Genomic DNA, 144,179 nt, shown 5'->3' with positions numbered 1-144,179 from the left:
GGATAATATCATCAATAGTATATCATAATATGTTACTCAACAGAATATTGCATAAGTTGTAAATTAGTATACATAGATTTAGTTAAAAAGCTATTTCTTTTACTATTACAATCGTTATCTTTTTCTTCTGATTATTTTATGTTATAAAAATAATTGTGTACCAATAAGATCCATTTGTCACTTATCATTGTGCATTTAACAAGTTGAGCCGAATGACATTATTTTTAGTTTTATTATAAAAATCCAAGTAACATAATACAAGATAATAGGGTCATAAATATGTAACTCGGCGGTCGTAAACGACATTATGAGGATATTACTAGCGTAAAGTAAAAGCCGCGTGCAACTGAGATTGAGGCAACGCAAGAATATTTTCAAGTACGTGTAGAAACATAATGGGATTTTAGTGAAAATGGCCAATGAATTAGGAGTATCACCATCCACATTCATGTTACGCAGAAAACGTACATACCGAAACTGAACGAAGAGTTTAGAAAGAAAAACAAAGAAAATTTTATTTATAAAATAAGTAAACAATGTAACAAACCAAATGACTCATAAATATGTTACTCAACAGAATATTGCATAAGTTGTAAAATTTAGTGAACTACCAAATCGTGAAGAAAGAATCCCTATTATAATTATTTATTCCCCCGAAAGCATGTAAAATGCGTAATATCATATTTTAGACAGAGTCGAAATACATTTACAGTTATTTGTCCGCTAGTGTTTGACTCGCGCGTTAGTTAAACTTATTAATGTGTAACTAAAATATTTTGTTTTCTGGATTATTTGTTTTGTATGTAACTGGAATTTCAGAGATACAAAAGACACACATACATATCTGCTTACATACATACACACATATATGTATGCAGAGTGATTCGCTCCCACGTGTAGAAAGTTCTAGAAAGGGTAGGTTCGTTAGACGAATCGGGATATGATGGGAGTGCAGCATCGGAAGCGCCATCGGTATGTGTAAATGTGCAGAAAACGTCGGGAATGAAGGAATAATACATAAATGAATTTTGTTTTCATCAAAATTTGACAACTACTCTATTAAGAAAAATCACAGAAGGTGTTTACCAACTGCAAACTTGAAATAATCGACGGATGTTTTGAAATATTCCACGTGTCCACCGGACGGCCGCGAAAGCTATGCAGATGCGTGACAAGATCTTTCTCACTGTCCACAGGGGTTTATCTTCCATCAGACCTTTCATGCGACCCCAGGGATAAATAATCCAGTGAGACAGGATCGACAGTGGTGCAGGCCAAAGGAGGAATCCATTGCGCCCGATTCAGTGTTGTCCAAACGTTTCATTTAAGAGCTCCCGAACGACATGGACAAATTGGGTTGTAGCCCCATATACCATAACGCTGCGACCGCTGCATCTGATGGTTATTCAACACTTAGGGCAACACTTTTCCCAAAAATCCCATAGCCCCATCCATTCTAATATATAGCAAGGGATATGGACTTATTATGTGGTTTCTCACAATACCGGAACAAATATTGTCAGCAAACCGGTTTGGAACATAACAAAAATGGACTTTTGCTTTTTCATACACTTGCAAAATGTTTCACACTTTTTCCGCTTTTTTGATACACATTCTCAATATTCTTATTTTGAGTTCTCATTTCATTTTATTTTGATGCCTTAAAAATCAAAAAATTGTAATATTAGTCTATGCTTTTATAATTTAAGTGCCGCAAATATTTGAAGAGACATTAAGAAACATCGATATTTTCTTCATCAGTCATAACATGTGTAAATTATTTTCCTCAAAGCACACACTACTTCATATATATATATATATATATATATATATATATATATATATATATATAAAAAACTTTTGAATGCAAAACTCTGTAGCTAAGTTGTTAATACTTGGCACTTTAAGGAAGTACACCTTTATCAAAGGAGTTAAAACAACAAATATCAGCTTAATATTCATAAATTTGCAGGCTTAGTTTCAAAGGTTTTATACTTATACCATGGAAACTAATCCTGAAAATTTATGAATATTACGCTGATTCTTGTTGCTTTAACTTTTCAAGTAATCGTTATTAAGCATGTTGTTTTAACCAAGTTCATCTTTGTGTTAAAAAAAAAATCTATGAAAACAGGAAACGTATCTCACGACCTCGGCCCATTTCTTTTGCGGACTAAAATGAAGAAATACAGAAAATTCAACAGTTGTTTCACTGGATATTCTGTTTGCTGAAAACAATGTTTTATGAACGACAGAAAGGATTGTTGTTTTCATTTTATATGTAAACTTTCTTGCACGGGATTACTTTTCAATCATTCATTTTCTAGGTAAAATTTCTTACTCTGGATTATTTTTCAACTAAAATGTATGCCATGACGGAACTTGACAGTAGAGAAAAAAATTATTCATGTTCATCGTCGATGAAAATGAGCATTACCCAACAAAGTATAATTCGGAGAGAAAGATAAAGCAATAAATTCAGAATGATTGCTGTAGAACGCCAATTCAGTTCAGTTGACGATTAATAGGGGCACCTATCTTTAACAACGGCTAACAACCACTGTCTCACATTTATACATAAATTGATTTATTTTAATTTTAAATAATAATAACCACATTAGTTGCTTTTTCTATATTTACATGATTTAAAAGAATAAATTTTGAAACATATTTACATGAAAGAGAAATAAAAACTGAACATAAAATGCAGTTGCATTAAAAATAAAATTCATAAAGTGTACAGTTCATGGAGTCTATAAAGTTCGGACTAATGTTTTTAAAAATAATCATAATGTAGTATTAATTAAGCTCTTACAGCTTACGCTCATAAAATAAAGTTACTTTGTGTGACCTTATAAATAAAATAATGGAAAATTGGAGGGAAGATGTAAATACTTGTATGCTACTATTATATTCACATTTTTAAGCAGGATAGCAAATATTTTTTCCCAATACAGCAAGTAGCTTCATAATTTTACAAATTTTAAGGACAAGACATCTTTGCTTAATAAGTATTCCTTTGAAAGGAATGGCATTAGCTGCAGAAAATTTAATATAACATCGTTTCGTTAAGGGACATTCCATTACATGATCTGGAGATTGAATGTCTCCACAGATAAATAAACTATGTTTTATGCATTGTTATGCATCTTAATAACTGCGTAATTGAAGTTTTAAGATTTTGATGAAGTCTTGGTAGATATTTAGACGTGTGTCTGCTCTATTCACGAAAATTCCATTCTTCTAGCCATTTTTAACAAGATTGCCAAAGACATTTTTTTAAGCTATCAAATAATCTAAGGAATGGGAGCATACTCCACATTATAATTTTCAGTGGCCTTTCTTGCTAATTGATCTGCCAGTTCCTTACTATGTGATTCAGCATGCGATTTTATCCAACAAATATTGGCACGAATTCTTTTTCTGTTCCGTAATAATTGCTGAAGCTTGTAAGTTAATAGTGATGTCTGTGAATAATTTGAAACTGCAAAAAGTACTGACATATCATCGGTATAGATATTTGAATGAACAATACTATTATTTACAATGTATTCAATTGCTTTAATAATAGCTAGTGCTTCGTCTTGGATACTATCTTCATTGGTGTCCTATCTACTGATATTTAATAGAGTCATCCTCCAGTATCATTAATTTTAGAACCATCAGTGTAGATGCTAAGCATTCTACTGCGATATAATAAATGCTCAGGCCGCATTACTTCATTATTAATTTTATTAATTAATATACTTTTAGGTATTTCCTTATGTACCGTATGAATGCTATCTCAAGTTGAGGCATATTCGTAACAGAGAGGATTAAATACTTGTTCGGTATAGCTTACTTGCCTTTTGAGTTGTAGTTAGAGCTTAAATTGTTCCGGAGCTCAACAGAGCCTAGTGCCGGTACTTCTTAATTCTTGCGATAAATCGTAAGTTTAAGTGGAGCCACCAGGCCCTAACTATGAGGGCTCCAGTACTTCTTCTACCTTCTGAATGTATGCCTGTCTTTCCCTGGAAAACAAACCCTTCGATGAATGTACACCCCCAGCCACATGTCAAAGATTCATTCTCCAGGAAATGCAATTACGACAGCGGTTAATTTTCGTTCCTGAAAGTATTAGAAGTGCTCACCCTGATAGTTAGCATCCAATGTTAGCGACTTCTCATAAAAAAGTATCGCTGAAGGCATTTAGGGTAATCAAGTAGTAACACAAAAGAAGTACATGTAATCAAGTAAAGGGGAGACGAAAATTATCACCTTACATTTATTTAATTTTAGCTCGCAGATCAGCCATACTAGAATTATATTGGTAGGGACATGGTTTAGAAAGTGTTGGACTCTTCTCTGTTTGTTTCTATTCCTATATATCCTCTACTCAAAGTCACCTTTTAATCATTTCGCATTTTTTTTTAAATTCTGGAAAAGAAATGGTCCTTATTTCAATAATCTCTTAAAGTAGCGCATTTTACTGTATATTCAGGCTTTTAAATTCATCCAGAGGTATTTTTTAGTTTTTGAGCGAAATTATAATTCCAACTGGAGTTTCAAATAAGACGAGGTCTATTATTTTATTTTATTGGTTAACTATTTATTAATAGTTTAATAATTTATTAATTTTTTTAATAAAATTTAATATATTTTATTGAATTTTTATTTTAACTATTAATTTACTACGATAACATGTTATACTAAAATAAATGTTAATACTAAAATTCTACTATAAATGTTAATACTAACAATTTAATTATTAATTATTTTGTTATTTTATTTATTACTTTTCTGTCTTTTACCTGACGGCCGTCCCATAGGGCTTAGGGACTTCTAATATTAGAAATTAAGCTGTGGTTGTAGAACATGCCATGAGAACTGCTCATGTATTCCTTTTTGTAAATAAATCACGATTTAGAGATTTTGAATGCAAAAGGAATTTATGCTAATCGATCGTTTCTTTGATAAATTAAATTTTCTTTCTTTAGTGTTCATATACCTGAGCTAACTTCGAATGATACAACAGGTTTATTTCAGATATTAACTTTTAGTCATGACTGAACGCTACGGAATGATCAGTTGATACGCTTTAGATGAAAGTCGGCAAGGATTCTGAAGTTTCTACCTGGCTGGCAGAAATCATTTTTTTCAACTGCTGTTCCCTTTTCAACTGCTGTTCCCTCTTTTTCATTACTGGTATTCATAGTAATCCTGGATTCTGACAGAAGATGTTGCGGGTAACGAGTTCGTGGCTGTCTTTATAATAGTAATTACAAATAATAATGAATACGGATATTAAGCGTTTCTCTATTACCGCATGAGAAATATCGTAAATTTCCGAAATCACTTACAGAGTAAATTCTGAAACGTAATTACGCTAACTCTCTTTGAAACACGAATCTCAGCTCTGATTAACAACTGACTATTTCTAGATCTCGGAGACATATGTCACACTGAATTCTAGAAGCTTCAGTATAAACCGTTCTAAGAAATTCAAAAATGAGCTTTCTAATGCTTCCAAACTTGCTAATTTGGCGAAAAATCATTCAATTTTGCCAACATCTAGCGTTCTACTTGAATGAGAAACGTGCGGCCACAGATTAAATTACAAACGCAATAAACCCTAAAACTTCTATTTAAAAGCAACAAAGAGACTAACAACTAAGTAAAACAGTACACAGTATTACAACATTACTCGAACACAGAAACAAAATCAGGTAAATTTAAATACTTACAATAGTATTTAAATACTTACAACAGTAATATTTGCAACAGTATACTTCGATATACCATATATCGATGTTGTCAAGGGCGTTTACTCCAAGTTTAAAGAATTGCATTTCATATCTGAGTGAGGGCTTCGTTCGACAGAGCTTGTGAAACCTGGTGCATTGAAAATTGCATTTATATTATCATGAAAGAGTAATATGTTTTGTTTGCAAAACAGTCAGGGTTTAATCTAAAGAGTGTTAAACACCATATGTTCTCAGAAAAGAGCCTGATATGATCGTTACACAACGAGAATGCCCTTGGACAAGATAATGCAATTTGTGATTTTAACTTCATGATGAGACATCATGTTGGGTTTCCTATGTATTCCTCCGCTAGTCTGAAGGAAGAATACCGATAGGTCTGGAATACACCAATATACTATCCTTCAACAATGAGATTTGAAGACTCAAATTTCTGTTTATAAAAGACAAGGCTTAAATAGGCTTGGAGAAGGAGTAATTATAGGATATCAGGGGTGAACAGTCATTTAGCTTAAACTGATAAACTACACTGCGCATGCATGGGACGCGTTCCCATGGTGCGTTTCGGGATACAGACTGCTTTTCGCCTTTAGAACAGCGTTGATAAAGAATGAAGTTTAAACCACACTTGATAGACAAATTTGTAGAGTATTTTATATTAATTAACTAATTATTATGATTTAAACCTTAGCTATAACTTCTAATTTTCTGCAGTCCTTGCACGGTTACTTAGAGGCTAGTGTATTTAAGGCGAGGGTTTGGATGGTTTAGATTTATCGGCAGTGAATGCCTGCAGTTTATGTTCTGTAGCTCAGCTCTGCCAATGGATATTTAGGCTTAAAAATTTCCCTAGCCTAAAACCGTCATTAAAGTATTGAACCAGCTGAAGTAAGCCTAGTTTATTTAGCCTCCGTACTGTTAATTTGAACCTTCAGCTTTAGATACCCTCAAGTATCGTTGCTTTGATTTTAAGCATGAGATGTGCCTTCTGTTCAAATTTGGTTAATTAAACCTTTATAGGACTTTCTCATAATATTTCAGACAAAGCAATAATTCTCTGCTCAGTCTGATAGGGTCTGAAGGACTTTGAATTAATTCTACACAACTAAGACACTATAAACTTCTGACTAGAATGACGCTTGTTATGCTTCACTACAAGTGTAATTTTGAGGTCCATTTGATTCCGTATTAAAATTTCTGTGCAAAGACATAACTTTCAAAAATTCCTTAAAATTTTAGCATCATTAGTAAATGTATAAGTGATTATCTTCCAACTTTCCACAGACCTTCGTGATGCAAATGGAAGCACCCCTCAATGCGTACTCGGGAGGTCCGGAGTTCGAAACTCGGTGAAGGCAAAGCGGATTTCTTCTTCGAGAAAAGCAGTTTCCTGACTTCGAAAAAATATTCTAAATGGCTCTACAAGTAACGCCCGAACTAGAAAGTGGTGGACAATAATAATTAAAAACCACCAGAATTTGGCGATCCTTTAGAGGAGTATATAAGGTATTTTTTCTCTTCTTTCTGCTTGCTTTTGTGGTGCAACTGGAAGCATATTCAGGATGTTTGGATTTCGAATCTCGGCGAGGGCATTACACATTTTTCATGTTCCAGCATCGACATAACCTAATTGCATAAATGTAATATACTACTTAAAAATATAAAGTACTACTTTATATACATGTTAAGTAATATTATTACCTTTAACCCTTCATATGAAATTATATGTAATTAAAATAATCTCGCTTGAAATACCAAAGTAAAGCTCTGCTTCCCTTAAACCCCTAAAAGTAACTATCAAAATTTTCCGTAATATTCATTACTCACAAAGATGTTTTAATAAATCTGTTATTAATGCTTTTAAAAGCAATGATTTAGATTTGAATATTTGATTCTTGCATCTTGAATGAAAACAGTGTCACATTTCAGATACAGGCTATTCGAATAACAGTGAGAATTGCAGTACAGGCGATACTCTTAAATAATCTGGAAGTTATGTGACAGTGATCGATGAGTTCAGAGTTATCTCCAAGACTCAGAAAAAGTGAAGTTAACAGCTTTGTGATAGACTTAAAGTAAACTTCTCCATATTTAAAAGTGTTGCTCTAATAATCTCTTGATAAATTTCACAGAAAGTAATAACATATGGCATGTTAATGTAAACTTTAATATGTATAGTTATAGACATATAGAACATGCAATCAGTACATGCTTACACTTAGATCAGTCTCTGCAAGAATTTTTAAAACTTGTTGAGATATAATTAAGACACAATAACACGCCGAATAAATACTAATTCAGAAGTCAAACAACAAAAATCAGCGTTAATTTACAAAATTTTCACAGGACTATATTCGATGGTTTTACCGAACCATCATCTTCAGCTGCAAAACCGCATTTGATTTAGATTTGAATATTTGATTCTTGCATCTTGAATGAAAACAGTGTCACATTTCAGATACAGGCTATTCGAATAACAGTGAGAATTGCAGTACAGGCGATACTCTTAAATAATCTGGAAGTTATGTGACAGTGATCGATGAGTTCAGAGTTATCTCCAAGACTCAGAAAAAGTGAAGTTAACAGCTTTGTGATAGACTTAAAGTAAACTTCTCCATATTTAAAAGTGTTGCTCTAATAATCTCTTGATAAATTTCACAGAAAGTAATAACATATGGCATGTTAATGTAAACTTTAATATGTATAGTTATAGACATATAGAACATGCAATCAGTACATGCTTACACTTAGATCAGTCTCTGCAAGAATTTTTAAAACTTGTTGAGATATAATTAAGACACAATAACACGCCGAATAAATACTAATTCAGAAGTCAAACAACAAAAATCAGCGTTAATTTACAAAATTTTCACAGGACTATATTCGATGGTTTTACCGAACCATCATCTTCAGCTGCAAAACCGCATTTGATTTAGATTTGAATATTTGATTCTTGCATCTTGAATGAAAACAGTGTCACATTTCAGATACAGGCTATTCGAATAACAGTGAGAATTGCAGTACAGGCGATACTCTTAAATAATCTGGAAGTTATGTGACAGTGATCGATGAGTTCAGAGTTATCTCCAAGACTCAGAAAAAGTGAAGTTAACAGCTTTGTGATAGACTTAAAGTAAACTTCTCCATATTTAAAAGTGTTGCTCTAATAATCTCTTGATAAATTTCACAGAAAGTAATAACATATGGCATGTTAATGTAAACTTTAATATGTATAGTTATAGACATATAGAACATGCAATCAGTACATGCTTACACTTAGATCAGTCTCTGCAAGAATTTTTAAAACTTGTTGAGATATAATTAAGACACAATAACACGCCGAATAAATACTAATTCAGAAGTCAAACAACAAAAATCAGCGTTAATTTACAAAATTTTCACAGGACTAGTTTCGATGGTTTTACCGAACCATCGAAACTAGTCCTGTGAAAATTTTGTAAATTAACGCTGATTTTTGTTGTTTGACTTCTGAATTAGTGTTGAGATATCTTATTGAGTCGCTCATTCAACTCAGTAGATGTAACAAATAATTATATAATGACAAAGATGCTGCTTTGAGTAAAGAGTAACTAAGTTATGTGCAGAGTAATCCTTTTTTAAGCATCTCTTATCCTGAGTGATTTAGATTAAATGCACTTTCCTCCTCACCTTATTTTCGGGAATTGAGAGGGCAGGTAGCATAAATGTTTGCTGAATTTCGCACATGTTTAATGAAATTGTGAACTAACTTCGTAGTCAATTTATGAAAAACTTAATGATTATATTTCTCTTAACACTTTCTGGAGGTATCTCTCCTACTCAAAATAATTCTCGAGGTTTTCGCACTGATACATTAACTGCTGTGTCCAAATTATTAAACTTACGAGAGTAAAAGAAAGGATAACAGAATTTAATATAAATAATAATTTTGACCTTTAATACAGCCCGTTAAATAATACTTAACAATAATCTTTAGATTCCTGTTCATCTTCTCTTAAACATCATAAATAATATATCCCAAATTATCCGACGCCATGTACAACACGAGATAGCTGAAAACTCGAAACAAATGGAATTCGCAGAAACTTTGCCTAAAAAATTGTGCATGTACAAAATTTCGGCTATTTCAATGCACACTACCAAATTTAAGGCATTTATCATGTCTTAGTGAATTTAATGCTATTTAAAAGCAAAGAAAAATGCACTGTAATGTATTTATGTTCTTTTATTAAAAAAAGCATAGTTAGTAATTTTAAGAATAAAAATGCGTATTATAATAAAATCCTAAAGGTAATAAGAAAGAAGCATTTTTCTAACACACTTTATTATTTCGTATGAAGTTCATTAAAATATCCTTCAAAGGCGTTTGTTCTTATTTTGCTTTATAATGGTTCCTTAAATTCTTCTACCTACGGGAATATATTAATTACGGAAATATGTTATATATTTCTACGGGTATTCTAAGGGAATCTCATTAACTAAAAACTGAATAAAGGTTGGCACTTATATTAATGGGCTAACTGTGTTGCTGACGAAAAATTTACCAAAAATTTCTCTCCGTATGCAAAAAATAAATTTTTAAACAGTTAAAATTCCTTCATCTTATTACCAAAAGAGAATCTTAATACCTTCTGAGAAACCAAAAAGCTCTGCTAACATTATAACGAAATTTATTTTGCAAAATTGGTCTCTTGTTAATCTCCTTCTAGTATCTTTTGTTGCCAATCTCATAATACAGCTCCTATAGTGTATAGAAGAAGCCAGCCAATTACGCCAGCGAAGCATAACACACGCTATGGCAAAATGCTACTGCTAAATATTATATATAGAGGAATTTAAAGCCTCAGTAGTTTGGTAGACATAAGAATACTCCATTGGTTAAGTTTCTTAGCGTGTTTTATGGATTATCTTCGAAAGGTGTATCAGAATGAATAATATTTTCTCTCATATATAGCATAAATATGAGGCAGGTTTCCAGATAAATTCCTTTATAGATATACTTATTTAAACATTCAGTTGAATAATATTTTCTCTCATATATAGCATAAATATGAGGCAGGTTTCCAGATAAATTCCTTTATAGATATACTTATTTAAACATTCAGTTCTCAAGTGTTTCGTGATGACTACCACTCTGCGTGTGAACAAGCCTCGACATACCGTTGTTTAGTGTGCCATGAAGACTTTTGTTTGATGTCTACTTGCTATTTCGTAATGGAGGCAAGTTGATTAGTCATTTAATAGCACTAGTTCTCTGTAAAAGTTTTGGTAATGTTAGTTCAGTTGACTCCCGCATGTTCCATCTTGTAGATGCTCATAGCAATATAGGTATGATAGCCTCTGTTTCAAAGTCCTTGATGCAACCCTTTAACATTTACCAAACTGATATAATCCGATTACATTTTCTAATGATATGAGAAGAAATTAGTAATACATTTCTTTTTGCTTTATCAGATCTACGGTAGTGGTGGTGGGAGGGGGAGGCGAAGAAGATAATAAATTCCAACGTTCTCAGTACAAAGACACATAAATTCTCGTGCAGGATTAAGAGGTTCAGTCAATATTTTGTAATAATTCATAATAGCTATTTTAACTAGAGACATGATTTTAAACATCTAGCTTATAGAATCTGTAATTTCAAATGTTATGTAAATGAATTCACAATATTTGGCGGTTAACCAAGTTAAATCTCTTTTGCTCTATACGTAAGCCACTAAGTTATAATTCATATTAGAAGAGCCCTCTTAGGGTATCTAGATTCATCTTTATCCCGAGCGATCAGCGATCAGGGGTCAAGAATATATATTAGGATTTATCCAGATTCGTTGTTTTCAGCACCGTGGCTTCAGGTGTAAAATAAGGGAAGGTAATTATTTTTCTGCAAATTACAACATAAAGTTACTTTTGGGACAACCTGTTTCTAACAAGAAATCTATTAATGAACAGTTCGGAAAGATTTTGTTTTTCAAAACGGATGGTCTTCTTACCTTAAGTGCGAAAAGAAGCATCTTTCTAGTTTGAAAAATTGAATCTCTTTATCCCACCCTAGAGATAAGGTATTATGGCATATAGTATATCTTTTCAGGGAGATTTCACAATTTTCTTTTAATATCACAAGTCCCCTTCTTATTTGCAGCTCATCAATATGAAATATTCCCTCACACAAGCCATAAATGTTTAAAAACACTAGCTTTTCAGGCTGAAGCATGTAATCTACAGTACAAGTAATTACGTGCATCCTACAACAAAGACATTATTCTCTATAGGCTGCAGTCAGTGGCATATTTTCAAATGATGACAGGAGAAAAAGAAGCATAAATAGTACCTCAAGGGAGTTCTTATCTTCAGAAAGATTGCATTTAAGTTGGAAGAAGGTTACTGTAATGGACACCTAAAGGCGAGATACTGCATTATTGCATAGCAAGAGAACGTAATTTATTTGATGAGGTATGCCTCTGGGATGACTCCATAAGGAAATCTGTTTAGTTTTCTTCGATCTGTAAGTAGTAAAATATGAAAAACAGCTACGCAAATAAAGCGTTTCTATGGAACACAAGCACGAACCAAATTTTTCTGATATCCCGCGGTCTAAGTAAAATTTCTGAAACAGCTGCAAAAAAGAAAGTTGTTTAAGGTGCCTTAGGTCTGTCACAGCGTATTCATTAAGAAATGAGGATACGATAAGTTTCATTCTATTCTGAATAACAAAGCACAAATAAAGTTTATTTGAAATAACTCGTATGCGAATTACTAAGCCAATCGCTGAGGCGAATTATCATCGTCACAATAGCTATCTGTTCGATAATTAAATAATACCTCAGAAATGAAGCAAAAGTTAGAAGTTTATTCAACAAATTTAGAGACAAAAAAAATTGGTTATAGGTGTCTCGTTAATCTTTTCTAAATACTGAATATTTTTGCACATGCAAATTAACTAAATAATATCCACTTGAGCATTTAAACACTATCTTGGGAAACAGTTTGTAATACAATTTCTGAGAAATTTTGTAGCTGTTTATAGTGTAGGGATCCTCCCTCTTTTACCTCTAGGACTTTTGAGTCTATTAACTAAATATTGAGGAACCTAGCGAATAATCGCCTAAGTCCAAAAACGGAAATGGGGACTCTAGAGGGGTTGATTACGTTTAATTGTTCAAAATAAAGTTGACAAATGGTCCCTTTCTCAGGACTTTTAAGCCCCCACTTGGGCTTAAACTAAAAAATGTAAGAAATAAAAACTTAACTAATGAATAGCTAAAGAGATTTAGCCGCAGATAACACAATTTCTAAGCTAGTTAGCCCCTAATATTAAATTAGCTAACGAAGCTATCAAGGGCACGTAATGCGGCCGAGCGTAGTAACAGCTTAGAGAGACGTAGGCAAAAGGCAAACGCGCGCTATTCAGGAAATCTAATTCTCTCTGTCGAAGTCAGTGAACTTAAATACTCTCTACTTTCCATTTGCATTTAACGAGATTCTAAAACCTCATTCTGGTAAGAAATTGTTAGCTGAAGCTAGAAAATACAGGAAAGAAGCTTTGACTTGAAAGTAACTGTTATAAAATTAGGATATACCTTACAATAGAGTTAAATAGGCATGCTGATTTCAAAACTGTAGTTAGTTTTTTTCTGTCATGTCAAGTGTTTTCTCTACTCCTTATGTAAATATGACCCCTCTCCGCTACATCGAGCATGGATCATAGGAAGTACTACTGCTTTCCTATTGAATGACATAAAACCTCCGATTGGTGCAGAATGAATGTCGGCTTAGATATGGACTAGCACAGTTGCGTCTGAGACGGTATAGCGAGATGTTGTGTCTTGTTCTGCTATATTGAAGATTATTCCTACGTAGAGTTCGAGTTCTTGTTTGAACACAAGGTTAAGCAGTGTTTAGATTTTATTTATACTATATGAACTGAAACCTTTCCTTATATCTGTCGGCGTCATAAGAACTTAAACAGCCTGATTCATTTTGTTATACATGTGACACCATTCTGTTATATATGTCACAGTTTTACCATTCCCAGTCAAAGGACAATCATCAGTACACCTGTCAGACGAGCCTATTTTGTCTATTTAAAAGAGAAAATTGATGACCAAGTTAAATCATGGACCCTTACAAAGGGTGCAAGCAGTTTGTCGAGTGTTTACGGTTGAGAATGTAAAGTACACGTTCTAAATTTCCATTTGGTATACCTGTGATCTGGCGAGATTACAGTTACTCTTTTGTAGTGAAAACGTGATGATATAACAAAAAAAGAAATGTAAAATAGAGTATCCTAGTTTACCAAATAAAGCTGTACGCCCAAAGCCAAACTCAGCGGAACTCCCAGTGTCAGTTCTCGAAGAATTACTCTCTTTCGAAATACAGGAATAAGAATCTGATGAATATCAATTGATCCCCAGTGACGAAGATTTTGAAATTGAAGACGACTCTGTTAGTTAAGAATTTGACCTGTAAGAGTTGAATGATTTGGGAGTATCAAAAAAGGTTTCAGAGCTATTAGCATCAAGGTTAAATCCGTTATTTTGACTTAACTGATCGATAACAAATGTATTCTTCAGATGAAATATTACATCTTAGTTTGCTTTGAAGAAACTTTAGTTTAAAAATTTAATTCTATAAGGAATTCTTAGCACAAGAATAATTACTGAGGAAAGAATAAAGTACCGAATATTTATTTAAAACTTTTTAGCATTAAGTAGACGTTGTAAACTGTAATTAAATTTTCCGTTGCCTCTCTTCTCTGCTTAAAAATTATAATGGTTTCTCATATATTTTCATTTATGCTTAATATTTGAAATATGACATGCATTTTATAAGAAAACTCAGATAAATTGTATGATTTATTTTTCTGCTTTCTTAGCTCATTGATTTTAATAAAATTACATTCTTATAAGATCTGGTTCAAACCCTAATCTAAATTTTAATTAAAGGCTCAAGTTTAAAAAATAACGTTAGCCTCTAATGTAACCAGAGATAAATCCCTGAGGCGAGTTATGCTCTTAGACCGCTATTTAATTTTCTGATGGAATGCTTATTGATTAACTGATGGCTTGATATATCTAAATGATTGCATTTGCTAACTCGGCTATCCACCTACCTATATGATTAGACTTGGATTGTAATCGTGGTTGATTTAATCAGAAGGAAATTTGGGGTAAGTAACACAGATTAAGATTAATTTACCTTTGTTAGAAATTTAAGTTGACAGAATGAAATGGGATATTTTGAAACCTGAAACTTGAAAATTACATAGAGTATTAAAGCAAGAGCTAAAAATTGCTAAAGTACAGAGTAAAATAATAAAGACACAGAGTCAACATAGGGTATAAGGCATGCAATAAATATAATAAAAGGCACATAGCCGACTTTCACAGATTGGTAACAGATATGTAGTAGTCACTCTTATCTAGCCTTAATAAAGCAGAAATTAGTTTTAACATAGAAAAAGCAGCTACTTCTCCATTTCATCTTAAATTGCAAAATAATGTAAATTAATTTTAAATCATATATCTCAGAATTTCTTCAAAACGGTTGCACTAGAAATCACATCGCATGGGCAAGGCGGACTGAAAATTCATACATTTAATTGTATTAAGTAAACAATTAATCAAAGACACGACTTCTCATATTTTGAAGAGACTTTTTAACGTTTAAATAAGTATTTGAGAAATTCTAAAAATTCTAAAGTGAGCGAGTAAAATAGAAACTAAAATGAATCTGGTAGAGAAACAAATATTTATATTCTTAGCAAAATAGTAAAACTCTTATACACCTTATCAATAAAAGTTTACGCGGTCTTTATTTTTTTAGGCGGTTGGTATTAGACAAGTACTTTAATTACGAGAATGTTTTAAATGAAGCATATAGTCATTTTAGTGTAATGCTAAATAATAAAAAAAATTTTATTTTATTGTCACCAGTCTCTATATTTATATATATAGCAAAAATTAATAATAATTATAAAAAAGAAGAAAACAAAACCTCGCAAAGGGTTTTCCTATCGTAGTACAAAATTTGATCCAGATATTTAATTTCAAAGTCTAGCATACTTTTAGATTTTTAAGCGGAGAAAAAGAAATCTTCATTGCTCATTTTGAAGGGGGTTTGGCTAAAAAATTAATTATGATAATTCGAGGTTGAACTATTTTATTTACTGTAATCAGTCACATTTCTGTGTGATTGACTAGTAAGAGCCATTCCTTAATTTTTAAGTTTGTTACACTTACTATGTCAAAAGCATTTTCACGCAAAATGTAAGGATCCTAAGTTTTACTAACGTTTATTTTATTTTAAATTTTTACTATCACTTCTTATTTTCTACTTCCGGCCAAAATTAAAAGCTTTAACTTATTTATGCAAATTTGTCTTGCTAACGCCAAGTACTTAAGTTGTGGCTTTTTGCCAAGCAAGAGAGAGGAAGGAGTTATTAGAAGCAGGCCGCTTGCCATAGTAGTTTTACTCGGTTGCTGGTTGCCTTCAAGGCCAGAGGTTTAGTCCTCTTGATAATTTCAAACGTATCGTAGTTTTAGCAGCTCTCTGTACTACATACGGATTTTGTTAAATAACGGCCAGTCTTAAAGTTAGGCACTTGTATATTAATCCAAAGTTAGTTTTAGTTAGAGTTTTAGTTAGTAGTTCTATATTCTTACGTTCAGACCACAAGTAGTTGGTCTCTGTATTCCGAAGTTCCGGAAATCTCTGTAAAGATAGAAAATTAAAGGGGTTCGTATACCCTTCCTGTGTGTATTGTCTACTTCACAATTTATTGAACATAGCTTGAGTAAGCTTCCTGTTCCGAGTCAGGACAGTTCATGTTTCCAAAGCAAGTAAAGAGGAACCTGATAGTGGCGCCCGACGAAGAAGAATAACCATGACCGAGTTTCAAGAAGAACCTGTGTTTCCTGCAGAAGCGGCTCAGAATCCAGAAATGCCAGCTGCCGCCCTAGAAGGATTTGGTTATATCGTCCAGACCATGCGCGCATCAATGAAACCAGAAGCAACATTTAATGGAAACTCACCGGTAACCAATTTTTTGGAAAAATTGGAGGACCACTTCATGATGTATGAGTTCCAGAAAGTCACCTTAGCTACCAGAGCTTTGAGGGGCCAAGCGCTTAATTGGTTCAAATGTATAGGCAGAAGTCTCTTGGGTCAAGCGGGAAGTCCCACCTATACTTACGAGAATTTCAAGACTGCCCTACTAAAAGCCTTCCCTGTCGTAAGAGATCGTGCAAAATTAGAAACGGAACTTTTCAGCATATACCAGAAACGAATTGAAAATCTCTCAAGCTTTATTTTAAGAAAAATTCCCGTCTTCAAACTCTTGTATGGAAACCGTCCGGATCCTGAGATAATTTAAGTGATTTTGCCGAGGTTACTTCCCCAAGTACAAGACTTTATTGAATTAAGGAATCCGACTACACTGGAAAAGTTATTTGAGCTAGCAATCCAGTTTGAAAGTAGAAGAACGGCGGACATTGAAAGAAGACGCCAATATGAGCAACGAAACCAATTTGGTGCGCCAAGACCACAGCAAAGTCAAGCACACGGCTACGGAAGCAAAGTGAATCAGTGGGCAAGGAAACCCGAGCATCCAAAAACAGCCGGCGAACGTCGACAGTTCAATAGCAATCCAGGAAAAAAGTCTGAAGGCCAGTGGAAAAAGAAGGAAAGCATGGAAAGGAAAAAACAAGATTTAAACTAAAACGGATTTCTGCTGACGGGAGGGTGCGGAAATCCGAAGGCCAAGAAAACCCCTCTTCCTTCAAGTTAAATACAGTTATTGTGAAAAATTTGACTCTTCCAAAGATTGAAGTTTTGGTGAACAACATCCCAGCCACCGCACTCCTGGATACAGGGGCGCAGTGTTCCTGTGTGGCAGAAGATTTTTTTAGGAAGTACTTCCGTAGATACCGAATATATAATTCGGATAATACGACAGTGTTAGCTGTGCAGGGAGAAAGATGCAAATGCATAGGTAAAATACCATTATATATTCGCATTAAGGAAGAACAAGTAAAGATCATGTTTTTTATCGTAAAAAATTTACAAGCACATGTCATTTTAGGGATATATTTTCTTTCAGAGGCAGAAGCAACGCTGGATTTCAACCAAGCGTCCCTTAAGCTGACCATGCATTCAGTTATGGAAGAAAAAAGAGAACCACCCACATTAAACCTCAACCACCTGCCTAAGGGAGAGCAACAAAAAATTCGACAAGTGGTAAGTGAATTTGCTTCGTTATTTAGTGATATTCCCCGATTTACTCAAGTTACTAACCATAGTATCGACACAGGAGATTCACTGCCAGTTCGCCACAAACCGTATCGGTACGATAAGAATAAAGAAAAAATTATAGAGTGGTACATTCGAGATATGTTACGTAAAAAGATCATAACGCCCATCTCAAGTAGTTATGCTAGCCCGGTTGTGTTAGGTAAGAAAAATAATGACTATCGAGTAACACATCCGAAAAGGTGGCGTTTTGCAATTGACTATCGTAAATTAAACTCCATGACTAAATATCCGGTATATCCGTTACCTATTATTGAAGAAATTTTAAGGAACATAACTTCTACGAAATATATGACTACGTTAGACTTAACGACTGGTTATTTTCAAATAGGTGTTAAACCAGAAGATGTGTCTAAGACTGCTTTTATAACCAAGTCTGGAACTTATGCATTCTTGCGTATGCCGTTTGGCCTTTCAGGGGCACCGGCAACATTTCAGCGATGTATGGACATTGTGCTAAGGCCTGTTCTAGGAAAGACCACATTTATCTATTTAGACGATATCATTATTACTAGTGATAATCTGGACCAACATGTACAGGATTTAAGACAGGTGTTTTCATTATTAAATGAGGCCGGTCTAAAAGTTAATGTCGAAAAGTGCAAATTTGCAGCCCCTGAATGAATACTTAGGTTACAAAATATCTCAGAAAGGAATCGAGACGGACGAATAAAAAATAATCGCTGTGCAAAAGTATCCGCCGCCAAATACGGCGAAGAAGCTCTCTTCTTTTCTAGGACTTTGTTCATATTATAGGTCCTTTATAAAAAATTTTGCAGCTATTGCTGAACCATTGTTAAAATTAAAAAGGAAAAAGGCAAGATTCTCGTGGACGGCCGAAGCCAATAGTGCTTTCGAAAAATTAAAGCAAGCATTAACGCAGGCCCCTGTTTTGAAATTTCCTGAAAACGATGAGAATTTAGAAATTCCAGCGTATGCTTCGGATTATGCGGTAGGAGCTGTACTTTCGCAACAGAAGCCCGTGGCATTTTTTAGTAGAACTTTAAATCAAACACAAAGAAATTATTCCGCGACTGAGAGAGAGGCACTTGCAGTTCTGTTAGCAGTGCAAAAGTTCCGAGTCAATTTTGGAAGGGCGCCAATAACAGTGTATTCTGATCATGCGGAGGTAACTAGATTGTACTCAGGGAAAAACTTATCCCCAAAGTTAATAAGATGGGCACTCAAGTTACAAGAGTATAATTTGGTAATTAAGCACACCCCCGGAAAGGAAAATATCGTAGCAGATGCCCTATCCAGAATAAAAATAGATGAAGAAAGTAATACTATAAAGGTGGCAATGCTCACAGCATGTACGATACATTTCCGAGAAACTGTAATAACCGAACTGGGTAAGGATCCTGAATTTAAAAATATTTATGATTATTTAATGGATCCTGAAAATTTTAGCCACCAAGATATTGTGGCGATAAGAAATAGGTTGGCCCATTACGAACTAATAGTTGGTCTATTATTTTATACAAAAACTACGAATTCCAACAACGAATTTCGACCTGTTATCCCAGCTAGTCTTAGATTAAATATACTGCAGGAGTTACATGCTGGTATTCGAAAAACCATCCAACGCGTACTCTAAGCAGTTTATTTTCCTGAGCTGCAAAAATTAACAAGGGCGTGTGTCCAGTCCTGCCCAACATGTCAAGCAGTTAATTATATTAATTTCCGCCCGGCCGGGTTTCTAAATAGCATTAAATCGGAATTTTTAAATGAAATAATTGGCATCGATTTATTGGGCCCTTTCCCGAAAAGTCAGTTAAATAAAAGTCGGTATCTCCTTGTTATGGTTTATCATTTTAGTAAGTGGACCGAAATTGTTCCCTTAAAACGAGCCTCCGCGAAATTAGTTACTGATTCTATTTTAAATAAATATATTTTAAAATACGGGGCGCCCCTAAAAGTTATATCGGATAATGGTCCTCAATTTGTAAGTAATATATTTGAAGACATGTGCCAAAAACTGGGCATAGGTCATTTAAAAATGGTTCCGTATCGGCCGCAATCAAATCTAGCGGAACGGATCAATAGAAATATAGTGAAAATTATCCGTAGTTATGTTAAAAATTTTTATAAAAGCTGGGATAACTATGTCAATGAATTAGCTTTCTCCCTTAGGACCGCAAAACATGATACGACGGGCAAAACTCCTGCTGAGTTATTTTTAGGCAGAAAGATTATAACGCCGTTAGATAAATTATTTTATGTTCAACAAAGAGCCCCAGAATTTAAAATGGGCGATATAGAAAAATTAATTAAAGAAGCAAAAAAGATCACTGAAGTAGCACAAAGAAAACAGAAGCTCTATTATGATATGAAACGACGGGGAGTAACTTATAAAGTTGGGGATGAAGTGTTAAAAATTAAGCATTCACTTTCTTCAGCACCAGAAGATAAAACTGCGAAATTTTATCCACGATTTGAGGGACCATATGTCATAGAAAAAGTAACTCAGGCTTTACTCTGTGTTAAAAGCCAGGAATGGTGAAACCTGCACCGCAAGCGTTAACCAGATAAAACCATTTTATAATCGTAATAAAATGCCAATATTTCAAGATCTTTTGCAGGATCCGGTACGGCAGGCACAGTCTCCAGAGTGGAACAACGACAATCACAAGGGCAAGCCATTAGTAGACAGGAGCAATTGAAAAGAAAGTTCCCCCGTTGGAAAACTGAAGGTAACAAGAAAAAGAAGCCGTTCCACCGACCAGAAAAGAGAGGGCACGACCACCCCCAGAATGAAGAAGGGAGAAGTACGAGTAATGCAAAGAGAGCCAGAAGAAATGGCAGCAACTATAACACGGCTTCAAAACGGAAGATCTACCCATCGGATAGGAGTCTACGCAGCAAATGTCGACGAATTGATGAAGGAAGACTAGCTGCAGATGCAAAGAAGCAAGAAAAATTTGAACAGCCAGCAACGAGATCCAGGCAACAACGAGAGAGAGTTGTCCCGGTTCCGCCAAGACCAGCTGCCATCAAACGGCCGAGACCACAAGCAGATGCTAAAAAGAAAGTCTTCAAGGGTGACCGAACTGGAAGAAAAAGAAAGCTCATGGAGGAAGGAACCGAAAGGCGAACCCGCACAAGAAGGAAGATAAACCAGACGGTAGTCTTCGCCACTTTCCAGGACTGGGCAGAAAAAAGGATGTCTGAATATCACAAAGATAAGTAAAACTTTATGTTGTTTTGAAACCTTAAGTTAATTTTTCATTCTTACTGCAAGTGGCAGAATTCAAGAAGTTTTACCTCATGTGAGGCCTACCTTTATCGCCGAAAAGGCGAGAAATGAGTTGTTACCTATTTTGGTATTGTTTTCAATTACTCGCGAGTAAAACTAAAATTAATGTATAATAGGAATGTGTAAATACTTGAATATTGTAAAAGCATTGATAATCTTTGAGAAAGGTACCTTAAGAAAATTGTAAAAAATTATTGTATAAAATTTTATTTAAAAGATTCTGGCAAGAAAGAAGTTTTAGTCTGAAAGACTTTTGAAATGTAGTATTTCAATGTAGAAGAATTGGCACTTGCTTGGAAAAGAATAGAAGTTAACAATGTACTACTAATGTATGTTTTAAAATGCGTAAAATTAACGGCATGTTAATATGTCCTTATATACAATGTGAACTGTTATCTTAAAAGTTAAGAAATACTGTGATATGTTAAAAGTGAAAATATTAGAGTAATGCCAAAAATTTTAACTTATTGGTGTGACTATAAAATGAGCAAATTATTGTGAATATGTCTTAAAGGTTGAATGAATGTAGTTAGGCTCTCTGACGCTACACTTCAGAGTTAGCCACTTTTCAGAATAGTACCTCAGGGTTCAGAGATGAATATAAGGTGTGTTCTGAGGTCTTGTTATGTTGAATTTTAACACGTTAGTGTTTTGATTGCAGGCGGTAGTGTTGAACACTTGTACATAGACACGCTCGTGTATGGTGTTTTTCTTTACAACACATGTCAGAAAGCACGGGGATATAATTAAATAACGTCATGAATGAAATAAGAATTTTAAAAGAGAAATATAAATATTCATGTTACTGGCCATTTGATTGTGTAACATTTCATTAAACTAGTTTTCCTTCCAGATCTCTGGAAGGAACCAGATTTCAACTAAGAAACTCCTGTTTATAGATGCAGTACAGATGAAAATTACTTGTCCATGGAGTTGATAATGTAAAAACGACTTTTAATTTCTTGTTTCTAGAGAGAAATGTTTGTAAAAGATTGGCCTCGCGTTAGATTCTAGAGCTAAAAGTTTTCAACAAGGTCGTTTTAGACCTCAGTTTCAAACTAATTAACTCTGGCGGGAGGTATGTAAGGATCCTAAGTTTTACTAACGTTTATTTTATTTTAAATCTTTACTATCACTTCTTATTTTCTACTTCCGGCCAGAATTAAAAGCTTTAACTTATTTATGCAAATTTGTCTTGCTAACGCTAAGTACTTAAGTTGTGGCTTTTTTCCAAGCAAGAGAGAGGAAGGAGTTATTAGAAGCAGGCCGCTTGCCATAGTAGTTTTACTCGGTTGCTGGTTGCCTTCAAGGCCAGAGGTTTAGTCCTCTTGATAATTTCAAACGTATCGTAGTTTTAGCAGCTCTCTGTACTACATACGGATTTTGTTAAATAACGGTCAGTCTTAAAGTTAGGCACTTGTATATTAATCCAAAGTTAGTTTTAGTTAGAGTTTTAGTTAGTAGTTCTATATTCTTACGTTCAGACCACAAGTAGTTGGTCTCTGTATTCCGAAGTTCCGGAAATCTCTGTAAAGATAGAAAAATAAAGGGTTTCGTATACCCTTCCTGTGTGTACTGTCTACTTCACAATTTATTGAACATAGCTTGAGTAAGCTCCCTGTTCCGAGTCAGGAGAGTTCATGTTTGTAAAGCAAGTAAAGAGGAACACAAGTCATCATAAAGTAAGTCAAATGTTAAGAATTTGCTAAGAATATTTATACACCATTTCATTACTTTAGGGTTCATAAATTAATAGGCATACAAAAAAGACTTATCAAACTAGACATAGTTGTCTTTCTTAATTGATGCAAATAATATGAGTTGGCTACGTTCCAGCTGTTGAAATCTGCCTTTTTTTTTTGGAATACGAATTCTGTGAAGACGCTGTGAAAAAAGATCTTATTTTTCAAAAACTTTCATCAATCAAAACTTTTCACAATAGCCATAACTTTTATCAAAGCTCGTCTGTTAACCTATTAACATAAGAAATCTTTTCCTAAACTGACATTTCATTCTTAGTTAAGATATAAATTTATACATTTCATTGTTCACTTTGTTTCTACTTTGCGTACTACTGAAATTTTAGAAAACAATGTTCAATTTCAGAATTAAATATCTTGGATGTTTTATCCTATGGGAGCCAAATGTTTTTTTATTTCATTGTTAGAAGGAAAAATTATTAGTATTACTAAATATAAGGACTGTGTGAAATTTTAGGTTTCACAATTTTTAGAAAATTGCTTTTTTAAATTTTAAAGGTGAGAAAATATAAATTATTGCTTTATTTTTTATCTTTTGTTTAAGCATATTTATATACATAGTCCTTGTGCACTACATAGTATTACACAAGGCTTACAGAGGTAAGCACAAAATAAAATGAAGTGAAAAATTCCCAGATGAAACGCAAGAAATAAATATACAGAAAGAAGGAAATGCCATTTTATCTTGAATAAATACATGGAGAGAGGGAGTAAACTTAATGTTAGAAGAACTTCACTCAGTTATGACTTCTTTTCTTCATTCCGTAAGCTTTGAGCAGAAAACAGCAAATGTACAACATTTTGCACTCCTCCGAAACTACAGAAACACTGTTGTAACACATTATACAGTGTTCTAAAATGCTATGAATGTATCCAATCATATCCGAAAATAAAAATTTTTGTTAAGCCAGAGAGTAAAGATGTCTATAATATATAATTTAATTAATACAGTGTTCTAAAATGCTATGAATGTATCCAATCATATCCGAAAATAAAAATTTTTGTTAAGCCAGAGAGTAAAGATGTCTATAATATATAATTTAATTAATACAGTGTTCTAAAATGCTATGAATGTATCCAATCATATCCGAAAATAAAAATTTTTGTTAAGCCAGAGAGTAAAGATGTCTATAATATATAATTTAATTAATACAGTGTTCTAAAATGCTATGAATGTATCCAATCATATCCGAAAATAAAAATTTTTGTTAAGCCAGAGAGTAAAGATGTCTATAATATATAATTTAATTAACAATAATGGCTTGTGTGATTAAATAAAATAAAGTATAGCTCAACATATAAACCAACGTAGATTTGTATAAAACTAAACTATTAAAAGAACAGGTTTATTTATGTAAAAATGTATGTAAAAATATTCAAATATTTATTAAGAAATCAAAATAGCTTTTACAGAGTCTGGTTGCAGCTTTAGTAGGTGGCAGGAAATTTAGTAGGAGGTGAAATTCCTGAATAAACATGAATCTGGATAATGTCATAAACAACCAAGTCAGCTTAACTAGTCGCGTAGCCAAAAAACGTAAACACAGTGGATCTAGCGAAATCTTACAAAACAACTTGGAATAATGATTAACCTAGCCCTTACAATTATGTACAAAAGTGCAATGTTCAAATCACTTGATTACAAATCCTTAAGTGTCTCTGGGCCTTAATTGTCAGGTGTTTGTATAGAAATGTCACTTAGTTGAGCAGCAGAATGAAGATCTTGATCAGAGATCTCTAAAATAGGAAATATAATAGTTTCTCGCACCTCGGTCAACCGATCAAACTGTAGCACCAGCCTTGTATGTGGTTTTGTCAATAATTCTATCTAGAAATTAACTTTTGATAATTTCTCGATAACCCGGTACGGTTTCTTATTAAATTGGCATAATTTCTCAGCTGTTCCTGATTGTACTACTGGAGTATATAAATAAGCCATGTCATCTAATTTTATGTTTTTCTTGTTAAGCTCTCGCCTCTATAGTAGATTTCTTGTTTCTCAGCTGCAGTACTTAAATTTGAGTTTACTACTTGGAAATGATTTTTACAGTTTTATGAGAATAAGATTATAAATCTATAGAGTAAGTTTTAATGAGTAAGTTTAATTATGAGTTATAAATCCTCAGAGTAAGTTTTAGTGTTATTACAAGTTTTGAATTTAGACTGAGTCAAAATATCAACTGGTAACGTTACATCGCGGCCATATAATAGAAAAGTCGCTGGCATTGGCCTAATTTTATTTAACGTTTTGGATTTACTTTTAGGAAAGCATTTGCAGAAATATCTGTGAAATGCTACTAAATGGCTTTGTAGGGTCCAGGTGGGTTAACTTCTGTCTGGATAGAGGAGTAGCAGGAAACTACACAGAAGAAGGATTGAAACCCTTTATTAACTCTTTAAATTTACACTGCGTCAACTCGACCCTAACAAACTTCGCCTCTACTTGGGCGGTTGAAACCCTTTATTAACTCTTTAAATTTACACTGCGTCAACTCGACCCTAACAAACTTCGCCTCTACTTGGGCGGTAACTGAAAAGCAGGTAATTGAAAATTAAAAGTCGAAATGTTTAACAAGTGCTAAACTAACCTACGGGGCTCAGCGAGATCCCGAACTTCAAACCCCCTTTTAAGCTAGTGGCACTTTTAAGCTAGTGGCAGTAAGACAATGCAATTAAACCACTTGAACCACAATAAGCAAACGTACCTACGGCAGAGACGGCAACTAGAGCCTAAAACTCCTTTTCTCCTATCGAAACTTGGCTTTTAACTACTTCCTTCAACATAGAAAATTTGCATGCGTTCACGTGGGCTACAATATTTAACTATTCTGGCACTGACAATTCGGGGAATGAAGGCTTCTACAAAAGTCTGAACTTAAAATTTAAAATGTGAGTTAAAATAAATATAAATCCCTACAACTTAAAGAGTTAATGAGTGTTGCATTTAATCTTTCAACGACACCATCTGATTGTGAATGATAACTGATAATTGTGCGTTTAAAAATTCCTCATTTCTTATAAACTTCAGTTACAGCTTGAGAAATGAAATTTAAACTTCTGTCTGTAATTATATGCTGTGGTACTCCACAAGAAGCAATAAAAACTTCAAGTTTTTCAATTGTGGTTTCAGAAGAAGGATTTTTTAAAGCATAAGCTTCTGGCCATCTCGTGAAATTATCAGTAATAACAGAAATATATTTATTTCTAGAAAGTTTTAAAGGCAGAGATCTTAGAATAATCCCTTTCTTAGTATGTTCGAAAGGTCTATTTGCTATAGGAACTCTCATTAAGGAAGCTTTGTGTGACACTTTATACACACGTTTTTGGATACACGAGTGACAAGATTTAATATAATATAATATATTAGTTTGCTTATGCATACTTTTTCAAAAGAAAGCTTTTTTGAATTCTATGAAGATCCTGCGAAAACCAGAATAGGCAGCTACAGGTGAGCTTTCGCAAAAACTTCGTTGTTATCCTGTTTGGTATTTACTGAAATTATCTTATGTAATAATGCTGTTTCTAGTTATTTAAGAACTTAATCCTTTCAGTTGGTATTTCCTTGATATCTTAAAGATTTAGAGCAGTGCTGGTTTACTGATTGGATAATGAACAGTAGCGTCTTTGCTGCTTGCGAACAAGACTAGAGAAATTTAATCCGTGTTGTAATTGCAGCTATAATTTAAAAGAACTAGGAGCTATATACAATTGTAGTATAATAAATATCGCTTCTAATGTAATTAAGACTTTGAGTTGATTATACATGACAAAAGATATGCTTTCATGGCATGAATATAATTTTTTACGGCAAATGAGTTTTATAGTATTTTTTCGTTAAGATTCATGAGAGAGAAATTTAGGAAAATCAAATTTATACATGAGTCATTTGCTTTATATTAAAGTTGCCTTTTTACTTCCTTGTATTCCTGTTCCTATTTACTCCTTGTATGAAGTAAAGGAAGTATTGTAATCGCGAAAAATTTCTGTTATCGTATTTCAAGGAAAACATCCATTTTGATCGCTCTCGAATCTATTTGTTTTTGCTTGACATCTGTATGTAAGGACAGAATAAAGGACTCTTCTTTTCCCCAAAATGATATGTAAAATGAATTTAAAATGCATTCAGAATTTCAGAATTCAGATATTGGACTGCTATAACATGTAGTTGTGCATCTCCCTTTTTGGCAGCACCAAAACTATATGCATACTATATTCATTCTGTTACCCGGCTTGGGGGAGCGCAGTTTTCGTATTCTTATATGTTGGTAAATTGTGATTGAATTATGCTGTTCTTATGTTCCTTGCATGCAATAGTTGTAGACTTATCAACAATTTAAAAGTTGTTTAAATGATTCTAAGCCTAACTTTGTTTACATTTGAAACTCTTAGTAGAATAATGAACGAAGTCATTTTCTGCATCAACTCACCAATTTCAGTGTCTTTTTACCTAGTGGGTGGGACCAAATGAAAACTTTCAGTTTTGCCCACCGACAAATCTTTGTTTATGCCCGCTCGCCGAATTGCTTGCGTTTGTGTAGAAACTCTAATTTTAAATGCAAAAATTAATTTATTTTAACTGCTGTTTAACTGTATTTGATGTTTTATGTTTTTCAGAATTTTACAATTTTTAATGATGTTTTGATTTTTTATTAAACGAAATGCAGCAAAAAACGTGTATAATTTAATAGGCTATAGAAGGAAGTCAAGTGGTGTCAATATCAGATTTTTTACTTTAAATTTCAGCATAATTTGGATTGGAATCGTTTTGCTAACTGGTATTTTGGTAGACTATGTGAGTTTGAGAGGTAATTTTGAAGCCTGTGGAGCAAATCATATCACTGCTAGATCAGTTAGTCAAAGTAAAATTATATGTGTCCTATACTAGAAATAATTAAACGGTATCTCGAATTTGCGAGCGGCTTCGGATAACTCATTTGGTATAGCATTAATGTGCGAAAAGAAAGTCAGGAGTTTAATCCTGTAGCTGAGATACTGGTTTTTACAACATTTTTCTTACGTCAAGCATATTTTCATAAGATGTAAATATTATATTTTTGCCAAGCATTTTAACAATTCCCTCAAAAAATAAATTTAGCTTTTAATGTCATTTTGCAGCAACTAACTGTTAAATTGCAAATGCGGATTTCTTCAGCTGGTGTCACTTAACTTGTTTTCGGATCTTACTTTTGACAGAAGATAATCTACTATTTTGCACCATCTTTTAAGTAGTCACATTTACATGGTTGTTAGAGATTTAGTTTAACACTAAAAAGCATTTGCTTTAAGTAATTTAAAGACAGCACAGCCTTGCAAGTCAGTAGTTTAATATTGAGATAAATGTGAGCGGTTTTATCTATTCTTCTCATGAGCTTCAATACGAATGCTTTTGCAAGCAGGGTTTTTTTAAATTTATGTGTGTTTTAATTGGATTTCATAGTTATTACTTGATATGACTATTTAATTTAACAGATTGTGATAACTTTCGATCTGAGAAAAGAGATAGACAAATATTTCACAGACATTAGCTTTAATGCATTTCTTTAGAATTACAACATAGAGGATGAAACATATTCATACAATCTGAATTTAAGTTTGGAATACATACATATTACTACATAGAATGAAACATCTTATAGAATCACGGTGACATATATTATAAAAGAGTTTCACTTCCATCATCCTTTTTTAACATAACCATATAAAATTAAAACTCATCCATCTAGTAGTTCTTTGAGAAGCTGTTTGATTTGTAGTTTATGTCATGCTAATCTGATGGACTGGTTGATATGTTAATAACTGGACTGATTGACTTTTTTGAATTTCAAAAACTTAATCTTGTTTCCATAAGAATATCTTGATCGCATATAAAGAAAGCATTTGCAATAAGTTTGTGGCAAGTATTTAGTTATGATATTTGCTTAGGGATTCAAAGAATTTCAAAACTAAATAAGCTTTCTATAAAACACAGTAGCATAAAATAAAACTAACCTAGCCTCAGAAGGTATACTTTATCCTCGAATGATAACGGATATTTGAGGATCGCCATAAGTATTAGTTTTGTATACCCGTGTTAAATCGGTCATATATTTAGTTATAGTGTTGCGTTATCTTTTTATCAATTACTGTCTATCGAGAATTTAGGTATTGGTACTTTAAAATTAAACAAAAACCAATAAAAAAGATCTGACGCTCAGAAACTAGAGAAGCCAGAACGTAACAAGAAAAGAGAAGGTTCAGTACCTGTAGGAAATTCAAAGTTGAAGGAAGTAAAAAAAAAATTACTTTTACAGAAAAGAAGGCAGTTTATTGCAAATTTTATCAATCACTGAAAGGAATGCACATGTGTAAAAGGGATATTTTGGACTTAAGTTGGATTAAACATTATAATTTATATAGCTGCAAACTGAAAGTATTCGAAGACGGAAATGTTGTTGAAACAAGAGTTGAGAACAAGCAGATACTGTGTAACATCTGAACTAATTATTCCGAGAATACTAAGCTGACTTTTTAATATTTTACCCAGAATATGTTTTTAACCGAACAGTCGGGTACTTGTCGATTAGGTATTGTGTTGGAGTACAGCCTAATCACATTTCCCCGTGTCATCAGCGAGATCGTTGCCCGAATGAACTGTAAGAAGCGATCAATATTAAATCCACAAGGAAGGTACGAATCACAAACAATTAAATTTTACATGCGACTTGAACTTGCAACTTTATTTTCCGCGCTTGCCTCTCTTCTGTAACCATAATACAATTTCGGGTGTTTCATACTAAAAAATCCAAATTTTTTACTCTTCATTGACGTTTTCCTAAAATCACATGAAAACGAAATGGAATTCTATGAATAATTTATCACATTCTTCTGTTAGCTGATTGTGAACTTGGATGGAAGCAAAATAAAACTTTAATGGCTCTGATTCATAAACATTAATTTTTGCCAATGCATTTGTCAGAAATGTTTATCAAAGTCGCAAAGTTGCAGTCGTTTCCCGCACAATTAATTTCCTTGAAATTTAAAGTTCTAAGTCATAAATTTTAGTTTATTATTTTCCTTTTCTTTTATTGCCTTCAAGACATTTATTTGCTGCGAGTTTCGAATGAATAAGGTTAAAAAGAAGAGAAAGATGAAACGTATGAAAACATGTTGATATAATAACTAGTGTGCATGCATCTGCTGCTCTGTTACTTGGGTTAAATCAGGAATTATTGGTTATAGTTGTTAAGTAAATCTAAATTAAGAAACTGTTCCATTTTTTACCTCTTACATGGATACTTCTAACCGGTCATGAGCCTAAAGTTAATATTTGCGGTCAAGTTTACATATGCTAACCATGTTTAACCAACTATACAGGAACTATGTTAACCAACCAGTTATATAGGAAAATATCTGGCTTAATTTTAACTGATTGTCAAGTTTGGAAAATCGCGAAAACTGAAAGAAATCAAACATACTTGCAAAAAATCCAGTGTTTTCACTCTACAGAGTTATAAAGAATAAAATCAACCAAAGCTCATGGCGGTATTAAATTTAATCTCAGGATGCATTCCAACTACAATGAAGTAAGAGGAAATGGAATGAAATGTACTCATTTCCCAGATTTTGTTTTGGATATCATGGAATCCAGCTTCGTTTCAGAGGAAGTGGATATTATTGCCGGTTTACCCATTTGTTTATCTTGATGATGTGATAATCGATAAGGGAATCTTTTCACAATACTTCGATGAGCTTCGCAATGTGTTCTTGCTGTTAAAAGACGTGGATTTAAAATGGGATTTCAAAACTGAATTATTTGCAGAAAACATTAGAAAATTTAGTTTTTAGAATAATTTACAAGTAAGCCAAGTCGGACAGTTCAAGATTAGAGAAATAGCAATTTTCACGTATAAAAGTAAAATTAAAGAACATGAATACGAGAGCAAGTTGATCATTTTGTGACAGAGTTCTAGGTGAATTTTTGCTTAAACAGTTTAGAGAGATCAATGAATCGTTGGTTTAAGAAGAATAAAGTTGGGCTGAATGAGACAACTCCTGAGGTGAAAAATTTTAAATATCGATTGTTCTCAAAATATTCTGAAACAAAGAAGCTTAAAGAAATTTTGACGAGTTAATCAATAGAAGCCATTCGGAGGCGGGGACAATTGATCCGTTACATACTTTTTAAATAGTACATTATTACTTTACGATAAAAGTTAATAGTTATACAGTGTGTGTATATATATATCAGTTCCAATATTTAGAGTAGAATGAACAAGAATACTGTCACTGTAATTTATATATCACTTTGTGATATTTGAATTGCATTCAGTAAAACATTTAACTTCAAGAACGATGTAATGATCATAAATGAGTTACTGTTCCAAACGGAAATCAGTGCTAAACCTACCTAATATAGTCCTTCAAGAAATCATTCCTCCTCTTAAGTATACAGCCCTCACGGTCTTTGCCATAATCAATTAACCTAACCTAGACAGATGTGTTCCCTTAGGGAGCGTTCACACGATGATTTAATTATCACAGTTGTCATAGTCGTAAGGGACAGAAGTCATTAATTTCGTTCATACCTTTGGAATAGGATCTAAGCCATAACCAATAGGGCAGGTAAATTTCCTCAAAAGGGAACGTGCATTTGGCACAGTGAATCGTAAACCGTATGCCCGTTCGCGTTTTCTTCGCTATGTTTCATCGGTTCTTATCACATTTTTGTGTAAAGATGAAAAGTTAGAATATTTAGAGCAAATCATGGGTCTAATTTCCGTGAAATAACAATAAAGTTAGGCTTATGCCAGTTGTAACCGTAAAGCCTAGTGGGAACGCTCCGTTAGAATATCGGACTATTGATAGTATAAAAAAAATTCAACTTTTTTTTCGTATTAGCACGTGCAGTTACTTTTAGTAATACATCGATAATCATACAGTTAGTAGTCTTAACAGGTTATTAACATCATTTTTTGTTAACTTTTAGCCTCTTTTTTATTTCCGATTAATATTTTTAGTTTGCTTTGTCTAATGTTGAACTCACTGTTGGTAAACTGTTAGAAATTATTTTAGGGTGGTTCGAAAATTACCTGTATGAGAGAGAGTCATAGCTCTAAATTGAGTCTCATAAATAAAATTGTAAGTACATTTATTTTCATTCTTGAATTAATCTATTTTCGTCTAGTTATTAGAGAAGAGAGTCGTTAGAGAATTTTAGCGTATATCGATAAGTTATTACACACACTGGCCAATGAATAAACCTTTGAGATTTTCATTTGAATGCGTGATAGGGATGAAGTATGCAATTTTTTGATGACGTGGGTTACACGTGGTTAAAATGCTAGTATAAGTAAGGGCAAGAGTACGTTTCACAATGAATGAAGTAAAATAGGAAAAACGACAGATTCTTTCACCATTTGGAAAAGGGCTTAGAGTTGTGCCTGTTTAGCAGGGGCCTCGATTTAGACAGCAAATCTCACTGGGGTCTCAAAAGCAGCCATATCAAAGGTTTCTCAAAACTTGGAATCAGAACTCACAGTCCTTCTCTAGAACTGCGGTTCCAGCACAGTTTTCCAAGACAGTGATCGGCGTCATCTATAATTTGGCAAGAACCCCATGAAGCCATGAAACTATCTTGGCCTTACTCGCATTGTGCAAGCGTCTGGTGGGAGCATCATGATATGGGACATGTTCTGCTGGCATAGAAGGGGTGTTCTGGTGTTCCTCGAGGGTAAATAAATATCCATGAGATACCTAGATATACTAGCAGATCAAGTATGCTATGCAATGTTGCATTTTTACCCTGATGGCGACGGATACTTCATGGGCGATAATGCAACTGTACATCGTGCCAGAAGCGTTCAAAATTGGTTTTGAACATTAGTTTGACTTCTAACACCTTCTCTGGCCACCGAATAGCCGAATAGCCTGGATCTTATCTCTTTAGAAAATGTGTGGGATATGGTGGAAAGACGCATCCGACAACACTCTCCTCTTTCATCTAATTTACAAGATTTAAACAGCTGCATAGCCAATGCATGGTATTCTCTAGACGTAATGCACTTCAGAAGCATGTAGACTCGATGCCCAAACGAATCAGAGCAGTCATCCGTGCAAAAGATGGTCCAATAAAATATTGATGTTGGGTTTCTAATTCATTGGACAGTGTGTGTGTAGAAATACATAAAAGTCATTTCTTGCGCTTTAACGCTGCTAAATGAAATTATGTCGGCTGACCACTATTGCAGGTTTTAGGATCCTCCAATAATGACGCAATTTTATGCCGTTTATCATACCTTTAAATACGTGAAAATATACTTTGACTTGAAAGTATCCTTATACAAATTCTGGGAAAGAGAAATATTAAACTAGACCTTTTAAGCTTAGTTTTTCTTGTGAGCATATGTAGGCACATGGTGAAAGTTTTTATCACAAGTGTACGAGATAAGTATCGTGCTTGTAAAATTTTCTTTGGTCGAAAAACTTATGATGTGTATGTATATTGCCAATGATAGATGTCGTAATATATATTTTTAAGGCAATTAACATAATGATTTTTACCTAAATTTGAAACTAACAGTTCTGAACCTAAGAGTAAAGAAAAAGAATCTCTGGAAGTTTCATACTCCAAGAATTTACAAATAGATATTTTAATTGTAAAACATTTCTTATACATACATAATTTTAAATCACTTTCACTATTAGTCACAAACATAGAATATACACATAATTCTTAAGAACTTGGCAAATATTTAAAATACAACAAAGCCGATAAAGAATGCTACTTCAGAAAGTTGCATGGTTAACACGCAGTGCTAGACATAAAAATACACGTAGCTGCAATCTAAAAATTTTCTCGGTCTATATCCAAGTTGTTTTTACATACATATATTCAATATATGTGCACAGACAACATTATGTAGGAGAACATTTCTTCCTTTAAATTTGCAAATGCAAAAAGTATGAAAAAACTTTGATTCCTTATTAAATGGTATTTCTGACCACAGAAATATATCAGCAGTATTAGAATAAAATAGTTTCACTTAAACTTAATATAAAGTTAAAATATTTACTTTAACTTGTGGAGTAAATTCCTTCACATGATTTTCAGGTGCATCGAAATATTCATTTAAAAATTAAATGAGGGTTTCTTTCTTTTTACGTTTGAAAATAAGGATTGTAAGAAGAGAAAGATTTCACCCCATACTAGTCAAAATATTAAATCATATTTAATAGCTCTGCTCTAATATTTAGAGCTGGATATGTTTACTATATTCTATTATCCATATATGAACTTCAAAACTATTCTAATAAATAAATATATATATTATCCATGAAACCTAATCACTAATTCCTTAACTTCTATTCTAAATCACAGTTACGTTTCCACGTACAAAAGTAAACAAAGTATAAATGCACATTCAAGTTTTGTATTTGGCACTTTCGGTTTATTGTATGGCTAAACCGTGTACTACCAACAAAAGTAAAGGAATGTTTTAACGATTGATTAAGTGATGGACATTAAGATAAAGCAGTTACAACAGGACATCGGGTTGGATGCTCGGTTTCCTTGCAATGACAGTGCAGCTGACGCATCTTGGCATTTTTGGATTGTTTCTCTCATTCAAAAGCGTTTCTGGCAGACAGATATTGGAAGTTTGAGTTCCACAGTTGCGGCAGTAGTTTTTATCGTAAGTTATTGTTGACTGCATCCTGTTCCGATTGTTAGCCATAGCAACCCCTAAAATGTTAAAATAAAACACAATTTATGCAGTGCTGTTTAATATATAGCATTTAAATGAGAACTAAAAGGCCAAAGCTTCAAATATTAAATTTTAGTATATAAAGTAATTTCGTGCACATTCTAGTACGTAATTGGTTTGCTCTGAGTTTCAAAATTGGTTAAGAGATTACGTAATTTTGTTATTAACTACACTTTTTACAACAGATATAAGAGAGAATTTTCACAGAAATTAGAAGAAAACAATACGAAAATACATATTATGCAGTTTGAGTTAGGGTTAAATAAATTAGCTAGTTAAATAAGAGAGAGAGTTAAACGAGTTAAATAGTTCTTCCATTTTTGTTATCGTTACTTTCTCATAAAAATTATTATTTAGTTCATATTTAAAAATTATAAAACATTTTCTCCTTCCTTCCGGTATTCGCACTTTAAAAGGGGGAGTATATAAGGTATTTTCTCTCTTCTTCTAGCATGCGTTCGTGGTGTAGGAAACTTGGTGTGTATTCAAGAGGTTCAAGTTAGAGTCCGAAGAGAGCATTGCTCATTTTTTATCTATCATTCTTCAAAAATAATCTAATGACTCTACAAACTAAGAAAGGAAAGAGTGATTTTAATGGCTGATAATGATGTCGAGGTAATTGCAAACATATATGTATCGCATTAAAAAGTCAGAAAAGAAAAGGAAAAAAAATACTGATTTCTTTTTTGACGTTTGTTTTGAAGTTTTGAATATAATTTAGTATTATTAATAAATGCAAGCAAGAATACTAAGCAAATGACAATGCTGTGCTCTATGAGCATAGCCTTATCATTTGCTCATTAGTTTCTAAAGAAATGTATATAATAAATATATACCTTCAGAATGAAATGTCTTATTTTGATTTAATATTGCCGCCATTAAGACATATTTCCCACAAAATTACATCAAACCATTCTTCTTTATTTCTTTTATTTTTCAACACAGAATATTAATTCTTAACATGTTGGCCACCGACTTACTCATATATGAGCCAATGGTTTCGTCGGTCAGACCAACGATTCAGATGTGAGATGGTGGTAGAGGCGTTATCGTGTTATAATTTCTTAGTTAAGTCCATAACAACTATACTTGTATTACTTAGTGATGTATAAGAAGTTATGATTCACATTCGTGACACGTGGTCTCAGGTTCTGCTTGTTTTTTGTATAATAATATAATTATTATGTAATACTAAAATTGCATTAAATCATATTTTAGATATATAAATAGTATTAAAATCATATAAATAGTATTAAAATCATATTTTAGATATATAAATAGTATTAAAATCATATAAATAGTATTAAAATCATATTTTTGATTAAACCAATCCTTAAGTTTCCTAATGGAATAAATTTCAGGTATTATTATACAAAATATGCTGCCGGCGTTTAGAAGGTGAGCTTCTAGCAACAAAATGTCAAGGAATTTTTTAGATAAGGAAACCGTTCTTCAGGTAATTAAATCATGATCTCTTGATGATAGAAAGGTCTTTTTAAATAATAAATACTCTCAGAATATCTATTTAATACTAGTTCTACTTCGTAATATTTAATGCTTTATAGTTATTGCCTTGGACTTTCGTGTTGTTAGCTTCTGCGTTGAATGTTCTGAGCAAAATTAATTTTTGAATTATGCTGCCTTCGAAAATCTAATGTATCTAAGACAGCTGCACAATTTAAACAGAAATTTTAGCTCTTCAGTTGCTTAAATGTATTAAAATTTCTTATTACACTGAGTTTTGTCTTGTACACACATTTATGAGCATTTTGGTATTTCAAAAAGACTGGTAATGTTTATAATTTTCTGTACGGAACTTTAAAATTTATTTCAAATATTACTTTTAACATACATCTTCAACTATTTTTGCATAAAAATTCTTGAATTTAATTTGGAAACATTTAACAATTATGCTGGTCAAAGCTGGAATGCTACTGCGTAATAATCAGCATCGTGCTGAGTACTAATCAGTATCGCAATATTTAACTTAATAATTAATAAACTAGGAAATAAAAGCAGAGATATTTTTCTGATATTAAACTTTGTCATAAAATTCCTGATAATTCAGAGATCATTTTATTATGCAACAAATTCGCTGTCATCTGGATTTAAACTACATGAGAGTTATTATAAAAAAGGGCCATGTTATGGAAATAAGATTAATTTTGAGAAAATTATTTTTAATTTTTTTTGTGACAGAAGCCTGAAAAGTGCTTTTATCGCAGCGTCCATCGAAGACCACATTCCGTTCTCGTGTTTTATTTCTCATAAAAGGACTCTTTCATGAATAACGCTTTCTGAACAACAGCCACAAAATACAAAATATACTACACAATAAATATAAAATATGACTTCTAATTGTTAACAGAATTCGTTACTGGTATTATGCATTTTATACTGAAATACTGAATACTGCATTGGGTATTCGCTTTAATATCCAAAGACTACAGGCTTTTTAAATTAATCTGATTGTAATCTTTAAGAAGAAATTCAAAGATAGGGCTAAGCTTGAGTCTTAGTTCATATCTGCGTGAGCTTAATAGCAAAACGCTGAAAGAACAAGTAAACAAGACAACGTAAACAACAACAACAAGAATAACAAAAAAAAAAAAAAATTCAGTCAACCACAGAGTTACTTTTAATCACAGCGTGCATCGAAGACTACATTCAGTTTTGTTACTCATAAAAGGAGACCTTTATGAATAACGTTTGATGAACAGCAGACACAAAATATAAAATAGAAATTATTTTATAACTGTCAAAATAATTTTTTACTGGCATTATGAATTTTATATTGAAATACTGAATGCTGGCCTGGTTACTACTCATTTTAATTTCCAAAGACGACATGGTTTTAATATTACTCTGAATGTAATCTTTAATAAGAGTTTAAACTATAGAACTAAGCATGAGTCCGAGAGTATTTTTATGCTTTTAATGTCAAAACGCTGAAAAAACAAGTAAACAAGACTATAGAAAGAACAATGACAACAACAACAACAACAACAACAAAAAAAAAAAAAAAAAAAAAAAAAAAAACTCATTCAGTTTCAGAAGTGTTTTTATCACAGCGTGCATCAAAGGCTACATTCGGTGCTCTTCTTTTATTACTCATATAAAAAGACCTTCACGAAAAATGTTTGTTGAACAACAGCCATGAAAAGTAAAATATAAATTATTTATAACATTTAACAGCATTTATTGCTGGTATTATGCATTTTATGTTGAAATATTGAATGCTGGATTGAGTTTGGGCACTCACTTTAGTTTCCAAAGACTTTTAAAAAGCTTTTCCAAAGCTCTTACTCCGAATGTAATCATTAAGAAGAATTTAAAAGATAGATCTAAGCTTGAGACCAAGCTCACATTTTCGTGAGCTGAATAACAAAATGCTGAAAGAACAAATAAACAAGACAACATAAACAACAAATAAACAAGACAACATAAACAACAAATAAACGAGACATCATAAAACAACAAATAAACAAGACAACATAAACAACAAATAAACAAGACAACATAAACAACAAATAAACAAGACAACATAAAACAACAAAGACAATAACAACAAACAAAAAGAGAAATTGCATTCAATACGCAGCCTTATTGCATTCAATACGAAGTCTACGTTATTTCAATTAAGTTTTCCCTCAAATTCACAACTAAAATTTGCAATAGAAATGTGATATACTCACTAATACTTCCTCTTCCATCTTCCACCCACTTTGAATTTTAAAAACAGATGGCTCAACAGTTGCTTGTTCATTTTTCTGTTTAAGCTGATGAATTCTAGTAGAAAAATGCAAATGTTTTTTTTCCCTCGGAAAAGAAGAGAGAAGTTTGTGTGATTGCCTCTAAATGCTTAGTGTCTGAAATTAGGGTCTTTCTAAAATAAATTATATTCTAAATTTGAATTTTACTTAGCTTTAAAGTTCAGAATGTTTCGTATAATTTCATATAATTTTTACTGTTCGGGTTTTAATGTTCGGGAAAAACAGTGAAATTTGTTTTTCTCTTTGATTTGGATTTCTTAAATGTAAAGCCATGCAAGTTTATTTTATCTCTATTAAACACTTTCTAGTAACAAGTACTAGTAACACTTACTACTAGTAGTAGTAGACACTTACTAGTAAATTATAGATGCAATATTTAAATGAAATAATGCTGACTTAAATTTGCCGTTGCTTCATTAAAATACTAATAATAAAAGAGACATTCTTCTAAATGGAAGAAGCAATTTGTTTTATGCAGTGGTTACCTTTCAAATCACTAAATTCGTTTAAGCTTTATCACAATAATTAACTTTTAAAAGATAATATTTGCTTGTTATTTCATACTTTAACCTCTGGGGATCCTACATAAAGCAATGAAAGTAAAGATTTTTGAACATGTGTTACCTCAAAGCTAATAAATTTTTCAACGAAAGTTTTTTTGTTTTCCTCTAACTAAAATTTTGATACTGCCCTTGCAATGAAAGAAGCTGATAAATGGGCCGTGCCGACCAGCGGTCGAGCAGTAAAAGCCGCTAAACACTGGTAGTTCGGTTTGGAGGTCGAATCCCAGTGAACGGGCTGGCTGCATGGGCGTTTCCGGGGTTTTCCTCATGTGTAACGTGGATGCGAGCCACTTTTCCTTAGAAAGTCTTCCACGGGGTATCACCCTTTCCGTGTAGTGCCTAATGGCAGATCACGTAATAATAAACACATTATAAATAAAGATAAATTGTCCGTTACCTTTTCTGTAACACGTGTAGCAACAGCTTCAAACACTTGATGTAGTAGTTTTGCGATTTCGACTTGTAATAAAAGGTAATAAAACGCTAAGGAGGTCCTTAGCGTTTTAAATCAAAGAATCATTATCAAGTAATTATTTTGCTGACAGCTTGTGAAGCATAGTCCTTTTTGTAAATGTTTGCTATTGTACAATTTGTGAAGTGGAGCAGCAATATTGTCATTCCTTTCCTAAACCTTACATAACGCATTTTCCTGAAAGCTGATGGGCACTGGAATGCCCTTCAGCTGATGGGCGAATAGGCTGGATGCACGAACCATTTTGACTTAGAAACTCTGCCGCGAAAGCATCTTTAGTCTTAGGCAGATCACCTTCCTGTATTTTACCATATCGAAATGAACTAACGTAACCTATAAACTGAAATATGTTTGACAACATTGGCTTTGTTAAAGAATTTAAACTCTTGAAATTAAAACATAGAAGTGAATGATTTAATAGTTATCAAAATAATCTTTGTTCCTACATATCTTAATCTTAAGTACTTGGAAGACATTATCCTGCACGCCTAGCACACATGTCGATGTAGAGTAGATAGCTCTATAGTTTGCTATTCGCACAGACATGTATACAGACATACATATATTATAATCTGGATTTAGTATCAATTAAATTATAGATGTCCTTATATACATATGCAGAACAAGCTTTTGAGCAAGACCTAGTCTGCTTTATTATTACGGGCAATCTCCGGTGATAACATCAGCCACACTCTGACAAAATATCGAACTTCTGGTCTCACCCGCTACAGACACTTACCACTTAATTACAGATCATGCCTCCTGGAAGTGTAATTGCTTTTAATGTTACAACGTATTAGAATTTTATTTAATTTTTGGATCAGAATTTATTTTAAATCTATTTAGTTGAAATTTCGTGTTTCTAATAATTGCCATAGAGCAAGCCATTGTTATAATACACAGATTTCTACCGACTTAATACTCATTATAAGCAAATTTCTGAATGTCTTTAATATAGATCTTAGCGACCTGTAATCATGCCCTTGAATTCGCTTTACTGAGAAATGATTTTTTCTAGCTCTTCGTCAATGAAAATTATTTTTTCTTGAAACATTTCTAACAGTTGCTACATTACTAGATTTGCTGAGTATTCATAGTGCTTCTAAAGCCAGTTTCACTGCACACGTTTTAGAATTACAAGTAATGTATCTAATGATCCACTTTTTATCGCGTTCAATGAAACTATTTGGATGACTTTGCGCACGATGTTTATTTCTCAATCAAATGTGTTTTATGCACTTTGAAAATATATGGCGAATAACAATTTTTATTTATTATGGCATTAAATAGTTTTTTTAGGTATTTTTCGCTCGTATTTTTAACGATTCCAATGAAAAATTACAAGTTTCTTCACATTCTAAGAAATCTTAGTGTTTTTTTCAACCCATGATAACAAAGTATCTCCTCAATCTTATTTTTCGAGGTTCAAAATTATTATTTTAGGTGTTTTACAAAAAAATCTGTTAGAATTGTCTCTTTATAACATTTGTACTGCAGTGCCCTAACATAGTGTTTATCTTATAAGCTATTTCTCCCGCCTTCTTAGTATACCTTCGTGGTCAGCATGCTCAGCGCATTTTCGAGAGTTCCGTGATTCGAGTCAGTCGCTCTTTAAAAGGGGAGATTATATAAGGTATTGCTCCCGCTTTCCGAGGATGCCTTCGTGGTATAGTGGTGAGCACGCTCGGCGCGTATACGAGAGTTGCGTGGATCGAGTCCCCACGAGGGCACTGCTCATTTTTCAAGTCTACCTCATAAAAAATAACTAATGTCTCTATAACCTTAATTTTGTATTTAAAGGCAAGATATTTAAAATGTCTCATTATAGATTTAACATACTGATTAGAAACAGAAAGTAATAAAAATATTCATCTTTGAAATAATGTTTGGATTTTTATCATTAAATATTTGAAAGTTTTCTATACTTCAATAATTTTTTTAAGTCACATGCTTAAAAATTACAGTATAAGCTTAAAAATGCTGTATTTTTTTAAGTCACTGTATGCTCATGTTTAAAAATAATCCCGAAAATAATACTGAGCTTTCTGATGAAATTTTAAATTTCTCAAAGTCTCCGAAACAGTGATGCATTGCAGGGCACAGTTAGATTTGTACAGTTTAAATTTACTACTCACATTCATTTACCTGGCAAATGTTTTTAACATTGTGAGTTTCTAAATTAGAAAAACACTTCTAACTAAATTGTGTATTGCTTTATTTTCAATAACTTCAAAATTTTAACCAAAAGAATTTCTTAGATTTTCAGTACAACTGAAATCTGTACTTACTTGAACTTTAAAAGGATTTTGGGAAGAAAGATTATAGTAAATTCTAAATCTTCCAAAAGAAACACATTGAGTTAAAATTAGTAGATAAATCCTCGTATATGAAACAAAATGTTTTCAGTTACCAAAGACAAATTTTCTCTCAGAATTTGCAGCTCTTTAAAAATTTTTTCTTTCCTACAACTATGCCTACCAGCGAGAGAGAGGTCATGTCACTGAGAACTGGTAGTTCGGTCTGGGATTCTAATCTCGGCGAAGGGGGTGGCTGCATGAGCGTTTTCGTCTTTTTTCTTATGTGTAATAATGTTCCTTAATGTGCATACGAGCCTGTTTCATTTAGAAAGTCCTCCACGAAGGCAATCCTCATCTTATATCTTATCATCGAAGGCAATCCTCATATTATATCTTATCATCGAAGGCAATCCTCACCTTATCATATATATAGCCATCGAATGCTTTGCTATAATCAATTAAACCAAAATAAAACCTTCGAATAGTCTTGAGTTAAAAGAATATTTATGCAAAAATTTGCTTTGGGTAACATCGTAATATGTCCTCTGAAATTAATTATAATAAAATATTTTACACTTTATTTATGTTACATTATAAATATTTTATTTTTTACTAAATGGAAATTGTTGACACTATTTGTAAATATTTTTAACAATATGTAAATATTTTTAACAATTTAATTTAATACAAAATTTGTAAATATTTAAAAAAATTGTAAATATTTTTAACAATTTAATTTAATACAAAATTTGTAAATATTTTTAACAATTTAATTTAATACAAACTTTGTAAATATTTATTTTTAGCTACTCGACAAACGACAAACGTCCAGTATCCAAGAGAAACATTAAATTTTAAAATTGCACATAATTATCGCCCTCATTTTTCCGAGTGGCTACAGTGCTGATGTCAGCAACAATGGCAATAGTTATATATCAGCAACAACGACTACGTGCCGTTATTGCTGATATAGTGCGAGAGATTGCCGATTTTATGCGATTTCATCAAAAAAAAAAAAAAAAAAAAAAAAAAAAAAAAAAAAAAAACATTAAAAAAAAAAAAAAAAAAAGATTATTCGAATTTTGTAAAAAACGCTTCGAAGTGCACTGGATCTTATCTAGATGCACCCTATGTACCAAATTTCCTAGCCCTGAATCTATTAGCTTACGCGCAGCACGAACGAAAGACACACACACACAGAGACAGACATACTCTTCTTCTATTGTGTATAGAGATTTTGCAAGCTGCGAGTAATTCTCTAAAAGCTAAGGAGACATTTGGTTAAACATTTTAATTCTAAACTATGTCTTTATTTGGAGATATAAATGTATACTATGTGGTCTGGGTATTTTTTCAAGGTTATACACCTGGGCATTTGAAATTTATAGACTTTACTTAAGCGGATATTAAACTGAAAAATCTGATTTCTGAGATTTAAAAAAAATATGAATTTTCAAAGCAAATTAGGGTTTCCGAAGTTATAGGAAAAATCCTTGCCTCATCAAGTAAAGAGACTGGCTTCTGAAAGGAATTAGATAACATGTTTGAAAGTGAATTCACAGATCATTTTGAAAACATTAAAAGTTGACAAATAATGCTGAAACGCCTAATCTCGTTATTTTTAAAGTTTTTTTTTAACTCTTCATCTATATTAGCAGACAAACCCTTGATTATTATGCATTTCTAGGTTTTAGTTCGGGAGGACTGACAGCTCTGGTTTGGGAATTCTTCCTTTCGATTGAGTTGGTTCAGAGTTATCTGCCTTTCATCTGTCAGATTGCATTGAAGAATAAATGGTCGTAACCGGTTTAAATAATTTCCCTAGCTTTGCATGACTGTAAATAAGAAAATACTAAATTATTATTCAACTAAAATTTTCATTAATAAAGCCTTCCTTAATGAAAAGAAAATTTATAGACTGCTGATTTATACACTGCCTTTCATGGTGCAGTGCTTCATTTACACTGCAGTCATTCACACTGCTTCATGGTGAATTGCTGCACCATGAATGCAGCCAGCAACAAACATCAAATTTTCATGAAATGTACCACATGCTGGCATATGCGCGTGATTATCATTTATCATGTCTTTGCATGCGTGCAAAACAGGTATGAATAACGCGATCCGTATTGCGTACAACGGACTTCTCATTTGGAAACTGAATTTAAACGTTACTTGTTGGCAGTGTTATGCCGCGCGTAAGAACACACTACTATTAGCATGCTTCGAAATTCAGCCGCGACAGGATGGTTGTCTATCGGAGCGGAGGTTTATCATTCAGGTTTATCGTCGCGGACCAACCGATGTGTTGGTTGGGATCCCATGCCTGTCAAGTGAATATGGAATCAATGGGTTAGGACAACCATACTGAACGCTGCGCGTAAAACTCGATAACTAACCCCGTCCGTAACCTTGACCTTGCAGCCGAATGGGCGTAATGCCACCGTTACATTTTTGACGCTGTAAGATCCGTGGCTGGGTACTATCTTCGTGGCATGCGTGACGCCATCTTTCAACAAGATAATGCACCACTGCATGTTCCCCGTGTTGTCTTGACCTTCTTCGATACAGAGGATATTCGATTATTGTACTGGCCAGCACGTTCTGTAAATCTCTCAGCCACTACGAACGTCTTGTCGTGAGTTGTCGAGAGCCTGGCACTACGATAGATTCTGGCATAGAGATTAAGCCTCATGGAATGAAGTACGCGTATCTGTGATCCAAGCTCATTTCAACTCTACGCCCACTCTGAAAAAAATCATTGTTACGGCCAGCGGTGGCTGTTACGGCCAGCGGTGGCAGTACTATGTACTGAATTCTGCATGCTGTGTACCCCAAACCACTTTTTGTAAATTTAATGATGTTTTCGTACATCTTTGGAAATTTTGAATAAAAAACTTTAATTTTTTGCAGGTATATCTAGAATTACATCTACTTTAAGGTGGTGGTAAAAATTTTATTGGTTATAATTCAAACGTTTATTTTTACTAAAATTATTACAAAATACAAATTTTAAAAATAAAGTAGAAAATATTTGCGAATTGCATTTGGACTGAACCTAAATTTCGAGCTATGGAAGAAGGAATCAAGTAAGTTGAATAAAAATGAGCTATTAATAAATATATACGAAATTCAATAAACATGGAGGAGCTATTTTTTTAAAACCCACGCGTGCGATTTTTACAAAACTTGATACTTTGCATAATTTGATTCGCAGAATCAAAATATGAAAAAGTTAGGTATGCTATTTCAGAAAAAAAGTCCGATTTGTTTCAGAATACCCAGTTAGAACAATGCTATATGTAAATCTAATATATATCCTAAGTCGCGCTTCCGAGACATGAAAAAAAGCAAGTTAAATTTTTCAGGCGGTCCAGTAGAACGGGAGATATTTGTTTTTGTACAAGGTATACAATAAAATTCTTCTATTTGCTTTTCTTCCTGGTGTAGCAATTCAGCTAGCAATATAATACACATGTGATTACATTCTAAGAGGGTATACTGCAATTTTATTTGAGTAAACTTTGATATTCTTCATGTGCTTAGATTTTGCTATTTTATAATTTTAAAAGATCATTGTATAACTACAAAATTTTGAATACAATGAAAAATTATTTTAATTCTAATTTTTATTTGAATTTCACTTATGCGATACATATCACTGTTAGGAAGAACTGATCGGTAATGTACTCTTACATTCGCTCTGAAATAAATAAAAATGAAAGAGTACATTAAATATTTTTTTAACGCTACCTACAATCTTTTAAAGAAAGTCATGTGTTCAATTAAACGAAAAGTCTCTATTTTGGACTTTCAGTCTAAAGTCTTTGGAGAATTTTATTCAAAATTAAAGTCAACTTTTTTCTAGTCAAACTAATCAAGTTATTACAAAAGCAAAGTAAGGAAGCGCGATGACAATGATTGATGATTTTTACCACAAATACGTTTAAAGAATTAATACAGGAGAATTTTACAGCATTAGAAAGGTAGCAAAAAATATTTTATGTGGATGAAGGATTAAAATATTTTTAAAGTATTATGACATTCATAAAAATGTATTAAAAATTATGAATTACGTTAAAACATTGCTACCAGAGAAGACGCTTTTCCCCTGTCATAACGGTTCAATGAAAATATATGGCTAGTGAAAAAAAGTACTGAAATATATTTCTAAAACATCCATTCAAGCACTGAATAACTGATGTCGTGATTTAGTTTCTAGCAAATTGTTAGTAATAAGTTTAGAGCCGCTTTTTTTTTTAAATGAGTATATCAGAAAGCAAACTGTTAAGCTAAGCCAATTTTCTTTCTTCGATATTTTCTGTTTAAAGTATAGCATTATCTCCACAAGTAAAAAAATCTTTAAAATCCAAAAGGGCGCTTTTTAATCTATTTGCCATTACTTTCAAACAAAGAACCTTACATATGACTTTATACCTTTTTTATATAAGATTTTAAATGAAATATAAGCGTGCTTCACTCATAATAATATATTATGTATTAAATCTGAAAAATTACCGCGTTTTATTTTCCATTACTTTGTCTTAGTAAAACGAGAACAATAAGATCCTAATTTAAATCTTTCATATATAGTTACCTCTCTTTTATACTTTGCTTTGTTACATTTCTTTGAATAATAAAAAGTAGCACAAAGATGTCACGGATATAAACATTATTTGAAAAGAAATATCTGTTCCTTGCTGTTACTTTGTGTTACAAGTTACCGATAAAAATCCTTATATTATAAGTTTGGAAGTTTCATATGAAGATAAAGATTACAAAGCAAATTAACGAACTTCTACCTTATCTAAGAAGAATTCAGTTAATGAGAAAATTCTATGACGTGAGGAAATTTTCTATTGCTTAACATTATTAGAGAAATTTCGAGCTACATTTATTAAATACACTAACTCATTACTTCCCACTTTCTTTGAATAAAGATATCACTCTCTTATAGCTCCTTTCAGTTAGAAGATTCTTATGCGCAGCAAAATACCAGCGCATCATGAGGTTTTTCTGCCGAGTTAATTACCAGATGCTCTGTAAAGGATCACACTGCGTGATGTATAGGACAGGATTACTATGGTTACGCTAGTGTAATTTGCCATTATCTTATTGCAAAGCATGGCTAATTATTAAAAGAGATAAAGGTGTATTTCAGGGTTAAATAAGTTATAATTTGCTTTTTAATCTACTGCAGATACGACAGAATATGCAGAATAGTCTAAAGATAACAATAAAAAATGAATGCCTTTTATAATGAATTTCGTTTTTATCCGTTCGTAGTTCTTGTGACATAATATGTGCATATTGGTCTCAGTTATATTTACGTATTTTGTAATAATTTTAGAAATAAGTCCTTTCAAACAAAGCATGCTCAAAATCATGTTCCATAAGTTGTTTTTTTTTTCAGTAGAAACTACTTAATATCCTATCTATAGGAAAGAAGGCGGTGTTAAACAAATAACTGTACAGCTTCTTAAAAAGCTTCAAATGAAACAAGCAAAAACAGATTTATAACATAAGTATGAAATAATTTTAAATACAGTCAGAAGCATCATTCAACAGTATGAAATAAAGCTAAATAAAGAGAATGTCCAAACAATTTATTGTAGGACACTAGTTAATGTTTAAAACAGCTGAGCTCGACTTAGTTAGATGCTGAAAATAAACTTAGTTTAAATGTTTAAATATTGTTTGCTACAATACATGCATGATTAGGGGAATAATTTTATTCTGCAAGCAAAGACAAAATAATTCCAAAACGAGCGTAGAATTTCATGCAAATCATGGAATCAAATCATAAAATTTTGTAAACGTGTGCAGTCTATAATTTGGACATTTGCAGCCGAGGAATATTATTATAAGGTATTTCTTCCGCCTTCTTAGGGAGCCTTCGGGGTGTAGTGGTCTGCACGCTCAGCGTGTAATTGAGAGGTCCGCGGTTCGATTCCCGGCGAAGGAGTTGCATATTTTTCATCTTGCCTGCTTCCAAAAAATCCTAATATCTCTACATCACAATAACTTCGAGTTCAAAGGTTTATGTAACCGAATCATTTTAAGTAACTAAAAACATTTATTAAATAGGTTGCTACTTAAATAATAAGTATATAACTACATAAACATTATATCAAAATCTCACCAGTCAAATTCTGGTAATGTAATCACTTTCAACAAAGTGGATTATGTTTTGATACATTATATTATAGTGGATTATGTTTTTATACATTATATTATAGTGAATTATGTTTTGATACATTACATTACAGTGGATTATGTTTTGATACATTATATTATAGTGGATTATGTTTTGATATATGAATGCATTTCCTTAATGTTTCCAGTTTATTAATGTTTACTGTTCTGTGACACTTTCCTAATTTCATAAAAAATTATGAAATTAAAAACGTGTCACATAACTAAAAATATTACAGTTAGTTAATATAAAAATAATTCAATAATAATAACAGAAACTAAATAAATCTGATAAAACCTGAAATTGTCGCAGATTTATTTCATATTGTTAAAATCTTTAAAAATCTTATAAAATTCGTATAAATTTGCCCTGAGGTAAACTTACTATCCTATCGTAACATGTTTTACTTTCAAGAAACTTCTATGCTTCAAGAAATACTAGAAACATAACCCACAAAGAAAAAGAGAATATTAATTATTATGCGTATTCACATCCTTCTTTAACTTCTAAGTTAAATTCTGAATAAGTTAGTAATCGCGAATATAAGTTCCAGATAGTTTGAAATAAGTTTTAAGCAAAACTTAGGCAGCATATAAAGAAAACTGCATTTAAAAATGCCAAGCAGTGAATACTGGCCGCAATGGGCGGAGAATACCTGCGGCAACAAGCAGACGAAAACGAAAATAAAGGAGGTAATCAGGCTATGCTCAGCAAGGTACTAAGAAATTCTCCCTCTTTCTCGAGAATTGTATCTTCGCAGTATAATTTTAATAGCAATTCAAAATACTGCAACAACTGAAAATCAACACTAGAAAAATATCTCACCCCGTAGAATAATAACAGGACTGCAAGAGCAAAACTATTGTAATGTAAGCATATTACTATCCAGTTTGTATGTACTTGATAAAAATAATATTGTAAAGCAGTTTAAATGATACTGAAAAGCCAGTCAACGTGTAAATGAATTAAAAGTTTAATTTGATTATATCAGTAAAAGTACTGTAAATATGAATTCAGATAATGTTTAAATGTACACATAGCTGTCATGATTTTATGTAACTATCATATGTAACTTGTACAAGACAATGTTTGTAATCAATATATCTATGCTTATACACAGGCCTTGTATGCCCATGTAATATTTATATTTATATTTTTACACGGAGGAAATATTCCCTTCTGCCAGGATGACTATTAACACTGTAAGACTTTTACAACAAAGTCAGGTCAGTGGTTATCTCAGGCGGCGCTCATCATATAAAGAAAGATAAAGAGTTTCTTAAAAGTTAAACAAAAATAGAAGAAATTAGGTTCTCAGACTAAGTTGCTTAAATTCTTCAGTCTCTGTAACCATAATAAGTAAAATTTTGCTAATTATTCAACCAAGAAGTATCTAATTAATAACTGCAGAAAGTAATTTCTTCTCTTTTACTAAAAACTGCTGACAAAACATTTGAATTCAGAAATTGTTCGAGATATTTTATTTATTTTTCATCCTTTTCAGACTTTTAAATTATTTGCTACAGGAACTATCTCTAAATATTATTTTTGTTAGCAAAGAGAAATGAAAAAATTGTTTGAAGTCACCTTAATTTTTAACTGTTAAAATGAAATCAGGAAAGAAGGTTAAAAACCGCAGCTGTTTATTTTATATTGTTTAAATAATTCGTATCGTGAAAGGTCATAGAGCAAAACTTTAGTTAAATAACAAAGGATTTTTGAATCTTAAGCTATCAGTTTGCGAACATTATTTCAACCTTTAAATAATTGATATAGCCTTGTTTTTATAATTATTACAAGCACCTTTTCACTTTTTATTTGCATTTTTCAGATTGCAAAAGTTTAGAACATTAAATGTCGCAGAAATAGTACCTGAAACTGCAGTTTAGAAACTTTTCCCAGCATCAGTTTCATTAATATATATATTTAATGTTTTAGCTTAACCTCAGTTTTAATTTAAAAATATGTTTATGAACTATAAAAGAAAATATGATCATTAAATAATACAAAAAATAAAAGTGGCTGTGACTGTATGGGCAACGGCATTTCTAACTAAAGAAATGAATGTTTTCTGAAAGCAATGTAATGAATTACTTGCACTTATTCTGAGTTTATAAAACACTGGAAAAACTCGATTATCTGTAATTCTTTTAACCGTCAGTTTTATTAACCATCAGTCATTGACACAATCCGCTTAACGGTATGAATTAACGAAAAGAGAGATCAGATTATTTGAGTGTGGCAAAGCGTATGATGGCTAACTGCTTAAGGGGATGGATGTCTTCGTAAAAGACTAAAGAAACTAAATCGCATATACGTTACGCATGGGGGGGGAAACGATGAAAAAGTGGCCCCACAAATGGTTACTCAGGAACTGTTTGGGACACAAACAGTGAGACCAACAAAAACAAAGTGAAAAATAATCGTAACCTGCCAATACCCCCCCCCCCGTTGTAGGGTTTTCCTTATTTTGCATAACAAATTTATTTTAAATTTTCATGTTCTCAACTTCTCAACTTCCCCTCACATTCTCTCGCCAGGATGTAAATTTAAAGTTAAGTGAAGTGCTATTTAATGATTATCTCAGTTTATTCAGAGCGTGTTTCGCTAGCCAAGCGCACGTTTCGTTGTTATTTCGAGGTCACGCTAGTAAGCCTCTTGGCCTTATCAGTTTAGTATCATGCCGTCTATATTTCTGTGAGTCCACCTCTTAGGCGAAATTTTGAAGTGCGTTCTTGCACTCGTTTATTTTTCAGATTTGATTTGTATTATAATCTGCATTTAGTTACCGCCGCAAGTGAACGGTGTTTTGTAATGCCGTGCTTTTTGTTAAATTAGTTTGATTTAATAAAGGGTTATTTTGCACCCTTCTTCTGTGCTGGTATTTAATTCACGCCTGCGCGAGAATTCGCCAGGTTCATTGTAGGATCTAATTTAGTTTATTTGGAAAAATAGAGATAGGTCTTACACCGTTTCACATTGTAGTTCACTGAAGGTTTCGATTTGTCAGTAGTAAATTGGACACTGTGTCCAAAACATGTTGTATTGCGGTTAGTGTACGTCTCACCACTGATATACCACTACTCCTCCATTTTACCACACCTTCATTTTTCTTGCTGAAGTTCATAATCCTTTAAATACATGTAATATGATGTACTTGTTCACAGTCTTCTGCACCGAACTTCTATTATAACACAGTATTTCTCTCGCACAGGGAATAGACGAGATATCTTATAGCAAAATGTGTAGCTCACTTCAGAATGACGATCAACGTTTTGTTCCATTGGAAAATCAGTGTGAGGTCACTTTCTTATCGAACGTACATATACACATACAAACACAGTCCAGCCACATACAATAAAATATTATAGAACTTCTGTAGAATCCATACTGTAAAATCCATAGACAGAATCTTTTCTCCTTCTTCTTACTTATTCAGCATCAGTTTTCAGATCATCACAATGAAGAATCATGGGGAGGGGGATAAATGTATGACTATACGAATGATTATAAATAGATTGTCTGTATGGACTGCTATGGAAAACTCTACGGACCATATGGAATGCATAGTCCAAAGATTTGTACCATGGGCCGGTTATAAATCTATGTGCTCCCATGGTAAAAAATCCGTTTAAGTCATCCTATTTCTGATCGAGAATATCCAGGTGTCAGTATCGGGGATTATGTTTCCTTTATTTTCTACTACCAACCAACCAAATACATTTGAAACAACTAATATTAAATGACCCTTTTCAGTGCAGAGAGGAAGCTTACTGACATTTAAACTTCAGCAAAGATTCTCCTTGTATTACTTACAGTTAAAAAATCTGTATCCTTGTAAAACTCTTGTTAAAAATCTGTATCTGTATCTTGTATGTAAAGCCTTGTATGTGGGGAGAAAGCAATTATAAACCATATTCCGAGTTAAGATCCGTTTGGGTGAGCAGCTCTGCCAGAATTTTAATGAGTCCTAAAAACGGGGTTCACTTTTGCCGAACTTGTCTTCTCGTCTAGTACAAAGCTTAGATAAAAAAGTAGTTGTACTTAGAGTTGTTTTTAAAAGCAAGAGTGAGTGTACAATTTACTATTGTCACCATTAAAGTTTCGATGGAACAAGAAGTAGTGCACTACCTCTTGCATTGACCAGCATACAGATATTCAAATGTAATATCCCACTTTTCTATGCCAAATATCTCAAGAATATTTCGAATTGTTCATGAAAATCATTTGCTTTCCAGAAATTCAAAGCTTCAAATAGTATATATATTTCATTACAGGTACGAGATGGAATATTTAGAAGTCTGACAGGATTAAAACAATTGGCCCATTTCACAAATTTCCATAGTCCTTAAATGCATGATTTATAGTCATGCTGTTTTGGAAACACTTTTCATTTTATGTTATCCGTACATAAGGAATTTTTCAATCGTGTTTTAACGTTCTTCGTTTATTTAGTATGCGTTGCGTAGGATCCAATATACCAATATATATATTTAAATTTTCTAAAATTCAAATATGAAAGTGACTTTTATTGGAGCCCGATTGAATTATGTGACTATGGCAAAATAGCAAAATATACTAACACTTTCTTTTTAAGGAAAGAGATGACTCCGTGCAGGAATTTCTAAACGAAATTGACCAATCGTGTTATGATCAAAAGCAAGAAAAGAGAGAGAGAGAAATCATTATGCAGGAATTTCTAAGAGAAATTGACCAGTCACGTTACACACGAGCAAGAACGAGAAAATGCCATGCATTTACCCGTTTAAAAGTCAGGAATAGAATCTGAGAATGAAGTACCAGAGTTTCGAGGCTTTAGCTAGTCGGCTGAATTACAGAAAACTCTCTATTTTTTATTTTAAAAAAGACTTTTTTTAAACCCTTATATGAATATCTATCAAAAACCGACATGTTATGTAGTGTAACTAAGCAAACTAGTTGTTGATGAAAATTGCTCCTATTATCGTGTCTTGCGAAAAGAAATATCATTAAATCTCAATGCAGCAGACATCTTTGAAATATATGGATAATTTATCTAACACCTGGGTTGAGGAAAAAATCAATTAATGTGATTTAATATTTTCCAGTTATACTTACCATCTGATAATGTAGCTGCATCCATCCTATTTGATGAAGTTGTTGGATTATTATACTTGTCGGTATTCATCAATGACTGGCGAACATTTTTTTCAGGATGTAATAAAATAATATAAACCTTGTTAAAGAAGAGGCATAAAAGCGTTACGGTTGCACTCAGACTCACAGTAGCAGACATCATGAAGACATTGATCTCCACATGAGATGAAGTTGTGAAGTATATAGGGATGAATGCTAGCCATATAATGCAGGTCGTATACATGGTGAAGCCAATAAATTTGGATTCATTAAATGCTTCGGGTATTTTTCTTGTCAATACGGCGTAAACAGTGCAAACAGCGATTAGAATCATGGGATAAGCAAAAGCAACCATATATGTTGCATCAACAGCAGCTGCACATACTAAATGATTTTCGTCTCGAGTGCGGTAATAGTGAATAGCGCTAGGTGGAATGAAACCAAGCCACATCGCTGATATGACAACTTGCACCAAAGTTATGCAACCACATATAAAAAGCTGCGATTTTGGACTTATAAAACTTGGCCGTTTTGCACTGCAAGCACCAGCTTTAAAAATGCGAGCAATTCTATTAGTTTTAGTGAGCAGAGCACTATAAACCACAGTGAAACATAACCCAATACCTATCTGTTGTGCACCACATCGAAAATCAGTAGGTTTTTGAACAAGTATAAATGTCATACAGTAGCACATTAAAATACCCATAAGTAGAACATAACTCAGCTCACGTCCAGATGCTTTTACTACAGGAGTATCATTGTGTATGATAAAAACTGTGACTGTAAAAAGAGTTGCTACGATTCCTAAAGTCGAAAATGTCATAGCACCTATTGCCCATCCGCTATCAATGCGCATATATCGAAGAGGAATTTCTTCACACTCTGTTCTGTTTTCATTCGGCAGATACCCAAACGGGCATTCGAAGCACATAGTTTCTGTTTCCAGAACTTGATATTTAGTACAACGAAGGCAGTGCCAGCAGCATCTTTCACCCTCTACAAACTTTTTCGCTTCCCCTTTAATACAGGGCCAGCTGCAAACAGAAGGTGGCATTTTGGGCTCTTCCAGGCGAAACTGTACTTCCGAAAGATTGAGCTCTAGTAGGCCATCTTCATATTTCCCGACGCATACCCACTCATAATTACCTGGGGATACTTGCTTAAAATGAATAATATTGTATCGAGCTGGGCCATCTCCGTTTGAAGAAAACTGAAATTCATCACCGTTCAGACCTAGGAAATATAAGACAAACAACGATTTGTAAGTTGTCAATGAAACATTGACTCACACGAACACAAAAAAAGATCGTAAAATGTTTTCACATGCATATTTATTACATAATGACAAGTTATAGTGGTGTCCAAAATCAATTTTACGTACATAAAAGTAATGATATTTAGGGAAGTACTCAATATGATTTCTGCTCATGGATTACGCAAAGTGCAATTCTAATCATAATTGAATATCACTAGTAAAGTCAATTTGATCAATCTGCTTCTAAAATTCAGATAATGGTGAGAAATTATCCAGACTGGGAACGAAAATTTGCCTTAAACACATGTTTTTAACGAATTTCTGCAAATAAAGCTTGATTTCAGTATTTTTATGGTCAAAAGAGGTTTTTATATCTCCAAAATATCATTTGGAAGTGCAAAGATGAGCGATGTTCTAGCCTGTTTAGAAACAAGGAAAACGATTATGATAAGACGGTTAAATAGTAGAAGCTAGATAATCTTTTTCTTCTGGAAATACAATGATGGAAAAAAATAAAGAAACAACTAAATAAAAGGATATTTTGCGTTAATTCTATTAAATGTAATCCAGTGGAATGTAGTTTGATTGGAAGATCAAGGTCAGCGTTGTCATGCAGTCTTCACTGCACAGAAATATACAAATATTTGCGACCGTTCTTTCGGCAAGAGTGGAAAATACTGCAAGCGGTCGTATCAAATTTTAATTTCAAGGATCGTACGAGTAGCTGGATAAAACTTTCAGAGATAAATTAAAAGTAAAAATACTTTTCTTTACAGGGTTTGGAAGTCTAGAATTTATAATTTGGGGATAAAGAAGGAATATAAATTTATTTTCAAGTTTTAAGTGACGATGGATTAGTAGGAATTAATATGAGTATAGGACGATGTACATGCTGGTCAGAGGAATCTTATCCGCACCCTTGGCATACGCAAAAATGTTTAGGGTCATTTTTATTAAATACAATAATCTGCCAACTGGTGGTGATTAAAAAACGAAATTTGTTGAAAAAAATGTACCGTCGGGCAAGTGAGTCGGTCAGTTGAGTTGTCAGGCAAAGAATATGATGCACTTAAAAACACACTATTATCTACAGTGTTCCAAATCTCATTCTTCTAATCTAGCTTAGGCAAAATCGAAGGAAATCTTGTGTACATCAAATCTCATTTCAGGGATCATCATTTCAACAATTAAATCCTTTATAACAGCAAATCATGGAACTTGTTGATGCAAAAAATCACACTGATAAATTAGGCTATGTTTTAAAAAGACGGAAGGCAAAGTTTCAAACATGCATTTGCTAAATTCAACACTGTTTTTGAATAAAAAATACTGTGGCGTCCAAGCTATGTGGAAAATGTCCCTCATCTTAACTGGAACAGCGCCCTATTTGAACCTGAAGAAGTGTTAATGATAAGTCATGCAGTTTTCTTTAAGTGTGCTCTAATAACTGCAGTAGATGCCGAGAGAAACTTCTCACCATATAAAAGGTTATGTATTGGCAAGAGAAGATCTTTCACTTTCGAAAATATCCAAAAGCACTTAATAATTCAATGTAATTGCAATGCATTTGTGTAAAGTTGAAAATTCCGAAGACAAAACTCGAGTGAAAGGTACGTATAATTGTTTGAGTTTTAATTGATTTGTCAATGTTTGTCAATTGCGTCATTTTTTATATTATTAATTTTTACTTTTGGGGGACTTTTAAATTATTTAGGTCATTTTTTCCGTTTTAATTGCATTTCCTGGCCGTTTTTAGGAACATTTTCAGAGAAATGTTTGGGTCATCAAATATGGGACCTGCTAATTATATTACACGAAACATTTCTTGCTTTAAAGAATGATTAGACATGATAAATGGATCACGATTCTTAATTCCACGCATTTTAGTAACTGTAATCAAAATTGAAATATACCAATAAATTTTAACGGGGAGAAAGTACTACTCCGCCATTTGCAACTCATAGTTATTTGTGAAAGAGTAGACTTTTATGCTAACTCACGAAGCCTCTATTAAAGAAAAATTTCGATTTACTTATTGATACACAGATGTTATTATTACTTTCAATAACGAAGGAATTATCGAAAAAGCATAATTTTCCTCAAACGACTAAGTAATACTAGCGACAATGAAATAAGCTGATTATTTCATCGCATTGTAAAAGAAAACAAATTATGTTATTTGACAATAGAAAGATTATTGAATTTTAAAATTGTTAAAATTATTAACTGGAAATCAAACATCTCATCAATTAAACATCAAAACATAGAATAATGTTTTGACATTATCACCAACCAACTTCACTTATTTAAAAATAGTTGCACAAAAGTCAAGATATTCATAATTAAATTAAATTATTTATTACCGCAAATAAAGAAAGTAAAATATTCATCAATTGCTGAACAAACATTTCCAAAACCTGAACATCACTTATTAAAGTTAACAATGAAGAGATTAATTTAAACCTTAACAGGAGGTCAATGCCGAATGTTCAACTCATATAAATATGTTATAAGGTATTCTCGTCCATCTTCCAGCACGCCTTCGTAGTGTAACAGTAGCATACTCGGTGCGTATTCTAGAGGTCCAAGTTCGGACAGATTATGATATAAGTCTGATTTTCGCAAAGGTTTTTGCCCGAATGAAAATCGACAGTTATTGAAAAATATTGCTGAGAGATGAGGTTCATTTTCACCTGAATGGTACGTCAGTATTCACAAATGTAGAATTTACGGCCGATTTCAAAATAGCTCTATGCTTTGTCAGAATATCACTCCTACAAATTCTGTTACTTGCACCGTTACTGGTGAGATGTACAAGCAGATCCGAAAACATTTTTCGTTCTTGAATTGCAGCACAGACTGCGTTTGGACTCGACAGTTTTTATACAAGGTAGAGCACGGCTATATATTCTTCGTTCCGTGCAAAAACTTTAACTGCAACCTTTCGGTAATGGGAGGTTATCGGCAGATATTTTCTGACGGAATGGCCGCCTTGTTCCCGGCTGACCCCATGTAAACTTGTGACTGTGGGGTAGCCTTAAATCTGTCGTGTATACGAGCAGCATTACAAGCCTGAGTGCCTTAAGAGAGAGCATAAGATGGGAGCTTTTATAAACATCAAAACTGATAATTTACGAGCAGGAGTAGAGAACGTAGTTTATCGGATGCGATATCTTGCACATATGGAAGGTCAGTACATCCAAAATTTATCACGTGGTCCGAGATCCTAATGTTGGTTAATAAAAGGTTATTTTCTGTGGCTTGTACTATATGATATTTATTTCTATATGTGCCTGTTTTATTATTGAAACATTAGTGACATTTTGCGTAATCCATTTTCCGTTCATTTATTGTAATTATTGACCAGATTTCGGTTTCGACAGCACCAAAATCTCTCCTATCGGCGACTTCTGACATTAAATCTCGTTTATGTTTTTGTGGAAGTCCTTGTGTTTTCTTGGATGTCTGTGTATGAAATATGGTTTCAATCTGGTCATTAGTTTTAACTGCAGAAGCCTTCAAACAGAGAAAGTTGTTTTATAACCGCCAGTATATTTAAACAAAAAGATCTATTAAAATAATTCACATTTTTACCAAGATGTATTTTAACTCGGTATTGTACAATTTCTTTTGGTATTTTTAAATTTGTTTCAGGTAACTTGCAATACTTTTTATGTAATAATTTCATACCGAATTTGACACAATTTGGAATTAGTCAGATGAAGGATTAATCAGTGCATGTAAAGGAAGATTTGACGGGACTCTAATTGATTACTCCAAATGATTAGTATGTCGTAAAAGAAAACATTCCATAACGATCAGTTTCCTAACATTTGATTAACTTTGAATCAAGATTTGGCAGTTAACCTATAAATGATATTCATTTTTAGAAAATAGTTAACTTCCTTTGCAATCCTAATCATTTACGTTTTTTTCCCTACTTTTTGTTTATTTATTCATTTATTTCATATTCTTGATGAATTGTCAGCTAGGGATTCATACTAAGTTATATTAAAATAAATATTTGTAAAACATCAAGCATTAACATATAGAGGCTATTGTGAATGTTTTATTATTGAGGTACAGCTTTACAGGTTTGCTGAAAACAAGCTGGGTATATATTGCAAGCAATAAATTTCATACTAAATAGTGTTTCAGTAATCTAGGAAAACGATGAATCAAGGCCTTTGGCGAAATTCGTAAATCTTTCAAAAATCTAAGTAAAAATATTGCTGCCCATTCGGGAAAAAGCAATCATTATGTCAAAAAATAAAAGTATTCTTTTGTCAATTATTACTTGTATTATAATTAATGTGATACAATAATACAATGTACACTAAATAAATACAATGTACACTATACTCTATGGGAGTGACCACAATTTCTTAGAACATAAATATCCTTTGTTAGTAAACATCATCTCTATAAAACGTTCACCTTCAAAATCAAAATCAACTAGAACCATAGAGGATCTTCTTGATAAAGACTATCTGAACATTTATTTGAATTAAAAGGTTCTACTGTTATTCACATATTGAAAAGAATTTTGTAGCAGTCTGATTGTTTTATGCCTAACACATTTCTTACTTTTAGGAAACAGATAGTAGAACATTTAAAGTTAGGGAAAGATTAACGAAGAGAGTACATGTGCTAATCTTATTATTAATTATTTATTAATTATTATAATATATTATTAATTATTTGATCTGGCTGAAATTTAACCTTACGTCTTTCACTTCCGCTCTATATAACTAAAAGTATAAATATTGCTATTTTTTACCCTTAAAGCGAATGAAAGTATAACATGAATATGCGTTTTCTCCGAGAAACTTGAAAATATTCTCTCCTGCATAAAATAGTTACACAAATTACTTTTATTATTATATAAACAGTAAATGCTTTATAAATTTATCTGCTCATTTCTTGAATTAAAATAGCTCAATGCATAAAAATTTTAAAACTTTACAGCAAATAAATGCTAAAAAATGATAAAATATTCTATTATTTGTCTTTATAAAATATCGTCATAAGGAAAAATAAAGTATGATTATATTGTAATTTGATCTTTTTCCAAATTACAGTAGGGATAATCTTTAAAGTTACATTTATGTGTTCATAAGTATAATTTATGAAGCATAAATTGTTAAAAATTGAATACATAAGATTGGTGAATTCAAAACGTATATGATCTGAGGAATTTTTACACTATTTCCTATTACTTTGATAAAACGGAACTTTTGCCAAGAGAAGATATTGTTACGAATTTGGTATTTAAAAAGCTAATGTTAGTTCAATTATAAATTAAATGGTTTTATTTCTCGCGCAGTGCAGCGCGTGACGAATATTAAAAGATAGCTAAGCTGGAAAATTGAAAATACAAGAGCGCGTGCATTAAATAAATAAATAACTCTTTTTCATTTCGAGAAAGTACTGGAAAATTCTAGCGCGTGATTTTAAAATGTTATAAAAGGAGGAAAACATCTCAGTTTGTAGTAGTTGCTTAGTTTGTTGTTGTTTAGAAAACTGCTCTTGTTGATTGTAGCGAATTCGCGGATTAGATTTCTTTAGCTGTTTTGAATTACGTTCTATTGGACATTTGAGTAGTTAAAAGATAACTACTGTGAGATATTGTAATACTGCATGATAATTTGAGAAGATTTAAGCATTTTTGTTGTGATCATAATAAATTTTTGTTCATTTTGCATCGGACTTGTGCATTAATTTCATAACGAACCCGTACGCACGCAACAATATTAAGTGTTTTTTGGAAATGAATATGCATTAATTTCATAAAGAGTAACTAGATATTTAAAAAAAAACTCAATTTTTTTTCTTTAAGAAAAACAAAAATAATTAAAATAATTCTCACAAGAAAGCAGAGTAGAATAACGTGTAAAAATTTTAAGTGCTATACGTACCTTTAAACGAAACCTTTTTTAAAAAAGAGAGCAATTTAGATCCATTGATAGGCTTCATTTCCTCGCAAATTCCATACTCTCCCTTGCATGTATCTTGATGATATGCTTTCAGCGCATATGCGAAAGCCAGTACCGCATCGCTAACAAACTGAAGCTGTCTCTCTGCTTCATACCCTTTGACAGTCGACATAACTTCATTTCCCGTGCACAAATTTTCCCACTGGTTATAGGGTGTTACTGTACTATTGGGCCATTTGCATTTAAATAAATGCTCCCAAAACTCCGTAAACCATGGATTCCTTGTGTTGTTCTCCACAGTGAGACCCAAGAAATACTCTTCAAACCCTGGAACAGGATGAGCTCTTGGCTGCACAGAAAGTGTGCCTTCTACTTGCTTTTCATTTGTTTCATAGACTAATGCTCGTGCACTCCAACCATCACTTCCTATCCAGGAAAAGATCCCTGTAGCATTATTTCTTCTTACAGCTCTCATTACACCTGCAACTTCCTGATCTGATCCGAAAATGATTACACCTATAAAATAGTTTTAAGTAAAGAATGAATAAAATACCTAAATATGAGTAAAGCCAATCATTTATAAAATTCTGCAAAAATAAAAACTCGGATTATATGGATGTATGTCTATGTGTACACGACTTTAAGGACCTGTGTACGTACTGCATGAAATCAATTGAGTTGAAAATAACTATACCTACACCATTAAATGAATAAAATATAATTTAATTTAACATACAATATCTTAGAAAATAAAAAAATACAAACATATTATATGACATCTGTCTGTATCTCAACTGACACTCATGGTTTATTTATAATACAATGGAACATAAGGATTTGGCCAGAAATTTCTCAGTTTCTTGATGACTTCAAGCGTTAAACTGACTGAGTTACAGAAACTGCCATCTTAGGCTTCCTAATTCCTTTTTATTCATTGTGAAGCTCATCAGCTCCCATTCCCATTCAGTTGAATAAAATAGCAATAAAGTTTCCTTTCATTTAAATATCTTTAGTTATCAGTTAAATGATACAGTAATGTGGCCACCGGTAAACATGCAGACTTGAGTAGTTCTTCCCCGTTCCATTCTCATAGGTGGAATGTGATGGCTGTATGAGGGAATCGTAATTTTCCTCATATGCAATATACAAGTATATAAAACCTAGCTCCTCTTAAACCTCCTCTCCAAAGGCACATTATCCAACCTATAATTCCTTGCATAGTTTTCTGTAATAAAATACTCCAGTCCTTTATAAACCCATCCGAAACATTAAAATTTTTAATATTATTTAATGAACGACATTATCATAAAACTTTGAGAACGCCTAGGGGTTTGATGATCGTTCGGAAAAAAAAAAAAAAAAAAAGACCCCCTCAAAAAAGGACAATTCATTACAACCCTCATTTTAGGTTACAATACGTATTTAATTACGACAAAGTATACAAGTACTATCTACCTTAGGATAGATGTCTTTGTACAAATTTTGATAAAGCTAATAGGCTTGTTTTTACATACAATGCAGCCAAAACTGCGTAAAGACCGGTGTGACAAACTGCTTCTGAGAGGCGTCTAATCTGGAAAAAATTGCTACCGTTTACTAGTTTTAATCACTAGATTATTGATAGGCATCATAATAGGTTTAGAAATATTTTATTTTTATTGTGGTTAATGGACTCCTTTATAAGCAATTTGGATGTCAGAAATCAGTGAAAAGGGAGAGTGAAAAAGGAGAATCAGTGAAAAAGGAAAATTTTGGTTGAAACAATGCGAAAATGTAGATAGATTTTATGTTTATAACGGAACGGAACTAAAAAAAAAAAAAAAAAAAAAAAAAAAACCAGGAATCGGCTCGAAGAAGCAAAAAATATCCGACAAACACTTTTCTATTTATTACACATCCTTTATCCTTCGATAAATGTAAATTTCAGTGCTTATTTAAAATTGATGAATCAACAGAATTTCTACATTTATCAAAGTATTCCCAAAAGGACGAGTTGCGATTTGCCCCTACCCCTCTATACAGTAGAGGAAGCTCTTGAATCTGACAAGGATTCTCTTTACAATAGAAAAATACAATAGACAGTAGAGGAAATTCTCTATACATACAATAGAGGCAATCCTGAATTTTGCCTGTGTCCATCAGACGATAAAGACTGGAAGAAAACAAGATTATTAAGATTTTAAACATGAACATTATTTCAGTGTTTCTCACATCAGTTTTGCTGATGAAAAATGCGCATATGTGTATAGCTTTTGATCATTTCATATGATTAGAAATGCTAATTTCATTAGATTTCCTTCTGTGATTGCCTGGCTGTTACATTTTATTTACTATTAGAAGCACAGTTTCATAATGAGGTTTTATAAGAATATAAAACAAGACAGCAAAACATTAAGCTCTACCAACCGAGGTGAAGAGGACTATTGATAATTGCAGGAAAAAGACAGATATCAGTGTAAAAGTGCACGGGGGAAAGTCTTCACTGTCATAACAAGGAAAGCTATCAGATACCCTAATGTAGACCGCAACGAAGCTTTTTAGCATGAAGAAGCGTGTGAACAAAACAACAAAGTTGTTGCATTTCGCAATCACACGTAAATTCAGAAGTAAGTACATATAGTGGTGCTCATGCTCACAGTATGTGGCTCCATAAATTGGCAAACGCAATGTATCTGTGAATTACAACGGCGTTGTGCGAAAAGACGTTTTCCTGGAAAATGGAAATGTATATAAGACGTTTCTTTTTTAACAGTATACTACAGAGCACCGGAATTTCGAGCATTAAGAAGTGGTGGTTAACAGTAATAAGTATGTTATTTGATTTGCCATATTGCTTGTAATTCTCATGATGTGCTACAAATATTAATGAAGGAAGTATTTTTGAAGTAATTTGATGTATATAGAAATACTATTATGCTAAATCTATTACGCAGATTTTCACATCACAACAGCGCTTTGGAGGGATGTTTGAACTCTTACAAATATTTGTTAAATGTATTATATGTTGGCAAAATTAGCTAGAAAGGACCGAAATGAAAACATTTTGTTTTGTAAATAATGTGTGTGCTGAAATAGGTAGTGTAAATGTTGACATGAGGAAGTTATGAGCAGCAGGGAGGTGAGAAAAGCAAACAAAGTCAAATGAAATAAACATTTGAATGATTCAGTATTTTATAATAGGTGCTTAAAAGTATGGCCAGTAATGCGAGAATTATAGCAGCGGCGTATGGTTTGGCATACATTAGCAAAGACCTCAAGAGTTTTAAGCATATTTCAAGCAAAAGCTGACAACAGACAATTAGGTCTTCATCATACATTCAATAGGACTTTCATGGGTCTTGTTCTTAATGAGCCCAAGCAGAAAAATTCCGTGCATATCAAATCTGGTGACCACTGGGACGAAGGAATAGGTCTAATCTGTCGCATCTATTCGAGACCATAAATAATGTCGAGTTAATTTCTGAAGTTAACTGCTGAAGGGAACTGGTGTGCCGTCATGCTGGATCCACATTCGGGCATGAAGAGCTAGAGGAACACCAGGAAGAGGTTTGGCAAGATATTCAGATAGAAAAATGACATACGTGCGGCTTTTCAAGTGAATAGTAAACTATATAAAAAATCCTACTAAATAGTTGTATACCACCTCGGCCCAAACACTAATGGAGAATCTTTCCTAAAAGACTTCAGATACTTCAGATTTTTGTATTAACTAACATTTTTTTTTACAGAAAAAGGAAGAAAGGGAGTTAATCATTCAAAATCTGGTAATATATAAAAAAATAATGTTACGTATAGCAATTAATAGAATTTGAAGCTTTCATGACTAGTAAATGTCCTTATTAAATTAAGCTCTTTTACAAAGATGTATTTGTTGACTTTTAGAAAAAAATATAAAACATATTAGAAAGAGGAAGCTGCGTATGTTTAAAATTCTATTAACTGCCTTACGTAGAATTAATTTTCACTAATTACCAGATTTTGAATGCTTAAATTTCCGTCTCTGTTTTTCAGTATGTATAAGTTAATGCAAAATCATGAAATGTAGAGGTAAAACTATTACTTCTTCTGTGCTCTCAAATCATTATGCAAAAATTTATTGAACTTTTTTTGTTAGAAAACTCGTATATGCAATGCTATCATCATCCTATGATTTGTAAGTGCTTTACTTTAAATCACGATATTTTGTACGGTGATGCTTTAAAACTGCGAAATTTTTGCACCGCTTTACTTTTGTCTGCACCACTTTATTTGTTTTTCACGAGGTTTTTCTACCATAATGAGTTTATAAATGCGATGTTTACTCTTTTTTTTCTTTTCTCCCTCGATGTTTTTGTAGGACGATGTTTCTCCTCTTGCGTTGTTTTCTCCACGATGGTTTTATTCACGGTATTTTTGCTGCGATATTTTCACTTGGAATCCCAGTAAATAATTTAATGGATGTAGACCTAAACTAAAATAGGCCAAGTAGGGCGTGGTTATAGTAATTAGCGGTAGTTATGGAAATTAGATATAGAATAATTATCTGTGAGGCTTATTTACTAATTAAATAGTGTAACTTTTTTATATAATACAGTAATCAAACTTCTTCCTCTCATTTTCTAAATTGGCTCATCATCGGCCAAGCGGTACTGCAGACTGGTAGTTAGACCTGATTTCAGGAGAACGGCTAGCTGCATTATCGTTTTCGTGGTTTTTCCCATGAGTAACGTGAATAGGAGCCAGTTATGGCAGAAAGTGCTCCACGAGAGCATGGCAGGTAGCTGCTCTCATGGGCAGATAGCTCTCATGCGCTTTCTGCTCATCAAATAAACCAAATCATTCTGAAAATTCATTTATTAGAATAACAAATTATAAGATCCTACCAAGTTTTAGAACAAAAATCTAGTCTCATATTTGGGGGTCTCATATTTGAATAAATATACGGTATTACGTTTTAAGTTACCGAACTCTCTGCAAAATTTTAAATTACTCTTTATTCTAAGACGTATTTAAGAGGCCAAAGGGCCGCAAAGAGCTCCCAAGTCACAGTTCAAAAGCCAGTACCTGATATATACGTTCGTGCAATGTGTGTCTCCTTCCCTCAAATTAGTAATTTATGCTTACAAATTCTTGTCAGGAATAGATTCTTGAAGAAAATTTGGTCTTGAAGCTCCTACTTGCTAGAATTAAGAGAGATACAATTTGTTTTTGTACATCGTGCATGCTAATCAGCTGTACAGTTAGATTTTAAATTTGCTTTTACATGCGAATTTCAAATATAACTGTAGCACAGGATGTGCTACAGGGTGAAAGCCACTAGCAGAGGAACTAGATCTTTTTTTTTTTTTTGTTTTACATTAGCTACTGTATTAAAGTTAAATTTATCTGCTCGCTTTTATATTTATAATGCTCTTCATAGAATAATTCATAAGTCTGGGAGTTTTTGAAGTAAATGCGTCAACTAATTATCCTCCCCAAATTTAACCTATCGTAAATTAATAAACATTTCCAGCTGCCGCCCAAACGGTAAAGTGGTTAGCGTCGCTGACTGCTGTGCCGAAGGGCCCGGGTTCGAATCCAGGAGAAGGCATAGATGTTTGTAAATGTATAGTGTCGGTGCGGCACTCTAAATATGCGGCGAGCGAAAAGTCCTTTTGTGTGGTTTGGTGGAAGGGGAGAGAGGTGGAAAACCCTGGAACCCGTCCCCCTGGGGTGCTTTCCATCAAAACTGGGGGCGGAACTGAGCTAAATCGCACTGCCACCTGAGTGGTGCTCAAGGCTGTTGCCAACGGCAGCGTAATGTAGTGCCCCTTGCCACGAGGAATTTCGTGGGCTTGGGCTGACTTCGTCAGACAGATGAGCATAAACAGGAACAACACAATAACATTTTCAGCTTTCTTCAACAAGTCTGTATCATTATGAATAGCTTAGTTCCTAAACTATTTTATGCAGAAATTTTAATCCTCTCCTCTTACCAATTAAATCAGAATAAAAGGAAAATTACTTGCAGTAATGGCCAGAAGAGAAAAATAATTAGAGACTGGTTTATGTGGACATCTTCTAAAACTGGGAAGTTCTGTTCACTAGACGATCTCTATTATGTTATAAATATTTCTTCGCGCTTGCACTCAGTAGCAAAAAAGATAGTAATACGTTGATTTTAATTACATTTATAAATTGATGCAAATTTGCGACGAGGAAATATTACATTAACAGACTAATCAAGATGGTACTGAAATCATCATTCCGTGGCCTCGCTCGAATTTCAAGTACCAACTAAAACAACTTGCTTCAAAATCTTGGCAAGATTTGTGGAACAATGCTCCACAGGGAAGACGCACATATAACTTGATGCCCAATGTAAGCTTAGCATCTCTGAACTCGAATCCTTCCCTAAATTACTTTATAACAGGACATGGACCCTTCCCCACATATTTCTACGCAAGAAATTTGGCAAATTCTGACATCTACATATGTGGGGAACAAGGAACTCCTGATCACTACGTTTTCTCATGCCCCTTAACTGAGGATATTCACATAAAATTCCCAAGAACTGACCTCCTGGCATTCCAAAGATTTTTAATTAAAGATAAACATCAATATCCAAAGTTTCAGAAAATTATGCAACGACTCTCTTCCTACGGCCTAGATCTCTGTCAAGTGTAAATCCACATACAGTTTAAACTTAGTGAACTTTTACATGCTGTAATTATGGACAAAATGGATCCGCTCGTGAACTGAACTGTATAAACTGCAATAAACCAATACATCTGAAATAACCCATGGACACCTACCTCTTTAGCATTATTATAACAATTCATTTAACATTGTGTTGCCAGTACTAATTATAATTATCTCATTATGTTTATTTGTTTATTAATTATGTTTATCTCCTATTTTTGTTGCACCAAATCAGATGTTCAATTTATCTTGTGAATCTCAAATTGTATTCCTACTATTTTGTAATCTACTTATGCCCTACACCATTATTTTTAATAAATACTGGATGCGGGGCGTACTGTGGAATTGCACGATGTACCATAATAGGCAAACTTTAGACCTTTTTGAAAAGCTTCAGTCTATGCAAATTCTTATAAAACTTGCAATTACCCCCCTCCCCCCTTTTTTTTTTCTCTCAAAGAGTTAGTATGGGAAGGCATTACCAGTTGACCTATGGTACATCACTGGTGTCCCCCATACTTTTACCTTTACCTTTACCTTTACATTAACAGACTATGCTTTCTTTCTTGAATGCAGCAAGGCATATATGGGATATTACATTAACAGACTATGCTTTCTTTCTTGAATGCAGCAAAGCATATATGGGATATTTGACTCAGGGAAAGGGATGCCTTAGAAGAAAACTTTCTAAGAGAAACTATCTCTCATTGATTTTCGATATAAATTTTTTGTATAATATCAAATTATATAGTATAAATGTGATCTATTCTATTTATATCCCCAATTAAAAACAAAAATAGCTTCCAGGATGGAATGCGAATTGCTCAAAACCCATAATTTTGAGGAAAATAAAGGACGAATTTCAATGAAGCTATTTTAAAGTTTCTTAACTACGGATGTTCTTCTCACATCAAAGACGGTGTGATTAATTTTTATGACCTGAATTTAGCAACCTGTCAAAATAAAAGTTACCACTTCACCTAAGAGAAATATTTCTTCCAAGCTTCATGTCCAAGCTACACAATAGAAGGAAATGGGCACCTTCAAGGGAATATTTCGAAATTTGTTCCAGAATTTTGTTTCCAGAGAATCCCACTTAATTCACCCTGATGTGACAGATTCGGTATTTTATTTCTATCTAAATATTTATTTGAGAGGTTTTCATGTTGACCTACAGTCAGATCAGCGAGATGGAATTACATGTCTGCGGGCTGTGGTGCTCAAATTTGATTTTGATATTGATTTCCAGCTTAAACTAGCTAGCAAAGCCTGGGGAGGGGGAGACGGAATCACTGGGACTGTTCACGATATATTTTTATTCTCATTTATCCAATAATATCAAAGAGATCATTATTGAACTATGAAGTCATGATAATCACTCCTGAAAAAAATAGGAAAGGATATCATGACACTCGAGTTTTTAAACATACGGAACACCTAGTACCTATTTTTAAAAACTATTTCCGTCAATGTGTTCCCTTTAAAGATATTTCAAAGACTCCCATAATTTGACTACTTAATTAGCATTTCTTTTCTAACCCAATCTTTACAGTGGCCTCGAAACAATTTTGACAATTAATCCATTCAAGAATAATCTTTATTAAGAATATATTTCCTGATATTCAAATCAACTTTATTAATAAAAGTAAGCATTGAGAAGTATTAATGACGTTTTTATATATTCTAACACAACTTAGAAACTTCCATTTCAGTATATTATATACAGGCTGAAATGCAGCTTCGAATGTATCGGCAATGCAGATGTCAGGTTTTACAATTAAAAAACATTATTCATCAACTGCAGGTTTTACGTAGTAACGAAGGAAAAAATTTGTTACAAGCGTCTCGCTTTTGAGACAAATATTCTAATTTTTAATTTATGAGAGCCAAAAGGTACGTCCCTTTTGGACATGCGAAATCTTCCAAATTTTCCCTACATAATAATTTTGTCAATGATGAAGTTATTTCTTTTTTTCTTAGAGCTATGGAAAAACTACATATGTTACAAGCTCCACCTCTCGAATCAGACACTCCAGCATCTGCATCGACTGTAAGTGTTAGCAGTAACAATGCTTTGAAACAAATTGGACTGAATTTCAGCAGAACAATGGTCAACATTGAATTTTATATGCTCTCTATAGTCGGAAATTCATGATGATTTCCTTATTTCTTAATCAATGTTATCCAAACGTTCAGTTAGTTATTTCTGTTCATGCATTCTTTTTAAATGAAATTAAACAAAGTTTATGTAGAAATTATTTATTTATTTATTATAATTATTTATAATAATTTTTTTATTAATTTATAAGCTTTTGTTTTACTTAAGCTAACAGTTTCAAATTTTAGTTCAACAAAATCTAGTATTTTTAATATGTTTGATAAAACATCTGTAATTAATTTTAGTTATTCAGAGACAGCTTTTGCTACATGAATTTACTACAGCATTCTGTGAAAGTTCTATTAAAAAATGTGATAACTGTGGTTAATGTATACGAACTAGCTAGAATTCTCAAGACAAGAGCAAACTTTTTGTTAGAAAAACCGCATTATTAAAAAATATCTTGATACGTAATTTTTTCACAAAAGGGGTATCATTAATAATGTACAATTCAGCAGACATTTTAATTTAATTTCAGTTCAGTGAAATAAGTATATGTTGTTATTCTTATTTAATGTTCAGCTAACTTCAGCAGAAATTTAAAGATGTAAAAATATATTGTCTGTAGCAATTCCTTTACAACACCCAACTGTTTTCCATAAGATATCCATCCGATTAGTTTTGTATTATAGGCGCAATCATCTAAAATTATCAGATGGCTATCGAAACTCAGTATCTGAGGCATATATACGGGATTTGCAAATTTGAGGTATACAGTAAGCATTTTAATGTGGTCACATTCACTAAGCATCTACTGTCCATCTTCTGATCGCATTTAAATTGTATCTTGTTTCCGGTAGCTAATGGAGATCCTGTATGCTCGCAGTGTATCTGCTTTGTTACCTGAGGCCTATTGTGCTGTTACATAGGTATAATTTGGAGCTACGTACATTCTGAAGGCATCAAGAATTGTATGATACACAGCTCTTCCTGAATAAATATTCATTGAAGATGATTTTATTTTTATCATATAAGACTCTTCATTACATTTTCCCAAGCTTATTGCATATATGCATATTTGTCATATTTGTAATCATGTTTCAGTCATATGGATCTGATCTTGAGATGGACGACATCTCTCAGTGAATACCAAAAATTCAGCCGGATCTGGATTTCAAATTTGCGAGTTCTTATGCTTGAGTTTTCGGATATTGCAGTCACATACGAAATATTCATGCTCTATGATATTACGAGATGAAATTTTGAAATTAGGTATGAACCTAATTATCTAATATATATAGAATATATCTTTTAATTCCATCATATGATAGGGATCATCAGTGAGTGTGTGTATAAGAATTAGACGCTGTTAATTTAAGTCAGGTTTTTAATCCTTGTATAAAAGCAGGCTGCATGGGAGATACCTGATGTTTATAATGGACATGAGCAAAGCTTTCTTAGAAAGAAATCCACGAAGGCATCCCCCCCTTTAGGCAGATAACACCAATGCGCATTACCATAATCTAATTATTCCAAATATTTGTAGAGACATTAGGTTAATTGGAAAAGCCGGAGAGATGAAAAATTAGCACCGCCTTCGCCGGGAATCGAACCACGGATCTCTAGAATACCGGTCCAGCGTGCGGAACCACTACACCACGAAGGCACGCTAGGAAAGCGGAAGAAATACCTTATATACTACTCTTTTTAAAGGGTGACTGGGTTTTTTTGGCAATCCAATCGCCAAATCCTGGGTGTGGAGAATCCTAATCCAACACCCTTTTAGTTCGGGCGCCACAGTAGAGACATTAGGCATTTTTGGAAAAGCCGGAGAGATGAAAAATTATCAATGCTTTCGCCGGGAATCGAATCACGGACCTCTGCAATACTGACCCAGCACGCAGAACCACTACACCACGAAGGCACACTAGGAAAGCGGGAGAAATACCGTATATATTCATACCAACGATTTAATAAATGAAATATTCCGGACTTTTAACAATCATAGGAAATTCCAACATCAACTCCTAATCTGTATATATTTTCGATCAGAGAGGATTTGTACTATTTTGAGGTATTTAAAAAATGCAAAATAGAAAGCATGATGAAGTTTGGACAGGGGCTGATTTCGTAGAAAACTGTGGATTTATGGAAAAGCAGGTAATGAAATGTCTCTTCTTCAGTTCTTCAGCGGATGAGCAGTATAAAGTACTGAACCTGGTAGTTATACATGGGTTCAAATTTAGGCAAACAGGCTGGATGCATGAGCGGTTTCGTAGTCTTCCCCGTGTGTGTCTGTATTGGCAAATTCTCCTCAGGAATTTCTCTACGAAGGCATTTCTCCTCTTGAGCAGATAACTTTTGGGTGCCTTTTGCCACAAGCAGAAAAACCAAACCAATCCTTCAAGGATCAAAGCCAAGCATAATTTTTCCTTAATTTCGTATTTGATTTTTATAATACATTTACAAATCTTCACACTTGCCCCAAAAGCTAACCGTTGCAAACTGTTGATATCATGCACACTGATCACTTTCTGCCAACCTCGGAGTGAGATGCGTAAGCGAAGAAGCCTGTAGTTGAAACTGGCTTCGTCGATGAAAGCTTTTCTCTGCTTAAAGACAACAAAAACAACAACAACAACAACAACAACAAAAAAAAAAATCATAGATTGTTGGCGCAGTATCATGGCTTTGGTGCTCTTTTGTACTTTCGATGAACAAAGCTTGCCATATAAAAATAAACAATATTCAGTGTGAAATTCGTATTACTATCGGCGTTTAAATACTTAAGCATGTGTGCAATTATATTTGAAAATAGTTTCTAATTTAACATATGTAAATTATAATTATACACACCCTTAATATAATAGAGTAATTTATTTTGTTTTAGGTTATACTTTAAAATTTTACGAACCAGTTTGTCTAATACTATAATACTAGTTTAATATATGAGTACAAGCAGGAAACTACTTTTTTTTTTCTCTTTTAATGTGAAAATAAGATCTGGTTTAAGGACCTATGAACTCCTGCAGTAATGAAATGTTACTGGGAAAGTAAAGAAATATTTTCAAGTGTGCGATGGTAAGCGCGTACAAAGTGGCCCGGATGCAATTTGAAGCCAGGACTTACATTCTCTTCCTGCTAAATCAAATTCTACCTTAAACTGACATTCATTTTATAAAAATGCTTATTGTTTAGAAGAAGATGTCTGCAGGTGCCCTTTCGCCAGTTGTTATTTCTTTTTCCTTCCTAGAAAAGGGCAGGTTATACCGAAGAAACCAATAAGAAGCTAAGGTTGACTTATGACTATTTTTGATTAAATATATATTTCAACTAAAATATGTATTATTTAACTCATCAGTGGTGGTGTTGTGGTGTATTTAATTATGGCAAAGCACACGAGGGCTATCTGCCTAAAGGGAGGGATGCCTTTCGTGGAGGACTTTCTAAGGGAAACTGGCTCGTATACACGTTACACATGGGGAAAACCACGAAAACGCCCATGCAGCCAGCCCGTTCGCGGGATTCGAACCTCAGACCGAACTACCAGTGTTCAGCGTCTTTACCGCTCGCCCGCTGGTGGGCTAACTCATCAGTGAGTAAGCTTGATAAAATACAGTGAATACAGAGTGAACTTAAAAAGAACTTAAAAAGCACGGCAGTAATTATAATAATAATACTAATAACTGTACTTCTTTTCCCGAAACTAGGTAAGAAGTTAACTAATTATTAAATTAGATATTAAATAAATCACCCTTAATGTGAGCTCGTTGAGAGACAACAAGTCACACACTGGAATATTATTATGGCATTTAAATATTTCTGATATTAGAACATGTTAAGCATGCTAAATTAATTTAGTGATATTAATTCATAGTAACGTGTAATTTAAATGCATTATTTCAGCATGAATTAATAAGATCAACAGATCTACATCTAACATTTATTTAATGTTAAATATTGTTTTCAAAATATATAAATAGTTTATATCTCATCATCTGTTGAAAAAGTGTTGCATGATAAGTAAATCCTCCTTTGCATTTAGGAGAAAAATTAGACCTAAGTTAGTTTCTATGAGGCATTGAACAGAGATATTGTTTTATTCATAATATTTCTATTCAATGCCTCATAGAAACAAGTATAGTAAACAGTAAGGCAAAAAAATTATTTTCCAGATATAATTATTACAGAATGGATGTTTCAGTGCGTTTAAGTCTCTTTTGTTAAATGAACCAACAACGAAAGTGGGTAGGGTTTGCATTTTGATGTTTTTGTTTAATTTATTGATGAATTTGCTTATTACGTAATTTTTTTATTATTGTAACTTCAGTTTAATATATAACCTTAATACTTTTATTGTATGAGTAGAGTTTATGCCAAATTTGAGGTTTAATCTTAAACGATGCTGCATTTTGTGAGAACAACTAAGATGCTGAAAAAACGGAAACTATCTGAGGGGAAAATTCTTTGCTATTTTTATTAATTTAAATGCAAACCAGTAGCATATCCAGAATTTTCACAAACAGTATGCTACTCAACATAAAAGTTTTTAGAAAGTTATACTAAGATGACGTATTCTAAAGTTAAAGAACTATTTGCATACTGACAGTATTGAATATTAAATGGCATAAAAATTATGAAAGCACATAAAAAACTTTAAATTGGCCAATTTTACAAAAAAACGTTCAGATTTTCATTTAGCTATACATAGAGATATAGTTAATTAATCAATTATATTAAATTATTGATTCGTTAGTGCTGAAAAAGGTAGTTCCACTGGTAAGAATTCCTTTCTACTCATAATTAATTTATAATAATAAAATATAATTAATAAATTCCATCGTATCATAGAATATTTCAATATATAATATCTAATGAATTGTGGTAATCAATAATTAAATCGTCTTTGTGCTGATAAAAATTGACACTGGTACATTTGATGTTGACAGAGAAAGAATTAATTAATCAAACTTTAATCACTAGTAATGCTTCACTAATAAGTCAATAATGATGTTTTGATTACTACTGGTATTTATACGTGGTATTAATTCTTGTACAGGTTTATTAGCTTCCTCTACAGAAACAAGCAGAACAATCCATTGAATAGCTTGTTTTGCATGTTTCTAAAGACTAGAATAGATTGTTCTGCATGTTTCGTATGTTTCTGGTGCTAATTCTGATCCAGGTTTCTAGAAATTTTATTAAATAAAGCTGAGAAGAGGTTAAGGTTTAAGAGTTTAAGGGAAGAAAATCTCTCTTCGTTCGGAAGTGTCATAAATTTAAACATATTAAGAGAGAGAGAGATCTTTTTTGGCTATGTTATATGTAATTTAGCAATATATTTATATGATTTTAAGCTTTTCGGTAGGTATTCATGTTGCAGAAAATTCATTTTTATTGCAATCTTTATTTGTTTCTATAGTATTTAAATAAACGTTTGAACTGCAATTTATGAGATCAATCTGACTAACAGGAAATACCCCTGAAAAGTTCTGTTTATGACGATGGAGGAATGACTTGCTGCCTTGGTAACTGCTTCTATCAACCATTCATCCTGAAGTGTTACCTTTACTGGGATGGCGAAGAACAAAGAACTCTGAAGACAGTGTTACAGTGTCTCCCACTTACAGGAACCAGCTACCTTAATGATAAAGCCACGACCCACAATGCATTAAATAGACGAATTACGAAAAGCATTGATATATAAAAATATCATAATCTGGTATTGAAGAATCAGTATTCTGCCATTCTTAGGTAAATCATAAGCTGCGCGGATGATTTTAATAAACGGTGGTTTTTTCCATTAATTAGTATATATTTGGCTTGGTTCCTGGAAATTTGAACGTAATAAGAGGTTGAATTTCTTAACGAGTATATTTAATAAGCGGCGGCAACTATATATATCAAAACACAATTTCTATGGTGATTTATTGGCGTATAAAATCTAAGTTTCTTTCGTCGTTTTAACAAAACCAATTGCGTCTATTTTATGCGTAAACTGAATGTAAAAAAAACATAAATTGCTTTTAAGCCCCCCCCAACAAAAAACAAAAAAAAAAAAAAAAAAAAACCTGAAAGCTTTCAGATTTTATATTACGCCAAAAGGGGCGCTTTTTTAACGTTTTGTGTGCTACTTTTATTTATTAAATATCACGTTCTTCGCAATCAAACCATAAAATTCAATTCAACAGCAATATCGCAAAATAATTTAAAATGCGCATATCTTTAGAATTTCCGATACACAGTCTCGCGCGCTGGAGATAAAAATGTTTCTATTTTCGTGCAGTGTTGCCATTTCTCGTTTTGAAATCGTTCAATTTCTTAATCAGAAACTCATAATTGCTTTACAAAATATGAAATAGATAATAAAACAAATTCCAAATTTGGGCTTCCAGATGCCTATATTTTCTGGTGGAGACGTACGTTATTCAAAATTTGATGGCTCTAGGTACCGTTGTTTTATCACAATGCGAGAAGCATCCTCAGCATTTATGCAGATTCTTCATTATTTAATTTCTTTAAATATAAGACAGGACGATAATATTTGGTGGCAACAATTTGAAAAGTGAAACGCACATTTAAAGTTTTAGATGTAAAACGCCGAAACAAAATTAGTAGCCCTTCTGGGTGAATTATCTAGAAATATGAATATAGAAATTTTCAGGTTCCTCCGGGCGTGTTCTCGAGCTGTAACAACTAAGCACGTTCTACTAGAGAGTGAAAGATTCGCGATTCGAATTCTAGCGACGGTATAATATATTTATTTTTCACGTTTCCTGGTTTCAGGGATACATAGTTCTTTATATAGCGGTGTTAGAATTAAAATGTAGTCGATCATTATTCGTTAGCATCTGGATTTGATCGAATGGGTCTCGTGCTTCTTCCTCAGTTCCGTTCAAGTAGAGACGAAAATAACGCATTGTCGTATTTCCCTGTGCGTGTTCTTGTGGTATAATCTATTTTAGTGCGACCAACTGGCAGGTACAATATCGTGATTTGAATCCGAGCGAGAGCACAATTGATTTTCCATTATTCTTAGCTTCGAAAAGACCAAATGGTCTCATCAGACTGAGAATCAAATTGTGCTTCAATTTAAACAAATTTAAACTAAAATGTTATAACATTTGTATCAGTGAATGGTTATTAAAAAATCTACAAAAATTTAAAACCAAAAGGAAATTTTTCGCTTCCGCAAGGGACAATGTATAATTACAAATTAAAAAAATTAAAATATGTGTGAAATAAGGCATATTGAAATAAAGAATTCATTAAGAAATTAAGTCTTATAGTTATTGAAAAATGTTTTGTGAAGAAACAAAGACTGACCAAAGATAATACTTTGTGAAATATGAAGCAGCATACTTTTATCTCAGGAAAATGTACTCCTATCTCAAGGAAGGAAACATGATCCAAACTAGTGATCGATATTTTCCATTCTAGTCTGTAGATAGTTTGGTAAGAATGTTTTATAAAAATTTTAAAATGCTCTTCGACGAATAATTGAAGTTTGAAACAAAACAGAATATGTTTGAAATTTTATGCGATTATTTTATACATATATCATGTAATATAAAAGTGCAGATGAAAGGAAATTTGGCAACGAACACGCGATAGCTTTTTTTTTCAGATTATTTGTCAGGACACAAAGTTTAACCTACCGGAAAAAGGAGATCTGATAAATTTAATTTTTGAGATGTAGTTTATATTTACATGGAAGGCAAAGAGTTTTCCCTACACATACTTTTTATTCGCTTCTGTTAAAATCATTTTATATAAATTCTTTTTTCTGAGAGGACAATGGTTAATATAATGTAGGTAGAGTTTTACAAAAGATGCATCTGGAGGATTTTTTTTTTTTTTAACAGAAAAAAAATCTGATACTGATACGAAATATTTTTCAGAGAATGTTAGGCTCGCCGCCTAACCGGGATAATGGTTAGCGACGCTGACTACCGTAAAGAAGGGCCCAGGCTCGAATCTCGGAGAAGCCACGGATGTTTGTAAATGTATAGTGCCTGTGCGGCATGAAACACTATAAATATGCGGCAAGCCGAAATTCCCCTCGAGAGCCTGTTGGTAGGAAGAGGCTCTCGAGGGGAAGAGGCTCTCGAGGGCTTCTTTACGGTGGTTAGCGACGCTGACTACCGTAAAGAAGGGCCCGGGCTCGAATCTCGGAGAAGCCACGGATGTTTGTAAATGTATAGTGCCTGTGCGGCATGAAACACTATAAATATGCGGCAAGCCGAAATTCCCCTCGAGAGCCTGTTGGTAGAGGAAGAGGGATGGGAGACACTTGGGGTGCGGTCCATAAAAATTGGGGGGAGGAACTGAGCAAAGTCGTACTGTCACCTGTTTGGTGCTCAACGCTGTTAAAAACGGCAGGCGCAGATTAACTATAAATGCTTTCACAAGATTAACTATAAATTTGATAACAATTACCGTTTTGCCCAATATTGTTCAGTTATAAGAATACCTTCTTTTCTGCATGCCTTCGTTCTATAACTGGAAGCATACTCGACGCTTATTCGAGAGTTCTAAGGTTCGAATCCTACCGAGAGCATTGCACACTTTTTATTTCTGCTGCTTCAAAAAAAAAAATCTCTATAAGTGGCAGTCGAACTACAAGGAGGTGCACGATTATTCGCCACCACCAGGATTGGGCGATTGGGTACTCTCATTCTCAGTTGCTCTTTAAAAGGGAGAATATATATGGTATTTCTGCATTAATTGAAAACATACCTGACGCGTACTCGAGGGGTCCAGCGTTCGAGTACCAGCGAGGGTACTGCATATTTTTCATGTCTCCTGCTTGAAAAGAAAAAAACAATTGACTCTCTATAGTAATCGTGAAAATGAAAAATTCTTGTTTTGTAGTTGCTGCATCCTAAAATTCTCAAATTTCACTTCGTTATAAGCCCTCAAAAGCAATCACAGACAGAAAATTCGTTTTGGAATATCTTCATGAATTCTTAACGTTAAAGTACGAAAGATTTTGCATTAAATTTACTAAAGCAGATTAAAAGTTTAGCCGATTCAGTTTTTTGTTCGCTGTCCGCCAAACACATCATGGCAAAATCATTGCTAAGACATGAACTTAAAGAGAAATTATTGTTGCGCAAAACAGGGTTATGGAAAAGAAAGACAGAAGAAAACTTCTCATTTATAAAAACCGTGATGTAAAATATGGTAGAATATTATGAGGCGAGAAATTTTCCAGATTTACCTGCAAAACATCGTGCTAAATAATAAAGACACTATAAAATATATAGTATAAAAAGGATCGCAGAAATATGCATTTTATGCATCTAAGACATTTAAAAGTTGTAGTAAGGAATCAGCTGTAATTTTTAAATGAATGAGTAATAGAAAATAAATTCTTCTGCTATTATTCATATATTTGTTAAATATTTCCGTAAAAGTGATCGTGAGTTAAGGCTACTGATGTAAAATAATGCAAGCAAGGTCAAAGGTACGGACGAGTACCTTTATGTTGAACACTCAAAACAGTAGATATTTATAGCAGGGGGGGGCTGCATTTTTATTTTCCGTGCCAATGCGGCGAATCCTCTTGTAGCAATCACCTCCTCATGATGACCGCTTGAGACAGTTATCAGTATATCTAAAAATATAAATTAATATCTTTATTAAGATAATCTACCTTCATGCAAGATCGAAATAATTTGGAAACGTAAGTTATCGTCTTAGAGAACGTTCATTATACTCATAATAGTGCCTTCGTAAAATATGTTTTGCAAAATCTCATGTCTTAGACGCCTAAAGCTCTTATTTCTGTCACTCGATATTTTTGTAGTTCCTTTTTTTATCCGCAGCTTTTGTGTGATGTTGTTTTGAAACTGCAAAATCTTTTCACTGCTTTTTTTTCTACCACGATATTTTATAAGCACGAGGGCTTCTTACTTTTCATTTTAATCTGATGTTTTTTTACAACGACGCTTAGTTTGCTTAGTTTCCTCCTCGACATGTTTCGCTACGATATGTTTGCTAAGGTGTTTTCACCAGTAACATTTAAGCTATAAGCATCATGCATAAAAAATAAATTTTTATGTATAGAACTAAGCCACCTACAGTGCTGAAAATGTTTTCGTAAAATTATGTAATTTGGTTTCACAAAAAAAATTTTATTTATTCAGGGAAACAAAATATGTAGCTGCCCTTTTAAAACATCAGTATATTTAGAATGATTAAGAGTACATTATACCTTCGTTGACAGTGTAACGGGAGTTTTGCTTGTGATATATTAGCTGCGATAATATGAAGAGAAGTTAATCATGAGAATTTTCGATAAATATTACGATTTAGATTTAATTTTCTGGAGATCTTGAAATGGTGACTTTCTCTTTGTACCAGTTTGTTGTGGGATTTTTGTCTTGTTATCACAAACAGTTTGCGTATACAGAAGAGTATGGTTGCGTAGCATTAAAGGAATATTTGTATCAAATGCATAATCGCCAAATTGAGTATCAGTTAGAACAGTCAATGCTTTATGTTTTTTCCTTATGCTTTATGTTTTTCCTTATGCTTTATGTTTTTTCCTTATGCTTTATGCTTTATGGCAATGCTTTATGTTTTTATGTCAGTCAATCCTTTATGTTTTTTCCCAATTTTCAAACATTTTCTCTTCTTCTACAGTATATCTAGTGGAAAGATTTGAAGTTATAAAATATTTTCCCCCCTTTCTCATATGGGAACCCTCACATTTAGCTATTTCACTAATAAGATATTTTCTCCCTCCTTTCCGCATGCCTTCGTGGTGTAACGGTAGCACATTCGACGTGTATTCGAGGAGTTCAGGGTTCAAGTCCCGGCGAGGGCTGTGCACATATTTCACATCATCTACTTCAAAACAACCTAATGACTCTACGTGTGGCGCCTGAAATAAAAGTTTGTTAGTAATTGGTCACCACCAAGATTTAGTGTCTAGGTCTCCTAATCTCCAGTAGACTTTTAAAAGGGGCAGTATATAAGGTATTATCTACCTCCTTTCCGCGTGCCTTAGTGGTAAAACGGTAGTACACTGTACTCGAGAGGTCCAGAGTTCGAGTCTGGGCGAGGGCAGTGCACATTTTCATGTCTCCTGCTTCAAAAAAGGTCTGATGTCTCTACACACTAATTTATACATTTGTACTATACATTCACAAACGCAGCCTGTGAATTTACTATGCATTTTTAGTACTGTACTATGCACTCACAAACGCAGTATGTAAAACATCTTTTACTATCTATTAATAAATTATTTTAATATTTATTTATTATTTTATTTAACTGGTTTTAATTTCTATGCTTTTCATGGCAAAGTATTTAATAGGAATAAGAAGTTCTTAAATATGCTGTAACAAAAATTATAAGATAGCATTGCTAATATTTCTCATCATTAGATGTGTATGGCTTGCTTCAGCTCAGATTGTTGCTCCTCCTTTTTATCTTTCATGTAATTTTAAAATACATCCTTATTGAAAAAGCGCTTTCCGAATTTTTTAAATTAGTCTTTGGGAATAATAAAAAGTATCTCAAAGAATGAGAAACTACCTTATGCAGTTAATAAATGATGTCTTTCTTGGTATAGGTTATTTCAAAATGAAAGAGTAATTATTAGTGTTTGAAACGAAAATCTGCAAATGTGACGCGCTTGTTTTCAACACAAAATTAACTTAGCACTATAGAAATAAATCCCAGGCAGAAATAATATCCTTTTACAGACTGAAAAATCTGCAGTTCTGCAAATGTGACACACTTGTTTCGGACACAAAAATAAATTAGTACTGTTGAATTCAATTCCAGACAGAAATAATATCCTTTGACAGAAGGAAAGGTCTAGTGAGTTTTAATTGTTAACGCTTAAATTGCATCATTACTAAAAGTTATAAATTCATACATAGAGTCCATTACTAGAAATGACACTTTTTATCCATTAATGTGATATAATATCTTTATCGTTAGAGGATGCGAAGTTCAAAAATACCTTGACTTTCTACTGCAGAAGAGTTTTATATGTTTTCATTGAAATTCCATAGGATATAACTCTGTTGCTCTTTATGGTATTGTAAGAACATTTCTTCAAATAGAATTAGATTAGAAGACAGCAGAAAACACCGAGACGACAACCGTAGGCTGGACAGAATCAGTCTGCATTTATAAGAGTATACCTCTAATGTGTTGATGAAGTGAGTATAATGGTTTAGGTTTTGCAACAATCTCAAAGCTTTATTGATTGACAGAAGAGACGCCTAGTATTCAGTGTTATTATATGAAGATTTCAAGACTTTAGCTATAGGATTAGGAATGGTCCCAAATAATCGTTGCCCCATGAATAAATGAGACAATTTTTAGCACGACATCTTTGTTAAGCAGCCATTTCATTGGCTATAACTCATTCCAAGAAACAGAGCTTGGATTACAGCGGTGTCAAGAAATCTAGGTATGGACAAGGGATTGGCATAGCACAGGCTTCTCAGATGGTTTGTACTTAAACTATACAGCACCTTGAATAGCAGTGCGTTGGACCTTTGCACCTTGTGCAGCGCCACATTCTATAATGTCTCTGGCGTTAACTATGCAAAACGTTCAGACCTACATATGCGAGATTCTGTGCCATGCAGATCTTGCAGCTGGTGAGACACTTTAGTGTACCTCTATGCTCTAGTACCTCTCGCCTATCAATGCGTTACAGGTAAACAGCCCTCATGTGCTTTTCCATGACCTTAACAATCCAATCCATTTAATGCACTATGCTTCTGATAGAGTTACATTCCCGACGTTATGAACCATCGGTATTATATTATTTTTAAAGTATGATGATTAATGAGTAGGAAGTAAGATGAAGAATAATCATATGTCCTAAACACTTAGATTAATCTGCAGGAGTTGTCAGAAAATGAGTATGGCTTGCCAATGATCTGACAATTAATCGAGTAAAGCTTTTTTGGAGACAAATAAAAGGCTACAAAGTAACAAGCAAGCGATCAGCAGCAGATCGGATAATGTTTCAAATCTGACTACGTTGTTTCATTAGCTCGAATTTAACAACCTAACAGTTTTAAACTTTAATTAAATATGAGCATTTGGCATCTATTATATACCGTTGTTTTAGGATTTCTATGACTATAAGTTAAATACAGTAGAGTGGCCAATACATCGGAAAACTCGAAGGTATATTGCGTGAAACAGGGATTTAATTTATAAACACTGCGGAATTATTCGTCTAGAAATCATTTTCAGTCCATGGCTATACAAAATAGCACATGTATACTATCTGTTTACTATTTCAGACACTGTAGTCCATGGCTCAGCTTTGAAATTTGGCTCCTAGATATAAATATTTTCCATATATTAACTCAATCATTGTAAATATCTTTCATAATACATTTAAAATGAATCAGGAGTTTCAGAAATTAAACGATTATGCGTTGATAAATACATGAAATTGACTGACTGTTATAACTTAAATTTTATAACCCTTGATCATACCTGAAAATTGTGATGTAAATATTTTAAAATAATATAAATTAAACAGAATCCTGTAAAGAAGATAGTTATTCAACAGCTTTATGTTTATACGGTATTTTATCAAATATTTGAAACAAAATTAGAATAATTTTAATTCAATGAATTACGGATTTATTTTATACTTATTTGGGCTATGACTTATGCAATAACTTAAATGCTACTATCTTTTAAACAGTTATGTAATTATATGCAGCTGGAGAAGCTAATTTCAAATAATAATGATAGATATTTTTATTTCTTTAAAGTTCAGAAATTTGCTTTCAGATCGTGATTAGTCTGTTCCCAAACAACGACATATAATTGCCCAATATTTTTTCTTATTTACGAATGGCGGGCACTTGCCTATAACGGCATTGGCCACTCCTAAGGCCAGAAGCTGTGACCATTTTATTATGGAGGCACCTAATAGGCGGCCACTGTTACTTCCTATGAATAACGGTGACAAACATATAATCTTATGTATAAAAGCACATAGATTACAGAAGAAATATTTTCTTTCAAACCACTGAAAAATAGCGTTTTCTCTTGATTTGAATTCCCATAAAAATCTTCTAACTGTTTGGGAGTTCTCATTTTATTCACCATGTGTAATAGGAATTAATTTCCCTTAAAACTTAAAATTAATGAAGGTAGGCAAACTATAATTGATATATCTTTAAACATTTCTTTTGCCAAAATAATTAATATGTATTAATCAATAAGTCAGAAATTTAGTTTGCTCAATTATTTCTTAAAATATAAACTATAGTGGAAAATTTACCAGAAACGCTGTAATCGATTTGATTCGCCAACACTAACTTTGAAGTAGTTGTATAATAGACTAATTTTTCTCGAAGGTGTAGTCACGCTTATCAACAAATGATGAAAGTTATAAATTTGTGTAATATTTATATAGAAGTACCATTACAATAAGCAGAATGGCACAAATCTTTTATCATGCCTGCACAAACCTTGCTTGTTTAAAGGATTAAGAAATGCAGTTACATGCTTTTCAAAAGAGACTTCTGTAGCTGCATAATGTTCAAAATATTTACAACGCAAAAATTGCGAAATTTGCAGTTTGACTACGTCTGCATATTCATTCCAGTTCGTTTACATACATATTTTCTCTGACTAAGGTAGACCTCTCCTTTCTGGTTGTGAAATGCGGCGAGTCTTTTCATTTAATGGCAGTACACAAATAGCTATTTCTTTAAATAGTTATAAATTCCAAGTTGGATTGCATGTTTTGAAATTAGTATTTTATTTTCTAGTTTAAACAGCATTTGAAACGAAGAATAATTATAATTATATTAACATTCTGCCAGACTTGAAGATTCCAACGACTTAGGTTTAAATTTATTTTATGATTAACTTTAGGGTACGAATTACATGTCAAATCTCATGGAGCAAAACATTTACGTTTATTCCAGCCATCTTAGGGACAGAGAGTTTTACATATAACATGCCTTCTCCGGGATTCGAACCCGGGAACTTTGGTATCGCAGTCAGACTCTCCTAACCACTATACCGTCTGGGCAGCTAACTGCCAATTATTAGGTAAACTTAATCCATTTTTAATATTTACAACAACATTGTTATCGTTCCATAGTTAAGAAAGAGAAAATAATTCTTTTACGAATTTTCACGTTAAATTTGGAATCATTGTACATAGCTGTTACTTATCATTAAACATAATGGAGAAAATGTGCAGGATCCGTGATGAATTTGAAATGGGTTCGATAACGACATTTAGCAATATTTCGGGATGGCTGGAATAAACGTAAATGTTTTGCTCCATGAGATTTGACATGTAATTCGTACCCTAAAGTTAATCATAAAATAAATTTAAACCTAAGTCGTTGGAATCTTCAAGTCTGGCAGAATGTTAATATAATTATAATTATTCTTCGTTTCAAATGCTGTTTAAACTAGAAAATAAAATACTAATTTCAAAACATGCAATCCAACTTGGAATTTATAACTATTTAAAGAAATAGCTATTTGTGTACTGCCATTAAATGAAAAGACTCGCCGCATTTCACAACCAGAAAGGAGAGGTCTACCTTAGTCAGAGAAAATATGTATGTAAACGAACTGGAATGAATATGCAGACGTAGTCAAACTGCAAATTTCGCAATTTTTGCGTTGTAAATATTTTGAACATTATGCAGCTACAGAAGTCTCTTTTGAAAAGCATGTAACTGCATTTCTTAATCCTTTAAACAAGCAAGGTTTGTGCAGGCATGATAAAAGATTTGTGCCATTCTGCTTATTGTAATGGTACTTCTATATAAATATTACACAAATTTATAACTTTCATCATTTGTTGATAAGCGTGACTACACCTTCGAGAAAAATTAGTCTATTATACAACTACTTCAAAGTTAGTGTTGGCGAATCAAATCGATTACAGCGTTTCTGGTAAATTTTCCACTATAGTTTATATTTTAAGAAATAATTGAGCAAACTAAATTTCTGACTTATTGATTAATACATATTAATTATTTTGGCAAAAGAAATGTTTAAAGATATATCAATTATAGTTTGCCTACCTTCATTAATTTTAAGTTTTAAGGGAAATTAATTCCTATTACACATGGTGAATAAAATGAGAACTCCCAAACAGTTAGAAGATTTTTATGGGAATTCAAATCAAGAGAAAACGCTATTTTTCAGTGGTTTGAAAGAAAATATTTCTTCTGTAATCTATGTGCTTTTATACATAAGATTATATGTTTGTCACCGTTATTTGGAAACAGTATTGGTCAGATGCAAGTAGACTTCATTATGATCTAGTCAAGTGAAATCTAGTGCCATTTTCAAGAAAAGGACTAACAGAAAATATAGAAGATATATTATATATTGTTTATAGAGGATCATGAAAAAATATCTGGCAAAAATGTAAGAGCTGACAGAGGGAACCGAAACAAAAGGATTATTGCGTCAGTATGTGTATGTGGAAATAGCATGAGTAGGTGGTTGAGGTGGTACAAGACTCCGTTGAGCGTTAGATTAAAGTGTTTGATATCGTAAATAGTCATTCTCTGTGTCAGTATTGCGTCAGTATGTGTATGTGGAAATAGCATGAGTAGGTGGTTGAGGTGGTACAAGACGCCGTTGAGCGTTAGATTAAAGTGTTTGATGTCGTAAATAGTCATTCTCTGTACGAATTTCGAACGAATTGTAACACAGAATGAAAATGGGGCTCTCGAACACAGATTTTATTTATGGAGCTGTGGGCAAAATCGAGGCAGTTGCTCAAAAGATGTGCAGATACAGGTAGAATTTGACGGAACACCAGACCAACTCACCATTGGTCATACAGACATAGTTCCATCGTATTAGTACGGTTAGCTGTTAGCTGTGCATCTCTGCTAGAATTTTGATGGAGAAAACCCCACAAGGGGACTGATCTGATAGTCTTCTACCCGTTTCCTCTACCACCAAGCCACTCGAGAGTGCATTGGTTTAACACTTTAATGCGACATGATTATACTTAATTAGCTATTTTAAGCTATATTGACCTAATACCCGATACGTCCATCACATGAAAATCAAGTAAAACCACATTTAGTGAAAAAAACAGAGGAAGTTATGTAAACGAGAGAGCTTGGTCTCATACATGTACAGAAAAACCGTTTCATCAATGGAGGGTAAGCACACCATCCTGCAAAATATTAACCAAAATCATTTACTATCACAGAGATGAAATAAGGAGAACTTGAAAAGGAATCGGCACACGCAATTAATGAAATACTGACAATAAGCAGTAAATCCCCCCAAAACAGAATTAAATACAAATATATATATATATATATATATATATATAAAGCATTTAATACGATGCAGTGCAAAACAACAAAAATGAGAGCCAAGATCACGAAATTATGGTCTTTTATTCTGTTCGCAGAAAATGACACCATAGGGGATGGCAACATAACGTATTAATTCACAAACGTTTCCTTTAGTGCAATTCAATCCTTTCCTGAAGAAATTGTGATTACACTTTTGTAAGTAGTCGGATATATAATCGACTTTTAGGTCATCATTTAGAAACTTATTTCTAAAGAGCGTTTGTGATCCTTCTTAAAATCTTATTTCAAACAATTTCTAGCTTGTTCAGACCACTCTCAGAAGCGGCTGTTCATACTTTGGAGGCATAACAGGTAATAGGCGGCAGAACTGTCGCATGTATTTTTTTCTTTCAGATAAGACTGAGTCCAGAATCTTTACCCAAAAAAATTTGAAGATAATTAGACATGCCCCTTATCTTGCCGAAACATGGTTAGTATGTGTTGTAGAGTCATTAGGTTTTTTGGAAGCAAGAGAGATTGAAAAATTAGCAACCGCCTTTCTCGAGAATCGAACCGCGAACTTCTGGAATACGTGCCCAGCGTGCAGATCACCACACCACGAAGGCGTGCCCAGAAGGCGGGAGAAATACCTTATAGTGCTTCCCAGGTAAGGCGTTGATTAAGATGAACCTCCAGATACTTGACCTTATCTACTGTTGACATCAGTTAACTGAAAATACAGAGTGGCTGCACAATCTAAGTTTTGATGCACTTGAGTCTAACCAGTAGCAACAAGATTTAGTTGCAGTGACAGAAATTTTCCATCTAGAGCAACAGTTTCTGTTTCCAGTACAAAATCTTAGAGCTTGTGAACTGCATGTTAGGTTAGATTGACCTGACGGATACCGCAGTATCATCTGCATAGCATGATAGCCTCCCATTTTTGTCGACATTTTCCCTGGGAATACCCAGTGCGTAAAATAGATACAACACAGGCTCAAGGCAGGAGATTGTAGGACAGCTGCGATATCTTCCGATGAGGAAAGTAGACTCCACCGTAGTTTACTTTGAAGATTCTCTCTCATAGATACGATTTCAGAACACGTATAAGCTCCATTGAGAAGTGGAGTTGGATCACTTTGTAAATAATTCGAGAATTTCAACTCGCCAGTAGTTTAAGTATCTAACATGAAGGACAGATATTACACTCTGAGAACGATACTCGAGTACCACCGTTAAACTGCTGCTTCATTTACGTTTGTAGTTCCTTAGATCATTCTAGATTTATTCTGAGGACCGGTAAAATATTTCGGTACGTTCTCGCGAACCGGTATGTTTAATAATTCGACCCATTTGCACAATTTTTCCACATAAATAAATACTAAACTAGTAAACTATTGTTACTGGTGTGTGTCTGTGTGTGATTATGGCAAAGCCTCGCGGGCTATCTGCCTAAGGGGAGGGATGCCTTCGTGGAGGACTTTCTAAGGGAAACTGGATCGTATACACGTTACACATGGGGAACCACGAAAACGCCCATGCAGCCAGCCCGTTCGCGGGATTCGAACCTCGGACCGAACTACCAGTGTTCAGCGACTTTACCGCTCGGCCGCTGGTGGGCCCTATTGTTATTGGAATGTAGGTGCTGATGTAATATCGATTGTCGGCCGATGACACTTTGGATTGTGGACAGATAGCTGGATATTTCGCGGACCGGCAAATATTTCTTGCGAACCGGTGTCGGTCCGCGGACGGGCGGTTGAGAAACATTGTCCTGGATAACATGAACGCTGGTGAGCTCAGACTTCTGTAGGGTTGCACAGCTCTCGAAACCTCAATGGGAATGATTTACGTTAATATAATGTTTTTAGTTACCTCTAGCAGTTCCCTGTATAAACTCATAATTTCTGCACACACGTTGCATTATATGCCTAATTTGGTTCTTTGTACTATGCCTAATTTGGTTGTTTACACTTTTTTTAGAGGGTTTTGAATCATCCTGTATAGTTTAATATTTTACAGTTTGAATTATACAGTGTTTCAGATATCGTCCTTATCTACATTTTCAAGGGAAGAGCGAGCGTCTGTATGATGTAATATCTTTTACGGTTCTTGAAAGATTCCTGATGATGTTTTGATGGCTAGATTAGGAAACAATGAGTTAAATATGGAATATTGAAGCAATTAAAAACTAACTTTCGAATGAAAGGCAAGAGGAACCCATATAAAATATCATTCTGGAGTAAGTGCTAAAACTGGATCCTGCAATAAAATAGAGAAAAAGGATTGTTTTGGGTTCATACAGGTTACTTAGGTAAACGAAAGCGAAAAGAAGGTTTCGTGTGAGGAGGGATGAATTTATGGATATGAGCCTAAAAGATTGCAATGAAGGCTTCCGTTATAGTGTAAAGAATTAAATCCTTTCATTTGGAAGTGCAACAGAGGGATTTAGTATAACTGAGATGCAAGGATTTAATATTTTACATTTTATTTAAAGCTGCAAGGATTTAATTTATTATATTTTATTTAAAGATGCAAGGATTGAAAGATTTATTCAAAATATTGATGAGATTTCAAGCGATATATCATTAAATACGTATGAATTAGTAATTATAAAAGCGTTTTCTGATCCCATTTCTTTTTTAAGGCTCTTTTGAATCTCTTAATGTCGTTAAAGCAAGGAAAAAGTATGGATAATTTATCATAGTATAACACTCTAATTTATTTCTCCAAGAAACGACAAACGTTAGTTAATTCCCATTAGCATTCTGATGGCAAATAAAAGATGTGTATTATATGTAAAATGTGTGCTATATAAAACAAGTCTGGTCTGTTAAATAATTGATGAGAATTATTCGGACGAAACATTTCAAATTTCAGTGACTTCAAAATTCGTGAGCATCTTTCCTCGTGTACAACGTTTCATGCTTAATGTAGAAGATTAGAAAAAGCAGATGTAAAATAGGCTAACTTTAAGTTTTATAATATAAGTTTTACTTACTTTTCTATCTTGGTTGTGAATATCAACATGTAAAAATGAATGAAAAATATAATTTACATGTGATTACTTATGAACTAAATTTATTTAGTTAAATTTTAATATCAAAAGATTTAGGTTCATATATAAAGCTTTTAAATTACCTTCAGGTTTCGAAACTCTAACCAGACAAATTAAAATCCCAACAGAATACAGGAAAAATTATTGTACTAGCTTAAAATCATTGATCTTAGTGCACTTAAAACGGAATTTAAAGAAATTAGTATGGGTTATAAAAAAAACCATGCTAAAAAATAGTAGTAACGCAATAAAATTCCTTCTGAAAAGACCAAAATGTACTTTTAGCAGTTGCTAATACTATAGGATCCAAAAATGTAGTTATTTATATTCTAACTTTGAATGGATTTTAGATAAAAATTTAGGAAAGAAACTATTTGTAATTCTAACTGATGAAATACTGAGAAATATTAGACAACGATTACGTTTAAAAATGTGTTTAGTAACAACATGATTTTACTTCCTTTCTTTAGAAACATTAAAGAGCATTTACCTTAGCAATTTACAGTATAATCCTATTCTTATAAAATATATTAATTTGGGCTAATAAATTTTAGATAACATTCAAAAAGTTATATTAGTCACATGACCTTTATTTTCTTTTATATAAAAATATCAATGACAAGGAACAGAAGGTATCCAGAACGTATTTGCGAAACAGAAAAATAGAAATGAAAGGATGCACGTTGCTGCTTGCTGTAGAGCCCTTGCAATCATAGATGGGAGTATTTCGATACAAATCATTCACAGGACTTCACTTCCGGAAAGCTGATTGAGGAACTCTTCATTAGTCTGAAACATCTAATATTCTTAGCAAGCTTAAAATAACTAATCGTCCATAGATTGTGTAAGAAATTATTCTTCAGTACGACAAAGAGCAGAAAAAGGGTGTAAAGGACTTTTAATGAACTCGGTATATTCACAGATGGCACCGAATCGACTCGTCAAAAGCTAAAGCTTCTGATTTAACTCAAAAAGTAACAAGTAGCTTACAATGGAATATAATTAAATTAGCCTGACGGCTTTTCACAGGTCACCTAATTCGCAGGTAGTCTCTGACTCGTAAAAGTCGGCGTAAACAAGCTTAATGGATAGAAGCGTTTAATGCCCAATTGCAAGTAAATCAAAGATATCAACGTAGTCTTCAGGCAGACAGAAGGAGATGTGCTGCGATAAAATATTCGTATTTCACTAAGATAACGACTCAAACTGTATGGCACATGATGTAAGAAAAAGAATGTTATTTTACCTAAATAAATAACAGCTCTACACACCGGGCGGAAGTGCAAATGAAAATTTGAGGCTTAATCTCGGAATATGCACACTGTGATAAGGTGGCATAAAGGTTCTTTGTTAAGGGTGAGCGATTTCAGGGTGCAATAGTTTTCATATCAGTGGTGAAATCCTGTGGCTCGGTTAACGATTCCGGTTGCAGGTTCGAAGGTCGCTCCAGTGGACAAAGAGATAAAAGAAGTCTTTTCATCAGGCTCAGAAGATGGACAGTTTGTTATGTATGAGTGAAGTAATCTCCCCCTTCTTGTTTAGAGCTGTGGGCATGTACTCCTGCTAAGAACGATCATTCCTCGTGTATAATGCGTTAGAGCATTTTTGCTGTAACAAAATTCTGAAATTACGGGACTAAATGTATCCAAGTCTCCTACTGTCAAGATATGCAACTGTTAAGCTTTTCATCTTATTAAAATTCATGTTATTGTTAGAACTTGAGTTTGAAGTTCATTTCAACTCTGCATCACAACCCGGGGTTTGTGTAGCGGTTTCGGCCACTACACCACAAAGAATAAAGTAATCATTAAAGATAATTAAAAAACCTGAGAAGAGAATGAAATTAACTATCTTTAAACGCAACTCCAAATTTGGAGAGGGGCTGCTGTGATGCTTGGAGGCGATTGCATAGGGAAATTCGTATGATGACATATTTAGACTAAAACTGTTTTCTGTGCATTCCTTTAACGACTACAGAGTTGCAACTTTTTATTAATATAAATGTTATTTTTATTCGCCACTTTCCATATTCGTGTTACAAAATGAACTATCTGTTAGTCCTGTAAAATTAGAAAACAAAATTATAGCTCTTAATGGGAATTGATTGATTATTTGATTGTTATTTATTTATTATTATTTATTGAAATTAATTATTTGCTTTCAAAGCTGCATTTATTTCAGAAATATCTGGAGTATTCAAATCCTTTGAAATTGCTTTACGTAGTTTTAGAAGATTTTAATCTTTTGAAAGAAAAATCCAGGTTTTAAATGCAGAATTGGAGTTTAAATAGACTTTCGCTTATGCTTTGAATATGAGGTATTTATTACTGATTATGCGAGTTTATTGCAAGTACGTAGAAGATATTGAATTTAATAATTTGAAGTTTAAGACAGAAGGTAGCAAATAGCAAACTTTCTAAAAATCATAATTTTCTAACTGCTTAACTTAATAATTTAAGGTGAACGATGAATGGAAATGAAGCTTATATTAATTAAATTTACAGTTATTTCTTAATGCTCTCAACCGAGTTAACTCTAAGTGGAACTAATCTATTTCTTTACGTGGAACTATTATCATAAATGTATAGGAATATTTTCCTATATGAATACAAAGGAATACATTCTCTAAAATCTTTATTTTGAGTTAAAATAAAGAAAGAGTTAAAATAAAGAATAAAGAAATCGGCAGAAGAAAAGACCATTTTTGGAATTTCTATTGATGCATTATGAGGTTAATGGGGATTAAAAGAGCTAAGTAAGAGTATCCTTCTAACTACTCTTATGAGGAACTGAGCAGTTCGCCCTGCATAAATTTATCATCTTTTCGCTTATTAAATAGACCTTTAAAGTGATTTAGTTAAAGACATTTTCAGCATGTCAAGTGATAAAATTTCATAAATTTATGACAGATAATTGGCTAAGAAACAGAGCTGAATGTTTGTTGTTTGTGACGTTGCAAAAGTTATTACGAAATTAATTACAAAAGAGGAACCATAGAAATAGAAAACACTCACTTAGAATGTAAAGATTTTAACACCGTTTCAAATAATTAAAGATGAGCAGGAAGCCACATAATTAATTATTAAAAATGATCATTTACTACAGATACTTTACTGAATAAAATTAGTCTGTTGAACAAAGATTGAGTAAATTTTCTGCCTGTTTCAATAAGCGTAATTGAAATCACTGCCAAAGCCGACCTTAAGAAATTCATCAGATTACTAAACCATAAAGAATAGATTAGTGTCACCAGTTGTATTATAACGCTAAAAGAAATTTCAAAGATTTTAGGATTTCAAGCAATAAAAATAGACATGTAAATTGCAAATAAACTGAAAGAGCACTTAGAAGAAAATATGTTTAAAATATAGTTTTTGAGTGAGTGAGACGTAATGTATATATCCGATTTAAATATACCCAAAATGAATAATATGCATTTTGTCTCCACTTCATAAAAATAAATTGCAAAACATGTACTGCATTTTAAAAGATACTTGCTTTTCAGTGCTAAATGAAGAATACTTTAAATGAGTAATACACATAAGCTTATATTTTAACACTATATTATGAACATTAGAGAGCCATAATTTTACGATTTCCAATTTATATTTTAGAACAGTGCCCGGATTTAAAGGAAATAAAGAAAGAATCTATTGTAATTAAAGCTAAAATTTTTAGTGATTAAGATAGCAATTTTTAAATCAACAATTTAGGTTCAAGGATGACTGTCTTTATTTTAAATAAATGAAGCCTTTTATTTTGCTTCTCATTTTCCCCGTTACCTATCCTTTTTGAGCATAAAACTTTCACAGCGCAAATACCTCTTACTTGGGTATCATAGCGAAATTTAAATACATCCTAAATCAAAGAAATAGCGAATGACAAAAACTAACACCATTAACATGAAATATTTAATATGAACTTAAAAAAGGACTAAGCTTTCTGAAACAACGTTGCAAAAGCAATAAAACTCTTCGTCTAGAAAAGTGCCCCAGAGGTTTGGAATCTTTTTTTAAAGATAGTCCAGACGTTATTACTTAAATGTGCATCCAGTCGACTTACTTCAGTGTAGATAGGTAATATAAGTTGAGACCGTCGGATCTGACTTCTAGCGGCGTTAGTAATATGTACGCATTTATAGGCAATGAAATCCTGATCTTTACAATTAAAGGAAAAGTTAATTAGTTTGCACTTCGACGTCGTTTGTTAAACATAGAGAGCCCGTTTAAATAAGCACATCGTAGTACCCCCCCTAGCAGTGTTAAAATTTCCATTTCATTGGTAGAAAAATTCTTACTACTACAATTAAAAATCACCATTTTAAATTCCTACAGTCTCGATGGCAAGTAGTAAAGATTTTGCAGCTGTGATTCTTAATATAAAAATATGGCTGAAAAGATAAACAACAGTTTCAGAAACTTAAAATTTAAACAATAATATTTAAAATCCAGAGTGAAGAGCCTTGATAAGGTAAAATCAGATTTCTAAACGCAATGAAACCTCTCTGAGGCAATCACTTATAGTTCTAACGATTTTGAACTTTTGCGGAAGTGCTAGTCTTTGAGTTCATCCTTATTGCGGTGACAGTGATTATCCATTTGCGTTATGAATTTACATTATTCAAAGCTCTTGTAGTCTGGTAAAGAATAATACTAAAGTATAAATTGGCATATTGGTTTATTAATACAGTTACATCAATGAAACCACGAATTAACTTCAAATATAGGTAGCAAATTATGTAGAGGTAAAATTAGATAAAAGTTTATGTCACTATATTTGAATACGGTAATCGAATAACATGTTAAATTACATAAAACAGAGCTTATGAGGGAAAATTTATTTCGAAAACAAATATATTACAAGTTTTTTTAAAATTTCAGAAGTGTTCCTTATTCATTAAAATACTCATCCAGTGAAGTTTATTTGATTTGCGTTTTTGATCAATCATTTTCATTCTTAAAAAAGTTGGAATACCATAAATTTAATCAATTATCTTATTAATAGCAACAGTCTGTCAACAGTTTCAGCCAATTTCGTTTGTGACAACCAATGACGTCTTCAATAACTTTTAATCGCGTTTCTGAATGTAAAGCTTTTACGTTTTTGTTTCGTAGAAATCTTAAGTTGTAATCTTAATCTAAGACTAACCATTTTAAATTTACGAAATCCGAAACAGAAAACCGCAGCCTCTCTATACTGAGCGAACAACTTCGTAATAAGTACCACCGATTGCGACATTTTGTACACAAAATAAATACCTTATCATAGCTGCGGGGCCCCTTCTTTTGAGCTATGGGGACACTCGTGTCCAGGTGAGCTGAAGGAAGCCTCCAATTCTTACAATTCTTACCTTATCATAGCTTGAATAGTGATGTTTTTAATGTGTCTACGCAGTTTGAGAATAGAATTTTTCAAATAATTCAAAGGAAGCTTCCAAATGGTAACTAACATTATTATTTCCCAAACATCTCAATTTCGTTTCATAAAATTAGCATCTGCTTACACAACAGGTTTAAAATGAGTGTTTGATTTCATAATATTTTTATAGATTTGAAAAGACAGCTTTCTTTCTTTAACGTAATAAGTTTGCAAATGTGTCAGAAAGAACTTATATATTCCTTTTTTAGTTTGTACATTTGTAAATTTATTACAATTAAGACAGACAGCTGTCTTTCAAAATAAAAGAAAAAACTCAATAATATCATTTAAGATTTATTGGTTTTTCAAACCAAGAACAAAAATATTGAACATAGAAAGTTCAAAAGAATATTTCTTAATATTTTTTTAAAAATTCTAGTTTCATCATTAATGGAATTTATACTTAGCTTAAATTTTTATTCCTTTTATCTTAATTCTATGCATTTGAGTTTGTTTGTGCAGTGATTATTTTTAAATACTGTTCCGAATTTTCATGCGATCTCATTCCAATAATATTTAGTCGAAGTTCTCAATTTGAACAAAAACGCATACAAAAGCAAAAAAAGATCTTAGTTTTGAGAAGAAACTGAAAATATGGTGAAGAGAAGAATAGGTTTAAAACTCAGTAGAAATGAAGTCTAAAGTAATTTGACATAAATGGGAATTATTTAGCTTTTTTGGGAATTATTTAGCATAAAAGGCAGTTATTTAGTTTTTTATTATTTAAGAATTGGTGCTACTCTTCTTTTTTGGGTCAGTATCTGATGCAAAATAAATAAAAGTTTAGAAAATCTGGCACATAATATGGTCTTATATGTAATTTTGAGTAACTGGTGCATCAATTACAATGTTGCATCCATCATTAAGGAATTAATTGTGAAATTATTTTAATATTAACATACTGTAGCTCATTTTCTTGAAGGTTTTGAAATACCAGTAAGCTCTGTAAAAGCGCAATAATTTTTAATACCATTTTTAAATTTCTCATCTTTGAATTATCTCAGATACAAGTTCCTGAGTTCATGAAAACTGATCGGTTGTCGATTTGAACTCATGTGTTTGAAACTGGGAGCCAAAATGTAATGTTGATGATAATATAAAACATTTTAAAATGAGCTTCTAATTTAGAACTTAATTCATCAGTGCAATATTGGGAGGACTTCCGTTTTTTCAAAATCATGGTTAATTTGAAGAGAAAGTTTACCTGTATTTTCAAGCAGTTCGATATGGATAGTAAACATCTTTGGCAACGTACATTAAATCAGTACTAAAATATAACTGACTGTAAATAACTGAAGAATGAACACTATTAGAAATGGAGAAACTAAAATGTAAATGCCATTAAAACTTACTTACAAAACAGTATGAATGTTGTCATTTAGGCTCACGTAAAAACGTATTTCACTTTTTATTTTACAATGTTTATATATTATGGATATTGTACAATTAAAATATGTACTTCGTTAAAGCAAAAAAAAAAAAAAAAAAAAAAAAAAAAAAAAAAAAAAAAAAAAAATTCCCAAATACCATAAAATAACTACTACCGCTGCTGTTATCCCACGGGGTTTCGTTTCATTTTAATGTTTTCTACAGACAAATTGCAGTTTGAAAAAAATATTGACCAAAATTCATTGCTTTTTAGAAAATTACTCTTATGATTTTAATTCATATACTAATGGATAAAAATTTCTTCATTTACCGTATTTTGCATGCGTGATTCTTTTGATTATTACAGAGGTGATTGTAATAATATTTATTTCGAAAGAAGTTTCTATACATCTGTTTTCAGTTATTAAATGTTGCTTCTTCAGACGTTTGCCTCTGATTAATTTTAAATGTATTAAAAGATTCTGGATAATCCAGCCCTTTTAATAAATATTTATTTTCTTTCTTTTTAATATTTTTTCAATTTTATATACATAGTCTATTTAATTATATTTTATCATATCATTGTCATAAAATATTCCTTCAATTTCTTCACCAATTAAATCTTTTATAAGTATATACTTATGGGGATATTTTTGGTTCTATATTATATGAAAAAATAAAAATTTTTTCCGTAAAATTTTTTTGAATTTTGATATTCGAACACGATCGCCTATTTTATATTTAGGCTTTTTTAAAAGTTTTTTGGCTATAGGAGCTACACATAAGTTATAATAAACTTTTATTTCGTTTTCGGTTTTATTCGCTACAACAACTGTCATTTTTATAGAATTATGATATAAATTGTCATAATTTTTACCCAATTTTGGTAAAACATCGCTATATTTTCTTGACTTTTTAGCAAATAAATATTTCATAATTTCTGTTCTGATAGTTTTATTAAAACAATTTTGCTATACAACACTTAATTTCTTTATTTTTAGTGGTAAACTATTTAATATATTAATGGTTAAATAATTGCGTACTTTTACCTATAAACTCAGTACCTTTATATAAATTTTGGAATTCGTTCTTTAGAAACTTGTTTAAAACCCTGTATTACGTTTTCAGAGGTTTTCCTTTTATAGCAAAAACCCAAGCATATTTATTTAATGCACCTATACCTGTTAATGAACATTTAGTTCCATCATTATCTTTACTATATGTTTTTAGAAATAGTAAATCAGTATCAAATTGCTTATTACTATTAGGTACGTAGACTCTTCTTCTTTTAATTTTACGAATAGAGGGTTTATTTCATGTATATAAAAATTATTTAGTATCTTCCTTTGGTAATACTGTTTTCCGTTTTAATTCATTAATTCTGAAGTAGTCTCTTTCTGGATTATAATACGTGTTTTTGGCAAAAAAAGGTACTTTTTCCACTTTCACATTCTGCACAATTTCCTTTTCCCATAATTTTTCCAAAGGTTTTTCGTATCAGTTTTCAGTTTCTGTTTTCTAAATACACGAGAGATATTGAATCAACATTTACTTATTTAAATTAAAATAAAAACCAATTCCGAATTTCATTTTCGTTCTAATTAATTTTTTTATTAAAGTTATTGCTTGTTTTTCACCTGAAGGATGAAAACTACTTGTCGGATTTTCAGTTTTATCTAAACCGTCTAAATGTTTTTAATCTGCTACATGCCTTGGATTTAAATCATTATTATTATAATAATCCAAGTCATGTTCTTTACACAGTTTATCTACTCTATTAATTGAATTGTTTCATTGGCTGTATGGCATGTGGCACCGTCTTGATGAAACTACATATTGGCCACATCAATATCATCCAATTTCGGCAGAAAGAACTGTGTTAGCATGTCGCGATATCGAGCACCATTAACAGTTGCTGCTTGACCAGCCTCATTCTCAAGAAAGTATCGTTCGATGATGCCTCCTTCCCAAAATACGCACCAAACAGTGACACGTTGTGCATTTGTTTTTCGCTAATCACACGTGGGCTCTTCGAACTCCTAACACGACAATTTTGGCGATAAACAAAGCCATCGAGGTGAAAATGTGCTTCATCGCTTAGGATTATTTTGCTCGAAAAACCAGCATCTACGTTTTGATGATTAATAATTCATTCTACGAACTCTCTTCGCTGTTCGTAGACTTCAGTTGTTGTGTTAATGGAATTTTTTAAGCATGAAGACACAGATCTTGTGAGTATATGCTGTAGAGAGCTTCTTGAAATTCGCAATTCTTGTCCACTACGCTGAACTGATGTTCCTGGGTTTTCACCAACACTCTCACACACTGCTTCAATATTGACATTTGAACGGCTTGTTTTTGAACGACCGGTGTGTTTAGCGTCTCCAACTGATCTAGTCTCCAGGAATTTTTCAATTAATCTTTTCAAAGTTGACGAGGTTAAAACACTATTTTTACCATATTTTGTATAAAATTTTCGAACTGTGGCCGCCAAACTTTCATTAGTTTTAAAATATTGTTCAATAATGAAGACACGTTGTTGTATCGTATAACTCTCGATTTTCACTAACCCTAAACTCTCGGCTTTCAAACTGTTCTTTTTTCAGGGTTACCAACAACGTAATGCAAAAATGGCGCAAAATTCAAATCTTGCGTTAATTTTGGGACACCCTTTATTACCAAAATTTCTTCGATATCTCATTTTTTGATTAATTAAATCTAACATGAAGAAATCTTATGGTTTTGAAATCGTCGTCCATAATTTCAGAAAAATACATATACAGTAGTGTACGCACCCTCTTGCCTCTTGATTTGCACACATGCTTCATTTGCTCTCAACTGTAAAAAAGTTCGATAGCTTTCCTCGTTAAAGGTACCCAGAAAATACATTGACTTGGATATGCTGCCTATATAAAGGTACTACCCTTTATATAGGCAGAAATAAGCAAGCAGAAAATAAATTCGCATTAATGTCAGAGATGAGAAAACTCCGAAATCTCTCACGCCAACCCTGTTCCGACCAGCGTCCGAGCGGTAAAGTCGCTGACCACTGGTAGTTCTGTCTGATGTCCGAATTCCGTCAAAGGGCTGGCTGCATGGCGTTTTTGTGGTTTTCTCCCCATCTGTAACGTATACACAAGCCAATTTACTTTAGAAAGTCCTCCACGAAGGCATCTCTCCCTTTAGGCAGATAGCCCTCGAGGCTTTGCCGTAATTACATAATCCAAACTGACGCCAGCCCGTTTTAGCTAACACCAGAACTGTTGTAGAAGCCACCACTTTTTAGTGATATTAAGAACAGCTTAATCAGGTCTTAGAATTTGTACCAAAATCAGTTCTGAGTTTTCTAAATCTTTTTAAGGGAGAATAATTTAAATTCCGATTTAAAAAAAATCAGTCTTTATATCTGTTCACATGACTTTTTTTCAAGCATTTTCTTACCGTCAGTCTTTTGGAGTTCTGGTAAAACTATCAGGTGTGATATTCACCCTCAATTACAATCACAAATTCGAGCAGGAAACAGTTTGTAATACAATTGATATTTAGTTTAATTAGCAAACTTAAGTAACACTATAATACTAATTGTAGATGCGAAATTTACATCCTTGTAAACATTTGTAGTTGCTAATGAAGTTTCCGATCATTTAAAAATAATTATGAGTTAAACATATACTAAAATGTTCCCAAGGGAAAAGATTTAATTTTTACACTCGTTTTAGTTGCATTCATATGCAGAGAAGGTGTGTGTATGTGATTATGGTAAAGCCTCAAGTGCTATCTGCCTAAAGGGAGGGATGCCTTCGTGGAGGACGTTTTAAGGGAAAGTGGCTCGTATATACGTTACACATGAGAAAAACCACGAAACCGCCCACGCAGTCAGCCTGTTCGGGAGATTCGAACCTCGGACCGAACTACCAGTGTTCAGCGACTTTACCGCTCGGCCGCTGGTTGGCCCATATGCAGAGAAGGAAAATTTTTTAATGTTTTATATTTGCGTATAGTTTGCATTAGTTTTATTCAAGGGCTCTTAAGTTCTGCTCATTTTTGGCTTGGTAGAACCAAATTCTCTTTTTAATAGAATACTTTTTTTTTTTTTTTTTTATTCTACATGAGTAATTCTAAATAACGTTCTTATTAAAAGTAAAATTAGAAAATATATAGTTCAAAATAAAAGCTAAGAAAAACCAACTTAGAATCCTAATACATATAAACATTTACAGCAAATATTAGCCATCAAATTAGATGACTAGATCCTCTTATAGCAAGGATGAACGGAGTTAAGAGTAAGATTTCTGCACAGAGTACCTTAAAATATGAAAGTAAATATTATTTATTTATTATTTTATAGCTATTATTTTATTAATTATTTATTATTTTATGATTACTATTTTATTAGTTATTTTATAACTTATTTATTATTATTTAATTAATTAATTAATTATTATTTTATTACTTATTTATTATTATTTTACCAATAATATTTATTTTATTATTTGTTATATTTTATTATTATACTATTATTATTTAAGATTGTCTTGTTACAAAAATGACTGTAATGTTGGAAAAATCCATGAAAAATCTAATTATCTGAGACTCGGTGTTGCACAGCACTATTACCTTAAAAAGGAATTTTTGTTACGACTATGTGAAATATTAATTTCATGTACTAAAAATGCACTAATATATATATATTTTTGCAGTAATTTTTATGTATTAAAAAAAGAAAGACAGAAATTAAATGTGAAAAGGAGGCTCCGAAAGACATTTTATAATAACACCGATGTTTTTAACCGCAGGGTATGAGGAGTTTATTCAAAATATTATTTATTCGGTAGAGTTGATAGCAGTATAAAATAAAGAAATAATGCTCTACAGCTCTCATATGTTCACAGTTAAACTTTATAATGCCGCAAAAATTCAGGCTTATTTTAGGTCTGACTTAAAGGAATGGCGTATGCATTCTAAGATACACAATTTGAAAATTTTAGAGGACATTCTTTGCTTTCATGTATCGTACCATGCAGAATTAGTTAGTAGGTAAAACATGATGAGATTACTGACACATGAGAATCAAAATAAGCAAAATTAAAACTATTTGAGTTCAGTGCTGTAAGATGAAATAAAAAAAATGTGATTTACATTGAGAGAAAGACCTTTTTGTTTTTGTTTTGTGTAAATGTGGTATAGTATATAAGGATTATCTCTCCAAGGAGGGTCGTTGTCTTCTTGGAGCGCTTTCTAAGGAAAACTATATCATATTTACTTTATGAAGAGAAAAAGAAAACAGGTTACTACTGAATGCTTCAAATCTTCATTCTAGATCTTGATTTTAGAAATGCTCATGTAAATTGCAGACAATCGGATCGAAAGTTTATGTCTGTACACATTAATGATTATCAAGTTGTACTAGTTGATATTTAATGCTGAAAATTTTATCACCTGACTTTATTTTCTGGAATAATTGAAATTTTTATTTCACATTTTTTGAATGGCAGTAGGGCTTGCTTCATTTATAAGGTATTTGGCCCTAAGGGATATTTTGCAATAAACAAAAATGTACTTTAAAGTTTACTTTAGAATGAGACATGTTTACATAAGAAGCTTCAGAATTTAAATATAGATCAGCATATGTATGTATAGCATACATTTATCGAGCCAAACAATGATAATCCAAATGAAAGAAAGAAAACCTGAGTTACTAAAATATGCATTTAAATAACATTTGAGAGAGATGCTTTATGTTATCAAACTTTTAGTTTCTTACATTCTTGCTCGCCTGGAAGGTTTTACATAATGAATTAATGGTCGAATGTTATAAAAAATTAAAATAAGTAAATTAGTAAGAAGGAATTTGCAAGAATATGGTATTTTATTAAATCCTAAAAAATTACGGATTGATATCAGTAATAACGCAGAAGTTTGCAGTTTTGATTTTCGCAACTTCTCTTTTATTTTGATTAGAGAAAGTATATTCTGCGACGATCAAATTGCCTTTGCCGATTCGCTTTGCTGATTTAATCTTTAAGAGGGCCATTTGGGAACCTAGAGGTATTAAAAGATTATAGTATTATTACACTCTACTGAACACTATATGTTCCATCCCCATTTGAATTTAGGCGAACAGGCTGATTGCATACACATTTTCATGGTTTTTCCCAAGGTTACTTACTATACTACAAGGGTTGCTCTTCTCGGCCAGAAATCTTTGAGTGTGGGACATCATTGGCTGGTAGTCTGCTCCAAAGGAGCTACTACATAGGGGAATTAAATGCAAATTTATCTTCCTTTCTCTTACTTCTGAGAGTAAACAGACGTCGTTGAAATCTTAACATTAGAAAGAGTCTTACATTATCTTTCTGCTGACCTTGGCTGTACCCAAGTGTAACATGAATGCAAGCCAAATTCCTTTAGAAAATTCTTCATGAACGCATCCTTCGTTAGTCAATTGTTTAACTTGTTTATTTGTTTGATTATAATAAAGCACACCGAAGCTCCCCTACTTTTAAGCTATTTGAAAGCTTTTATGAAGCACTTTCTGAAAGAATCTGGTTTGTATTCAAGTTTCACATGGGGAAAATCAAGCTAATATCCAATCAGTCAGCATTCCTCTTATGTATCTATTAAAAGGTTGTTTTAAACCATTTTAAGACTGAACTTACTTTTAGACACAGCGATAATTCGCTCTACGTCTATTATGAGTTTGGATACTAGTCTATGCTACTAAAAAAAGCCAAACTCTATAAATTTAAATTGAAAAAGCATTAGGCTTTAAATTTTAGGAACAGAGAGTGTTTGAGGTCTAGTATCTTAATATAAGCTAGCCAGCTGTGAGTTGCGATAGGAAGTAGAAATGAATATTACATAAAACAGACAGGTAGTTGATTTGCCTAGAGATTAAGTTGTGAAGTTTGTAGTAATGAATCTGTGAAAGAATATGTCTCCTTTAAATATCGAAAACAAATTTAATAGGAATACTTTATAGCATCAAAATGAATGAAATTTTGAATGCACGATACGATACGCTGAATAATTTTCCTTCTAGGAAACCTAAAGGAAATGCTGAAAATCGAAGAAATTATTATTTGTACTTAAAATTGCGATATACGTCAAATTAATGTGAAAGCCTTGACAGAGGATTAGACATAGTTTAAACTCTCTGCTAAGGTTATCAAGGTTTTGCTGCTAAGGTTTTGCCTTTTAAATAATGTGAATAACGAGGGAAGCGAATGTAAAGTTTTATCTTAACGAACCCAATTATCTTTTTGTTTTTGTTTTTACTATAGCATCTACTTGTTACAAGTAATTAAATTACGAATAAGCTCTTAGGTTTAGAAAGCTTTTTCTGCATAAGCTGGCGTGACTTTGTGTTAATTTCCCTGCTGTTGTCATTTAACTTGCCGTCAATTTAAGTTTCTCCTAGTCACGATTTCTAAGTGAGCACTTGGTTAGGTGTGACCCAAAGTTTAAATGGTGGGTTAATATTCTGTTTATCTTATATTTAATTGAACAATGGTTTGTAACCCGAAAAACAGCGGAGTTTGTTTTCTATTAAACTTTCAATTAGTGTAACCGTTAATCAATGTGCTAATAAATATTTTTATTTTAAATTTCTCCTTTGCTTGCGATCCTTTTAATTGGTCATCGTAGTCTTTTTCAGTTATATAAAGATAAATTGGCATTTTAAAGTAACGGCGTAACCGCATTGATGGAGGCTCGTAAAACTAATGGATTCATAATTTCTCTCGAAAATTTGTTGGAAAGAGCAGCAGTTTTTCCCTTCCCTTCCCTTTCCTTTGGTCATAGAGAGCAAAACTAGGGTGAAGAGATAACTAACTAAATATCTGTAGTAGCTTTGATTATTTACAAGTTGTTTTATTCTTGCTTCAGAGTCTTATGAATTTAATAACTCACTCATTGTTCTCTTCCAGTGACGGGTGGACACCTTAAACATTAAGGGAAACTTTTATCCGTTACGTTTAATTTTCATGCTCAATTTGTTCAATAACACCCGTCCTAAAGTAGTATTAATATTCAAAATTATTAGAGAGTGTGGAAAAAATATAAAAGGAAAAAATCTTAAGGAAGCAAAAATAGTATATTTTGCTATTATGCAACATTTAAAGGTATAAACTATGATGAAAATTTACAGCTTTCGAATAGAAGAGATATATTTTAAAATTTTAATCGAAAGTTCCATGTAACTGGGATGCTTGGGTCTTACGAACAATCGTATAAATATTGCGAATATAATTCGAATGCATAATCATTAATTTACGGAAACGATAATTAATTTTACTTAAAGTTAAAATATTCTAGACGTTTACATTTAAAATGATGAAAGTACTAAGATAGACGCAGGGCACACCAGCAGCTGAGCAGTTAAGCCGCTACACACTGGTGATTCGGTCCGGTGTTTAAATCCCGGTGAATGGTCAGGCTGCATGGGCATTTTGGATGTTTGCCTCATGTGTAACGTGCATACGAACTAGAGAGCCCTTCACGAAGGCATCCCTCCCCTTAGGCAGATAGCTCTCAAGTACTTTGCCATAATGAAAATAAACGAAGCAGCAATTCGAGCTTCAGGACCCGTACCGTATGAGTTGAAGGTTAACGTTTATATAAGGTATAAAATATTATTAGTTTGTTTATAAACTCTGATAAAAAATTCTTCGCAGAGCTTATCATATCAGTATTTACATATCTTCAGTATATAGTTTACTTGAAATATGATTAAGTTTTGATAAATGTTTCCTCAAATAATTGCATAATTTAATTCATTCTTATATCTAACATTTGATTGCATAATTGAGACACAGGCATAGCAAATTTGTTCTGAATCACATAGAAATAATTTTCCCTCGAAAAGGTAATACCTTTTTTTCAACTCTCTAGATGCTTGTACATACGCATGTGGTACCAAGTATAAAAAATTAGTGAACTTTGCCAATAATTAAATGAAATCATTTTTTTGTTTATTTTATTTCCCTAAGTTTGGCAAACGATTTTTCTTAGTTATCATTTTAACTTTAATTTGACAACTTTGTACTTGCAAACAATTATAATAAGCATTGCATCACATATTCATAATTAATTAAAATTTCGGGGAACACATTTTAGAAAGATTATTTCAAAACATGTTTAATAAATTCAATATTCTAGTCAAAATTTAGAATTTAAGTCTTCCAAAAATGAAGGTCTATGAGATAAATTAGTAAAGTTTTCAAAAAATAATTTTTGAAAATAAACAGTCAGTGCAATTAAGTTAAATTTACAAAATATTTATTAAAATATGACATATGAAATAGTAAGACTTTACTATTTTTTGAACTAAGAGTTAATGTTTTAATGAAGTTATCCTATTAATTTTTCTATTTTTAAAATTTACATTTTTCATAAGATACAATTTAGTTTAGAATAAAAGAAGTGCGCATGAAATATTATAACTCCTTATGTAAAGTATTACTGCCAACGCAGCTTTGCAACGAAAGTGTTCTTATGGTAACTGCTACGGGGCTTTGAATTATACTTAGGGAGTAAGGATCTAACTGTGATTATTAAGCGATAAAGTAATTTTAATTATCCCATTTTTGTTTGAATAACAGAAGTTGCGTTGTAGAGTTGGCTAATTGATAATGACAAACTATACGATGACTGTTTATTTCGGATTCGATTGATTCGTAGGAAAGTTTCTAAAGAAGATTGCTTATGTTCACATTACACATATGTAAAATTACGAAAATCCTTTATAAGTAGTCAAAACCTAAAGCTCTATGTCCAGCGGTCTTATACACTTTGCAAAGGACGGTCACTGCCGTACACGGAAATAGCTATTATTATGTTGTTACGTTTTCAAAGAATGTAGTAAATGTTAATTTTGTACGTCTTTAGCTTGTGTAGTTTCAGAATAATGTAAATTTTTGCAATCCTGTGTCTCACAGAAAAACGTCTCAATAGAAAACTGAACGTAAATACGCGTAAAATAGATATACGTATGTAGTATATATGATAAATGAAAGGACTACGGTATTGCATTTTTTGTCTCCAATACAGGACTGTCATAGAAATAGGCTTTGTCGATAGAGAATGACAGCTGTGACGTTACACAATAAAAATATATACAAACATCCCAAATAAAACCTTTTAACAGCATTTTATTTCTCTTTTGGTGTTATCTTGTTAGCCGCATACTCGTCAATCTTTGCCCTTTGCTATTTCTTCCTCAGAAAAACGCATTAAAGTAGAAGTCTTAAGGCGCAGCGCACTAACATGGGTAACATGCAAAATTTTAGTAGTAGAATTCATTCTTGCATAAAAAGGAATGAAAGTATGTATTTGGAAAATACTATTTTGAAAGCAGAATGCTACAGCTCGATCACAATGAGAAATAATTCTTACGTTATATGATAACATCTTAAACTGACATGTGATTATTCGAACACAGTGATAATGAACAGGTTTCGTTTGACAATAATAAATGGCACACATTATTCCTTCTTTCCTCACAAAGAAGCGGAAACAGAATTTCTGTTTCCTTTGTTATTTCCATTTCACGTTTGGGACGTTTCTCCCCCCTGGATCCGCTATTTTAGCATTTTTATTTGCTAAATTATAAGTTAAATCTGTTAAGCACAAAACGTTAATACAGACAATTAAAGTATAATTGAAAGATGGTCATGCAGAGGGAAGATAAGGCTAGATGTTACAAAACCATACCGATTGCCATGCATGGAAGAGAAATCGGAAAGAAAAGGGCTAGTCTACCTTTAATATATTTTATTATTTGTATTGTGTTTTATTTTCGAAAGAACGATTTCATGTTCCTGAGAAGGGAAATTCCTCTGTGTCTCTCGAGATTTTATTCATTCTTGATTTTGGAATTTAAAGAGCTCAAGATACGCCAAAGAAATTTTGCATGTGAATAAACAGCATACGTGATCAAAACTTTAAGACCATGAATTTGATATTTTCGTTTCTTTACCAAATGGAATCCAGAATTTTACTTATGTAGTCACTTTAAATCTGACTTTGCGAAGGAAACAATTTTCTTGTTATCCTGAATAAAAGAAAAGTAAAATAAATGGAAACTTTTATTTTATTATAGGATATGAAATCTTACGTAAGAGAAAATATGCATCCGCTATTCTAATCATTTCCGGTAGGCACAGTTTAAAATGCCGTGACAAATTCAAATGAAATTTATAACTACTTTTCAAAGTAAATACTATTTATATTTTCAGGTGTCGAAGCGAATCAATTAACAATTCATAGGCTACACATTATCTTGCAAGAAATAAAAGGCATTCCTTTCAGCGAACCAATCTAGTAATCTTTTTCTTCAATGGCAGATTGTGAACAATTACAAATGTAACTCACTCCATTAACGTATACAAGGCCGGATGTGGCGGTCTCTTTATTATCGAAGCACCTAATAGGTGGGCCCCCATCGCCTTTCCTATGAAGGGGACGGACAGTTACAACCATGCCTTCTCCGGTATTCGAAACCAGGCCCTTCCGCATCGCAGTCAGCTTCCCTGGCCACTATATCGACTGGGCGGCCCAATCTAGTAATCTTAAGATTTGGATTCGATTGCTGTTGATAGTACGTTCAGTTTCTCAAGGTAACGTGATTATGAACAACCCATAATGTGTGTACCGTGATGCGCGAATTAGAATCATCATTCGTCATCAACGTGAACTGGTCGACTGGCAAATGATTCTCTCCCCAATCTGATTTTAGTTGGGGAAGAGTAAAGAGTTAAAGACATACTTTCCGTGTGCCATATTCAACAAAGCACTCTTGTAATATGAAGACCTGGTGTTTGGTGTATTTAACTATGGAAAAGCACACTAGGGCTATCTGCCTAAGAGGAGGGATGCCTTCGTGAAGGACTTTCTAAGGGAAACTGGCTCGTATACACTTGAAGACCTGGAGTCAGTTCTCGGCGAGGGTGCACTGAATCGTTCATCATATATTGTTTCCATATTTCTAATATCTCTAGAAGTTTAAATATTTCATTACTAATCTAACGTAAAATAAACTGATGTATTAATAACACGCTTAAAGTATTTTTAAAGCGAAATAAAAAGTTACAGAATCTACATACAAATTTATAAATTTACATAAAAGTAAAATACTTGCCATAATGGATGACAGATTTTTGTTCTGTTGGAATACTTCTGAAGAAAATACAAGTTTATTCAAAATGATTTCCATAATTTCAGATTTAGGTTGAAGCTATGATTGATATTATATATTTGGTATACTTGAAGTGTCTAGAATTTCCTTCTTTAATTATAGAAAAGTTCTATAACATATCTGATTGCACGTAATAAATAATTCTGGGCGTTTACATTTATATTAGTCTCGAATAATCCAGAATTTTACTAGAAAAAAGTCTAGAAATTTATATACATGGTGACATGGGTATAAAATTTTAGGAGAGGTAAGATAGACCAAGACGACTCAAAAGTACATAGCAAATGGAAGGTATGTAGGGTCTCAAATGGTATGCATATGCTGTAGTGTACACAAGAAGCATCAAACTGAAAGAACAGCACGTAAGTGAATACGCGTTTTAGAAATAAATATATTTTACAAAAGTAATAGAGGTCAAAGAAGGTGATCGAAGTGATTTCCAGCGCAAGGAATTCCAGATATTTTGGAAGACTACGATCATGTCTCTGGTTTCGTTGTCAGCTCCTGCAATGTGTGCAGCCTGAGCCTCGGTAGTGACAACCGAAGTGACTTACAGCAGGTTTTCGTAAGCCCCCAGGAGAAGTGATCAAAATAACATGGACTTTCGCAAAGAAACTATGGTTATCTGCCTAAAGGAAAGGATGTCTTCATGGAGAGAAAGGAGGGGAAAAACTCCACTGCTGATAGCCCGTTCACTGGGCCTCGAAATTCAGTGATATTGCTTGTCAATCTTTCTTTTGCACATCGGGCTCCCATGTTGCTAGTAAAACCTTACGAATTGTAAATAAAATAAAATCGGTGCTGGGAAAGAGAGAGGTTGTAGGATTCCTCACAGTGTAATGCTGAGTTACTGTTGAAAGTGAAGAATCTTAAGAACTGATAAGCGAATAATCGCTTGAGTTCGTGTGACAGGAACAACAAGATAGAAGGGTAAACTAGCCCTTTAATATTCCAACTAAAGTTTAACAAACTCCAGTTTGGAGTGTACAATAAAGCCGACACTTGGGCTTTGAACTTAAGAGACTAAGACTAATACTAAACTTAACTAAAACTAAATATATCTCTTAACTAAAGAGATATAGCCGAACTATCAAGATTCTAACCGAGTTTGCTCCTTAACGTTAATAGCCCGCGAGCGAAGCTATCAAGGGCCTAAAGTACGGGCGAGCGTAATAATAGCTTACGAGAGAGTAGCCTAAAAAGGCGGACGCGTGCAGACAGAATACCTGTTATCTCTCTCTCTAAGACGGAAGAACTTCGCAGTTAAATACCGCTTTTTCTCATTATGCATTCAGACATGATTCCAAAACTACGTTCTGGCCGGAAGTAGTAAGTTGAAGTTAAGAATTAATAGGAAAGGAACTTTTAACCCAATTTAACTGTTAATAAAATTAACATAATCCTTATAAGGTTATTTATGAAAAAGTAATACGTTATTGTAAAGCAATGGACATTTATTTGCTGCAATCACTTTGAAAGAGGAAGTGAATTTTTGAATGGGACAAAAATAACATTTGCAAGAATTCTATGTGAATGTTAGTAAATACACTGAGAAAAACTTATGCAGCTGCTCTATGGAAAAATTATTATGTATTATAAGCAGAACTTCAAATTGCGAACTGTTGCGTTTTGCAGGTTTTCGATTTTCTAACATTTAGTATTGATATTATTTTCATCATGATAAATGTTATAATAGAGCGTAATGAAAGACGTAACACAACTATTGAGGCTAACGCAGTTTTTATTTTATTATAATCTTTCATCTTTTGAAGGGTATTTCATAGGTGTCGAAGAGAATAGCAGTAAAATATTTAATCATGCTAACTAAATTAAAGCGACGCTATTAGCATTCGTTTTATTGCCTCAGAAAAGGGCTAAATGGCTATAATTGTGAAATGATTCTTGATGGATTCGGTTCACTTCTTCAAACAAGATAGATCCTGAATGCTTTGCTTGAATGGTTATATAGGCTGAACTGCGTTTAATCAATTAAACGTAATTTATCCATTTCATTAGTTTATTTAAAAGAGACAATTAGTTACCTTCATTTGTTGTTTTTTAACAATAATTATGATAAGAACTATTGTTCTGGGATCAAGAGGAAACTTTTTGAGTATTTACGAAATCCTGTTAAAAACCATTAGTCTTGGATTATTAAGATAGGTTTATATTTATAGGCATTTTAAAATTCAGACTTTTAAAATTCAAGAATTTTTAAAATTCAAGTTTTATTTTCGTTTACTTGAAATTCATGTCTATTAATGATATATTTTATAGAAAATGTGATTAAATTCACACGACTACCACCTCATTGAGACGACTATCTTTGAAAGCATTTGAGAGAGCGTAATTAAATATCGGTACTTAACATTGTTGATAAATATGTTTCCTTATGTGATCATCTCCATAAAAGGAAATCATCTGGAACAATCGGTAATGGTCTTAGAGAGTTTTCATTGCATATTTAATGCATAAAAATTCAATACATTGTACAGATTCAAGCATATGTATTATCATGTCAAAAAAGGGATAAAAACACGCTATTATTCCATTTAGAAACGGGAATGTAAATATTACACAAAGCTGATATTCTTGCAAAGGATGGAAGAATTAAAAAGTAAACCTTGTTTGTTCAGCTTGACGATTAAATCTTGTTTAATATTTTTTCAAAATAGGTTCGGAAAATAGATTGTTTTTGAAGAAAATGGGCATGGAATTTAACATTATATTTTCGGAGATAAGTTTCTTTCCATTCTTTTAAGCCTTCTCGTTTTCTTCTCAGAAATTGTATCTTTGAATAATAATTTCCTAGGAATATTCCATTTTCGTTAAATCCCTAATTCTTCATAACTTTGTTTTCTATTTTAGGCCAGTTTTTCTCATTTGTAAGATATATTATTCTTTAGCAGGTTTTACATTAAATATTAACAAATTTACATATCTAGAATATCTATTAAATGTCTGTTTGCATTTGAATAAAAGCAGTAAATTTCGAAAATTAAATGTACCAGAATTTGACATATATGAAAATGAATAAAAAGGTATACTCTCTTTTTGAATTAAGTGCATAATCATCTATATTTGGTCACTGAAGATATACTGAAGTCAATGCTCTACCATCTTTGATTTTTGTAAAAAATGTCTAAATGGACGTAATAAGACTTACAATTGCAGCTCAAGAAACAGATTGAGCACTTAAGTGTAAAGAAAAAACGTATCTCTTGAAATTATTCCGGAATATAAAGGAAAAGTTTGAAATGCAATAAAAGTATTGTAAATAATACTGGAGCTATAAATTTATTGGGAATGCTCCGAGGGACTGAAGAAGAAAACAGACCTGCCTCACCGCATTAGGAACACTTTTAATATTTTGAACATATGCCAATATCTTACTACTTTTTGTAATGGCAAATATTTCATGTTGATGTTTAAATATTTTATGATAATTTCATTAAAATATTACAGTTGGTTTTATATAGAAATAACAGTATTCAAATATTGCCGTGGAAAATATTCTATTAATATTTAACAAAGTTAAAAGTAATTTTCCGGTTAAATGTTTCTATGCTTTTATGCTTTCCCTTTTTCATCTTTTAAATATAATTAAACTTCAAAACTGCCCAGGAAATAGTAATGAAATGAGTAAAATTCACAAATAAAAACTGATTTCGAGAAATCCTAGTAACAAAGCTCATTTTTTTTGTTTCATTCATCCAAATCATGCAGTACGTAAAACATCATTTAAGAGAAAAGGTTATTCCTTAAAAAAGAATAAAAAAGCGACTAAAATTTAATTTTGTTTTAAAAGTAAACAATTACTTTAGATTATTCTAAAAAAGTAAAGCAACAAAAATGCAGTAAAATATTTATAAGAGAAAATAAAATTGCATATTAAGGCAACTGTTTGCAATAATTCAAAAAAAAAAAAAAAAAAAAAAAAAACTCTAGCTTTGAAATTGAAATGAAGATTTTTTTAACAAGCTTCATATCTTAGAAAGCTTCATATATATCAAGTGAAATGATGCCAAACACTTAACACTTAGCGTTTTATTGGCAACTGAAAAAATATGTACTTAACCAAACATTTTGTTTTCAAACAGTAAAGTGTATTAAAGTTTTGAGCCAAATTAGCTAGGCCAAATTTGTGCAGTCTCCTGCTGAAACACTTTTAATTTGTTATTTCAATTTTGTTATCTTACAACCCGCAGGTGGCAGAGGTTTGAGTGAGCTCAAACATTGTGCTTCCTGTTCAATTCAAGCTTAGATGAAAAGACTATTTAAAACTACATACATTTTGATGTTTTATTTCAAATGGAGCGATAATTTATTTATCAGTCTAATAGGGTCTGAAGGACTTTCAGTTAATATTGCACAAACTGTATAACCATAATAAAAGAGTAATACAACAAAATATCATAATTTGTTTTAAGCAGCATGTTTTACCTGCTTAGACACACGTGCTATAATTAACACGCTTTGCAAATCAGAAATTTTGAAAAATCAAACTAGATTCGTAATAATATCTCATCGGCCCGACTTTCCCCTTTCTAAGGCGTTGAAGTGTGATTGCGAGATTGCGTTTTATGTTAATTTATACGGTATCTCCTCCTTCCTTCCAACATGCTTTATTAGTGTAACGGCAGCACACTCGGTGCATATTCGAGAGGTCCTGGTTCAGTCTCGGAGAGGGCATTGTTCATTTTTCACGTTTCCTGCTTTAAAACAAACTAATGACTCTAAAGTGGCACCCGAACTAAAATGTGGTGGACAATAAACCGCCACCATAATAAAGTGATTACCGCTTTCGGTTTTAGTAGCGGCCAATGCCTATAAATTGTCAGAGACCACCACTAGAATAAAAGAAAGATGGCGATTGGTCATCGATAGCTCAAAGCGGAGCATCAAATGTGTCCTCCTCCACAATGGAAATTCATTACGGAAGTCCTAATAAGCCATCCAGTTTGTTTGTATGAAGAATATGAAGATGTTAAGGAGAAAAGAAACGTTAATATTGTTTGGTTAAACTGCCTGGTTTACTCAACTTTCTCTTAGTCCCGCGACATACACACACAAAAACGTAAAAATAAACCAAAACACAAAAACTCTCTTTAAAAAATAAATCTGAAAACAATTACTCACAATTTCTCCTTTGACAATCTGTACAACGATCAATATTGTAGCCAAATTATTAGTTATGTACTTTACTATAATTACACAATTTTCATTGATCACTAATCTCATTTTTAACATTTTCCAAATCTACCAAAATCATAATGAAACACCTTACAATTATTAATCTTTATAAATAGTTACTCAAAAACGTAAACTCACATATAAAGCTAGTTTAGAAGAACTCATTATTCCTTTCCCAGTAACACATAGTCAATTTTTCTTCTGACATTTAGAAATTAAACTACTTGATATAATCTCAATACACATTAATTTTGTGAAAATTTCTTTTAAGAAACATTTATTTTCCCTTAATTTAATTTAAGTGATAACTCATGACAATTAACCATTTAAAAATAAAAATCACTCTCTCATCTATTAGTTAAATAACCAGTAACAAAAAAAAAAAAAAAAAAAAAAAAAAAAAAAAAAAACGAGAGGGAAAAAAATACACTCACGGAAGCCGCATACAGAACAGTCTGTGGGACTTGGGGAGCTACCGGACTATTTCTTTAATACGTCGAAAACAATATTCGGTCGAGACTTAATAGTTGTCAAAAAACGTCTGATAACTGTTCGACGCACTTACGGTTGGCTATTTCATCGCTGTCTGAAACCAAGTCTATTGACTCCCTCCAACATATCAACTCCTTCTCAGGAATCCCTCACCGTCAATTAGCAGAAAGCGATTATCAAGCAGTCAGCCTCGCCGATTCTCTATAATCGGCAGTCCAGAGGTTTTGATGAAAGTTTACGCAATTATTTCAGCGGCTGGAAATCACCCTTTCGAAACAAGGAAATGAGCTCATCTTTTCCAATAGGGAAAAACGGATACTCTCTAACCGTTCACATGAGAGCTGTCTACTTTCTTTTCTGATTCTCTTGAATTTTTCTCAGGCGACGATTCATGCGTGCCGAAACGCGATAAACCAATTCCAGGTCGCCGGACAACCTCACACCAATAACCCGCATCGCCCAGGGTCCGGTCCTGCAGCAAGCAAACCACGGGGAGGCTGTGCGTGGACCCGCAGACCGCGACCGGCCCCAAAGGAGCTGCCGGGCTAACTGCGCTCCTTCTTGTCTAGAGAGTTGTTGATTTTCCAAGAAGCTGAAAAACTGGAAAAATCTGCTAATCATCTCTCCTGCCTCTCGTGCAACCACTTTTAAAATCTCGGTGACGCTCAAAATGCGTACTACTCTATAATCACTATTGGTTCAAAATATCAATAAAATTTAAATTAACCAATCCTACACAATACTTGAACTCTCTCTAACCAACTAGAATAAAGGCAATTAATAACCACCAAATTCGAAGAAAAATCAGCCCTCTCTTTTAAGTGACATATCCTTTTTTCCCGCGCAACCAACATCGAATATTTTCAACCTATAATTCTGTCAAGTGCGCGGCCCCGATAGAGCTATTCGCCTTCGAACAAGCAAAACGCGTGTTCAATCCCGAAAGATAAGGAGACAAAAAAGGCAGCTGGCCGCCGACCTTTGACCCCAAAGTAGTCGGTCCGTGAGAACGAAAAAACACGCCTCTTTAGCTGTATCAAACTTTTCGCTAAATAAGAGCTTTATCTTAATCAAATGCAGAAATTTAAACATTACTATAAATTAAAAATTAATTTTAAAATATGAACATTACAATTTCACTATTTCTCGTAAATTAATATATTAACTAATTAAGACACAACAACACGCCGAATAAATACTAATTCAGAAGTCAAACAACAAAAAGAACAATAAAGAGAACAATTCAGAAGTCAAACAATAAAAATCTTTCTGTTCTAGTTAACGATCCTAATTCCAATCCAAATTTGCCTTCGGCTTTTAGAGAAATTATGTTTTAGTTCTGGTTTCGCCAACAGATGGCGCCACTTGCTTATTCTTGTCCAGGCTTTCTTATCTTATCTAATCATTATTTCCTATCTTGTTCATTTGCGGTTTTGCAGCTGAAGATGATGGTTCGGTAAAACCATCGAAACTAGTCCTGTGGAAATTTTGTAGGTATAACGCTGATTTTTGTTGTTTGACTTCTGAATTAGTAATATATTAACTAATCACTATAAAATAATACATAACAATTCTACACAACAAAGATATAAAGAGAGTCATTGATTTTCTGCAATATCACATGCATCAGTAGATTATATACATTGACTTTAAACTGAGCTTCTTCCTCCTTAGTCAGCAAATACATACCAAGCATCCCTGATTTTTGAGTATGTGGGATAGCAGAGATCGTGAGAAGCACTGTGTACAATCGAACTGGCCGTCAAGATTTGACCTGAAACTTGGTGACCCAAACATCAGCCACTTGTCGACAGAGAGAATATTTCATTTCCCCCTCTGCATGTAAAGCTGGGTCTCATGAAGATTTGCCAACTGACAGAGACTGTTTCAAGTATCCCAATCCCATTTTCCTAGCCTGTCGTTTGAATAAATAAAGGCCGGTGTGTCTGATGGTCTACAATCGACAGCTCCTTAAAGATGAACATTTCATTGGAACAATTACAATTCTAAAGAATACTTAGTGGGCATTCAAAACCGTTGTCAAAGACTTCAATTTACGTTATTTTTCTATCACATTTGTTTAATAATTTATTTATTGATTCAAATTAATTTCACATGCATTTTTGGAAACTTGTATATTTTTTCATTTATATATACATTTTCTTCAATTAGTAGATCTTAAATTCTGTAAGCCTCAAAATTATTTTACATAAGTTTAAAAATATGCTCTCTCTTTATATATATATATATACACGCCTTTTAAAGTATTATAACATCAATTCGAAATTCATTTTTAGTATGGTAAATTTTAAAACAACGATTTGCGCATAATGCAGCATTGCATTCTTCACAGTATAGGCCAAGATATTTTCTTATACTTGCAATATAGTACATAAGAAATAGAAACTGTCATTCCTGAGATACTATGCTGTTGGAGTTGGTAGAACATTTTGTGAAGGTAGTTGATACTATGATGTGGTACTATAGGAGCAATGTATTGTATCGTAAGACGAGAGATAAAATAGTCGATTGGTTGATATGCATCTATTGTGAAAGAACTGTCCAGTTGATGATTTAAAGTACAAAAATAGAAACTGTTACAAAGATAACTCAGATTAAGTATTCAAAGTAATTTTTTTCCTGTTAAATGATGCGCAGACTGAAGTTTACTTAAATTACACCAGATAAGTATTACAACTGAAAGAAATCTTACCCTTTGCAGTGGATTTTTCCAAAATTCTGTTCGACTGGCTGATGTGCACGTATATCTAAAGTGGACCAGCTGTCTAGTTGAAGATTAAAAGTATAAAAATGGAAATTGTTAAATCAGAACCCAGATTAAGTATTCAAAGTAATTTTTTTCTTGCTAATGATGAGCAGACTGAAGTTTACTTAAATTACACCAGATAAGTATTACAACTGAAAAAATCTTACCCTTTGCAGTGGAGTTTTCCAAATTTCTGTTCGACTGGCTGATATGCACCTATATCTAAAGTGGACCAGCTGTCCATTTGAAGATTAAAAGTATAAAAATGTAAATTGTTAAATCAGAACCCAGATTAAATATTCAAAGTATTTCCCTCCCATTGATAATACAGAGAGCGAAGTTTACTTAAATTTCACCAACGTTAAAGTTTTTTATCAGTGAATATTAAAGTGTCAGTTTTACCTCTTGCACTTGGTTTTTCCAAAATTCTTCGAACAATGCTGTCGTAATAAGAGTCGCCTGCAACTCCGGAATCTTTCGTTAGTCTCTCTTTCACTGCTAGACAAATGCCTTTCTTCAGAAGAAGTTCTTCTAGTACTGTAAATGCCTGCAATAATAAAATATTTTAGAACCTTGAGAATATGTCCTTATATTTAACATAGCTCTAAGTTATTAGAAATTACTTCAGAATGAAGTGATATCTTTACACTGAAATGGTTTCGATCAACATCGATGGAATTACCTGCTATATGTATGCATAACGCAGGTCATTGTTGCTTTATTCCCACATACCTTTCTTTATTCCTACTTACATCTACATAAATGTATTGTTTATTTCACATCTGATAGACTTATTACACATTTGATAGACGCTAAACTTTTGTATAACATGTTCAGTAATTAAATGACTTCTACTATTAAAATATAATAAATTTGACTAAATATAATCATACATATAAACTAATTAATAGTATTCACTTCCTGCTTTTTAAATACCACTCAAAAGAAGTTTCTCGTGATAAAAACATCTATAATTACATTTGCTGAATTGTTTTCAATTTATCAGTTTTCGTACTTATTAATGGGAAACTATAACTTAACAAAGCTACAATCTCTTTTATTTTAAAGAAATGAAGTATCTTCAGCTTTGGATTCACATGGTGGAGGTAGGAAAATAAAATAAGATTTGAATGCTTAATAAATTATCGTTTTAGAAAATATGTATAATTTTTCGCAATAATATTTTTCATATATTTAAAGATATTTTTATGTTTATAAAAGAATAATTTTATAAATAATTCAATTATAACGAAAGGTTCTTCTCAAAAAATAAATATTAATTGAAAGTTTATTAAAGTTTATGACAACATACGCATAAAGTGAGTCAGAAATATCACATGTTTCACGTAAAAAGTAATGTACTGCTTCATATTGTAGAGGGATATGTTGAATGGTATATGAAATCTGAAACTTTTCTTTTGATTTTTGTTTAAATGAAGAGTACTTACTCAAGGTTAAATCATCAACCAAGATTGCACTGAATAAGCTGCAACGTAAACGATTGCATAATGCGAGTCTTCGAGAATGGAAAGATGTATGATTGCAGCGTTTTGTCTCTGCCAGCTATAGGAAAGCCGGAAAACAATAGTTTACAACGAGAAATACCCACGAAAGAAATCATCCCGAAAGAACTCGTAGAACCATCGATAAGAATTAGAAGTATTAAAAGGAAAAACAGTTTGAAGCAATAAAGTAAGTCTGAGTTTATATTGTTTCGTATTTTCTTCAGCCTACCAGCGCCCGAACGGTAAAGTCGCTGAACTCTGCTAGTTCGGTCTAGGGTTAAATTCCCGGCGAACAGGCTAGCATCATGGACGTTTTCATGGTTTTGCGCATGTGTAACGTGTATACGAGTCATATGTGGTGGATGATAATTCGAACGAACATAGTTTCATGATTCATGAAACTATGTTCGTTATTAACTAATTAACTAATCATAAGGAATTTCTTATATGTGGGACTAAAATCAATTTCAAAAATTACTTTTATGACTGTTAATAGGAATTTCTAAAGAAATATTGAAATTTTCATCTGATACAGACATATTAATGTACAACAAACAACAACAACAAAGAAATTATTTTCCTAAAAAAGCTAAAAGAAGAAAGAAAAGGGGAAATCTAATTTCCTTTTCTGGGGCAGAAAGAAGTGACAAACAGGAAACTGCTGATAGTTTCTGTCATAACTCATTATTTTATTCGCTCATTTCAAATATTTTCGATAATACATATATCCTTTATTTAAGTTTTATTTAATTTGTCACTTTCAGGAAAAAACAACCCCCCCCGAAAAAAAAACGTATGTTTATAATAGAAGAAAAACAAAAGATACGCCTAATCGTATGACCACAAAGTAAATAAAAGGTACTAATTCATAAAAAATATAATTTCTTTAGCAGATCTTGCTTATTATGAACACGGAAGATTTGAAATTTTTACTTTTATTATATGCAATTTATGAAAGGTTTGCATTTTTAGGTCGCATACATTTTGATTGCCTTCAACGGTTAGTTGGTAAACTGATGAGGTATGCAATTATTAAAGACAGAAATGCCTTTTTGAATGTCTTATTAACGGAAAGCTGCTAATATTTATCTTACACGTGGGAACACAATAAAACTCCATGCAGCCTGCTCGCCTTCAAGGATTTTGTTTTCCGAGGGCGTCATGGCGTGCCTTAATATTATCCCAAAAAGCAGGCAACGTCAACTAGTTCGTCACGTAGGAATTATTTGCTTTAATTCTAAATCTCATCACTTTATTTATCAGATCTAAAATTAGATCTATTATAATTTAATATTCCTTTTATTATTTGACATGTGATTATAATTAAAATAAAAATCTCAAGATTTATGTATATGCTTTAATGCTAAAGTTAGAATGCCGTGCAAAACAGAATTTCTAATACAGTTATAACAATTATATTCCCATATGTACAGTAAAAATGTGTCTTCTGTCTGTCTTGTTACCACTTATATACCCTTTTTTGTTCCTTGGTAAAGTATATCAGCATCTTTTTTCAGTAAAACAAACTCCCGCTAAATGTGTATTTTCAGATATCGTTTACATTTCGCAGAGTTAAACTTTTTGACTGCAAAACTCCATTTAAAATCTCTTAGGAGCAGCTCTTTCCTGAATCCTAAGAGCTTTTTCCATAATGCTCTTTGGCGGTGGTTTGTAAAAGTGTCCTTCAATTTCTGTATTTGTCGAGGCAGTTCGCCACCTAAAGTGCATGGGATAAAGCTTTCAGGTGGCTTCATATATTTTCAAATTGTTATATCCCTTTTCAAAATGTCTACTTTCAGGCCAAACGCAATGCATTTATTTTGATGCATATAGATTTTATAGTTTTGTCTATATACTGTTTGAATGTACAATAAATATGTTTTCTATTTGGTTGAAAGAGGATACTTTCTTTTTTCTGTGGTTTTATTATAAGTACTACTTTTTTTATTCAGCATCTCAAACTACCGATACAAAGTTAAATTCAGTTTGCTTTGATTAAACATAAGCCTAAACTTCTTAAATTGCCAGACGATATATAATATATATCATTTCATTTCTAGAACGTTAAGTAAATGCACAATGTATTAGAACTAAACCATTTATTTTAAACTTCAGCTTGAAATTACAGAAACTAAAATATTAACAAATTTAATTTCTACTTCTTGTGGGACGGGCAGATAAAAATTATTTAAATTATTTACTACCCGGTGTTTATATTTAAAAATTTAATATTTAAAACCTAACAACGTGGTTCCACTATTCCGCGATTTCTAATGTGATTTCAATCAAAAATAAATTCACCAGCTTGTATTTCAGCACTCAAAGCAGGCTGAGGTTTCTTACACTCTCTTTTAAACTTATATTCTTGCTCATAGTTTAAACTCCCTTAATTTACATTTTCTGGTAATTCTGAAAACAGTAGAATTACATGAAGAGTTCAATATAAGAAATAATCCATAATTAACTAAAATAAACCTTACAATACAAGCAGAACATATTCTTCCTTACAAAATGAGATTATTTTGTTGACTTATCGATGTTTATAATATGCTAAAAATTCAGCCCAAAATTTGTTGATTCTTTTAAGTATGAAAACATGTTCAAATTACTGTATTTAATGTATAATTTGTGAGTATTTTTCTGTATATTAACATAACTATGAAACCATGTAATATTGAACAGGTCAAAAAGACAGAAATAAAAAAATATTCCATTTTTTATGTAAAAAACACTTTTCTTAGAAGAATTAAAAAAATATTGACCTTTTAATCAAATAACTTTGATTTCTTTATTCGAGAGTATAAAATTTAGAAAGATGTTTATAACACCTGTCTTCGGTTCCTTTTAAGTAAGATAATTCAATTTTAATCACTACTAAATTTCTAGTTTTGAAGGCAAACAGACAAAGAAATAAGGTAACTTTAAATTTATTCTGCCTCATCCCTTGTAAGGGTTGAACTTAAAATATACAACACAAAATACTAGTCAACTGGACCTGCCTTAAACACAAGCTTCTTTGAACCTGTTGTAAAATTGAAACAATTTAATCTATTCCTACCAAGGGCTATAAACTCCGCCTAGACTGCCGAAAAGATTCAAATGTTCGATTTACCAACACAAAGCTAGCCTTTCACTTCCTTAAATAATTCAATATCACCGTCGTTTACATGTCAAAACGCTTACATGTAGCTATACTTCAACAGTCGAAATATTATGCATGCTTATGTGGCCAAGAAATGTTAGCTTTAATAAGCTAATTCAGCTAGATAATGCCTTATAGGTTAATCAACTGAATAACAATCAAGTTGAATGAAGTCCCCTGGGGAGGAATAGGAGGCAATTAAGAAGAAGAAGACCATTGTCTCATGAGCCAGGCAACTATCAGAGTAGTTAAAAGAAATCAGAGAACACGCATCCCGAGAAAACCAGAGATTAACCCAGACTATGTAGCGAAATTGTTTTCTATAAGCCAATGAGCTGCAAACGACCTAATGTTAAAATTCCTCCGGGAGGATCTTATGGTTTAAGGAGGCGGAGGAATTGCCCTTGGAACAGCGTATGCCTTTAGTACAGAATTTCTCATTCCACTCCTGCAGGTAGTCAAATACATAACTAATTTTTAAGGCATTATACAAAAGCTTATTTCTAATATAAAAATGCACCCTCAGTAGTTGTTCTAAGGATCTTACACACAGCTATTTGTAATTATTCTAACTCTATTCCAAAACTGCTTGCCACTCTAACCTTCATAAATTCTAAAATGAAAGGACCTCACAACGAAGAACCTCCCAAAGGGAAATGAAGCAGAAAGGAAAGATGTAAATTAAGTAACATTTTGTTAGTAAAACATAAATGCCACAAGTAAAGGAATCTAAGTTACGGGATTATATAAAGAAATTTTATCCCAGAAAGAAAAAAAGTGAAATACAATATTACATACTGACAAAATGGAAAAGAATTACTGTGCGGGATATGATTAGGACTATTTCGCAAAAGTATGTTTGAAAAAAGAACAGCTTCTTGAAGTTCTCGACCCTTTTTCCTTTTGAGGACTAGCTGAACTATCCAACTGAGCTGTCCAAAACCGATAACTAAGTTTATTTAACCATTAAACTTGTGTAATTTTAACTTCATCAATACTTTCGCATAAGTAAGAGTAGTGTTACAGTATTTTAAGAATGAGAATCCCAGATAATTTGCTCTCAGGCGATTACACTCTAGCACCGACTAAAAAATATTTTCTCTTCATAAAAAATATGTCCATATTTATTTGCAAGCTATATGCAGAATACATATGTTTTTTATTGATAAAATACTGTATGCTGTAATCTACTTGTGAATACCCAGTTCAAAACTTGATAAACATTATTTATGTAATTATTTGTCTATACTTCTACCCTGAAACCCTTTTGCAAATCCCCATGTCCAGAACATTTTATTGAAAATTAATTTCTGTAATCAGAAAGCCTATTATAATGTGTGTTATAAAGCCTGTTAATCTGATATGGAAGGATAAAAAAATATAAAGCACTGGCACTTTTTTGCTTGATTCTATATATAATATTTTGAATTTTCTTCTTTTGCATGCAACTTAAAGCCTGAAAGTCTTCAATATCGTTTTCAGTATCAGTCAGTGTTTTATATTATCAGTAGCCATAAAGTTAGCGTTCGTTTACAAGACATTTTTGAAAAATCTCATGAATTAAATGATGCAGTTTTAACGGCATGAAACATAAACAGAGAAGAAATCATGTATTTCGTTTTCTCATGTACGCAGTTGCCATGATTTAGTTAAAATTCAAACCAAAAGTAATGCAAGTGCAAATGATTAGAAACATTTGACATACACAAATCTGCTAACCCACCAGCGAAATTGTTTTCAAAATAATTTTTATACTCCAAAATTAAAGCAAAGTAGAAAAAAAATAATGCACTGTTTCCAAATACTCCACCTAGGCCCACCAGCGGCCGAGCGGTAAAGACGCTGAACACTGGTAGTTCGGTCTGAGGTTCGAATCCCGCGAACGGGCTGGCTGCATGGGCGTTTTCGTGGTTTTCCCCATGTGTAACGTGTATACGAGCCAGTTTCCCTTAGAAAGTCCTCCACGAAAGGCATCCCTCCCTTTAGGCAGATAGCCCTCGTGTGCTTTGCCATAATTAAATACACCAAATACTCCACCGGGAAGGTTTTCCTCCAAAATTTAATGCCTACATGAAAGATTTCATGCATATGCGCTGTTAGAAATGGCGGAAAATGCCATTGTTTAAATTTATTATTTATTAAAAAATTCTGTTTCTTTGGACCTTTTTTTTTTTTCTTGCCATTTTTTCATTTTGCACCTCAGGAAGACCCAGTAAATGCTATTCTTAAGAATTTATTCAAATTCTCTTTACACGGATGGAAATAAACCAGACAAGAGCAGTCTTAGTAGTGCGTTTAAGGTTTTAAATTCAGGATTTGAGAAAGGAGAAAGTAAATTCTTTGCAAAAATTTACAGTTTAATTTCAGAATAAATTTTGAAAGACAACGGGATAAATATACACCTAAAAGTAAATATTTATGTAAAACTGAAGAGACGAGATATTCACAATCCGATCCGTGTATAATATTAATACCAATAATAGAAAAAAAAGTTGCTACGATTGTGCAGGAGCTAAATATTAAATAACATATAAATTATTAACATATTATTTATACATATTATACATTATTTATACATAGCTGGTAGTTCTTTTGTGCATAATTAACTTTACATTTACATTTTCAGGTCATAATTTCATAAAGTAAATTTTATGAAAATTTAGTCATAGTTTCACTCAGACAAATCTGAAAAATTTGTTCAGAGACGCGATATAAAAAAGGTATCAAATTACAGTAGCTGAGTATATATGGATCAGGCATTTAAATTCTTTTTGTTTCATTTCCTGACTTGTCTGAAACGAATATGTAGGTGAAAAGATTCTGTTTCAGCTAAACAGTGTTATATTGTTATATAAATGCATTGGGCTCCCCAGCGGCCGAGCGGTAATGTCGCTGAACACTGGTACTTCTGTCCGAGGTTCGAATCCCGCGAACGGGCCGGCTGCATGGGCGCTTTCGTGGTTTTTCCCATGTGTAACGTGTATAAGAGCCAGTTTCCCTTAGAAAGTCCTCCACGAAGGCATCCCTCCCCTTAGGCAGATAGCCCTAATGTGCTTTGTCATAATTAAATAAACCAAAGCAAACCTATATAAATGCAGAGGTATGTTACATTAACGCTTTCATGTTATATTGCTGTCTAGCTGGAATGCTTATGTTATATTAATGAAAAAAAAAGTAAAGAATCGTGTTATTAATTGAATCCTCAGTATAAAACAGAGAAAATGAATATTGTTATCAGGAAAGTTTTTCTTCATTGTGTGTCATTAAATTATTTATGCTTGTGAAGTGCCCTGTGAAATTATTTATGCTTGTAAATTATGTCGTAATGTGAAAAAGGCTCCTAAGTGCTATAAATGAATATCAATCTGAGCATTGATCATGAGGACACAGCACTGACTCGAGAATGCTCAAATCCCTCCTGGCTTCAGTGGTGTTACTGTTTCGCGTCGTGCTTTTAAAAATCAAAAGGAAACAAAAGAAACCAAGAAAGAGTTGGAAATCAAGGATTCATATTCTTTGCTTTTGAGGCAAACAAGCCTTTGAAGCACAAATTTCCCCGGAACAGAGTAATTGCAGGAGGCTTAATCGAGCAATTTCAAGCTGATTTAGTGGATATGCATTCACTATTCTATTTTAATGATGGGTCTAAATATTTACTTACCTGTGTAGCTATCAATTTGAAATATGCTTGGACTATCCCTCTCAACAACAACTCTGACCTTCAAATCTCCTTTCGAAATTAAATTTTCGGAACGCAAATCACAGTCTTTACAAACGGAAGAGTTTAACAATAAACATGTTCAAGAAACAAGCTAGTGGCGCCATCTGTTGATGAAACCAGAACTAAAACATAATTTCTTTAAAGGCCTAAGGCAAAGATGGATTGGAGTTAGGGTCGTTAAGTAGAACAGAAAGATGTTTTTTAATGTGAAATACCTCTAGAGAATCAAGTTCTCCAATGGATGAAGTTTTTTGAATAATTTTGGCAGCAGAAAAATTATAAAGTGTGATTTTCGGACCAACAATGTTGGGCAACGAAAGACTATTATGTTCAAGACATTTTGAAAAAGAAAGCTTTCACTTTTTCAAAATGAAATCGGAGCCTCTGTCGTTTAACTATTTAATCGAACTCTTAATGTACAATGTAAAACTACATTACAAAATTGAATACGTCGAGGTATATCGATATAATGAATAAATTAATACATATTTATAATAAAAACTTGACACTGAAGTATTAATACAGAGCAGCATCGATTACATTACGAAATCAAGATAAAATTTGAAAACGTCGTTGGTCACTAACGACTCAATGGATCAGTAAAAATTTAAAAGTTGGAGGTACGGTACCCATCATCTCGTAAATCTTTCCGAAAAAGAAAATGAACAAAGCTAAACAAAAAGAAAGTTTTACCATTTTTAAAAATTATTTATCGGACTCGTATTGGCTATAAACTGAAAAATATAATTGAATTGCATAAGAAATATTTGGAGTCTGGATATTATTTCATTGAAAACGTTTTGAAGAAAAGAAAACATCTGAGTAGAGATGAATATTTCATGAAATTTCTGACTTACCACGAAAAATTTAATGCTTGCTCGGAAGACGTTAGAATGACATAGGACACATACATTTTACTTACCTGCCATTTCAACGAAAAGGGCGAGTATTGTCACACTAATACGTCAGTTATAGGTCTATAATATGTTTTTTCCGCAATATCAATATCATAGTTTACCACTCAGCTTCCTACTCAGATCAATTTAAATGGTTGTGTTCAATTATCCTTTGTAGACTTCATTTTTTGCCTACACGTAGCATAGCACCCCATTCTCCCCGCACAAAGATTGCCTGGATTTGATTTGGGTGATGGGAAAGTGGAAGGCAAAAGATTTCTTCTACGATTATATGAAATAATAACAGATCTATAAAAGTCATGATAGCATGGTTTTGGTTTAAATACAGAAATTCTTAACAAGTCTTAAAAACGAAAATGCATAATGAGGAAAAGCCTTGTTAATCCAGGTCTTACACAAAATTATGTTTCGTTTTCGAATGTTAATGCTGTTAATATTTCTGAAAAAGTCTACAGTGACTTAAAAAAAGGTAATTGTAACAGGATTATGTTTTTATGGGCAAGAAAAGGGCTAAGCATAGGCAAAGTTTGTTAAATAGAATGTGAAAAGTGTTAAAATAAAATTTACATTTCCTAAACATATTTTGACAGTTCTTTGATTAAAAATAATATGTGTTAGAGATATATTTCAAAAATCTAGCCGAATTTGGTTTGGTTAGTTTGATGACAAAACATGCGAGGTTTATCTTGCCTAAGAGAAGGGATACCTTCTTGGAGGACTTTCTAAGGCAAACTCGCTCGTATACACGTTACACATGGGGAAAACCACGAGAACGCTCATGCAGTATGGGATCGAGGCAATGTCGGAACTACTAGTGTTCAGCGATATTACTACTTGGTCGTTGGCGGGCACTAGTAGAATTTGGATTAGCAGTAGAAAAAATGGAAACAAAAAAGCATTCTGAGTATCTTTGATTAAGAATTAGTAGCATAAAAAATAAGAAATGTAGCATTTCTCTTATGCATCCCAACTAAACATTTAGAAAGAATATGTACTGGCTTAAGTTAATTTTATATTACAGAAAATGTTACTTAAATTTCGTAGGAAATGAAACATGTGTATGTTTAAGTTTACTTTTGGAGAAAAGAAAATGTAAAATTAATAAGTATTTGAAAGATAAAATAAAAATGGGACAAAATTAAGAGCATGGAAGGGAAAAGATAAATTTTGTATTTTCAAAAATATTAGCTTAGAAGCAAACAAGAATAATAAGAAAAAGATTAAAACTAAATTTTTAAATAAAATAAATAAAAAACTTATTATATATTTCTTTTTTCTATGTAAAAAAAAAAAAAAAAAAGAAAGGAAAATTAAACTCGTGCAAACGAAATTTATTTTTGCAAAATAAAAAAATTAAAAATAAAAGTATATCATTTAGATATCTAAAAATAAAACGTAGGAAAAAAAAAAAAAAAACTAATTTGTTAAAACTAAGCGTTTATGGAAACAAAAAGTAAACAAACAAGAAATATAAATAAAACTATGGAAATAAAATTTACTTTTGCAGAAAATAATTTTAAATTTGGGCAGAAGTCAAATATTCCATTTGAGAACGAAACAATACAGAACATGCAACATGCAAAAATAATGCTTCAGTTCTATATGATAAGCTGTTTTTATTTCCAAGCCGTCGATCGTTAGGACGTCGGTAAGCGGATCAGAGGTGGAGAGATCGAAACCTTTCCGCCGTTCTTTTTAAACCTCATGCAATTATACAACATCTATTTATTAAATATTTACTTTCATTAGAATAAATAATAACATCAATTAATTAAAAATAGTTACGGACTAATAAGTAAATATTCGGTTGAAGAAATTTAATTAAAAGTAGAAAAGAAGATAGTAATATAATAAAAAATAATGAAAAGGGATGTAATTCAACCTCAAGCATATAGTTCAAGATGGTACATAACAGTGTTTGCAATAACGTAAAAACGAAACTGCTATATTTTCAATTTGGAGCAGAGGTGATGTCATACTCAGGTATCATGTGACACCAACTTGGCGGTCATGACATTATATCCGAGGGTCGCATGATTCAAAATGGAGAAAATCTAGGACATACATCTTTACCGTGACGTCATCCTCGTTATCCACAGCTACTATTAGGAATTCCATAGCTTAGTTCGCTTTTCGGTGAGCAGTATTAAGGGTTTTAACCAGATTATTTAGCGAGAAACTAAGAATTTACAAGTAGGAAGATGGAGTTATCGTCTTCACAATTAATAATTCCGTTTTAGGTTAAACAGCACTTGTTATTAAGTTTGTGGTCGGTGGTTTATTAACATTTCCATAATCATTAACTGAAGATTTTGCATGTAAGTGTATAACTGACATTTTAGTAACTGGAATTACTTCTGCATTGGGACAGTGGTTGAAATTCAGTTTGGTATTTGCAGATAAGCGGCTCTTTATCCTACAACAAACAATCTCCGAAAAGTCAGATCCATAATATGCAGATTTGTTGCAGAATAAATACATAAATACATAAATGAATAATAAAATAAATAAAGAAATAAAAATAAAATAAAAGAAACAAATAAACGGAAACAACAAAGATGCGATTTAAATCACTTCCATTCAAATAAATAAGCGCATAGGCTTACTTATAACCCTTAAATTTCTACAAAAGATAATATGAAACCAGTGTTTTTAAATTAATGTTTTCTGATGAAAAAGACTTTCTTCAGAATTCCGCATTTGAAAAGTTAGTTCTGTAGCCGGACCCCAAGAAAACGTTTTTAATGAATTATCGGGTAGCTTTAATTATTTAAAGATGATTCTTTTTATTTGACAATGAAAATCAGGTTTATATCTGAAGTATTGTTTTCTTTATAAGCTAATACAAAAACTTAAGTTTTGTATAGTTTTGCGAAAAGTTAACTTCGCCATCAAACCTGTCTCAGCCTGAAAGCCTATTATATTTAATGCATTTCTTAACTTATAACTAAGGTTCTAAATCGTAACCATTCAAGTGATATTTAGCCATGCTATTATTTTAAGCTGTTACTTATCACGGTTATTTTGAGCATTTAGAGTAGTTTCATTCAGATTTTATTCTTAAATGAAAGTTATAATAAATTTGATTTTTGTTAACATTTTTGTTTATTTTAAACTTAATTCATCTGGAGTAATTATTACGTGAATTAAACTGGCTTAAGTTTTTGTTTTCTTACCAAAATCTTCCTAAAGTATACATCATCTCAGCTTCCTCCCTAAAGAACAGTAAAAATTTAGAAAAGGACTTTCTACGACCCACCAGCTCATCAGAATTTCTGAGTTTATTGGTGCTGCTCTCCGTAATACGTTAAGTATTGCCATCCTTATGCTAGACGTGGACAAAGCCTTTGATCGCATCTAGCATACAGGACTTCTTTACAAATTGATTCAACTTAACTTGCCCAGAGATTTAATTCTGATCCTAAAATCCCTTCTTGAAAAGCGCACTTTCTCAGTGAAGCAGGGCGACCACTGCTTCTTCCCGTGTTGTATCAAAGGAGGTGTAACTCAGGGCTCCATCTTAGGCCCAATTTTATACTTGATATACGTCCATGATTTTCTAAATTTCTCACAGGATCATAACTTTATGCTTGTACGTTACGCTGATGATACGGCGCTCACTGAAAGTTCCCGAAGATCTAACCACACCCTCCAGAAACTTCAAAGTAAAATCCCAGACATCGAAAAGTGGTGTGCTACATGGAAAACCAGGATTAATCCCACTAAATCGCAGATTCTGCTCATAAGAAAATACAAGATTAAAGACCCCATCACCAGCTCAGTAACCCTTTTCGGAAAGCAAGTACCGATCGTCAACTCGGCAAAGTATCTCGGCGTAAAGTTCAACAGGTAATTTACATGGAGCACTCATATCAGAATCACCCGGGGCAAAGCATAGGGACTTATGAGAAAACTTTACCTTCTTCTCTCAGATTACTCAGGTCTAGATCTGGCAAAAAAGAAAAGAACCTATACAGCGATTATAAGACCCATCCTCACCTATGCTTCAGCCGTGTGGACAAACGCTACCAAGAACAATGTCAAGAAACTCCAAGTTCTACAAAATAAATTTCTAAGGATAATAACCGGAGCACCTCATTTTCTCAGAATTAAGAATCTCCACAACGACCTGAAAATCGAATACATTCAAGATCACCTCAAAAAGTTAAATGAAAACTTTTACAGAAAAGCCGAGCAAAACATAACTGCAGACTTCGCGGATTTACTAAATTACGAAAAAATAGAAGATGACTATTTTAGAAGGCCGTACGTGGTCAACTTGTTGAATATTTTTAATCAGCTACCTTAAAACTTAAAAAAAAGTCTAGCATAGCATTGGCTCCCGCTCTCTTCTGACTCCGCCTCGAAGTGGACACGTGACCTGATTTCCGATTTTGTATTTCTTTCTGAAAATACAGCTCAACTGCTACTGCAGGAAACCCTCATCGGCAGATGGCGCAATACCTGCGATTTACTTCATGATTTCAGCGGACAATAAACTCTTACTGAGACAAAGTGTCTCAAATTTCTCGCATACACGTTCGCATTTCGAGCGCTTTACTAAGAAATTTTCATCACAAGGCCCATTGTGGACAAAATTGATAGAATAGGAAAGTACTGTCTTATGCAGTAGAACGCCTGTATAAAACGCACAAGTATCCAAGTATCCTCCTAAATTATAACTGAGAGAGAAAAACTAACGAATTTTCATTTTTCTTAAATTTCAGAGGTTTATGCTAATTGTTTAAATAATAAAAAATAAGTAACGAAAAATTTAAATATTCCTTTCTCTAATTTCATTGTATATAAATCTGTGCTAAACAGGGACAGAATTGTTTGTTGACTGCTCGTTTATTAAAAATGATTGCAAATAAACTTGATACTTTATTTACAGTTTCAAATCACGTAATGGAATCATATTTTCAAATCACGTAATGGAAGTATTTATACATTTAACAAATGAATACTTTTTTATTCTTTCCTTTCTTGAAACATCTTTACGTGATTTTTTTAATTTGGGACATTCAGCTTAGCTATGAAGAATCAGGAGGAAAGGTGTGAAATCCCAAAGCTAAAGTAATACATTTATTTTATATGTTAAAAAGGTTAAAAAGAAATTACTTCTTTGAAAATAATTTCTTTTCACGTTTCAAATTAAGATGAACTGTGGTTTGTAAATAAAAACTTGCCTTGATCTGGAAAAGATTTAAAATATGTTGAGAAATGATAAGTGACAAATAAATTTTACACAGCAAGAAAAACAAAAGTTAACGGAAATATCTGTTGGGAAATTTTATGTTAACATTGTAACCTTATATCTTAATAACATGGTCTTCGCTTAATGTTTCAAATTTATGTATTTTTCCTTTGAAATAACTTCTTAAAGCTTTTTAAGCTTAGAAATTTAAGTCAATGTTGAAGGTACCAGTGTATAGAAAAATTCAGTCTTTTTAATGGCAGAGAGCGTATATATCATTAATTATTTTGAATTGGGCTTGCTTTAGTGATTTCTAAAGGCAGTATTAGAAATAACTGACAAAAGTTTTTCAAAAAAACTAAAACTGCTGATTAGGTAAATGGCTAGCGTATGTGTTAGTCATCGTTATTATAAATATTTTTATAACAATACTGACATAACTTTGCCGTTATTATTCATGTAATGAAAAAAATTAATAAAAATATTGGAAGGCAATCTAAGTTTTTATAATCACTGAAAGTCTTAAAGTTACATTATGTATGGTCAAAACAAATATCTAGTTACAAATTTTTCAGTCTGGATTAATACGTTCTAAAACGTATTCATTTAAGTTCTACTTTTAACAGCATGTATGGAACACTATTTTTACACATACTTCTGGTGGATTTATATTTTTGGTTATAAGTTTTGCAACATGTATTTGTACAGTTTTATCTTAAAATTATGAGTTTATAATTTTTATTTACACATTACTGTTTCAATTACTCATTGAAATATGGCCATAAATAGTTTTCAGAACAGATAAAGTTAAAACGTATTTATACTTATGCATTTAATAACAAGAAGACATTTTTAAATGCAGTTGCTGCACAAAATATTTCAGAATAGTAAAGAAAGTTCTCAGTTTACATTTTGTCAATCACTTAAGGTTATGGTTTTCTTCACATGTTTTCTTTTCTATTCGGATTTCTTATTTAAACTCCTTTCTTTTCAACTGGAAGCATTTGAAAATTAATTATAGTGAAATAATGAAATATCTTTCCAATTTCCAAGGTTTGAAAAAATTACCAAAAACCTGCGCACTATAAATATCTGTATGATAATAAGATCCTAGAGCAAAAAAATAAGAAGCATGTGTAATCAGAGAGCCATTTAAGAAACTTACCTGGATACCATATGTTGATTCTTCATACAATATTGATATGTATGTCCAATTTAAACGCTGCACGATTTGAACCATAGCGTCAGCTTGATTTGTATCAGATGGCACAGTACGCAAAAAGTACTCAAACCGATGCTTATTGCTGAGTTCCGGACTTGTTGAAAAGAAGCTGACCTAAAACAGATTAAGAAAGAAACAAACTTTTATCAAATGTTACAAACTGCTACTTTTATTTCAATTCTTCTAAAATGCTTATCGCGAGTCTACAAATGAAACGTTTACTTAACCATTTAGACATTCATAACTTGTAAAATTAGCTTATCACTCCTCTTACCTTCAAACAGTCGTTTGCTCATGAAACATCATTTGATTTTACACAATATTTAACTGGATCTTAAGGCTTTATTGAAAAGATTAAAGATTTCATTGTTAAGTCTAAAAGTAGATCTCAGTATTTTTAACTATAAGGGATGTACGTATGCGAACATGATTTATATATATGAAATATGCGTATATATAAATACATAAATTAATTCATCTTTTTCATGAAATAAGTTTTTTATATACAATTTGAAATGCGTTTCTGGTTTAGTGAACTTAATTTACTAGAGTTATGCTGAAAGAAACCTTTTCATGTTAAAAAAAAAAAAAAAGAATTCTTTATGCTTTTCTTTCAAACCCGTACGTAGATAGTGTTATTTAGAATCAATTACCAAAATGAATTAATGATATAGTTGTATTTTGTTCTGTATAATGTAACATGAAGATCTAGAGAGACGATATCCTGTCAGAACAATAAGAATACAGGGGAAAATCTTATTATCACTTAGTAAGTGTCTGTGTCGCTAAACTGGCGAGATATTGCCAAGCTATCGCCAAAAGTCATCAATACAGTTTTAAAGTTCGCATTTTAAAACTGTAATTTATTGATAAGTTCCAGAGACTTGAAGATTGTCAGAAGCTTGCTGAAAGTAAATTGGAGACTGTTTATGGTAGAAAACTGTACACCGATGGTTTTGAAAAAGCTGAAACGTACAGAGACAATCATTTAGAAATTAGTGCTAAATTGGAAAAGCCATTGAAAGTAGCTTCTGAAGCTAGAAATGAAAAAAAGCAAATTTAAGTTACCAAAAATAAAGCTGAAGAAATTTTCAGGTGACTCTAAGAATTACTAGCCTTTCTGGAGCTTATTTCAGAAGATTCTTGAAGATAGATCTATACCTGATGAAGATAAGATGTAATATCTAGTGCAGTCTGTGGAGATAAAATCGAAAGCTGATCGTCTCATTCAAAAGTTTTCGGAGACAGCTAAGAATTATTCAAACGCCATTTAACGGTTAAAAGAACGATTTGTAAGAGATTATTTGCTTGTCCAGATTAAGTTCGTGATTTATTAAGCATGGTTATGAAGAATGTCGTGATTGGATGAGCCACGACCTATTTGTTAACTTTATATGATGAGATAAAATCTAAACTGAGAGCTTACCAGTTCACCAGTACACCAGTTCAGTTGCTGTACCACCTGTTAAATGACTATCAGCGTTTGTATTCAATTGGTGGAGCATTCTGTTGTCGCTAAGGCCAGCCAAAAATCTCTATGGAATATTAATAGTTGTAGTGGAATGTGTAAAGGTACTTCGGAAGTTGGATATTTGTGATTTGTGTTTATCTTAAAGAGACTCTGTCAAGACTTTGATTGTGCTGATAGAGGATTTTAGCAATGTTTTATGCATTGTGATGTAGGGTTTTTCACCCCTTTTGTCTAAGATGAACGTCGAGGAACCTAGTGAACTATGTAGCGACTTATCACTGAGTTCAAACAACTAAAGATATAGACTCGAGAAGGGTTAAATTACCCTTTATTCACTCAAATAAAACTAACAGTCGACCCTTTCTCGGGCTTACGAGAAGCTTCTGCTCGGGCTTTAACTCAGACTAAGAAATATAAAACTAACTATGATAAACTAAAGGAGACTTAGCCGAAGCTTAACACAATTATCTAACGTAGTTGGTCCTTAACTTAAACTAGCCGGCGAATATCAAAATCACGTAATATACGGCCGAGTGTAACAGCTCCAAACGCAAGTGATAGCATTTTAACTACTTAAACTAGTCGGAGAATATCAAAAGGCACGTAATATACGGCCGAGTGTAACAGCTTAGCCCAAAGGCAAACACGCTCTACTAAGGATTCCTAGCACTCTCTATCGAAGTATATTGAAACTTCCTTAAATATTTCTTCTAACTCATTTGCACACAACACTATTCTAAAAACGCATTCTGGGAGTTGTAAGCGGAAACAAGAAAAGACAGAAAAGGGCTTTGAAATTAAAATAACTGTTATAACATTAAAATATACCTTGCATTGGTTCTAAGTTTACATAGAACATTGCTTCCTTCCAGAAGAAGTTCGGTCCTCCAACCGCCAAGCGGTAAAATCACTGAACACTAGCAGTTCGGTCTGAGGTTCGAATTCCTGCGAACGGGCAGCCTACACGAGCGTTTTCGTAGTTTTTCCTATATGTAACGTGTATAAGAGCGATTTTCCCTTAGAAAGTCCTCGACGGATGGATTCCTCACCTTAGGCACCTTAGTCTCATCCCAGCCAAAGATATTTTAAAACAAGAAAAATGACTTTAAGTGATAAAAGAAGCAGTTAATATTAATGAAAAGTGCATTTTTTTTTGTGTTTTAAAGAAACAGATTATTTAAGCAGATTTTATAATGTTAAAAATCAGTTGAATGGTTCTCAGTATAATAATTCTCATTTTATTTCATTTCATTTCAAATATCTAGGAGTCATTCTAGATGAAAATTTGACTTTTCAGAAACATCTCAGGAAACTATGAAAACAATTAATATCACGCTTGCAACTATGCGTTTACTTCTTGGCAGAAGAAGACATAGGGCCGCTTCAAATAAACTCCTCCTTATTTAAATCTATATTTCGACCAGCATTACTCTATGCTAGTCCTGCCTGTAGCTACGTTTCCCAAACTCACCCTCAACACATCCAAGTTCTTAAAAATAAAGCACTTAGATTATCAACGCGCCATGGTTCATTCCAAGTTCGTATACCCATCGTGATCTCAGAGTACTCACAATTCAAATTTATATTAAAAAATTGCTAGAAATTTCTTTTATCCAGCTCTCTCTCATCCTAACAACTGCATCAACTATCTTAGATGTTCTCCATTTCCCAGAGCAAAACACAAATATCCATCTGACATCGTATTAACATCTTTTACTCATACTAGACTCTACAGTTCACTTCATCATTAACATCTTTTATTCATACTAGACTCTACAGTTCACTTCATCATTAACATCTTTTACTCATACTAGACTCTACAGTTCACTTCATCATTAACATCTTTTACTCATACTAGACTCTACAGTTCACTTCATCATTTTCATCTTTTACTCCTACTAGACTCTTAAGTTCACTGATTTGGACCTTTCACCAGAAAATCACGTTATTCGTCGACTGATGGCGGCCACTTACATACTTTCGTCTCATTTTGCTCATACTACTCATTTTGTTTTACCAACGGTCTTCACCAGATGCAGAGTAAAAGGAAACACCGATTTCTGAAACTCTAATTCACTATATGTTATTGGTTAGTAATTCATATATAACATAGTAATACATACATAAATATACTTCGTAAATCATGTTTATTTTATTTGTAAGAATAAATCATTGGGAGTTAAGTGTTACAGAATGGGAATCCTTTCTGTTAAGAAATTAATTGAGACTGATCTGCATTAATATTAGGCTGTTTACCTGAGTTAAAATACAAGTACTTGTACTATAATCACTTATTAAGTTTTTATTCTTCATAAGTCAGCTCGTAAAATGTCCCAAAATATTTGATTGTCACCTAAAATTATCTGTTTAGCAGTAATTAGTTCATCCACCGAAGTTCATAGAGTTAAAAAATCACCAAATAAAATCCATTTAATCAAATCTGTATTCAGTCAGTTTGATTTTAAAGGAAATAGTTTATTTTAATTGGCATTACTTGATTATCATGATTTTAAATGAAAAAATATTTTTAAACATACCTGTGGAATTTTAAAAAGGCGCAGGAGATTAGCTACTTGTATCGAAGTAACACTGGAAGCTGCTCCTAAAACTCCTGATATCTTCGTATGCTTAATAGTCGGACTCGACCCATCGGGACATTTGTATCCGCTGTCGTCATCGATATTACTCATAGAACCTATAACATCAAAATGAAACTTCTGTAATGTTCATTAATCATAAACTCATTAAATATTAAAATACATAAATTTAAATGCAAAAATATCGCATAAACACCTAAGTCTGTATCTCTCTGTGTCAAAAAGTATCTTATTTTTTATGGTAGAAAACATATACATTTCTCATTCTTTTTTCCGTTATAACCGAAATGAAGAAAATATACATCGTATTTTAACTTAATAATCTAAACTAAGAAAATAATTATTCTGAATTTTATCTCCCGTTTTGTATGTATGGCAAAGATAATTCCAGATTTAGTGCATTGACTGCGTGTAGAAAAAGACTGATTAAGTTTCGTAAGAGGAAAAGAATCTATAAAAAGATATATTAGTTAACGTTTTGACTTCGGATAAAGTTTAGAAGCATCTGATGAAAACATTTGTCGTCTGTGAACAGAGTCTGAACGCGTAGAAAATTAATCGTTTATTAGATGCGAACATAGCAATCGTTATCGATTCTAAAAATACGTTAAACTGGCCCGAGAACGAAAAGAAATATTACCAATTTTTACCCGCATCTAAAAGTGAAAAGAATATGGTTTCAGTCAGTTGGAGTGTTAGACTAAGTATTTAGCCTTGCCAAAGTTCTTCCTTGTCAAAATGTTTATTGAAATTTTGTTAGTTAGTAGGTAATTTAATATTAACTATTTTATGTGTGTACATTACTTTAGATGAATAAAAGTGCAAAAGTCTTCAAAACATAGTCGCTAATTTTTAAGGTTTCTTTCCAGTCCTTTTTTGCAGTAATTTATCTTTTTCTTAAGTAATGAGCCACGTGTGTATTTTAGGGTGTTTCCATAACTCTTCGATTACTTGACGAATTAAAATATCCGTTTTAGTAATTACTGGAATATCATTTAAATAAACAATTTCATCAATTAATTTCTTTAGTGATTACTGAAATGTTATTTGCATAAACAATTAGATCAATTCATTTGCACGATCCCTTTTAGTGAAAGGCAAGGTAGAGTTTGAATATTCTAAATATTTCAACTACAAATATATTTACTGTCTCCTACATGTGAAGTTTTATTTAATATTAGTTTTATAAACCGTCTATTTATTTAACAAAAACATAAGCTTGTGAGAGATGGATAAAGAATTTAAAAGTTTTTTTTAAGAAGAGTTTCGAAAAAGGTAATGTAATCGAAACGTTAGTTCTGAAAATTGTTTTTCCTTTTTTCCGGTAGATGCTAAGATATTATTTTCTGCAAGTTTTATACCGCTGACGGAACGGCTTTATTTTTTATTTATTTTTAATTTTTCAGAGGAAAGGATTCGAAATTATTCGAGAAACTTTTATTAAATTTGATTCTGTACGTGTTTATGTCAAAGCTATCAAAGCGCAGATTTTGTTAAGGCGATAGGAGTCAAACTATTTTATGTAATACTTATATGAAGTTTGATGAAGTTCAACTTTTATTTGAAAATTAGGCAAGTAATATCTAACTTAAATCATTTACTTGAAATAATATAAGAACATTACTTCTATCATAAACTTAGTAATGAAGTATGTAACAGGAGCAGTTTATTATATCATAGGTATTTCTCCCGCCGTCTTAGCATGCCCGGATAGTGTAGTGGTCAGCACGCTCGTCGCGTATTCGAGAGGCCCATGGTTCGAGTTCCGGCAAGGGCATTGTCATGTTTCCTGCTTCCAAAAATACCTAATGTCTCTACAGTGGCGCCCGAACTAAAAATAGTGGTGGATGACGATTCTCCGCCACCAGGATTTGGCGACTGGGTTCTCTAAACCCCAGTCGCCCTTTAAAGGGGGGGGAGTATATAAGGTGTTTCTCCCGCCTTCTTAACATGCCTTCGCAGTTTGGCAGATTGTTTCAGTTTTCAAAGATATAATTAATTAAAGTTTAATAATTGACAAGCCTGTTAGATATACTTGTTGTTTAGTACGTTAGAGGCATACGGAATAAGTACAATAAAATATTAAAAGAGAGTTTTTTAAGAAAAGGTAAAAAGGTTGACCTCATAAAATCTGCTGGTGAACCTGGTGAAAATATTAACATTCATACTAAAGTTTGGCAGATTGTTTCAGTTTTCAAAGATATAATGAAAGTTGAATAATTTACAAGCCTGTAAAATATACTTGTTGTTTTATACGTTAGAGGCATACGGAATAAGTACAATGCAACATTAAAAGAGTTTTTTAAGAAAAGGTAAAAAGGTTGACCTCATAAAATCTGCTGGTGATCCTTGTGAAAATATTAACATTCATACTAAAGTGTGTAAATTAAATAAACTAATTATGAACAGTGTTAATACAACATTCAATAAGAACCTTTTAAAGACTACTATGCAAAAACGAATAACGGCGGGGGGTGAAGAAATGTAAGCAAAGTTACAGGAGTTAGAAATGCAGGCAAGATTACAGGCCCTAGAGAATGCAGAATAAAATAAGATAATATACAAATTGAAAAAAAAAAAAAAAAAAAAAAAAAAAGAAACAGAATAAATCAAAGCGTCAAAAATATTGGCTTGATGGTTTCTTTTAGCGATACGATCTGTTTCTAAGGAGATTAACAGCACTGTTAGAGCGAGAAGATATTGAAAGCATTAAATATGCAATTGAATTCACGTCTTTTGCAGATGTCATAGACTATTATATATAGAACTATAAAAAATAACTGCTATTAAGGAAGTTTTAGCGTTTATAGATCAAGGATACCAAATGACATTTAATCAGAGAAGGGGGCGATATCAATCTAATCGAAATATTTCGAGGTTTAGACCATTACGACGATGTTCCAAAAGAGGACGACATGATTGTCCTTATATGTTAATTTTGGTTTTGAATAAAGAAGTAAATTTAGCTTCTTGAATGTATGAATAAATATAGATAGTTAAAAATGGATAAATGGTAATTGTTGTACACCTTGCACAAAAAATGGGACAGTTCTATATCTCCTGTTCTCCTGGATCAATTCTCGAAATTTGTGTTTCTCCATGTCTCGAAACCGCTACTTAGGCTATATATTATATTTATATATAACATTGTTCTAACATGAGTATTTTGAAACAAAGTCGGACTTTTTTTGAATAACATACACATTTTTTCCATATTTCCATTCTACGACTCAAATCATGCCAAAGTGCCAAGTTTTGTAAAAGTCGCACGTGTTGTTACTATCAAGTTTACGTATTAGCGCGTTTAGAAATTTAGCATATTTGTTATAAGCGATAATAACGCAAAATATTGTTTTGAAAGTATGTTTTTATATTGTTAAAATTATTTGAAAGTATGAATGAGCGATGCACTTTTTTCCGCTCGTGTACAATGAAAAAAAGAAAGGAAAATAGATTGCTATAAATTAAAAAGTTTCCCAAGTGAATTATTCTTGACACACAACTGAAAAAAATGTGTTAAGATAAATTTTAAAATTTCTCCGTAAATTTCTCACTAAAAATTTCAAAATTTAATATCTCGTAATAATTTGAGTAATAGAATCGAAATATGAAAACAAATTGGTATATTATTTCAAAAAAAGTTCGATTTTGTGGCAAAATACCTATGTTAGAACAATGCTACATATAAATCTAATACATATCCTAAGTCGTGCTTTCGAGGCATGGAAAACGCAAGTTAAATTTCAACAATCGGTTCAGGAGAACAGGAGATATAGAAATTCCTCATTCTTTTTGTGCAAGGTGTACATGAAAAAAATAATATAGGATATCTTCCTGCTTCTTCTAAAATAAGATATCTTCCGAAGCTCTAATGAGATTTTAGAGGAAAAATTAATATCGAACTCGGTCTTAGTTTCGAGGAAACACGTTACATAATTTAAAATCTAAAGCAATTCAAATGAATTTCATGAAGCAAAGTGTGCTTCCTACCTTCGACAGTCTGCTATAGAAAGGAGAAAAGGGAAAAAACTAGAAAATGCATGAAATAAACACATTATCTCACTCTTTGATAAATGAATTGTATATTTAAAGAAAGATTGAAAGGAAACATACTCTGTAAACTGTTGGAATAGAAATTTACTAGCTGCATGGCAAGGTATTATCAATGTATTTTTACCTACATTTGAATTTTTTATCATATTCATATTAAAAGCAAAATTAATATATTAGTGGAAGTCCGTGTAAGATAACTTATCATCTTACAAATCATTAACCTGTATGAAATGGGAAATGGGACTCGGAAGATTGAAATTTTCCTAGGTTTTTCCCATAAGTACTTACCAGTTTCTCTTTGAAAAGCTCTCTGTCTCTGGAGTTGTCAGGCATACTCTTCCCCCCCTCAACCCCCGAAAAGAAACTTCTTAAACTTACTTTTGTGATTAGGATGCAAATGATTACTGCTTTATTTTAGCTGTGATGCAATTAATATCCGAGTTATTGAATTAATTTCTAAATGAAATATTGTAGATAAAATAATATTAGGGTGTAAACCTATTCGTTACTTCGTTAGGTTACTCTCAGAAAACCTTGCAGCAAAATGTAAGAAAAACTAAATCTAAACTTCATTAAATAAAATCTAAATTATGGAAAATTCATCATCATTATCAAGTTATGGAAAAGTAATGAAAAGAACTAAAAAGAAAAGGTTATAAATTTTGCATGTAAAATACTATACATGTACTTGTTGTGCATTTTATATCCCCACACACAGAAATATATGCATACATTCACGTACATATATATCACTGAGTACTGGAAGTTTGACTCGGGTTTGATCTCAGTTTGCATTAGAAAACCCTCCACTAAGTCATATAGCCATCTTGCGCTCTGCTATCTTGAAGAAATATGACATTATCTTATATACGCATATACTTTAAAAATTAGTTCATCTATGTATATGTAATGTTTTCAGTTATTACAACACATCGTGGGCGAATGGTGAGGCTATTCCATTACACGTTCTGGCAGATGGTTGACGAAGCTGGGGTGATTGAAACACGGAGAAAAATGACGACTCAGGACTTTTCACTTTTAACAGCAAGCATATCTTTATTTTAATTTATAGCAGATGACTTTTTCTAGATGAAGTTAATCAAATAACTTATTCAGTAATTGAACTATTAGATACGACTGACCTTAAACTTTAATACGTCATAACGTTCTAACAAAGAAAGAGGAGCATAGCGGAAGCGTTAGCAGGACGAAGGCGAGAAGGCATCTGTCTAGGAGAACTTATGACTCAGCATTTATATGAATGGTTATGTAACAGAGTAGCTTCTAGAAAAATGTAGAAAACTTATGACGCAGCATTTATATGAGGAGGTTATGTAATAGGCGTGAATGTTCTAGCAGGTACTGGGTTAGGGGACGATCCTGAATTGCAGAAAAGTAATTAAAGGTTGCTGGTTCGCAAAGAGCAAAGCCATCGTATTTTTTTTTTATATTTTATATCTTCCCCCCCCGTCAAAAAGAGAGGCCGGGGTGTAGAATGATCTAGAAATGACGCAATGCAGAGAAGTTATTACGATTTTAGAATAGAGAGGAAGAATTAATGTTTATAGTTATATTATAATTCTGATTCAGATATTTTTATCTTACATATATATACTATATACACCCTAAGATAACGTGATTTGTGTTTTGGTTCGCAAGAATTAGTTTCGGTTTGCTTTATCCTGATTTCTTAATATTTAATCTTCAAAAATTATTTATTAGTTGATAGCTTATATTATTTATTTGCGTGATGAGTATCATATGGTAACTATTAATTTGAAATTGACGCAGTTTAAAAAGTTGTAAGCAATTACTATTTTTAAGACAGAAAGGAGAAATACCAGAATTAAAACGAAGAGTTAAAAGAAAGTTACAATTTTGATTTATGAAATTTTGATTTTGCGTATATGTAGTATAAAATTGAAAGTGAGTAAAGGTGCTGAAGAAATCGTTCTGTCTCCTCTTCATGCCAACACAACGCGTTGTTGCGAAATGTACAAGCGCGGTGAGATGGCTTCCCCTCAAAGCAGTTTTAGGGTTGCCATAAAATGGCAAAGGAATGCAGGGTTGCCACAATTGGCGAGAAATCATTCCATTTGGCGACAAAATTGGCGATATACCACGGACGGATGGAGAACCTTCTGGAACGAATTCTTTCCGGCTTAGCCCAGAATGTTCTCGAACACAAGCCGAAAGCTATATAAACCCTGCTGGTCCGCAGTCAGTCAGTGTGTGTGCCTCGTCTAGGTTACGAGATAGTTGCAGTCTCGTCTAGCAAGTCAGTCCGTGCGGAGTCGATCGAGTTGACAGCCGGGCAGCGAGTGCCGAGTGGGTCGTCGAGTTCACCGAGAGAGTCTTTTAGTGTATCGCGAATTAGTGCATCGTCGAGTTTTGTCTTAGACTGTGGCGAGTCAAGAGCTATACCCTTGTGCATCCCGCGTTGTAGCGGGGAGAGTCTCGAGAGTACGTTGAGTTCCGAGAACGACCGAGCAGAGTCGGAGGCTGTACTCTGGTGCTTTGCAGTGAAGCTGGCTCCTCCGTGATAGCCTGATAACCTGAAGGCTGTGTCGCTGATTGTTCCAGCGTGTTTATAGTAGATCTTCGCCGACTGTAAATGTGCTTTGGAGCTGTCCTGATTGATGTTGGTAAATAAAGTGTGTTTCGATACTTCATCCAGTCGTCGTTATTCACTCCAAATCTACGAACCCCGTACGAACGTGAAGGAAGAAATGAGCGTAACAAAAAGAACAGAAGCAGAGAGAAAAGAACGCAACAGTATGATAGATTATTTCGATTATCACTAGAGTTATGCATCACTGATTTACTCTTTCTTCACTTTTTCATTTTTAATCTCACCAGATTTTCTCACATTCTCAGTATTCTGATGTTTTTTTTTTTTTTTTTTTTTTTTTTTTTTTTTTCCCTGACGTTCAACTTATATAACCTTCTAGCAATGTACAAATTTTATAAATTTAAACTTATTTACAATTTTACGTCATTTAAATTGAAATTATACATAAAGAAAAGAAGCAGTGGATTTTATTTCTTCAAATATGAGGATGTACAAATACTTCCGATTACCGAGTTTTTCAATATAAGGTCGAGAATTGAATGAGAACAGTTTTAAAACTGCTGATTGAAGGGATAAGTAGTAAATATAATAATGCGCTGTAGACCTAAAATTCCGATTGATAAAATAATTCCTATATTTTAGTAAGCTACCTACTAAACGTTTTGTAATTTTACATGGATAATTCTTAGTAAATAATTTCATAATATTGGCTAAAGTTTAAATATCTAGTTAATGTTTTCCTATTAAATCTTCAAAACGTGCAAATTTAATTGCTTCCTAAACTTTGTAGAAGCATTTTAGATTTGATATTTATAGAATTCCTT

General features: G+C 32.6%; 1 protein-coding gene across 1 annotated transcript; it reads right to left on the bottom strand.

Annotated features, from left to right (window-relative positions):
- Positions 1 to 28,570: 28,570 nt before the first annotated feature.
- On the bottom strand, positions 28,571 to 125,365 carry LOC118185142 (metabotropic glutamate receptor 4-like). The gene is made up of 5 exons (XM_085806978.1): positions 125,267 to 125,365; positions 117,361 to 117,505; positions 60,391 to 60,924; positions 53,200 to 54,450; positions 28,571 to 34,779 (listed from the first exon to the last, which is right to left on the bottom strand). Exons 3-5 carry the CDS (start codon positions 60,881 to 60,883, stop codon positions 34,574 to 34,576), a joined length of 1,950 nt encoding a protein of 649 aa, XP_085663104.1. The 5' UTR covers positions 60,884 to 60,924; positions 117,361 to 117,505; positions 125,267 to 125,365; the 3' UTR covers positions 28,571 to 34,573.
- Positions 125,366 to 144,179: the final 18,814 nt, after the last annotated feature.

This window comes from Stegodyphus dumicola, chromosome X1, assembly GCF_044657685.1.
Source record: "Stegodyphus dumicola isolate Sdum_Otavi_A_Nest chromosome X1, ASM4465768v1".
NCBI classification, from domain to species: domain Eukaryota; kingdom Metazoa; phylum Arthropoda; class Arachnida; order Araneae; family Eresidae; genus Stegodyphus; species Stegodyphus dumicola.
This window is presented reverse-complemented; position numbering and strand designations above follow the sequence as displayed.

Coding starts and splice junctions, on each gene's coding strand:
- LOC118185142 (XM_085806978.1), bottom strand. CDS start 60,883: ATGAGAGCTGTAAGAAGAAATAATGCTACAGGGATCTTTTCCTGGATA. Junction 54,451..60,390: donor AAAAAAGGTTTCGTTTAAAG/GTACGTATAGCA, acceptor TATATTTCCTAG/GTCTGAACGGTGATGAATTT. Junction 34,780..53,199: donor TGCAGCTACATTATCAGATG/GTAAGTATAACT, acceptor TTAACATTTTAG/GGGTTGCTATGGCTAACAAT.